A 119,482-nucleotide genomic window follows, 5' to 3' on the forward strand; every position below is an offset into this window, starting at 1 on the left:
TATGACAGATGTAAGTTGTTGGAGCTGTAGAAAAATTCAAAACTATGAGAAAATTCAGAGATAATCATAAATAGCAAAAGGTTAATGGTTAGCGTAGGGGTCCCAACAACCCGGGTTGGAATCCGGGTAACGAGTTTGTAAGTCCTGCCTGTGTTTGTGTGGGCTTCTTCCGTGTGCTCTGGTTTCCACCCACTGTTCAAAATATACAGGGGTTGTAGGTTAATTACTTGGGGTGGCACAAGCACATGTGGCAGAAAGGCCTGATACTGTGCTGTATGTTTAAATTAAAAATTAAAAATATTTCCATTTCTCTCTCTGAAGGCACTGTCTAGCTTGTTCTTTCCAGCATTTAATTATATTATTTCAGATTTCCAACATATGGAGTTTCTCGTTTTGAAATTTGGGGATTGATTTTAAAGGTAAGTGGGCAGGAGATAGTCACTCAACCCATTTATTTTAGGTTTAAAACCTGTTGCATGACATTGAATATGGAAAAGTATATAACAAATGTTATATACTGAGGAAACCTGGGTCTATTTTATGTTAGAGCATGAACACTAATGCTTTAAGAGCCACATCATTCCTATTCATTTCCTGATTCTTCACCGTGTGTTTGGAATAACTATCGGCAAGTAATTCTTGCACTGTGCTGTTGAGCATGCGTAGTGAGAGACAGTGTATCAATACGTGACCCAGTAGCCTGATGTGATTAAAGAAATGTGCTGTAAACTTACAAACCTTTCTTATGTTTATTAAGACTTTAGATGATACAACCCAGATACAACATGGTGGCAGTGGTGGGATAGATTGAAACCCGCACCATATAGAAAAAAAATTAGGAATAAACATGGAGAGAAGGAAACAAAGAAAAAGCACCATTATCTGATTACCATTGTTGGAGAAGAAAATGGCCACAGCAAGAGCAACAGCAGGAGCACTGCATCCAGTACCAGATGGGGAAGCCGACGATGTCATAGAGGCTTTCCAAAGGTTCAAGTATATGGTGGTACACCACTGACCTACTGCAGGGGTCAACCTCTGTACCTGCAGAAGAGCATGGGGACAAGATAACACCTGGCCGGCTGTCAATCAGCTGACTTGAATGGGTCAAGCCTGACCCGGTTAGGTATCAATCACCCTCCGGGATATAAGCCTGAGCCGGCCCTTCGAAGTCACTCTCAGAGCTCACAGCAGCACAATCTCACAGCTGGCTCTGTGGAGTTTTACGTCGAATAAAGCCTGTTGTACAGTCTTTTGGTTTTGTATGTTTGCTTCTGACTGACAGCGCACCACAAAGCAAAAATGCAACCCGGCATTCAAAAGTTTCCTCAAGGGAGCGACATCCTTTTTTTGGATGGGAGAGCGAGGACTAGGCCTGTTTACTAGCTGGAAACTGGCTGAAGAGGAAGAAAATAACCCAGAAAGGATATTTGAAATATTTTCCTCTCATCCGGATTCACGATCCAACCATAGAATAAAGCGATACGAGTTCCAGGGATAAAAACAAGAGCCTGATGAGTCAGTAGATAATTTCCTTACAAGGCTAAAGAATATTGCTGTGAAATCCAAGTACAAAGAAACAGAGGAGAGAATAGTCGACCAACTAATCTGGGGAAGCACTCATTTCGAAGTGAGAAAGCTTTCATAGGAAAAGACTGTTTGAAACTAGCAAATGCCATAGACGCAGCTAGGGCCTTTGAGGCCACTAGGAGGAAAATGCATTCCCTCTCTGTGTAGGCCAATAAATAGCACAATGATAGAAGGGTTGATGCTTGTATGGACCACAAGGGCTTTGAACAGGCTGAACTAAGAACTCACAACCTGTCTTCCAAATGGGGTTTATCCACAAGTTTGCCAGCTTGTCCTGTTCCAGTCCCAGCTGCTGCTGCTGAAATGTGGAACTAAATTCTCTCTCTCTCATACACACACACACACACAAACACACACACACACACACACAAACACACACACACACACACACAAACACACACACAAACACACACACACACACAAACACACACACACACAAACACACACACACACACACACACAAACACACACACACACACACACAAACACACACACAAACACACACACAAACACACACACACACACAAACACACACACACACAAACACACACACACACACACACACAAACACACACACACACACACAAACACACACACACACACACAAACACACACACACACACAAACACACACACAAACACACACACACACACACAAACACACACACACACACAAACACACACACACACACACACAAACACACACACACAAACACACACACAAACACACACACACACACACACAAACACACACACACACACACACACAAACACACACACAAACACACACACACACACACACAAACACACACACACACACACACACACACACAGAGAAAACCACATGACCCTCTTAGACAGCATACTGCACTCAGACTGCGGCACTGGACCCAATGTTCTGATTTCATTCATCTGTTGCTTTCCGAAACAATAATCCATTACTCCACAGCATGTCCAATTAACACCTACTTGTGAAGTCCTTATAGGCATTCTTCAAAGCTTTTGCAAAGACACTCGGAGCCTGGACTGTCTGGCTTGAGCAGAGCTCCAGCATTTTAAATGAGATCTGTTTTGAAGTGTTTTTATCTGTGTGTGACACAATCCCACAATTTATCTTCCAAAACCATATCTATGTACAATATAAAATATAACATAAACTGTCACGACCCGATATGCCGATATTGAAAGGGAGCTGTTGGCAGTCGTATATGTATGTGAAAAATTCCACAAATTCCTCTATGGGAGATAGTTTGTGGTAAAGAGTGATCATCGGCCACTGGAACACATCTAGAAAAAGAACCATAGCAAGGCACCAGCCAGATTACAGAGGCTACTCCTCCAGCTCCAATGTTATGACTTCACTTTGAAATACAGGCCAGGGAAGGAAATAGTGCTTACCAATGCCTTGTCATATATTTCCCCAAACCAAAAATATGATAGAATTGACATGGAGATCAAGGTACCTCACTTCGTCAATGTGACCAGTAACAAACTAAAACTGATTAAAGAAGAAACTGTAAAGGATGAAATGCTGCAGTTGCTCTCCCAACAGGTGATACGGGGATGGCCAGAAAGGATAAAACAGGTACAGCCTACAATACGCCAGTATTGGTCCATCAGGGATGACATATCCCTGGAGAAGGGTGTACTGCTGGCAGGGTCTCAGATGATAATACCAGAGACAATGCAAAATAAATTCTCCAGAAAATACACCAAGGCCACATGGGAATGGAGAAATGCAAACTCAGAGCAAAATCAGCAGTTTACTTGACAGGCATGTATAAGGACATAGAAAAAAATGGGCGCTACATGACCAGCATGCTAGAAATACAGAAATACACAACAAAAAGAAGAGATGATTCCCATTGAAAAACCCGCCAGGCCATGGCACACAGTGGGCGCAGACCTGTTCATAGAAAACAGAGTGGTATCTCATTGTATCCTGCTACTACTCCAAATTCCCCTTCATCAGGAAACTGAAGGACCTGAAAGCATCAACCATCACTGCTGCAGTATGAGCACTCTTCACGGAATGGGATACCTGAACAAGTGATATGTGACAATGGGTCCCAATTCACATCACGTGAATTCAGAGAAATAGCTGCAGAATACCCCAAGGGCCATAGATTCATGGAGAGGAATGTACAGACAATTAAATGCATTCTCACTAAGTGTCAAGAGACAAAGGAAGACCCTTACCTTGCTCTCCAATCACTGTGAGCAACACCCTTGAAGGCTGACATGAAATCCCCGGCAGAGCTTCTGAATGGCAGAAAGTACAAGACAACCCTGCAAAGCAAAATCCATCCACCAGACGACCAAGAGGAAATTAGAAGAAAGTTGAATAACATTCAAGAGGGAAGTCATCAATATTATAATAAACATGCACAAACACAATTAGATCTCTTAATAAGATGTGCATGTTAATCTGCATGTTCAAGAGCCAGTGATAAAAACATGGATCCAGCAAAGATTGTTAGAAAAGGTCATACATCATTGAACCAGAATCCGGCAGGCAACTGAGACAAAACAGGATCCATATTCGCCCAACACCAGATCTGACATAGAAAGCACCAGAAGCATCGGCAGCTTCAGTAACTCCAACAACCTGTGAGGGAACGCGAGGCGAAACCCCGACCAACAACACCGCAATGACTGCACAGCGAGCAGCAGGAGAACCACAGAACCAAACTGTTGCTACTGGAGGAGCAACATCCTACCACCAGTGTGATTCCGCTGAAAAGAATATAGAACTGAAAATGTGTAAATAGAATAGTTAATTCTTAATTGTATTTGCAGAGAAAGAAGCAGTCATGATTTATTTTTAAGAAACTTTAAGTTGTAATACAATATTATTCTTTTTTCTTATATACTGAGAAAACCTGGGACTGTTTTATACTAGAGTTTGAACACTAACTCTGTAAGAGCCACATCACACTTGAGAGTGGCGGAAGCGCGGTGAGAGACATTATAGCAATATGTGCCCCAGTAGCCTGATGTGAGTAAAGAAATGTGCTGTAAACTTACAAGCCTTTCTAATGTACATTAAGACTTCGGATGGTGCAACCCGGACACAACAAATGCTGAGGGAAATTCATTTTCTCTATGCTTCAAAGACAAAATGGAAATAATCCTGAGTTCAGCTACTTATCAAGTTGTCAGGTTAATAAAGAGAACATGGTTATGGAATCCAACTGAGATGATCTGATAATCTAAAGCATGAGGTTTTCTGTAAATTTATATTCATAAAAGTCATAAAAGCTTTTTATAATTTTTTACATTATAGCAGATACAGAACATGGACCATTATAACATTATCCAACAACTAATATAGTATAATCTGAGTACTGTCAGCCTTTCTTGCTCCTAATTCCATTCAATATCATGCGAGATCCTATCACTATAACTATTGAACAATTCTTAATGTCTTATTATTCAGCCTTGTATAGGATAAGGAAATTAAAGCTCAGTAATATGCAATCAGGATAGGGAATTAAATATGGAACAGTTTGCTTTGATAGGCTGAAGCAGCATGACAGAAGGACAAAGCTTCACCACTTTTAGACAGTGGTTTTGTGACAGATGGTAGAAAGTGTTTCTTTAAACAGGGAGCGATCAACAGATAAAAGGTGGGGTGAGACCAGGAAGAGAGCTTAAGGAACAGCAGAGGGGATTGTAGTGACTACCATTCATAAAAAGCAGCTCGGAGGCTAAGTAGGCTCTTTACTGTGATACGATAGAACAAATTCATATCGAAGTCCAGATGTGTTTTAAAGCTTTTATTAGTGAATCCAAAAGGACTCGTAACATGGTAATGATAAATTTCTTTGATAACGATAATGTGTAACATTCATGAAACTTGCTAACCATCCATGTAATGGTTAATCTCCATGATAATGCTGGGCTAACGGTAATGGTTAATAGAAAATATCGGGGCCCTATTCACCCATCGTCTATCCTGCCATACCAGTCAACGCAGGCTAATGGCTGCTTGAACTGTGTGCAACCCCTGCGCATACACCAACAACCCAAGTCGATAGCCAATGAACACTGGAAGATACAGAACATGGACCACCTCCGACTCTGGGATGCCGCTGACACCCGCAGCCAAACTGAAAAATGTTAAACAATGAGCCTTTGGTTCTTACAAGGATAATGGAACGATAAAAGGAGTTAACATTTTGTAAAATGAAGATCAAATGATTGAAATGAATTCATCATACAAACCAATCTTATAATCTTCTGAAACATTTCCAACTAAACTTAATGGATGTGACAGAAATCTTTTTGCAAGAAACTTCAATATATAAAGGTTTACAGTTGTTCCCATTGTATGGGCATTCATGTGGAACAAAATATCTCCAATTCTAAACTAATTATTTTTAAATTTACCACATAATGGCTGGTCACGTTGTCAGGGTATTATTTTTACAAGATTTCAACTTCTTTTTTGTTTTGCTTCATTATTGTGGTGGCATGGTTAATATTAGTGGTCAGTACAATGCTATTACAGTGCCACTGACCCAGGTTTCAATCTGGAGTAGTTGGTAATGAGTTTGTAGGTTCTCCCCATATCTGTGTGCATTTCCTTTGGATGCTCTGATTTCCTCCCACATTCCAAAGATGTACAGGGTTGGTAAGTTTATTGGCCACATGGGTGTATTTGGCGTGCAGTCTCATGGGCCTGTAACCGTGCTGTATTGCTAAATTAAAATTTAATTCAATTTTTAAAAAAATTATCACTTTACTCAAAGAATAAAGTTCATCAATTTTTGGGTGTGAAAAGATTCTCGTTCAAATTAAACTCAATAAGTTCAACAAATATTGTCACTCGTTTCTCCCTGTGGTGTGCTGTCAGTCAGAAGCAAACACACAAAACCAAAAGGCTGTACAACAGGCTTTATTCGACGTAAAACTCCACAGAGCCAGCTGTGAGATTGTGCTGCTGTGAGCTCTGAGAGTGACTTCGAAGGGCAGGCTCACCTACATGTGTCTACGCAGGACCACCGGTCCCGGGGAAGCAGGCCATGCAGGGAGGAACATTCCCGTGGCCGATCTCCTGGGGAACGAAAACAGGCGTTCGTGAGGGGTAACATTGGTAGCCATGCACAGAAGTGACCGAATGGCATGGAGCACCACAGAAAGAGTGTCCTGCCTCTATTCTATGGACCACCCTTTTGACTTAAGACCCAAAAGAACTGCCTTCCAGATCACCCTGTTTTCGCATTCCACTTGCCCATTACCTCTTGGGTTGTAACTAGTCATGCAACTAGTCGTGATGCCCCTTGATGTCAGGTACTGGCGCAGTTCCTCACTCATGAAGCTAGACTCCCGGTCGCTGTGGATAAATGCGGGGCAGCCATACATGGTGAAGATCTGTCTCAGTGGCCTTATGATGGTGGCCGTGGAGATATCTGAGCAAGGGATGGCAAAGGGGAAGTGGGAGTACTCGTCTATGACTGTGAGCAAATAGACATTGCGATTCGTGGAAGGCAAGGGCCCCTTGAAATCCATGCCGAGGTACTCCAAGGCCGAATGGCCTTCATGACATGAGCCTGGGGTGGGCAGAAAAAGCGAGGTTTGCATTCCGCGCAGACCTGGCATGCCTTGGTCATGGTCCTGACATCCCTGACGGTGTACGGAAGGTTCCGGGACTTGATAAAATGGTATAAATGGGTGATGCTCGGGTGGAAGAGGGATTCGTGCAGTGCCTGCAGCTGGTCATTATGGAGCGATGTACAGGTCCGGGATAGGGCGTTGGGGGATTTGTTAAACTTCCCGGGACGATACTGGATGTCGTAGCTGTATGTTGCCAGCTCGACTCTCCAGCGCAAGATCTTGTCATTCTTAATCTTGCCCGTGTGTGGTGTTGAACATGAATGCCACTGCCCGCTGGTCAATGAGGAGGGTGAACCTCCTGCTGGCCAGGTTGTGGCGCCAGTGACGGACCACTTCCGCGATCAGCTTGGCCTCCTTTTCAATGGTGGATTGTCCTAGCTTGGAGTCGTGGAGGGTTCTGGAGAAGAAGGCAACCTGGCCCCCCTCCCCCCCTTGGTTAAGAGTAGCGGCGAGGGCCACATCAGAGTCATCGCTCTCCACCTCGAAGGGGGTGTCCTCATCCACGGCATGCATCATGGTGTCTGCGATGTCCTGCTTGATGCACACGAATGCCGCCTGCGCCTCAGGTAGGAGCGGGAATGTTGTGGCCTGGGCCAGTGGGCGGACCTTTTCTGAGAAGCGGGGAACCCTCTGGGAGTAATAAGAGAATAAGCCAAGGCACCTGCGGAAGGTTTTGAGCGTGGGGGGTGGGGCAACTCCATTAATGGGCAGAACTGGTTCAGGCACCCGTCCGCCTTGAAGGCGGTTATAGGGCTTGTCTCGCGGGTGGTTGGGGAGTTGGTGATAGACCGACTTCAGGTTAATTGTGGAGAAGACGCAGTTACGGGCTATCTCGTTGATCATGTCAGCTATCCGTGGTAGGGGGGAGGTGTACCGGTTGATGGTCTGTCTGTAGTCCATGACCATCCTTGGCTTGCTTCTCCCTTTGACCATTAGGACTTGGGCTCTCCAAGGCCTGTTGCTGGGCTCTATGAGACCTTCCACCAGAAGCCGCCACACCTCCGCTCTGATGAAGTCTCTGTCTGTGGTTCAATAGCACCTACTTCTGGCAGATATTGGCTTGCAGTCTGGTGTAAGGTGTGAGAAGAGGGTGGGAGGGGTGATGCGCAGCGAGGAGAGGCCGCAGGTTGGCTGGGGCTGGTTGGACAATGCGCTGTGGAGTGTGAGTGGAGATAGGTGAGGGTGACGCTCTGCAGGTGGCATTGGAAATCTAAGCCTAGGAGGACTGGGGCACAGAGTTTGGGCATGACCAGGAACCTGAACCTGGTGTATGTCTCCTCTTCCCACAGTCAGATCGGCCGAGCAGCGCCCGAGGGTATTGATAGTCCAGTCCTTGGTGGCGAAGGCGATAAAGAAGGTGGTGGGGTGGATTTTTAGCCTTACGGAGTGGGCCACGCTTGGGTGAATGAAACTCTTGGTGTTGCCACTATCGATTAGGCACTTTGTTACCTATCCAGTGATTTTAATGTCAATTATGGAGCGCCCGAGGTCATGGGGAATGTCCCTGGTCAGTGTGGTGGCCGCTAGGACCATCTCGGGGTCCATGTCATCATTTCCCAACAGTGGAGGTGAGATGTGGCCATCGGAGTCTACTGCAGACATTGTGAGAGGTGAATGACGACTGGTGGTGTTCTCTGTAGTCGTGGAATGCAATGTGCAGCGGTTAGCATCATCCAGAGCCATGGGATTCATCGGTAGGGCGGCATGGTCAGTGCCCATGTTGACCATGCCGTCGTTGCTGGAGGTCCCTAGCTGCGCTTGGTGCATTGGGGTAATGACGTCATGCTGCTGGCTGTTGGGGAGGGTGATGTCATCACAGCCAAAGGAAGTGATGTCATTCCGTAGACTGGAAGTGACATCGTTGTATTCTTCGGTGGGCGGTGCTGGCGAGAGCGAGGGCTGGGCTGGGTTCATTGTGTTCATGCTGCGATCATTGCTGGAGATGCCGGAAGTTGGGTGCCCGGGTCTGGGGAGGCCAGAGTAGCTGCGGGGGAAATGGCGCTGTCTGACAATCGCAAGTGGTGGGAGCATTGAGGGAGTGGGGGGGGGGAGATCGTTGAGGGCCGCTGAGCTGCCGACTAGCTTTGAGAGGCATACCTTCATGAAGTTGCCTTTCTTGCTGCATCTCGAGCAATACTAGGTTTTGGCCGGGCAGTTTTGGCACAATTGACGATCACATCCACACTGGGACCCACAGTATTTACAGGAGTGCTGGACACCTGCAGCAGCAAAGTTTTCTTCCCCAGCTTGATCCAGGACCACAGCAGGTGAATGTGCTGGCCATGCGGAGGCCTGAGGGAGTGGGGCTTTGGTGTGCAGGGCTGCTGCCTCCAGGGTTTGGACTACCTCCACTATTTTGGCCAATGAGTAGATATTTTCTTCCAGCAACTTCTGCCTGGTGGCCCTCGCACATAGTCCTCGAACGTAGGCAGCCCTGATCAGCCTCTCAACCTCCATTTTGCTTACCCTGGGTTCAGCCAGACAAGGTCAGGCCAATTCACGCACGGCTCCCATGTAAGACCCGGCTGCCTCCCCGGGTTGTTGGGCTTGGATATTCAGGAGGTACCTTGCAAAGATCACATTCATGGGAGGTTTATACATTGTTATGAGGGTGTTCATCGCTTCCGAGTACCCGGTGTAGTCTTTGAGAGCCTGGAAGGCTCGGGGACCCAGCTTTGATTGGAGTAAGATGAGTCTCTTTCGATCAGAGTCCAGGATGTCATCGCGTGAGCCTCGATGATCGTTTAACTCTGTGCTTCCAGATCTTAAAGTGTGTTTGTGCTTCCAGGTGGTGTGGGTCAATTTAGAGGCTCTTGGCACTCAGGAGCTTTTCCATAGCAGCTTGTAAAATTTACGTCAAATAAATTGTGGTGGGCTATTGATCAGAAGCAAACACACAAAGGCAAAAGACTGCAACAGGCTTTATTTGACGTAAAACTCCACAGAAAACCAAACGACTGTACAACAGGCTTTATTTGACGTAAAACTCCACACAAAACCAAAAGACTGTACAACAGGCTTTATTCGACGTAAAACTCCACAGAGCCAGCTGTGAGATTGTGCTGCTGTGAGCTCTGAGAGTGACTTCGAAGGGCCGGTTCAGGCTTATATCCCCGAGGATGATTGACACCGGGTGGGGCTTGGGGCTTGGTCCATTCAGGTTAACTAATTGACAGCCGGCCAGGTGTTGTCTTGTCCCCATGCTTTTCTTCAGGTACAGAGGTTGCCCCCTGCAGTAGGCCAGTGGTGTACCACCACACTCCCAATCTGCTTTCCCCATTACAAGCTCCATCTGTCTACTTTACCAGGACAGAAATCTAGAATCCAATCATAACCAAAAATGCAGAATTAATATTTATGCTGCATTCTATCAATTTAATTGTCCTTTGAAATATATGGCATAAAATTATTTTGGACACCATCTGAATATGCAGAGAATTAAAAAATTATAACTTTGATCATTAGTTATAATTTCAATTTTTAACAATTTTATAATTTAGAGACGTGGCACTGTAACCGGAGCTTCTGACTCATGAGCCAAGGCCACCCAAATATACGAATGAAACTACAAACCCCATACATTTTTGGAGGGTGGGAGGAAACCAGAGCACCCGGAGACATGGCGAGAAAGCACAAACTCATTACAGACAGTGCCAGATTCGAACCTTTGGTTGCAGGAATTGCAATTGCTTTGCGCTAACTGCTGCAATAACCACCCTTATATTATACTTGGGAACAGGGAATATGAAAACAAGAAAAAAGTTCATCCTGCTGTTAGCAGAATCTTTTAAGTGGGCAGAAGACCACAAGGCCAAGAAGAAAATAAAGGTATTCCCTAATTGAAAACCATGGATGAACTGAGAAATCGACTTGCTGCTAAAGGCAAAGTTAGAGCCATTCATGTCAGGAGACTCAGCCTGCTGCAAGAAATATCTGTTGGATTGCTAGCATAGCTGGGCGGCATGGTTAGTTTAGTGGTTACTCAATGTTATTACAGCACTAGGAACCTGGGTTCGAGTACGGTGTTATCTGTAGAGTCTACACATTCTTACTGTGTCTGTGGATTTTCTCGGGTGTTCCAGTTTCCTCCCATCTTCCAAAACGTTTGGGATTGCAGGTTAATTTGGGTGTAATTGGCTGCCACATGTTTAAATGGCCAGAATCACTTTCTGCCATGCTGTAAATAAAAATAAAATAAGATTATAAAATTGTAACATTTTACCCCACCAAGCTCAAGACCCAAAAGAACATCATAAACACATGGCATGTGTGCTATCATGGACAGCGCAACACTCCCCAATGAGCTAAACATGTTCCACATTTTCTTCAAACTAGCCAACAGGGAGGTGACATCCACATCATTTACTACAAGTGATGTCATATTCATGGTCACTGCTGCTGAAGTCAGGGCTGGTTTCAGGCAGGTGAACCCACAGAAAGTAACTGGACCGGATGGAGTCCCAGGACATTCTAAAAGGCTGCACAGATCAAATGGCAAACCTTTTCACAAGCATCTTTAAACTCCCTACAACAGTACTGAATAAAAAGCATAATGATAGACCAAAATGACTACCTATCAGTGACTTTGACATCCTCATCATGAATTGCTTTGAGAGACTGCTCATGGATCATATCAGTTCTAACCTACCAGTCAGCCTTGGCCTACCAGTGAAACAGATGCACGGCAGACACCATCTTCCTGGATCTCCACTTGACCCTGGAATATTGAGAACCAAATACACATGTCAGACGATTGTTCATAGACTGCAGCTCTGCCTTCGGCACTTTTGACCACAGCAAGCATTGGGACCTAGGATTCAGTGCTCCCCTCTGCAATTGGATCCTTGACTCACTGTCTAATAGATGACAATCAGTGAAGACGGAAAACAACACCTCCCCAACAATCTCATTGAACATCACTGCTCCTCAAGGATGTGCCCTCAGTCCCCTACTATGCTCCCTCTGCACTCACTATTGTACAGCTAAATATTATCCCTACTCCATCCTTAAATTTACCAGCAACACAACAGTACTGGGCTGGGTATCAAATAATGATGAAATGAAATACAGGAATGAGATTGAGAGTCTAGTGGCACAATGCCAAGATAACTTTGATTAAGGAGACATTGACTTGAGGAAAGGAAGCAGGGTCCAGTCCGGTATGCATCTTAATGAAGTTGAGAAGAATAGATAGTTTCAAGTTCTTAGGAATAAATATCTCCAATGATCTGACCTGGGACAAACACATTATTACTATGGTCAAGAAAGCACACCAATGTTTCTAGTTTTATATGTCCCACTTGTTCTTATCTTCCATAAATGCACTGTCAAAAACATACTCACTGGATACATCACAGCTTAGCATAAGAGCTGTTCTGCTTAAAATTGGAAGCCACAGATGGTAGTGAATGCAGCTTAGAACATAATGTAAATTTCCCTCCCATCTCTGTACTCCAACATTTCCAACTTCATAAGAAAGATGGGCAATGTACTGAAGGACTGATCACTCCCTGGACACACTTCCTTCTCTCCCTTTCCACTGGGGAGAAAGCTTAAGAGTTTTAAAGAATGCAACAACAGGTTTAAAGACAGTATTTCCCCTGCAGCCGTCAAGCTTTTGAATGAACCCTATAGCAGTACTATTATGCTGTCCTTGCTTTTTTAAAAAAATTTTTATTTTTCACACCATAAATCACATTAGCCATGATATACACTATTTCTTTTTCACACATATACAGTGACTTTTTCTCCCCCCCCTCCCTCCTCCCAAGCCACCCCCCCACCCCCCCTCTCATCCATTTTAGGTATACAATCTAGGTTGCATTAAGCCAGTCAGACAATGTTGTCATTCAACAAAAATACACCAGAAATTCTACTGAGTCCATTCTTTTCTTTCCTTCTCCTTCCATCAACTTAGGTAATGTTTGTCCCCGGTAGGTTTTCGCTATTGTATTTAATGTAAGGCTCCCATACTTGTTCGAATATTTCAATATTATTTCTTAACCTATATGTTATTTTTTCTAATGGAATACATTTATTCATTTAAATTTAGTAGTTTCTTCCTTTTAATTTGGTTATGTATTCCATTAATATTTAAAGTCATATAGTTCAGCGTAGCCATTTTATATTTTGTTTATCTTCTCTTTCCGTTTTTCCATCATTACCTTACCTCCTTTTCCATTTCTGTTTTCTTATTTTCAACTCTTTATAAGACAACATTCCTACAACATCCAACATTTTCCTTATTCTCCTATTTCTATCTTCTTTATCCCCAATCTCCCCTTCCCCTCCTGAGTTGTCCTTTATCCCTTGTCGGACAACCACATCTCCCCTCTCCATTTGGATTTGCGAATCCACTCGCAAGCGTCAACTGATTTTGCAGTGACCGCTATTTCCCCCCACCCAGCCCCCCCTCCTTGCTTGATGGTTAATATTTATTTTCATTGCAATCTGATACCCTAATAGTGTTCTTTGCATGGTTGAATGAATGTTGGAGACAATCTTTTGGTCTGTTCATAAAGGAACCCTTCTCACCATACTAGATATTTGAGACAATTAATTTAAAGCTTAAACATAAAACTACCGGGTGGAGAAACAATAATAATTCAATACAAATCAGAAGCAGTGTTATTAAACTCAAGTATTTTATGGATGGATAATGATACATTTCAAAGTTTATCCGCCAAACTAAAACGATACAGATTCAAAAATGTTTACATTTAATTTATTGTCATTGTTAAAATTCAAGGTGATTGCCACAGTGGCTTAATTTTATGTCTGCTTCTATATTCTAATACTTATTAATGAAAGTTACACTCTATGTTGCTTGCAGTAAGAGTCCAGAAAAGGAGAATTGGCCAGTTTCTATTCATTGCATAATTTATATTAAGTTCTGTCAATGTAATTGCATTAATTCTGGAATTGTAAATCGTGCAAGATTTCTGCAAGTGAAAGGGATCCAAATTTGGGGCTCAATGTATTATCTTTATGGGTGTAATTCCTGTACCTGAGTCTAAGTTGCAAAATGTAGTTTGTCATATGCCTGGAAATTTGAGGAGGACCCATTTGATCACATGGCATTCAGTCATACGAATGTATCATATGATGACAGGTCATAATATTGATGACTTATGTTAAATAATTACAACAGTTTATTCAAATTTAGTTGATGTTGCAATTTCACCAAGTTAAATAAAACATTTTTGAGGTACTGTTTTATGTGAATTGACAAATCAAAGATAGCAAGTAGTAATAAATGTCAAAGTATTTAAATTTTTTTGAAGTATTAGCAGTGTTAACAAAAGCACAGATTCAACAAAATAACATTACATGTCGTGTCCAACTTAGCTTTTGTGCAATTTTAAGAAATGGAACACACAGCAAGTTTTATAAAAAAACCAAATCTGATTCAATTCACCTCCATTTCCATACCCAAACATTAGAACCCAGGTTTAGGGATCAGAAGATAAATAGTCCGACAGAAGCATTAGAGATGAATAGAGCAATAAAATATATGATACATTACACATCACAGGCCCACAAGAAATTACCCACTTAACCATTATTCACTTTCACTCTCATTCCCACTCACTCACTTGCTCACACACATATACATTTTCATTGTCTCTCCTTGTTTCTCTCTCTCTCTTGTACTCTCAGTACTCAGTTTTCAGACAATTTTCATTGGCCCTAATACCATCAAAACTGATAAAGTTGTGTGCACTGAATATTGTGGCTTTAAGCACTGTAGCATATTTGTGAATCTCCATGCCAGAGCAGTTCCGCTTGAGTTACAAACTGCATCACTCTAGGATATCAATCACCCATGCCAGTAGACTCCCACCCAAGTTGGGAGATTTGGGAGCCATGGTAGAAATACAATCCTTGTAGTGGAGTTAGTTGGTGGGCCTCATCTTTGCATGATATCTGGGGCACAATGAATGATGACATATGGCTCAAAACACCTATTTCCACTTCTACAGCCATAAATTGAAGCTCAAAGTTCCCTCGTCAACTTTTATGGAACCTGTTGCACTAGTTTCATTACCATCTTATTCTCTTAAGAGGGATTTTGTTGCCAGCATCAGAATACATTGCATGTTGCTTAAACTCCTTCCAAAGTTCATATGTTTAAATGAATTCAGAGTGTGTGTGTGTGTGTGTGTGTGTGTGTGCATGTGTGTGTGCGCGTGTGCGTGCATGTGTGTGTGTGTGTGCGCGTGTGTGTGTGTGTGCATGTGTGCATGTGTGTGTGCGTGTGCGTGCATGCGTGCGTGCGTGTGGGTGCATGCGTGTGTGTGTGTGTGTGTATGTGTGTGTGTGTGTGTGTGTGTGTGTGTGTGTGCGTGTGTGTGTTTTCTGCAATTCACCTCTGAGATCCTCATTACATGGGTTCTTCAGTGATAACATCACCTCTCCACCAGCAGGAGGTATTGGAAGGGCAGAAGCTGATCATTCAGGGTAGACAATGGACTTTAGGGAAGGGAAAAGGACATGCCTACCAGTAAAGTCTTCTCACTGACAATTTTTAGAGACATCAAATCTTCCCTGGAGCCTTCTGATGAGCAATCTGTTCACAGGTTCAGGATGTTCAAGGCTGTCATGGCTGAGATATGAAATTTTCAGTGGGAAGATCAGCTGTGCTCTTATTCTTGGAATTGCTTTCCCTATGATACTCAAGATCACTTTGACATTCAGCTTCCTCACCACTGGATCCTTCCAGGAGGCCACAGCTGGATCCCTTTGGTGTTTTCCAATTTTGTGGTCATCGCAGAATCAGAATAGTCACCCAGGTTTATGTTGGGGTGAAAAAATTATCTTTTTAATTCCAGGGAGTGGCACTCGGAGTTCCAACACTGTTGGCTTTACACATGTGCATTGCCATCGATTGGACAGACCTACCAACAATGACCCTGAACACCCTGAACCTCAGCGTCAACAGGTGTCCATGCAGTGTGCAGCTCAATATGAATCACAAGAATTTATTCATTGAGAATACCAGGTTTCCAGAAAAGGAAATGAAATAAATAATTATTTCATTCTGATGGAATACACACCACAGGAGATTTTCAGTAAAAGGTCATCTACTACTTCCTTGGTTCCTGGGAGTGCAGAGGAAATAAAATTGGATTAATATAGGGTTGGTGTAAATTGGTGTGTGACAGACAGCATGATTTTGGTGGGCTGATGTGTATATCTCCATGTGTATGACTCCCCAGAACACAGGAAGAACAAATATTTAGCCATTTGTGACTGCTCTGCCAGATATGATCATAATGAGTCTTTAAGGCTCAGGATTATTTTGCTCACCTTATATTCTTAAATTAGTTTCCTTTAATATCTAAAAATCTATTGATCTCTATCTTTAATATTGAATAGAGAATTACACAGATTCACCAGGTTCTGCGTGAGGAAATTTCTTTTCCTCTTAGACCAGAATATATAAACACAATGTAATAGGAGCATGTTCCCATGTTCTATGCTCCAGCAGGGATCCAACACCAGGCTCCTTAGGACTGTCAGACCATCCAATATGATTAAGATACCTCAACCTCTCCTCTGTACCAATTATCTATGCCCCTTAATTTCTCAATTATTCAAAAAATTAATATTTCTTCTTCAAATTCAAACACACAAAGATAAAGACTGTACCACAGGCTTTAATCCACAAGGACTTCCACAGAGCCAGGCTGGCTGTGGCTGCAGCAACTCTGAGTGAGGCCTCGGGAGGCCGGCGCTGGCTTATATCCCGGAGGGTGATTGACACCTGACCGGGTGAGGCTTGATCCATTCAGGCCGACTGATTCACAGCCGGCCAGGTGTTGTCCTGTCCCCTTACACTCCTGCAAGTACAGAGATTGCCCCCTGCAGTAGGCTGGTGGTGTACCACTACATGTATCTTTAGCTTTTTTTTGGGGGGGGGGTGTTTGTTTAATCTTTTCTTTCTTTTTTTTAGAACATTTTTTTATAATGTGTTTATTTTGAGTAATTTTGATGTTTTTGGATTGCTGACATTCAGGATCAAATAAACTTGTGGGAATTCTTCCTGGATATGAGTGATCAGCAGGAATTTAAAAAAAAATGTATAGATAATGAAATTGTATAAAGCAGTTAAAATTTTGTTTTAATATTAATTGGATTAACAGGTCCCTAAAAAGAAAGAACATTTTATCCTACATTAAAAAATTGGGAGTAGATATTGTTTTTTTACAAGAGACTCATTTAACCAAAAAAGAACACTTGAAATTAAAAATTGATTGGGAAGGCCAGGTAGTTTTTTCTACATTTAATTCTAAATCTAGAGGAATAGCAAGTTTATTTAAGAAAAATTTATCAGTTGAAATTCAAAATGTAATTAGAGATCTGGCAGGTAGATATATAATGGTAAATTGTCAGATATTTTCTGAGGAGTGGACTTTGTTAAATATATACACTCCAAATGTAGATGATCTGAAATTTATACAAGATACTTTTTGAATTTAGTCGATGTCCATGAAAATGTTTTAGTACGTGGGGATATTAATTTCTGTTTGGAACCTTTGTTTGATAAATCATCGAGAACTATAGTTAAATGAATAGCTTCTAAAATATTGTTATCTTTAATGAAAATTTGAATTTAATTGATATATGGAAAAGGATACATCCTAAAGATAGGGATTATTCCTTTTATTCTAGTAGATTTGATACATATTCTAGAATCAATTTTTTTTAAACTTTCGGTTCAAAATAAATCAAGAGTTTTAAATGTTGATTATAAAACACAAATATTATCTGATCATTCTCCACTGTTGATTGAATTAGAATTTGCTGAAAAACAACACTCAGTATATAGTTGAAGATTAAATTCTATATTATTGAAAAGGGAAGATTTTTGTCTTTTTATAAGACATAAAGAATTGTTTTGCGATACACATTTACATTCAACAAGAGATATGTTTATTATTTGGGATGCATCAAAAGCTTATTTGAGAGGGCAAATTATAAGTTATACTTCAAAACAAAAAGGAATATATGAAAGATACAGATAAATTAGATAAGGAAATAACAATAATGGGAAAAAAGGAATTCAAAATCTTCGGACAATAAATATAGTAGTTTAATTAATACAGAATTACAATATAATTTAATGTTAACCTATAGAACAGAGAAAATGATATTACAGTCTACATAGAAATACTATGAATGAGGGGAATAATCTCAAAGTTTTAGCTTGTAATTAAAAGTGGAACAATCCTCTAGAACAATTAATGTATACAAGAGAATAATAATGAAGTGACATTTAATCCGATGAAGGGTCTTGACCTGAAACATTTATTGTCCATTCCCCTCCACTGATGCAGCCTGATCCATTGAGTTCCTTTATCAGCTGGCTCTTTGCTCCATATTTTGGCCCCTGAAATCTCTTGTGTCTCCATATTAACTTTGAGTTATTTGTATACAAGGGAACCTCCATCCTTCAGTCACCTGAATGCTCTCCAATTATAACAGCTGAGCACAAGTACAGAGTGTGCAGAGGGCCTCTTTTCTATGCTGTACAACTCTATGTTTGTAGTGGGAAAAAAATGTCAGCTCTCCTCAAGATGAGAATTAGCCACCTCTATCAATTAATTCCTCAGCCTTGCTTTCTCATCAGAAAATGAAAATAAACCTGGCCTATACAAATAAACCTAGCCTATCGAAACTCTTCCTGTGACTGATAGGGGCAGCGCGGTTGGCATAACGGATGGCACAATGCCTTTACAGAGCCAGCGATCGGGACTGGGGCTTGAATCCCATGCTGTCTGTAAGGAGTTTGTATGTGTCTCCCAGTGCCTGCATGGGTTTTCTCTGGGGTCTCCAGTTTCCTCCCACCTTTCGAAACATACCGGAGGTGTAGGTTAATAGGGTATAATTGGGCGGCATGGGCTTGTGGGCCGAAATGGCCTGTAATGGTGCTGTATGTCTAAATTTAATTTAAATTTAATCCAGACAACATTCTTCTGGTGAATCCCCTCTGCACTCTCACCAATGCAACCACATTATTCCAATAATTTGTGAAGTTGTAATCCAATATTCCAATTCTTATATTCCATGCCCCATCCAATGAACACAATGTTATGGCTTGATTCCTGCAGAGTATTGCAAGATCTACCAAAATAGTGAACAAAAAATTAGTTGAGTCCATGCCAAGAATAGTGATTGTTTCTGGATGTAAACAATGCTAATAATTCTTCAAACATCTTTTTGGCCAAATTTGTGATTTTTCAGGACATCTGATTGGGGTTTAGTGCTAAATGCAGTTTGTATAAGCCTGTCCATCTAATCTTCTGCAATCATTTTTCAAGATTCCTTTATTATCATGTAAAATTTGTCAACTTTTACTTAGCATAAAGGCACATAGAAAAGTGCTGTTGGCATACCCTGACACCCCAAATAATTAGAGAGAGAGAAGCAAAAGAGAGTCCCTTCAGAGATGCTGAATATCTGTAGATGTGCCTCTTGCATTCCCGCAGCAACACAGCCTCCTGTCTGATCTATTAACAAACCAGTATTCCCAGATCAGTACCTCCAATATGATCAGGAAGTTGTCAGCACTCAAAGCTCTTTGGGAATCCTTGTTGATCCTGGTGTGAGTGCTGCTGTGTGAATAATTTTGACACAAAGTACACAGAGTGTACTTTAATTAGCTTAAATGTACACACCAGTATCTTGCTGGCTCCACATTTCTGACTGTCCCAGAAGGGTCCAGCTTGAGTCTTTATACAGGCCAGTGATTGACAGTGGGCATGTGGCGCCAGTATAGTGGTTGCTTCACCACATCTGGAAGCCTCACAAATCTCTGTACCAATATTTGGTTCTCGCAAGTCTGTCTCCAGTAACCCGCTGCCTGGTGTGGATCCTACAGACATCAGTTTCTGGCTGCCCATAGTCTGTGTGGGTCTTTCAGCCATTGAGCCCATTGTTGGTCTGCTGTCTTGGTCATGTATCTCTTGATGCTCATGTTTTTATTTGTTTCTTGGCTTGGCAAACACAGTATATAAGATTCTCATTCACATGATCAACTAAAAATTACTTTTCATGAAGCCATCTGGACTTGATCAATATCTGAAGTTTTGTTGCTGTTCTTTCTTCTTGGTTTGAAAGGTTAATATCTTCTCCTTTCAACTCCTTATTGCAGACAAGATTTAAGTTATTCCTTTTTATTTTGTTAAATAAAAATTGTAAATATAATGTTGACAATTTATTCAATACAGCAGAATGCTGAAACTACTTGTTAAATATTGTAGAACAAAAAGATTGACTGTAATATTTAAAATATTCAAATACACATAGATGTAGTATACACTGATCAAGCCGTAAAATGTTTAGATATCAAAGATTGTCAGATAAATCACTGAGAGAGACATCTTTTCTCAAGAGCTTGCAATGTTTGAAATTTATGTTTTTCCTTTTATGCAACCTTCTAGTTCTGCATGAATTGTTCAACAAGACTGTGCATAAATCAACCTATCTACTTGTATAAGTCTACAGCTGTGGTGTTCAACCTTTTTTTCCCATTTTGTTATAAGCCCAGAGGACCCCAAAACCCAGCAGCAATAGATATTCACTAAGACAAATGGTTACTTAAACAAAAATTGCTTTTAATGATCTTTAAACATGAAAGTAGAATCAAACTTTAACTTATCACTATTGACTTACTTAACCCCCTAATTCTAAGCTCACGTATATGTAATGTGTGTGTAAGTTCAGAAAAATTCTTTGGTTCACAGTCCCATTTCACTTCTCATTCTTCCAAGTTCACTGGTTGCAGGCAATTTTTATACTGTGCACAGAACTTAACATTTATGAAGTTCACCAGGCTTTGGTGCTTGAAAAGTAAATGGTTACCACTCAGGAAGGTCCTTGTTGGTTTTCAGAGAGATATTTGTTGTTCCAGGACATCCACAACTGATTTACTTTCATCAGCCATTTTAGTGTCTTGTTCACGAAACTTGCCCCTTCAGGGTTCTCCAGATGATGACCTCTTTCTTTCAGGTCACCACAGAGTTCCTTTTTGTTTCCCTTATTCCAAGTGAAACAATAAACAGCCAGTCCTCTCCTATTGCATGAACAACAAGGGCTTTGACCACACTGAAATAAGAACCTATCTTCCAAATGGGGTCTTCCACCAGCTTGCCAGCTTATCCTATTCTAGTCCAAGCTGCTGTTGCTGGCTGTAACACAGTATAAGTGATCCCTCTTGTGTGTGTGTCTCTCTCTCCCTCTGAGAGAAAGCCTGTTTGACTCTCTCTGCTTGCAAAACCACATGACCCCCTTAGAACAGCAAGCTCTCTTTCAGACAGAAGGTGGCTCCGAGAAGCTCTTTCATCTGTTACCTTTTTGTAAACAACAATCCATTAGTGATGTCTCTTGGGAACTCACTAATGCCTTTTGCAAAGGCTGTTGGCCCTGACATGTCTAGCATGGGGCAGGGCTCCAGTATTTTAAACAAGATCTGTTTTAAAGTGTTTGCATGTGACCTACTCTAACAAACTGTTCCCAATTTATCTCCAAAAAACGTATCTATATACTCATTCACAACTTACATATCACCTTAAGTAATCTCTTTCTAACCATAGAACACCTATAGCACCCTGGGCTCTAAAATGTCTTTTTTTGTAATATCAAAAGCTGCAGTCATGTACATCTGCAATGACCTGCATATTTCATTCAAGGGGATAACAGCAATATGGTGTACCTCCAATTCCAGTGTAGATGAACTTTCCATAAGATATTGCATTGTGTCAGACCAAATTCTAGAATGTTTCTGATTCTTTCTTCCACTTTGCATCTGTAAATTGTAGCATGGAAGTCAGAAAGATGCTGAGTTCCAGCAGTGGAGTGAAAATCAGATACACTGGCATTTGATCTCCAGAATATTTTTGTAATTTTACAGTGAACCATAAAGTGACGCGAAACGAAGAAAATCTAAGTTTACAATAGTCAGGAAGGTAGGCTGTGAAGTAGCAAATGAAACAGGTGTATGGTGCTGCATTCAGGTAAGTCCAATTAGGGTAGGATTTACACAGTAAATGATAGAGGCCTGGACAGTGTTGTAGAACAAGAGGCCCCAGAAGGACAAGTGGATAGTTCTCTAAGTGTGGAAACTTAGGTTGCCTTCATTGGGCAGAGTGTTGAATACAAAAGATGGGACTTCCTGATACAGCTGTACGAGATGCTGTTGAGACCATACTTGGGAACGCTGTCTGGAGTTTAAATATTATTTACAATGCAGTGGAGGCAATTCTGTTCATTTAAACCCAATTACAATCAAATTAACATAAAACCCTGTACGTTTTGGAAGGCAAGAGGAAACCAGAGCAAATGGGGAACCCCATGAAGACATGGGGAGAATGCACAAATTCCTTCTACTGAGTGCTAGACTCAAACCTGGGTCATTGGCACTGTAATGGCATTGTGCTAATTAGAATGTCAATCATGCCATCCCAGATCATCCATCCAGAAGAAATACATCATTAAGCTGGAAAGGGTGCAGAAAGTATTCACCGGGAAATTTCCTGGATGTGCTTGATAGGGAGAGACTGGATAAGCTTGGTGTTTATTCAGTGGATCATTGGAAGACAAAGTGGGTTATTCATAGACTGATATAAAATAATATGAAACATGGATAAAGTGAATGTTCACAGTCTACTTTTACAGATTAATCCAGAACTAGAGGGGAGAGATTTAAGAGGGACTTGAGGGCAGATTTTTCACTCAAAAGGTAGTCTGTACCTGAAAAAATCTACCAGAGGGAACTTTAAAATTGGGTATAATTGCCATGTTCAAGGGACATTTGGACCAGTATATGGATTGGGAGGGTGTAGAAGGACATGGAGCAAATAGAGTCAAATATTCTAGCCCACAATGTCAACATGGACATGTTGGACAGAAGGTTCTGTTATGTGCTATTCAGCTCTGTGACTCTCTGACTTCTTATTTGACTCTGAGGAACATCATATGTATCGTGGGCTTTGTACAAGCAGCAGTTCCATTCACTTGAACAGTAATCAATTTTCAACTAAAATAGGGTTCAGGATAAATGTTTCTGTTCACTTTTTATTTCATTTAATAATAATTTGAAAAAGGTGTATTGTAGCTTTAAAAAAATGAAAGGGGCCACAAGATCAACAAGGATGGTCTGTGGGTCAAATCAAGTTCTCTTTTTTTTGCAACAAGAATAAAAATCTTCAATTTTTATTTGTAGCGAACATTTCCCTGCATGTTTAGTCAAAGAGACCAAAGCCCATGTCATCATCAGACTCTTCAGATTCTTCCTGTTTTTTCTCCTCCTTTTTCTCTTCCACAGCAGCAGGAGAAGCAGAGGTCACTGCAGCAGCGGCAGAAGCCGGAGAGCACCACCACCAATGCCAACATTGCAGATCAGACTGTTGATGCCAATGTTTGCCAAAGCCTTGGCAAAAAGATTGGGTCAGAAAGGCTCAATAATAACCCCAGCTGTCCTGATGAGGGCATTCAGTTTGTCTTCGGTCACGGTGACCTCATCATCGTGCAGGATCAGGGCGCTGTAGATGCAGGTGAGCTCAGATGCGGATGCCGTGGCGCTGGATCTCTGTGGGTTCGATGATGCTAGTCACCGGGTGGGATTCGGCCTTAGCTTCGATCAGAAGGACAGAGCACTTCTGAACCGGACAGAGAAGAGCAGTCAAATCAAGTTCAATGCAAGTCATCCCTCCCATTTCTTTCCACAGTTATGTCTCTCTTCCAAGTCAGGGCACAGTGAGTTGAAATTCCCCTTTGGTGTACAGCACTGGCTTTCAAACTTCCCCCCTAAACTCACATTTCACTTTAAGCAATCCTTATGCTATTGGTGCTCTGTGATTAGTAAGGGATTACTTAAGGTGGTATGTGAGTGGAAAGGCAAGGTTGAGAATGACTGCTCTAGATCCAAATATCACTGAAATATTTTGCTTGAGAAAAATTGTCATTGGCCCATTTCCTTTGGAGTTATGAAACCATGTACATAATGAGTCAATTAGGTATGATTAAAACAGTGTTTTTCAAACTTTTTCTTTCTACTCACATACCACCTTAAGCAATCCCTTACTAATCATAGAACAGTTATAGCATAGAGATTGCTTAAGGTGAATTGTGAGTTTAGGGGGCATTTTGAAAACCACAGGTGTACAGGATCAAGATTGAAACTTCATTGCAATACGATGGGAGTGTTGGATAGCAAAAAAATTGGTGTCCCTTTAAATTCAACTCCTTTTAGATCCTTGAATGAACATGAAAAGTTCAGTTGCATTAATCTTGTAGAGCAGAGAATTCTCATGGTGTCATGCCCAAATCTATTTGTTCAACCAAACAAATTATTTAGTCGTTCATCCATTTTCCATTTGGTGGGGCTGTGTAGAAATTGATTGGTGTATTTGCCTTCCAAACTACATTTCAAAAATAATATACTAATCGCTGAATGCTTTCCACAGGCAGCTTGTCATCATGAATGCAAGCACCAAAAATACATGCTCTTCCTTTCTCAGGATTTATGCTCTACAAGAACATGCTTAAAGCACACCTCAGGGCATAAAAAACATTTAAGAGCAACTTTAATCAGTGCCGTGTGTTTTGGGTTTACATTAATGTGTTTGAACATCTATAATGTACTGCGTTAGTCGGATTAGGGTAGCAGCCTGGTGGTGTGGATCCACAGTGTGCTACTATAAAACTGCCTTTCTTTATCACTGCTCCATTGGACTTTCTTTGTCCTGAAATTCCAATCTAATATAGGCACTCTGCAAATTATACAGCCATTAAAGTCACCATGGTATCGTTGATTACTGACGACATCATATCACCTTCTGTGAAAGCACATTAGTGCAGATATAATTTGGTTGTTTTCATTACTGGAAATGATTTAGGTCATTCTGATTCAAGAAATTATGCAATCAGCCAAAATGGCTTGTAGAATGTCTCACTATTCATAGAGTTACATAGAAATTACATGAGAGAAGGCTGTTGTTAATCCATGCCGATGTTGATTCTCTTCAATTGCAGGTAGACAGGTACTCCATTCTTGTCTTCACATACCTTATCGGCCATTATTTTAATAGCTCACCTAAAACCTATTTGAGGATGTTATTGTTTTTGCTTCAGTCACTAACTTCAGCGATTTATCCCAGAATCTGACAATCATCTGGTAAGAAAATAATTCTCTGTTGTCGCAGCAGTGATGTGCATGTTATATGCATAGTCAGGAACGGATTTTGTAGAAAAACAGTGGCAGTTTCATGTGTAGTCTCTGGCATTTCCTCACTTGAGAGCAAAGTGTTTTGGGGATTTTTGTGCACACTTGTGTGAACAGGCAGGTCTCTGACTTCTTGACGGATGTGAGCTGATGTTTTCTGACAACACTCATCAGAAGAGGCAATAATATGGTCATGTCCTCTGCTCGGGTCGGGAAAAAATGCTTGAGAAACTGATGTCAAGTTGAATTTTCTGCAAGGAGAATTTTGACAGATTAACATGTCAGCATTTGCAGAATTCATAAAATTGTTTGACTCAAACATTTTTTTAAAAATCCCAGTAAATGTTTAATTTTTTTGAATAATTTGATTAATGTTTAAGGATGCTAGAATTATTTTGAATGTTATAGGAATCCCAATTACAGTTGTGGGATAAAATCTAATTCTATAGGCAGTACCAATGGTGATTGTTTCCTGGAAACCTGGTCTAATTTCTCTTGTAATATTCCATAATTCCAAATATGGAACAGGGAAATCCATCAACCTACGCATAACTGATATAAAAACCACATCAGGACCACAAGGGTAATGGTCAATCAAATAAATTGATTGATATGTAAACACCTGGAAATAGTTATTATCACATTTCACTTTGAATAAAATGATTGTTCAAAGGTCAACGATGAAAAATAGAGCACTGTGTGATTGAATTTAAAGGCCATAATTCTGGTTGATTAAGGCAGAAATCAAATTGTGTCGGGTAAAGAATGCAGTAATGTCAGTATACCCAGAAATATCTGCACAACAGCAAAAAAAAACACTCCAAAATTAAGTAATCTCTGTTTAATATCACCACAGAATAAAAAAATTGAATCCAATGTGATAGAGTAACTTGTAGGAAGAGATTTGGTGATAGAAATAGCAAAATTTAATTTATCAGCAAAGGGACGAGGAAGTATTTGATCCAACAGGACATCTGAGAAAATGTACATCCAGGCGTGGAAGAGCAGTGGGTCAGATATCGATGTTGTGCAGTGAACATTAATGTTTAAGTTAAAATAACATTAAAGTTATCAATTCATTTCTCACAATGTTGAGGGACCATCAATGAATCAAATGCTCGGTCTGTGAAAATTGTTCACAATAATTTATTTTCTGGATGTACATTCATTGCAGCTATCAAGTAATTGTTGGCATCACTCAGTGTACCATGTCCACATATATTTGGCAGGGACTGAAGCCCTGTTCTGGAAATTTGCAGCCTTATCTAGTTTGCAAGTACATTTTCTGACCAGGAATAAATTATGTCCCTGTTGTTCAGTGGATGCAACTGTGGCAGGCAGTATATATATAGAGATGAAGGCATTCAATTCAACTGGTGCATTACACCTGTCTTCAAGAAGTTCCAAAGCACTTCATTTGATGAATCTCTATTTGACAACAAAGAGATTACATTGTTATAATTGGTTGAAAAGATCAAAAGAGAACATTGTCAGCATCTTGTTTTTAATTTGGAAGACGTTGGTTTTACTAGTGAATCAGTGTTCATCTCCTTTCTCCATCAACTTTGTGAAGATATCCATGAGCTTTTGCCTTGATTTGGTGCAATCTTAATGGCAAATGTTCTTTAGTTATAAAGTTCAGACATAAGGTTTCTGAGTCAGGAAGATGCCTGGACTGGAGAAGAACTTGCAGTTGGTGGTTTCTCTCTCGGCAGGGTTATTCTGTCCAGGTGTTAGAGGTCATTGTTTTGACAGGTGTTATCCAAGATGCCTCAAAAGGTTGCTGCAGTGAACACCAAAAATAAATTGCTGGAATTGCTGGAAATACTTTCCAGATCAGGCCACATCTGTGGGAAAAGAAACAGAGCTAGCATTTCAGGATGAAGATTCTTTGTCATTTTTATTACTGCTGCAGTGTTCCTTGCTCTGAGGAAGCACTGCAGCCATATAGTGCCCAGGCTGTCAATCAAATAGCCTGCATTGGATGCAATCCAATTCTTTGACTACTTTTGTAGTTACCTCGATCCAGCATATGGAGATTAGTTCATCACATTTTTGACTGGTGCCTTGCAAATATGTAAAGGTTTGAGTGAACCATTGCCCCTATATTTATTATTTTAGCCATGCTGTTTTTGTGGCTGACCCAGTGAAGTTTAATGATGATGTCATTGTTAGTGCAGCATCAGATGAGACCAATGTGTTAAGCATTAATGAGATTTGGTAAAGCAGTCTCTTGTTGGAAATAGTAATTTATTGGAAACTGTCTAGAGTAGATATCGCACACCAATAAAGAGGACCTGTCTGAATTTCATTGTGTTTTCACTTGCAGTAAGATTGTAGGAATGTCTTTAGAACTATGAAATCTACCCACAACTTCTCCATAAAGCTATATATCAGTAAATGGCCAAAGCTGGAGAGTTACATGAGAAGTACAGTGGCTGCAATGTCTTCAGAATGCATTGAAACATAAATAATATATGGAGTTTATGTGTAAGACAGAGCTAAAACTATTTACATATTGAGAATTTAGGACTTGCTGTGATTGAATGTTCCAGATGTTCCAGTTTGTGAATTCATCAGGTCAGTATTCAAGGCCTGAGCAGAGGAAATTATTATTTTTTTAAATTTAAGCGAACCAAAATCATTCTAGTTTTTGGTTTGGACCTGCTCCAATACATCTCCTTTCAAGAAGTGTGTTACAGATGCACAATAATTAGTTCTCAAATGATCAAATACCTCACTTGGAGTATTGTGGACAGTTTTGGGCTTCTCATTTAAGAAAGGATGTCCTGACATTGGAGAGGATTCAGAGGAGGTTCACAAGGATGATTCTGGGAATGAAAGGGTTATCATATGGGGAGCGTTTGACAACTCTTGGCCTGTACTTGTTGGAATTGAGAAGAATGATGGGGGAATCTCTGAAACAGTTTGAATCTTGAAAGACATGGAAAGAGTAGATGTAGAAAGGTTATTTCCCATGCTGGGTGAGCCACGGTCAAGAGGGCATAATTTCAGGATTGAAGGGTGTCTGCTTTTAACAGAGATATGTAGGAATTTTTTCAGCCAGAGGGTGGTAAATTTGTGGAATTTTGTTGCCGCAGGCCATTATGGAATTCAAGTCATTGTGTGTATTTAAGGCAGAGATTGATAGGTTCTTGATTAGCCTGGGCATCAAAGGATATGGGGAGAAGGCTGGGCAGAGAGGGTGAGAGCGAAAATGAATCAGCTTAAAATAAAATAGTGAGGGCGGCAGATTGGCTGGGCTGAATAGTCTATTTCTGCTTCTATGTCCTGTGGTCTTGGGGATAAGTGCCTCACAGAACAATCTTAACTTGTTTTCAGGCAACAGACTATGTACAAGGAATAACCCCACTTTACATATGACTAACATGGACATTACATATTTATACAGTCAACATTTCACAGATGCATGCCTCGATCCAGCAAGTGAACTGAAACATAATTTACCCCGCAAGTAGCTGATTTGTATATGTGTAAAGTTCTGGAAAATAAAAGGCGATATGACTGAATTTTGTTGTCAATTTCCTCTGGGTGACCTAGTTCCCTCTTACATCCCAAAGATTAGTGGTCTAGTAATTTTACTGGCCAGTGTATATTGCTCCTGATGTGTATGCAAGTCATGAAGTTGATGAGAGATGTTTGTCATTTACACAAGTACATGATGCAGGTGCATCAGAAGTCTTATTTTCTTCTGTCACACAGATACATAAGAAACGCTAACTACAATGGTACAATTTAAATTACCACAATATGCCAAGTCAGAAAAAGAGATAATAAAGAGAATGATAGATAAATAAATATTCATTGTTACAGATAGTGCAAGAGCCTCAAAGACAGATCTTTTGGTGGCTGTCATCATAGTTCACAGTTGGGGTGGTACAGGAGCTTCAAAAGCCTCACACCTGTTGGAATAAAATATGTTCTTGAATGTAGAGGTGCTGGAGTTTAGGCTTCTGTACCTTTTAGCTGAAGGTAGCAGCGAGAGGAGATTGTGACCAGGTCCTTTATGATGTTGAGTGCATGTTGTGTGTGGAGGAAATGCGGCCTCCCTGCCTGTCTGGAATGTGTATATCACAGATGGTCATGTGTTCTCCCCATCTGCAGCTTATTCAGAAGTCACATCATCTGTCAATCAAGGTTGGACTCCGGCCACCCATTAGTGCACACCTTGCCATTGGCTAATTTAAATCACCTTGGGTCATTATTGGTTGGAAGCACAGATTATAACTGTATACAACACCAATGCACAGCATATTCTTTCTCCCTGTCTCATGGTCCAAGCCCTGGACATCACTCCATTCCAGGTCACTACCATGGATATCACTGGAAGTGTCATAGGTAAGGTGTGCACTACACTAAAGCTGAGCCATGAGTACTGCGATAGATCAATACTTGCAGAGATCCGCACCCCCTATTGGAACAGGGAACCGGGTGTGTGTAAGAATCCCTGTTTGTAGTGTGTGTACTCAAGTGTGTGAGTGTGTTGAGATAGGTTCACTATTGTTGGTCCAAACTATGTCCAAGGAGAATGTCTATATTGTTGCTTAAGTGAAATAGTAATCGAGTACAGTTTAAAGTTCTCCCCTGTTTGTCTCCTGTGTGTTAATTACAGTTATCTGTGATTGCAGCACTTGTGTCCAGACTCATCTCTCTGTGAACCCACCAAACCTGTTACTCTTCCCAACATGACAATTGGGGCTGGAAGTAAGGTTCAAATATTTTCCACTGGACACACATGGAGTTTTAACCATGTTGGAGTGGAAGGTTGTACTATCAAATGTCAGATATCATATTAACAAGTGTGTGCGTGGGTATTCTCTCGGGTGCTTGTGTGATTGTGTACCTCTTCACCAATGGGGGCAACAGGAGGTGACTCACAGATACGGAAGGGACCTTGGGGTTGAGTTATAAAATCCCAAGGTGCACCAATGACTGTTAAGGGTTCAGTCTTTTGCAGCATGGCTAGCAAGCCACACCAAGCCAGCTGATTGGGTCACAGGTTGGACCCCCATGGAGAGAAGATAGGGTACCACATGGTCTCCCACCTAGAGTTACTGGGATTTGCCAAGGCCTAAGGTCCAAGGCCTGGGGAAGTTATGGGGGAGCCCTACTGATATCCCTACTTAGGCAACAGTGGGGTATCACGTCCGAGTTAAGTAATCAGGGCACCCAAAAAGGTAGGGAGATAGAACCACTGCAACAATACTGTTGGGAATGGCAAGAGGCAGTGCAGATTGCAAGTGACCAATTAAAAAATTTAAATCATGGAGGCAGCTTCCAAGTTGATTGAAGCACAGCAGCTGCAAGCAGCTTGCTGGTCTGACTCACAGCTTGACTCAGGAAAATTCCTAGGCATTATCCAACAGGGGGAGGGGATCAATATGTGTTTAGGGGATGGTATGTGCGGATGGATGTTAATAACCATGAAGAAATTGAGTCCCACATCACATTTCCTCCTCCATTTACAAGCCTGACCCGTGATCACGCAGTCCCAGGTCTCCCACGAGAGCAGGTATTTTTCAAAGAATCATTGTGCTAGATTTACACAAGATTTCAATCTAGCTCTGTTTGATAAACACCCACAACTAAAGGAAAAATTGTGTTGCAGACCCTAAGGAAAACTATGTTCATTTATTGTAAATAAAATAGCTGGTGTGCTGTACTATCGTGGAAGTTTAACCAGACACATTGATAACGCCAACTTCAGCCACTGGCAAGTCCATCCTCAGGACCCATTGAAGAAAAAGCACAGAACTAACAACAAATCTTTGACAAATGAAATCAAAGTAATATTGTGTCCTTTTCTTGTGTATGTAGAGTTAGCACAGGAAGGTGGCTATAAATTAAGGGATCGGTCATAACCTTAGTGAATGGCTAAGCAGATACAAGGGGAAAAATCACTCAATTTCTTACACTTGTATCTCTTATCTTCAGACCATAATGCCATTCTAATCCCCGAGATTAAAGTGCATACCATTATTAATATTCAGTACCAATTCCAGCCCGACATCTTATTGAAGTGCAAAGTCAACCATAATTCAGCCGTTTGGCGAAGGACCCCAGCAGAACTTTTGAAAACGTTTTGAAGAGTAGCCGCATGGTGAGCCATGTGACGGGCACCAGCGTTCATTCGTAGGACGACTTGTGTTCCGTTGGAATGGTGGGGAAAGGTCTGTGGGATCCAATTGGGAGATGGAGGTTCCCAGCATCAATGACACAAGTCCTGCCGTCCTGTATAGGAATGCGAAGGCAATCAAGGAGCCAGCAGTTCCCAGCATCGAGGACTTTGTTATTATCAAAACCAAAAGCTAAGGAGTGTTTGAAAAAGTGTACCTTGTTTGGAAAAAAAACACCCTGAGAATAACGTGTATGCAGTCAAGGCAAGTACTGGATTTGGTGTGGTCAGCTGAAATATGATAGCTGAAGATTTATTGCAATCAAGGCTAAACATTATGTCTTTTGGTGTTCCAATGTAGAGAGAAAGATTGTAATTTTCTCAATATTTTTAGGCATGTGCAGGCATTCACATAGTGGGAGAGAAGGAAGAAGTGGAGGAGGGGGTAAACATAGAAACATAGAAGATAGGAGCAAGAGTAGGTCATTCGGCCCTTTGAACCTGCTCCGCCATTCAATGAGATCATGGCTGATCTTAAAGTTCAGTACCCCGTCCCCACTTTCTCTCCATAACCCCTAATTCCCTTATACTGAAGAAATATATCTAATTCCCTCTTAAATATATACAATGAACCTGCCTCTACTGCTCTCTGTGGCAATGAATTCCACAGATTCACCACCCTCTGGATAAAGAAATTCCTCCTCATCTCGGTCCTAAATGGTATGCATATTATCCTTGAACCATGGCCCCGGGTTCTGGACTCCCCCACCATTGGAAACATCCCTTCCGCATCCACTCTGTCCAGTCCTGCCAGAATTTTATATTTATCTATGAGATCCCCTCTCAATCTTCTAAACTCCAGCGAGTACAATCCCAATTTGCCCAATCTTTCCTCATAAGTCATTCCTGCCATTCCAGGTATCAGCCTGGTGAATCGCCTCTGCACTCCCTCCATTGCAAGAACATCCTTCCTCAGATAAGGCAACCAAAACTGCACACAATACTCCAGGTGGGGTCTCACCAAGGCTCTGTACAGCTGCAGGAAGGTATCCTTATTCCTATACTCAAACCATCTTGATATGAAGGCCAACATACCATTTGCCTTTTTAACTGCCTGCTGTACCTGCATGCTCGCCTTCAGTGACTGGTGCACAAGAACCCCTAGGTCTCTCTGCACTTCCCCATCTCCCAATCTATTGCCATTCAAATAGTAATCTGCCCTCCAGTTTGTATTACCAAAATGGATAACCTCACATTTATCCACATTGTAGTGCATTTGCCATGTATCTGCCCACTCTCCCAATTTATCCAAATCACACTGGAGCTTCAGTGCACACAATCCCTCCTAGCTTAGTGTCGTCTGCAAATTTGGAGATATTACATCCAACCCCCTCATCTAGATCATTAATGTAAATTGTGAACAGCTGGGGTCCCAGTACAGATCCCTGTGGCACTCCACTGGTCACCGCCTGCCACTCAGAAAATGAGCCGTTTATCCCAACTCTCTGTTTTCTATCTGCCAGGCAGTTCTCAATCCACATCAATACCTTGCCCCCAATCCCATGAGCCTTGATTTTGGAAGCCAGTCGTTTATGTGGGACCTTATCGAAGGCCTTTTGGAAATCCAGGTACACCACATCCACTGGCTCTCCCCCATCTATTTTACCTGTCACCATCTCAAAGAATTCATGAATTAATTGTGAGGGTTAGGAAGGGAGGAGAGGCAGGTGAGGTGTCAGCAAAGAGTGGAGAGGAGGGCGGATATGAAAAGAAGGGAAGGGAAGAGAGAGCGAAGGGACTGGAGGGAGAGAATGAAGGGATGGAGGAGGGGTGGGTGGGTTGGGGAATGAGGAGAGTGGGAACTTATGTGGGAGAAAGTGGGGAGAGGGGTGGGCTTAGAGTGGAGGGAGAAAGATTCCTGAAGGCACCCTGAGCTTTGCTAGAATGAAGCCTAGATAAAAGAGGCTGCTTTGTTAAATATAAAATAAAAATGTATAATGAATTTATAATTGTATGCATTGTAGATGTGCGCATATTAATTTGTTTTATGCGCTGGTTGCAAAATGGGTGTACGCACATATGCACACAGCTGTGGTCGAGGTGCCTTTTTTATGTGCTCTCGCTCCCCCTAGCATCAAAACCTGTCTATGCCACTTGGAAAGACCATCCTCCACTACATATCAAAACTCTGTCATAGAGAGAGTGGAGAGCACTAAGTTAGTTGCAGTTCACTTAACTAGTGATCTATCATGGACACACAGCATCTCCTCACTTATCAAGAAGGCACAACTGTGACTGCTTTTCCTGAGAAGACTACAGCAGGCAAGGCTACCAGCCACCATTATGTTAGCTTTCTATAGAAGCTCTATCAAGAGCATTCTGGCAGACTAAATCACAGTGTGGTAGGGTTGCTGCAGAGAAATGGATTGGCGGTCAATCCACAGGACCATGAGCAGTAGAGAGGATCACTGGAAATTCCCTCCCCCCAACGATGTGATCTACTGGGATCTTTGTCTGAAGAGGGCATGTAAAATCATTGATGACCCCATTCATCTTGCACACACCAGCTTTCAGCTGTTTCCATCAGGGAAGAGATACAGGAGTATTAGAGCCAGTACGACCAGGCTGAGGAACAGTTTCATCCCACAGGCATTGAAAGTGGAACAACAAAAGGAACTGCTCACACTAACCATCTAACCATCTGAGATTGTTCTATGTACAAAACAATAGTTATTTATTTATTTGTATAAATTAAATACTTGCCCTGCATATGTATTGTTTGTCAATGTGTGTATTATATCTGGTTGTGTGTCTGCACGATTTGCACTGTGAAGATGAGAACACTGTTTTGTCAGGCTGTACTTATACAATCAGTTGACAATAAACTTGATTTGAGGGCACACACAGGAAGTGAGCTGTTGGTGGCTTGCTGGCGAGGATCCCACACAGGTAGCGAGCAGCTGGAAACTTGCGGTCAAAGAACTCACACCAGGCTGCAGGCTGCTGGAGACTGGCTCATGAGAACCAAGGATTTAAACTGGTATTCAAGGGTGCTGAGGGCCAAAAGGGCTCTTGAAGGGCACTGGATGCTAAAGGTTTCCTTATCGTGTCATAGGTTTGGATCTGGGCTTGGGTTGCCAATGGCTTGAATTGAACTGGAGTCTTGTGTGGCTGCAGAGGCTGTGGGAGCACTGGAGGAAAATCCACGAACACTCGGTGACTCTGGGGAAATGTCTTCTCTTTCTCTCTTTCTTTGATTGTAAGGGGCACCAGACAATGCTCATGACAAATCTTTGTCTGCCTTATAGCATACTAAATGGAATTTTGTGTAATTTTACATTTCTGTTTTATTGCATAACAATAAATAGTATCTGACAGGCTACATACAGAGTTGGTGCTGGAGCCAGGGGTTACGTTTGCCATTCTGGATTGAGTCAAGCAGAAATTTCTTCACTCAGAGAACAGAGATTCCTTGAAATTCTTTGTACAAGAGATCTGTGGAAGCACTGCTGTTGAATGTATTCAAGACAGATTTTGATACGTTTCATATACAGTATTAAGATATTAGCAATCTAGAATCTAGATGTTATGGAAGCTAGATCATGGAGATTAAAGAGGAGGTAGGTGCAATTTTTGAAGCTCAATAAATTGAGGGCTATGCAGAAATGACAGAGAAGGAATGTTGAGGCAGGCTTCCAGTCAAGTCACCTTTATTTACCATTGCACGGTAAAGATGAGATAGAGTTTCTCCAGGACCATGGAGCATATTTACATAAATATAAATTAGAATAGAAGTTAAACACATCAAAGTATTAAGGTATTAAGACATATACAGTAAATGTCCATGGTACTCTCTGCACATATATTCTGGGAATTCAGAAGCCTGATGGCTTGGGAAAAAAAAACTGATGTCCAATCTGGATGTAGGGACCCAAGTGCTATAGTCTGCCTGCTTTTTGCTCATACCTTGACAAATAGCTCAAGGGCTCTATTGGTTATATGTCTTGCCTCCTTTCGAAATGGTGGGACTTGTTCAGTTTCTGTATTACCCACACTCTTGTGTGCTTTTCTTGTGTACATGGAATTAGCACAGGAAGGTGGCTATAAATTAAGGGATCGGTCATAACCTTAGTGAATGGCCAAGCAGATACAAGGGGCCAAATTACTCTATTTCTTACACTTGTATCTCATCCTCAGACCATAATACTTTTCTGATCCCCAAGGTTAAAATGGTATACCAAATCTGTATAAGCATAAATAAATACATTAATTTTAGTTGTACATTTTGTCTTACAATAACACCTTTCTTACTCAAAATAACTTTCAGTTTCACCTGTTTTTCCATTTAAGTTCACCGTTTTTTTTCTCTCTGTTTGTCTTCCTATTTAGTTTTCATACCATCCAATGTGAATCACAATGGTTCTTTCTATATCGGTGTCCTGAATTATTAAATTCCTTTGTTCACTTGTAAATGTGGTCCATATCCTCCATAAATGAAATATATAAAAGAACTGCTGAGCATGGAAATCAGGAAAAATTCTCTTTGCCAGTTAAAAAAAAATATTTAATTTTTCAAATTACACACAAAAAGAAACATAAAATTACTATAACCCCTTCCCCTCCCCCTCCCTCCTAATACACAAAAAAAACCACTAAAAATCCTAAGAAAAGCTTCCCTCAATCCCCCCTCCCCAAAAAATAACAGCAAAAACCAATATTCCCTGATTGGTGTGCCAAACTTATTACAGTTAATTAACTTCTATAGCCATACATTTCAAATATAATCCCCACATATCAATAAAAAAGAATAATTATTTTTCACATTAAATGTTAATTTTCTAAATACAAACAAGATACTCATTATGACATCTTCGCAAATTTAGTTGTACGTCATTCTTCCATGTAACAGCTATGTATTTTCTTGCTACTGCAAAAGCTAACTTTAAGAAAGCTAAATATGGTTTAGGGATTCTTAAATTGACAAGTGGAGCCTTATCATAACCCAATAAAATATTTAATTTTCTTACATGACCAAACTGAATGTAAAAAAGTACCTTTCTGTTCTCTACAGCTAAAACATAAATCTGTTATACTAAATTTTCAATTTCTCAGGAGTTATATATAATTGGTGCAAAAAATTATAATGAACCATATTATATTTCACATTAATTAATTTTGTAACACTATCAACACACATTTGTGACCATTCTTCCTCTACCAATACAATATTTAAATCTGTTTCCCATTTCTTTTTAATTTTATACTTATTTACTTTTTCAATTTTTTTCCTGCAACAATCTATACATATCAGAAATAAAACTTTTTTCACTTTTATCTTCAATCAGTAATTTTGTTTGACTTGGAAAATTTATTTCCTTACCATAACTCTTCTTTAAAAAATTGCAAAATTGATAATAAGCAAACAAAGAATTTGATGCAATACCATATTTCTCCTGTAATCTATTAAATGAACAAAACTTCCCTGCTTCAAAACAATCTATAACATTAACTATTTTTTTATTTTTCCAATCCTTTAAATAAGGACTTGAATTGAATTATTCTGATATATTGGTGATTTTATTCAAATTAAAAGAATTTGAAATCTGACCATTTGTTAACACCCTTGCTGTAGGTCCCGCATATATAGCCTTAACCCAGCCTCTAAATAATGGGCCAAAATTAAATTTTTCCAATAATTTAAACAAAAATTTCCATTCAACATGATCAAACACCTTCTCAGCATCTAAAAATACAACCATTTGTTGATTATTTTGTTGTTTTGCCACATTAATAATGAAATCAACTTAACTATACTGTCTGCTGAATACCTACCTTTAACAAAACCTACCTGATCAATATGAACCAGTTTCTTTGACAGTTTTCATGAAGGGTCTCAAACTTGAACTTTGTTTCTGATGCAAATACTGCCTGATCTATTGAGTGCTTCCACCTTTTCCTGTTTCACATTCAAATTTCCAGGACCTCCAGCATTTTTCCCTTATGTTTCAGTTGGATGATGTGAATGACAGATCAATATCCTGACTTTGATAAAAAATTAATTAAATACTGGTGACATATTTTCATTTATTGAAAACTCACTATTCTGCAATAACTTTCCTCTTAAAAAAGTTTTATCTTTGAGAATCAATGCTGAAGAAAGCTTGAAATCAGAGAGCAAAAGAATTATTGATGTTTTGGGTTGGAACACTTCGCGAAGAATTCAAAAGTCAATGAAGGGTTCAACCTCTTTTTCTCCTACAAATGTTGAGTTACACCTGCTGAGTTGCTCCAGTCAATTGATTTTTGCTGCAGATTCCTACATTTTCAGTCTCTTGTGTCTCCAGTAAATCTTGAAATCTTATTATCTTACAACTATAGAACACTACAGCACACAAAACAAGCCATTTGGCCTTTTTTAGTCTGTGCCGAAATACATTCTGTTTGTCCCATTGACCTCCAAATCTCTCGCATCCATGTACTTATCCAATTTACCTATCCTCTCATATGTATTTATTCAATTTATTCCGAAAACTGAAGAGTGATCCCACATTTACCATGTCAAATGGCAGCTCGTTCCATACTCCCACAACTCTCTGAGTGAAGAAGCTCCCCCCTAATGTTCTCCATAAACCTTTCCCCTTTCACCCTAAAGCCATGTCCTCTGGTATTTATCTATCCTAATCTAAGTGGAAAGAACTTACTCGCATTTACTCTGTTTATATCCCTAAAAATTTTGTAAACCTCCATCAAATCACCCCTCATTCTTCGACACTCCAAGGAATAATGTCCTAACCTGTTTAATCTTTCCCTATAACTCAACTCCAGATGTACTTGTGATAGGTGCTATATAAATCTTAGTTTCCTAGTATGTCTGATGGAAGGGCTCAGTCTCTGAAGGTGACTGTTCCTAGTCTGGGCTGGTTGACTGAATGGACCTCATGGTTAAATGGTGTCTGTTCATGGCTGCGACGATTGCCACGATGCAAAATATGTGAGAAAGATGTAAAGTCTAGGCATGATTCCTGTTAATGCAGATTGATGGTAGGTGATCAATGGGAGTGTGGTGTTTTTGAATATGAAGTTTATGACAGAATCCAATTGTGTGAGGTCACTGAACTTTCAGCACTGCTTCCTGAGATGGAAGGCAAAACATGACATTGAACTCCTTTTATGTGTTCCTTTGAAGGCTCTCCTTGAAGAAGCAGGACATTTCTCTTGCTAACAAAGCTCTCATGCAGAATCCAAAGACCTTGGAACTCAAACTGCCATATTGTGTCTTTCTTCTGTTTCCTGAGCCAGATTCGCCTCCTGCACAATTACACCTGCCCCCATAAACATACAGCTCTCGTTTAAGAGATGTATCATCACAGATTAACTAACTCACATGAGTATTTTATGATTTCAGGTCAACAGCTGGAGCATGAAAACATCCAACACATAATGAGAAATGGGTGCATACAGAAATCATTTGAAGGAGATACAGAATGAAGTTGGCATGTTAGTGGCATTATAATCAGAGAACAAGGCAGACCAATTAAATTCTTACTTTAGTTCCATTTTTACAAGAGAGGATACAAATAACCTCCCAAGGATGTTGGGAAACATAGAGACTAATGCAAGGGAGGAACTGAAAGAAATCAGTATCTCTAAGGACATGGTCTTGGGGAAATTGATGGGATTGAAGGCAGAAAAATCCCAAGGGCCTGATAATCTACATCCTAGGGTACTCAAGGAAGTGGCCATTCAGATAGCAGATGCTTTAAGAATTATTTTCCAGAACTCGATAGACTCAGGATCAGTACCCATGGATTGGAGGGTAGCTAATGTTACCCCACTATTTAAAAAGGCGGGTAGAGAAAAAGCGGGGAATTATAGGCCGGTGAGCCTTACATCAGTAGTGGGCAAAATGATGGAATCCATTATTAAGGATGTAATAGCGGAGCATATGACTAGCAGAGAAGGGATCGGACGGAGTCAACATGGATTTACAAAATGTAAATCGTGCTTGACAAATCTATTGGAATTCTTTGAGATGGTGACAGGTAAAATAGATGGGGGAGAGTCAGTGGATGTGGTGTACCTGGACTTCCAAAAGGCCTTCGATAAGGTCCCGCATAAACGACTGGCTTCCAAAATCAAGGCTCATGGGATTGGGGGCAAAGTATTGATGTGGATTGAGAACAGGCTGGCAGGTAGAAGACAGAGAGTTGGGATAAATGGCTCATTTTCTGAGTGGCAGGCGGTGACCAGTTGGGTGCCACAGGGATCTGTACTGGGATCCCAGCTGTTCACAATTTACATTAATGATCTGGATGAGGGGATTGGATGCAATATCTCCAAATTTGCAGATGACACTAAGCTAGGAGGGGTTTTGTGCACGGAAGAGGGGGTCAGGAAGCTCCAGTGTGATTTGAATAAATTGAGGGACTGGGCAGATACATGGCAAATGCACTACAATGTGGATAAATGTGAGGTTATCCACTTTGGTAATACAAACCGGAGGGCAGATTACTATTTGAATGGCAATAGATTAAGAGATGGGGAAGTGCAGAGAGACCTAGGGGTACTTGTACACCAGTCTCTGAAGGCGAGCATGCAGGTACAGCAGGCGGTTAAAAAGGCAAATGGTATATTGGCCTTCATATCAAGAGGGTTTGAGTATAGGAACAAGGATACCTTCCTGCAGCTGTACAGGGCCTTGGTGAGACCACACCTGGAGTATTGTGTGGAGTTTTGGTCACCTTATCTAAGGAAGGATGTTTTTGCAATGGAGGGAGTGCAGAGGCGATTCACCAGGCTGATACCTGGAATGGCAGGAATGACTATGAGGAAAGATTGCGCAATTTGGGATTGTACTCCCTGGAGTTTAGAAGATTGAGAGGGGATCTCATAGAGACATATAAAATTCTGGCAGGACTAGGCAGAATGGATGCAGATGGGATGTTTCCAATGATGGGAAAATCCAGAACCCGGGGCCATGGTTTGAGGATAATGGGCAAATCATTTAGGACCGAGATGAGGAGGAATTTCTTTACCCAGAGGGTGGTGAATCTGTGGAATTCATTGCCACAGAGGGCAGTAGAGGCAGGTTCATTAAATATATTTAAGAGGGAATTAGATCTATTTCTTCAGTATAAGGGTATTAAAGGTTACGGAGAGAAGGTGGGGACAGGGTACTGAAATTTAAGATCAGCCATGATCTCGTTGAATGGCGGAGCAGGCTCAAAGGGTCGAATGACCTACTCCTGCTCCTATCTTCTATGTTTCTATGTTCAAACATGATTCCATTGCAATTTTTAAGGGAATTTAATCTTATTCCTCTTTGTCATGTTCTGAATAAGTTATGCTGCAATATGCTGGCTGGAAACAAAAGCTCAGAAATATATTCTCAGAATGGAATTAAATGAAACCTCCAATGCAGTGGTTCTCAACTTTTTTCTTTCCACTCACATACCACTTTAAGTAATCCCTATGCCATCCGTACTCTGTGATGAGTAAGGGATTGCTTAAGGTGGTATGTGGATGGGAAGGGAAAGTTAAGAATGCTCTAGATCCATTTGTTTCTGACAAAAAATTGTCATTGGCCCATTTCCTTTGGTTATGAAACCATGCACATAACGAGTCAATTAGGTACAATTAAAACAGTGGTTCTCAACCTTTTTCTTTTCACCCACATACCACCTTAAGCAATCCCTTACTCATCACAGAGCACCTATGGCATAGGGAATACTTAAAGTGGTATGTGAGTGGAAAGATAAAGGTTGAGAATCACTGCTCCTGTCTCAGTTTCTTAGCTTGACACTGAGCCATCAAAATGGAGCTAGACTCACGAAAGTTCCTGTTTTTTTTTCACTTTTCTTATAAATGAGATGTATTAACACTCTGCATTTTCATGACAGATGAATTTCCATTTGTTCCACTTGATCATCTCTGCCTAACTCTGACAAATTTTAAAGTGCCGTACCTAACAGAAATGCCAATTCCCAGTAAATAGTGTATTTTTTGGTCATGGATCCTTTGTCCCATCTCTCATCAGATCAGTCATATGGTGGCACGTTGGATAAGGGTCCGAACTCTCCAGCCTCGGTGCCTTGTAAGGAACTAATGCATCTTCATCAAGTTTTTCAAAACCACATGATCCTGGTAGGCGCTGAGCGGTGTTGGGGTCTTCCTGACTGCCCAAGCTGAGACCATGCCCTAGATCAATGGTTTTCAAACTGCTTCCCTTAAACTTACATTCCACCTTAAGCAATCCTTATGCCAAAAGTGCTCTGTGATGAGTAAGGGATTGCTTAAGGTGGTATGTGAGTGGGAAGGGAAGGTTGAGGATCACTGCTCTAGACCCAATTGTGACTGAAATATTTTGCTTGAGAAAAATTGTCATTGGCCCATTTCTTTTGAAACCATTCACATAATGAGTCAACAAGGTACGATTAAAACAGTGGTTTTCAAACTTTTTCTTTCCACTCACATACCACCTTAAGCAATCCCTTACTAATCACAGAGCACTTATGGCATAGGGAATACTTAAAGTGGAACATGAGTTTTGGGGGGGTAGTTTGAAAACCACTGGCCTAGATTATTGAAGAAAACCAGCACATAGTTGACAAATGAGGTATTGAGAATCATTGGTAGAAAATGCACAGATGTTTAGGATTGGTGTTCCAAAGAATAATGCAGAATACTGATTTGATTTTCAGGCCTCCGATTATACTCTAAAATTATTTTCATTAAGAATGGTCTTTACATGGGAAAAAAAAGTTACTTGAATTACGAGAACATAAAAGGTTATCATCACCAGTTCTAATGCAATTGTAAATAACTCTGTTATCTATCCATCTTTCCAACTTCGTGATAAGCTTTTAAATCTTCAAAAGCCGGGCATTTGTAATTTTCCCTTCCTGCTCTTTTGAGTTTGTGTTTGATCTTCTGCAGCATTTGAACTCATAATGATAGTTTCCACATCATCAAATTTCAAGTGGAACTTACAAATACCATTCACTCTACCGCACATTACTCTTGAATCAAAATCATTTATTTATCTTGAGGTTGATTTTATGCTTTAATACATTGTCGACCCACACATTTTACAAATTAAATGTTGAAGAGCATAAATGCTGCTTGTGGATTGCATCAGTTGAACACATTGCTGCAGATTGCCAAAATACCCATATACTGTCCGGAAGCCCCCAATCATTAAAGTTTTATGAAAATAACAAGGACTTAATACTTTACTATGACCAAGTCCCGTGGGCTAATTCTGAGACTATTTAAAATTAAGTTATCAAGTTAATAGCTAATAATTATCCGTTTGCACATTTGGTTAAGAAACATCCTCAATTACAACCGATATTTTTCTCTGCGGAATGTTAAACGCCTATCTCCTCAGCAGAGTGATATGGATCCTTAGGGACAATTGTTATCAGCTCAGATTGAAAATGGTGCAATAAGAACTCTTAAGCTGCTCGTTGCATTAAAATAAAACATCTTCATGAATTGGCTAATACTTTTCTCAACTGCTTAAACCAGCATCAGGAGTTAAAGAAGGCAGAAGCTATTAAAGGTAATTTGAAACAGTTGGAAAGAAGAAGAATGTCCTTTCTCTCTTTGAAACAATTTCATTAAACTCAATGAGGTAAATAGTGCTCAGTTTATACTTAATTCCAGCGACCCGAAATTCACTTATTGAGATCATATAACTCTCACTTCAAAAATATTAAAACTGAAAGTTTCAAATTGATACTCACCCACTTCATATTGTTGGAAAATAGTGTTGACCATCTGCTCGCACAAGGCAAATCAGTCAGAGAGCATGTTCAAGGAGACTGCTTGTCTTCCATTCATATTTCCCTTGTGCTGACTGGGATTCCAGGCCCGATTAAGTGAGAAGAGGGATGAAAGAATTAATGCATCAATTAAGGGCTATCATAGCAACGTTTGTGGGCCTGAATGAACTGTAATGTTACCCAATCTCTTGCCCATTATCTCAGAAATGCCCATGTCCCCAAGCTACAATGACGATCTCAGTTGTTATCATGCTCAGAAATGGCCAAATTCTATGGCTGTAGCTCCTCTGTTGTGAAATCTTCAGCTTTGTACATATTATGGAGATGACATCTGAAAATCTTTTGGAAGTAGATTATGCAAACTGTTTTTTTTTTGAGTGTTCACCTCATAACAACTTATATTCAAGTCTTTATTGTGGCTAAGGGCCTTTCTCATAGACATTTTGGAACCAAGTGGGGTGTCATTATCATTAATGCCAATGCCAATTTAAATAATGTGAATGAATAAATAAATTTGGGTGAAGGCCATCACTTCCTCTATGACTAAAATCTCCAGCCACAATTGATTATGAACCAAGTGCATATATGACTTTATTTTTTAAGTAATTCAGAATTAAACATGAGTTTGTTCTTGACAAGGAACCATGACTGGAGCCTCTCTAAAGCATGTTTTTGGGATAGTTGGTGTCACTTCTTAGTTATTACTGTTCTCACATGATGACCTGAGGAGAGAGGTCAAGGTCTTGAGCTGTGAAATAATGGCTTCATATGGGCTTACACTTGTCATCAACATTGGATCTAACAACTGGACTCAGATTTTGTAATATTTGAGAGAAAGCAATGTCTCAATGCCCAGAGTCTGAAAATGAGTAATGAGGAAGCAGCCTAATCCTTCTCGTTCCTGCCACAAGACCGATAGGCACTCATGTATATTGGAGATTGAATCATTGGTTGCCCCTGGGCCATTTCGAAGATTGGGAGCTGGCTTAGTTTCCAATAAAGATCATACCCATTCCAGTTTGCATGCATGCTTGCTATGAATCAAATTTACCTGGTGTTCCTACACAACAAAAGCTTGGCTTCTATTGTCACATCTCACTGTTAGCGTTATGAATTACATAGCTCCACATAAACCACATAATTTCTCTTCTTGCTGTAACCTGAGATGGCCTATGTGAGGAAGAAATGGTACAGATGGTGATTCTGAGAGTGTTAAAAGTGAGGTATATAAGGCATCATCTTGCCCGGACACTCAGTGTCCTCACTGCTTCTTTCCTCTGTGCTGTACAATAGTGAGTTATCCATCAGCTGAGAAGATGAGGACAAGGCTGCTTTATCAGAAGCAGGTGAGACAAATCTCAGTGGTTTGCTTCTCCTAGGCCTGGCTAGCAAAGAGCACAGACAGGTTCACCATTCATAGACTGGATCGGAACTCAGATTCTGACAAAGAGAGAAGGGGGGAGTGTGCATCTTGTCATTAATACTGGGTGGTGCATGAACATTGGGGTTATGTTAACCTCCTGCTCTACTGCCTTAGAACAAATCTTGATTAAATGCAGACCCTTCTATCTATCCAAGAGTTCTCATAAGTGATTTTCACTGGAGTTTACATCCCTCACGATATTAATTACAGGCAATTGGGGATCTGCATGATGTGTGTTCAGTAAACAAGAGACGGACCAGCCCGCTGCATTACAAATCTTATTTGGAGACTTTAACCAGGCCTCTGTCAAGAAAACATTGCTCAATTACCACCAGCATGTAACCTGCTGTACTAGAGGTACCAGCACACTTGTTCACTGCTACACCAAGATAAGGAAGGCTTATTATTCTTTCCTGAGACCATATTTTGGCAAGTTGGATCACTTGGCTGTGTTGCTTTTGTATTCATACAGAGAGAGCCTAAAAAGAGAGGCTCCGAAGATCAGGACAGCTAGAAGGTGGTCACAAGAGGCTGAAGAATGGTTACAGGACTTTCTTGAGTCAATGTATTGGGTGGTGTTCAAAGACTGAGCTGAGGATCTGAATAATTACACCAGGGCTGTCACAGACTTTATCAAAATAGCAGCAGGTGAGTGTGTCCCCACCAAATCTTCAGGGTGTTCCCCAACCAGAAGCCCTGGATGAGCAAACTGGAACCTGCTGAGAGCCAAATCACAGGCATTTACGTCCAGAGTTACAGATCAATACAGAATAGAGAATACAGATCAATACAGAAGAAGCCGGCATGACCTACAAAAGGCAATCAACAGGGCAAAATGGAGATTCCAGATGAAAACGATAAAATAAAGGACACCTGATAGCTTTGGCAAGCCTAAATGAGAGTGAATCTGAGGAAAGCATCTGGTCACGATGGAGTATCCAGCCGAGTATTAAAAATCTGTGCTGACTAACTTACCAATGTATTAATAGATATTGCAAACATCTCACTCCCACATGGCATGGTACCCACCTGTTTCAAACAGGTGTGAATCAGATTGTTGACTAAGAAGAGCATAGTAACCCGCCTTAATCAACCAGTAGCAGTTACATTAACAGTGATGAGGAGCTTTGAAAAGTTGGTGTTGAAGCATATCAATTCCTGTCTGAGCGGCCACATGGATCCATTCCAATTCGTTTATCGTAGCAACAGGTCTACAGTGGATGCCATCTTATTGGCTCCACACAAAGCCCTGGAAAACCTGGACAGCAAAGACGCATTCATCAGAATACTTGCTCCTGGTGGCACAACAGATTACAAGGGGAGGCTGTGACAAGTGAGTGGGACCATCAGTTGGGGTAGCAGCAGTGCGGCAGGGGCTCAGGTTCTGAAGAACAGATAGTGAGTAAATATCTTAAAGGAGAACTATCTGATGCAGATTTACATTGCAAGACTGAGACCTGAGTGAGGATATTTCCCTTTATGTCAAGGTGCTACAAAATAGGGGCAACATGTTTGGCCTTTACAGTGGTAGCAATTGGGACTTGGGTTCGAATCCCACTTTGTCTGTAAGGAGTTTGTACGTTCTCCCCATATCTGTGTACATTTTCCCTGGGGTTTCCAGTTTCCTCCCACCATTTGAAACCTTCTAGCAGTGTAGGTTAATTGGGTGCAAATTGGGTGGAACGGGCTCGTAAGCCGAAATGGTCTAAAACATTTAAAAATATGTTCTGCAGATGACACAGACCACACCAACTGAAAAGAAAATCCGGGCATAATGCCTAGGTATTTATTGCCCATTATTCTACATCACTGTATATGTCCATGATTTTCTGTTAATGCTATGAATGATGAGTTTACTTTCATATATATTTTGCAATGTATATGTGCACTGAACTTCTTACATATTGCAGCTGAACATATACTTTGCCAAAAGATATCTGCAAAATAACTACAATAGTAAATTGAATAAAAGAGATAATAAATTCAAAAATAGGAGATGGATATTAAATGTTCAAACTAGTTGGCAGGGGGATGGGAACCAGAATGGGAAAAGATTCACAAGTAAATGTACTGTGAAGTGAGATTATGAGGAAGAACACACCGTCAATTGGGCAAAATTGCAAGTGTAAGATTAAGGATTTAATGAGGTAGTTTGGAAACAAAATTGAAAAGGGTAATGAATACAGTACAGAAGGTCGTGTATTTAAATGCTCGCAATATAAGATGGATGATCTTGTAACCCAGCTATATGCTAGCAGGTATGATACTGTGGCCATCATTGAGTTGAGGGTGAAAGAAGATCACAGCTGGTAACAAAATAATCACAAGATCACAAGATATAGGAGCAGAGTAGGTCCACTTGTCCATTCGAGTTTGATCCATCATTCTAATCATGAGCTGATTTATCCTTCCACTCAGCCCCACTCCCCAGCTTTCTCCCCATAACCTTTGATGCTCCGACTAATCAAATACCTGTCAATCTCTGCCTTAAATACAACCAATTACTTCACTTCCACAGACTAATGATCCTCTGACAAAATAAATTTTTCCAGATCTCTGTTTTAAATTAAGGCCCTTTTATCCAAAAATGATACCCTCTTGCCTAGAATCACCTTCCATGAGAAACATCCTTTCCACATCTATTTTGACCAGACCTTTTAGCATTTGAAATGTCTCTATGAGGTTCCCCTTCATCCTTCTGTACTCCAACATATACTGTCCAAGTGCCAGCAATCGTTCTAACCCATTCAGTCGTGGCATCATTCTCGTAAATCTTCTCTGTTCCCTTTCCAATGCTGCCATGTCTTTTCTTAAATGAGGCACCCAAAACTTCTATGTGAGGTCTCGCCAGTGCTTTATAGAGTCTCAACATGACATTCCTGCTCTTATATGCTATTCCTCAAGAAATGAATGCCAACATTGAATTTGCCATCTTCACCACCACCTCTGCACAAGAATCCCAAATCACCTTGTACCTCTGAATTTTGAGTTTTGTCCCCATCTAAATAATATTTCTTGTACCAAGGTGTCTGACCATACACTTTCCAACATTGCATTTCATCAGTCACCTCTTTGCTTTTCTCCTAATCTATCCATATCTCTCGGCAGTCTTCTGAATCCTCAGCCCTACTCACCCATCCTAACACCTATATCATCTGCAAGTTTATACACAAACCCATCTATTCCATCATCCAGGTCATTTTTATGCATTGTAAAAAGAACCAGCCCCAACACCGACCCCTGTGGAACACCACTGGAAATTGGTAGCCAACCAGAATAGGATCCCTTAATTCCCGCTCTCTGTTTCCTGCCACTCAGCCAATGCTCTACCCAAGCTGGGATACTTCCTGTAATTCCATGGGCTCTCATCTTGTTTAGCAGTGTGTGGTACCTTGTGCAAGGTCTTTTGAAAGTCCAAATACACAACATCCACTGCTTCTGCCCTGTCTATCTTACTTGGGATCTCTTCAAAAATTGCATTAGATTTGTCAGGCATGATTTTCCTTTTAGGAAGCCATACTGACTTGGGTCTATCTTTTCATGCACTTCCAGGTATTCTGTAACTTTATCCTTGACAATCAACTCCAACAATTTCCCAATCACCAACATCAGGCTAATAGGTCTATAATTTTCTTTCTGCTGCTTTGCCCTCTTCTTAAACACGGTGTGACATTCCCGATCCTCCAGTCCACTGGAACCATGCCAGAATCCATTGATTCCTGGAAGATCATTACCAATGCCTCCACAATCTCTAGAGCTACCCTCTTCAGAGCCCGTAGATAATCAATGATTATAAATAATCATGGATACACAATGTATTGGGAGGACAGAAGAGTAGGCAGAGGAACTGAACAAGTATTTTGCAATCATCTTCATGGCAGAAGTCATTAACAGTGTACAGAGCTTTCAAGGTATCAGGAAAGAGAAGTGAGTGCAGTCATGATCACCAGATCAGTGCTTGGGAACCTGAATGGTTGAAGGGTAGATGAGTCTGCCAGACCAGATGGAATGCATCTTCAGGCTCCGAAATAAGTAGTTATAGTCATTGTGGAAGCATTGATATTTATCTTTCAAGAATCAATAGATTCTGGCATTGTTCTGGAGGACTAGAAAATTGCATAGATTCCATTATTTAAAAAAGAATGGAAGGAATTCATAGACCTGCAAACCTCACATTGGAGGCTGGCAAGTTGTTGGATTTGATGATCAAGGCTGAGATTACACAGTATCTGGAGGTGCATGATGAGATAGACCAAAGTGCCAAAGTCAGCATGGTTTTCTTATGGAAAATCTTGACTGACAAACCAACTGCAATTTTTTTGAGAAAACTGCAAGCAGGGTAGACAAGGAAGAGGCAGTAGATGTTGTATATTTAGATTTTCAAATCCTTTTGACAAGGTGCCGATCATGAGGCTGCTGAACAAGATGAGGGACCATGGAATTATAGGGAAGATACTAGCATGTGTGGAGCATTGGCTGATTGGCAGGAAACAGAGAGTGGAAAAATGATCCTATTCTGGTTGGCTATTCATTACCAGTGTTGTTCAGCAGGGGTCAGTGTTGGGACCATTTCTCTTTACGTTGTATTAACATTCAATGATTTTGATTGTGGAATAAATGACTTTGTGGCTAAGTTTGCAGATGATACAAAGATAGGAGGAGCGGAAGATAATCAGGAGGAAATGGAGAGGCTGAGAGAGGCTTAAATGGATTGGGAAAATGGGAAAAGAAGTGGTAAATGAAATGTAATGTTGGAAAGTGTATGGTCATACAGTTTGGTAGGAATAAATGGATAAAGGGACTGAAGTCCTTGTGAAGGTTAACTTTCAGATTGAGTCAGTGGTGGGGGGGGGCATGGCAAGATGGCGTAAGGAACAGACGTGCCTTCCAGTCCTCTCCTGACTCTAAATTATTGTTTTGTCTTTAAGTGCCCATTAAAACTTTTAAAAAAAAGTTTATAAATAGTATGAGGTGTTGAATTAATACCTAATGGTACATTTGTTAAAAAAAAGTAAAAGGAAAAAAATTATATTTTCCGAAATTATCTGAGCCTGCTTGTTTACAAAAAGCCACGACTCAGCGTGAAATGGATCCAGGAAAACAAGCGAAGAATTCGGCCTTGGAGCTCCGTTCTGATTCCGTAAGTCTTTCTGAAGGTCGTTTTCAGCTGCCTTTAGAACAAAGGGCTGACCGGATGCCAGTATTTAAAACAACGTCTACTGAGACTTTGAATGCTGAATTAGCTGGGGCACCACCAGTTGGAGAGTTAAAGAGTTGTTATTTGACTGCTATACCATCAGTTATAACAGCTCTTTCAGATACTGACGTAACGAAGCTTTTAAAGGAGGTTTGGATCAAAGATAACCCTGATCATCAGCCTCCTGATACTTCTGGGGGGTCTGTGGCAGGGGCTCTTAAACGGAGTCAAACTACAAGAAAAGCTATTAAATTAAAAGAAAGGATAGAAGGTCCTCTGATTCCACAAGAACAGCAGGATCCCACTATGTCTGGATCTACTGATGTTGATATACTTTTTCAAGAGTCTTGAACATAAGATATTTTCTTCAATGATGCATTTAGGTGATTCTATGAATAATCTTACTTCTAAGATTAATGCATTGGTGGATGTCAATACTCAACAGATGGCTGATTATGGAGCTTTTAAAGTCGAAACTATTGAAAGACTTGAGATGTGTGATCAAGGATTATCTGATGTACAAGATCAATTGCAAGATGTGAATAAAACAATTGAAACGTTACAGATTCAGAATAAAAATTTAGCAAAAAAGGTTAATTATTTGGAGAACCAATTCAGACGGAATAATGTGAAAATTGTCGGCTTGCCAGAAGGCATAGAAGGGCCAGATCCAAGAAAATTTTTCACTGAATGGATTCCACAAGTGTTGGGACAAGATAAGTTTTCTGAAGGTTTAATATTGGAACGGGCTCATAGAGCTTTGAGAAGGAGACCTTTTTCAGGACAGAATCCAAGACCTGTTCTGGTTCGCTGTTTAAATTACTGTGATAGAGAGACTATTTTACGTATGGCTATTAGAAATGCACAGAAAAACAAATCTCCTTTGATGGTTCAGAGTAATTGTGTTTTCTTCTATCCGGATTTGAGTCAGGAAATTATGTTTCAACGACGTGAATTTAATTCTGTGAAATAATTATTGTGGAAAAAAGGATATAAGGCAACATTTAGATACCCTGCGGTACTGAAGATTTTTCAGGATGGATATCAACCAAAGTTCTTTGATAATCCTAAAGAAGCTATGGATTTTGCTCAGTCTTTACCAATTACGCAATTCCAGGAACGACGTAGTCCTCCACGGTCTCCAAAGAGGGAAGAGCTGCAAGAAGGGAATTTGATTTCTGGAAGAAATGGAAGAAACGGTGGTCGCAATGGCAAAGGAAACTCATTTAATAGATAAGGAACATTTGAAACTCAAACATGAATGGGTTGGGCACGTTTTTTATTCTTCGTTTAATTCTAAGGCAAAAGGTGTGGCAATTTTGGTACATAAGAATCTACCATTTTAGTTACAGAGTGAAGAGAAAAATGATGGAAGATTATTAAAATTAAATTGTACAATCTTTAATAAGGCATGGACTTTGCTTGATGTTTATGCTCCTAATGTTGAGGATACAGCTTTTGTTGTGGATATGTCTTTATTACTTGGACAATCGAACTCTAATGTGATGTTGGGGGAAATTTGAATGTGGTGTTGGAGCCTTTATTGGATAAGTACTCAAGAGTAATTAAGAAGTCTATGATGGTAATCCAAGTGATTAATATGATGGCAGATTTGAATTTAATTGATATTTGGCGAAGAGTTAATCCTACAGAGAAAGATTTTTCTTTTTATTCCTCGTGACATCATTATTTTTCTAGAATTGATTATTTTTTAATATCAGCACATTTGCAGGATAGGGTTACATCTGTGGAGTATAAGGCTAGATTGGTTTGGGATCATTCATTATTATTATTAGAATATTTGAGTTCACAAGATGTTCAGAAAGCTTCAAGATGGAGATTTAATACTATGCTATTATGACGCGAATTTAATCCTGTGAAAGAACGGTTGTGGAAAAAAAAGACATAGGGCAACATTCAGGTATTCTGCGGTACTGAAGATTTTTTAGGATGGAAATTAGCCAAAATTCTTTGACAATCCTAAAGAGGTTATGGGCTTTGCTCAGTCTCTACCAATCATGCAGTTTCAGGAATGATGTAGTCCTTCAAGGTCTCCAAACAGAGTAGAGATGTAAAGTGGGATCCAGATTTTTTAAAAGAAATGGAAGCAATGGTGATCGAAGTGGTAACGTTGATTTGAAAAAAAAAATCTTTTATCTTTTTTTTGAAAAGAGTTTAAATAGTTTAAATAATGATGATAGTTTAATGAAATGGGAGTTGGGAGAGGGAATTGGGTGGGCACTAGTTTCCAGAAGTCATCAGCTACCTGTGAGTTATCTCACACCCAATATTTTGGGGGAGTTACTGCTTTGGGCGGTTTAAACAGGAGGAGGTAGTTGTGACCTCCGACCTGTTTTTTTATTTCTTTTTAATTTTTGGGTTAAGAAATGAAGGTTTTTTTTAATTATTTTGAAAAAATAAATATTTTTAACTCTTTTTGTTTTCTGATTGTAATTGAGAGGGAATTAGGAGGTTTTTTTTCTCTCCTTTTTATTTCTCTTTTTTTGGGGGGGTGATTTTTTCTCTTTTTTCTTTCTTTTTTAAGAGGATGATGTCACAGAAGATAATAAGTCAAAAATTGAGGATGTTGAATTAGATGAAGAGGAAGATGAGGGGAAAGGTGATAAGAAGAGAAAGAAGAAAATTAAGTACAAATACATTGAGGGAGAAGAGTTTAATAAAATTAAGTTAATTTCGATAGAGAATTTTGAAGATGTTATAAATGAAGAATATGGAGAATTTTATAAGAGTTTGAACTTTTTTTTCTTTTTTTATATAAGGGGAGGGGAAGGGAATAAAAAGTTTATCTGATTGTTTTTCTAAGGGATGTTTTTGTTCTCTCGATGAATTATAAAGGAAACTTGGTATTAATGGAAATTCTGTATTTATGTATTATTAATTATGATTTTTTGTATAACAGATATGTGGTTGATACATGATTTTAATATTTGAACTTAGTTTTAAAGTGGATTTCATTTGTTAAATACATGTATTATGTTTGATTTAAATATATGTTTAAGGGTATTATTTTAGTATTGATACTTTTTTTGTTGTTAGTAATTTTTTGTTGTTGTTAAGTTTTATCTTTTTTTTAAGTGGGTTTTTTTATTTTATTTACAACATTGTTAATTAATTCTTCACTCATTATTTTGGGGGGAGGGTTGGACTAATTTTAAATTAGATGATTAATGTTGTGTTATAATTATTGGGGAGGGGTTAATTTGTGTAGTTTAATGATGTAGTATTCTAATTTTTATTATCTTATTTTTTATTATTTCTTTAAATGTAATTTTTATTTTATTCATGTCATAAAATTTTAAATAAAGTTTAAAAAAAAGATTGAGTCAGTGGTGAGGAAGACAAATGCAAAGTTGCCATTAATAGGAATAGGATATAAGAACGGGGATGCCATGTTGATGCTTTATAAGCTACCATTGAGGCCTCTCGGAGTTCAGGGTACAGTTTTGGGCTCCTTATTTAAGAAAGGATGTGCTGGCATTGGAGTGAGTTCAGTGAATAGTCACAAGAATGACTTCTGGAATGAAGGGATTAGCACATGGATCCTGGAGTTCAGAAATATGAGGGGGAACTCAGAGAAGCTTTTATAAGCTCTGGACAGTGTAGATATGGCAAAGTTTTTAATTTAAATTTTAGACATACAACATTTTAACAGGCCAATTCAGCCCGAAGAGGACATGCCACACAATTTACACCCCATTAACCTACACCCCAGGATGTGTTTGAAGGGTGGGAGGAAACCAGAGCCCCAGAGAAAACCCATGGAGACACAGGGAGAACGTATAAACTCCTTACAGACAGGGTCGGATTTAAACCCTGGTCCAGTCCCAATTTCTGGCACTGTAAATGCGTTGCACTAACCACTACACCAACTGTGCCACCCATGTATCCATGGTCGAGGAATCTAGGACAATAGGTCACAACTTCAGGATTGAATGGCGCCCATTTAAAATAGAAATGCAGAGGAATTTCTTTTGCCAGAGTGGGCTGAGCTTCTGTAATTTGCTACCTTGGGAACCTGTGGAGGCTGTTATTGTATGTATTTATGGCAAAGATTAATAGGTATCTGAATAGCCAAGGCATCAAGGATTATGGGTAGAAGGCAGGAGAGTGAGTCTGAATGAGAGAATGGATCAGCTCCTGATGGAATAGCGGAGGGGATTCAATTGGGCAAATGGCCTTCTATCCTCCTATAACTTGTGGTCTTATCTAGTGCAAAAGTAGTGACTTTGCAATTGTGCAGCCTGTCCTTTAGTGGTGCCAGAGAAATTCCTGATTAGTGTAACATGGGGGGATTCGAGATTTGCACTTGTTTGGGAAAAAAATGCTCTTGAACCAAGAGGTGCTGGTCTTCAAGCTTCTGAAGGTAACCATGAGAAAAGATTGTGACCAGGGTGTTAAGGGTTCTTTATGATATTTGATGCCATTAACTGCTTACTCCAATTGCACAGGCACCAGAATGAAAAAGCAGACTTCATGATCTGAAATATAAATCTCTGATTTTAATTCTTGTTTTTATTTTATATGGAAATTGGAATGCACAATGCAGAAAAAGTTGCATTAAGCAATCAAATTTCTGGGCACATGTTTTATCTAATGGTTTGATAAAACATTTATGCATCAGCCACATATCAGTCCCAGACAGTTTTCCTTCTCTGAAGTAGGAGTGAGCTGAAGGAGTGTCTCCATTGTGCTCTCCCTTACAGACATTAGTTACTTTTCTTCTGACGTTGAATTATCTGAATTTGAATCTAATTAGGACATATAAAAGGGTTAATGCAGGTTTTTTTAGAACTGGAGTTGGATACAGATTTGATTTGCAGGTCATTGACGAGTATTATGCCAAGTGTCTGCATTGCACTGCAGATAATATATGGTGAATTTTGGATATTTTCTGACATTAAGGGAGTCATGGAATGTAGGGTTGGTGTAAAAGTCAAAACAAGGGATCAGTCATGATCTTGTTGAATAGTGAGCAGGGGTGAGGGGCTAAATAGACTACTTCTCTTTCTGTTTGTCTTGTTCTTGTGTTTGTTCATCACCTCTCAAGTCGAGTTATGTGAATTAGACTGGAATGTCAAACAGAGGTTGTGGGGATGATAGGATGATAGTACTGCCAGTAACCACAGAGACTAGGCTTTAATATACAGAAGATCCTTGCTGACCCGGATCCAGGTAGAGGAATGGAAGGGAAGAGAGGTGGCTCGACCTTTATGGCCCAAGACCACAGGGGAGGAGTCAGAGGGTATGAGTCATCAATGGGTGGGCCAGCTCCATATATACAGTAGACAGCAATAACTATATACAATGGAGGAAACATATCACCACATGGAATAGATGTAAAACTGGCATATAAAACTGCAGTAGTGGAGTATTATTTGGGAAACAATATTTTCTGGAAGATCACAACCTAAAAAGATTTTTTAAGAGATGAACGATTGTGACGAAGGACTGATGACCACTTTTTGTCTGCCTGTGTTAGAATACGTATTGCTGTGCCACACAAACTATTTGATTTGGTGAATATTGTATTTCTTAAAGGAAAAACAGAATGAGACATTCCTGTGCTGAAAACAACATGACATTTTGGATTGTTGTATTAAAGAGCAACCATAGACTAACTTGTTAGCAGCTGGTGCCTCAACTACCCACTGGATAAATTCACAAAGTTATCAGTGGAGACCTTTTTGTATCTTTCAAATGGATGGTTTCTTGGAGGGGAGACCATCTAGGAACATCAGGTACTGTAGGTTTCTGTGAGAGGTGCTGGACAATCTGACCACTCTGCCTGCCTTACGGTAATAAAAAGTTAAGGAATTTCATGTATATTACATTCTAAATGTAGTATTACATGACAATAATGGAACCTTTACGTTTTCCTAAAACATTTATATGTGCATGAACAACTTACTCCAAAATGCTAGGAGCATCCATGAAGTGAAATGCCTAATGGAGCATGGGCTCCAGAAAATACTGCATGATGTGTGCCATCCCCACTGGAACAGTGGTACCCATTGGCTCTGCAGAGCATACATTTTGGAGCAGTATTCAAAGCTGCAAGGGAAATGCTGGAATTTTGCACATGGATGACTATTAGAACACAGCATGAGTCTTGGCAAGGAGCTGCTGAAACAATGCCAGTCATGTCATTTTATAAGGAATTTAGGTAAATGTGATCCAGAAAAATATTAAAGAGATGTTTGAGATTAAATCTGACAACAACAAGGTGGACCTGATTGCTTCCATGAAATTCTGTTTGTCCATCCTGAATTGGACAGAGCAAGAAAGACAAAGAGGTAGACTGAATCCTGAATTATATTCCCTATTTAAAATTTCCAACACAGGTAGTTTTCTGATTTAAACAAGTATATGGAACTCAAGGAAAATATGTTTCATTAAAATACTATCTTAAATTGAGTAAGTCTGAATAAATGCAACATGGCATTCTACTTTATTCATGGCATAAATTCAATTAGCAAATCAGGCTTCTGATTTAAACATATCTTGACAGGTTTTTTTTAATCCTGATTCAGTTCTACTTAAATAGAATTGATGTGACTGATAAAGCATGTGAAGTAAATGGTTGTGTCAACTGATGCAAAATCAATTGTCAAATTTAGTAATTTCATAAATCCATACTGTCTATATGCAGAATTAACACATTTTTAAATGGTTAAATTCATTTTAGATTAAATTAGTCGACATTGACTTGGTCTAATCTAAAATGGTTTAATATACTGTGCCTTTTTTAACTATCTATTTCAATGTCCACTTTGTGCACCTCTTAATTTTACTTGGACAATTCTTGTGATCTAGTTGTTGAAGGAGAATGAGGATGTCACAAGAATCTACCATTTGCTTCATTGTTAAATCAACAATCATTCTCCTTTTCCCTTGTTCCATCATCCTTTGTCTGTCTTTCCTTCACCTTATTGCAGACCTTCCTTATTCATCTTCCTACCATTTCCCCATTCCCCCCATCTGAAAAACAGTTCTATCTTTCTTCTTTTTATTGATATGTAAATATGATTTTTAATACCTCCCCACAAACTGTACCTGCTCTAGTCTGGAAGTTTTTACATCAGATTCCCTGCACCTATGTTTTATAATTATTTAAAAATGATCCTTTGCGTACATCATGCTTCTGTTACTCTTAGCAATTAATTTGTCTCATTTTTACTTATGGTGATATTTATTTGCCTTTTAACTAGTCAGAACAATGCCTAAATCTCTCTAATGCCTTCATCTATAATGTTGCATTTTTAATCTCTTCACTTATCGGGCCTGATCTCAGGGATTTCCTAAAGGTCTGGCCTGTATTTCACAGCCATGAAATACAGTTCATATTTGAACATGTTCTTTTGACCTCATTAACACTTATGAACCAGATGGTTTGATCAACACCATATTCCCATCATAACCTTGATGTTCACTTTCTCTTATCCATCCATCAACACCCTTTCTGCAATTTAAATGAATATGTTTTCTCACTTTTCATACATTTTATGAAGATTAGTTCTGCTTGTTGATAGACACATGAACAGCTGAGAGAAATAAGATATGGTTAGTTCAAATGGAGTTATAAACCGATATTTTTTTGGATGGATTACTGCATATCTTTTGTGAATGACTGAAAAAATTATATTTATTGAGGTGTTCTTGAATAAGTTTGAGAGCAATTATTAATGTAAAATAGCCTTCTGACTGCTCTGCAAAACTGTTTTATTGTTTTTTTTTTACATTTGCATTTTGCCATGCAACATATGTACAAATATTGTGAAATCTTTACCTTCCTTGAAAAATTGCACTGATGACATTCAAAACTTCCACTCTCATTCAATCTACATATTTTTGAATATTTCAAAGTGACTGTTTCATATCTGTGTCCTTTGGTTCCTTTCTGATGTCTTTCATTGTCTGATCTGGATCATTTCACATTTCTATTCTCTCAATAAATGTTAAAAATAGAATATCAAGATTTTTATGAAGCAACCTCCACTTAAGGATACAAGCTTTCCCTAATTGAACCTTGCTTTATGTGACCTACATTCTGACATTGAAAGAGTTCAGACTTTCCTTTACTAATGCTCAATTAAAGATATGTAGGGTGTGGTTTATTTTGAGCAGATTGTCCAGGTCATCTGACAGAATACTTCATTGGGAGAGCTCACGAATAAGCACCTCGACTTGACCTGGCTGGCGGTGAAAGGAGTCCTCCCAGTCAGATATTTACTGTTTGCCCAGAAAATCACCAAGTAGACGACTGTGATAGGTTGGAGGCAGTTGCTCATTTCAGTTTACAGGCTATTCCTGGAGCTGTACACAGAGGTAGACCATAGAATCATAGAACACTACAGCACAGAAATAGGCCCCTTTGACCCTTCTAATTTGTGCTGAATCATTTTAGTTTTGCCTAGTCCCACTGACCCACACCTAGTCCATAGCCCTCCATACATTTCTCATCCATGTACCTGTCCAAATTCTTCTTAAATGTTAAAACTGATCCCGCATTCACCAACTCAGCTGGCAGCTAATTCCCACTCCCACCACTCTGTGTGAAGAAGTTCCCCCTCATGTTTCCACTAAACTTTCCCTTTCCACTTTTATCACGTGTCCCTTTGAATGTATCTCACCTACCCTCAGTGAAAAATACCCATCTACATTATTCTGTCAATCCCCCTCATAATTTTAAATACCTCTATCAAATCTCCCCACATTCTTCTACCCTCCATGGAATAAAGTCCTAACCTGTTTAACCTTTCCCTGTAATTCACTTCCTGAAGTTCAGGCAACATTTTAGTAAAGCTTCTCTCCACCCTTTCTATCTTATTGATATATTTCTTGTAGTTAGGTGACAAAACCTGCACACAATACTTTAAATTTGGCCTCACCAATGTCCCATACAACTTTACCATAACATCCCAACTTCTATACTCAATACTTTGATTTATGAAGGCTTATATGCCAAAAGCTCTCTTTACAACCCTATCCACTGTGATGCCACTTTCAGGGAAATATGTAGTATCTTTATTGCCAGGTCCCTCTGTTCTACCACACTCCTCAGTTCATTACCATTCATCGTGTACATCCTTTCTTGGTTTGTCCTTACAGAATGCAGCACCTCACTCTTGCCTGCACTAAATTCCATCTACCATTTTTCAGCTGCTCCAGATCCCTCTGCAACCTTTGAAAATCTTCTTCACTGTCCACAACACCTCCAATCTTAGTGTCATCTGCAAATCTGCTGATCCAATTTACCACAATATCATCCAGGTATAGAAGACAAGCAACAATGGTCCCAGCACCGAACCTGAGGCACACCACTAGTCACAGGCTTCCAGACTGAGAAGCAATCAACCACCACTACTCTCATCCAGTCATTGCCAATACATTTCACTATTTCACAATGAATACCTAGTGTCTGAACCTTCTTGAATAATCTCCCATATGGGACCTTGTCAAAGGACTTACTAAAGTCCATGGAGACAACATCCACAGCCTTTCCTTTGTTAATCTTCCTTATAACCTCCTCAAAAGCTCTATAAGATTGGTTAAATATGACCTACCACTAACAAAGACTATCTCTAATCATTTTCTCAATATCAAAATAATTGTACCTGTATATCCAATCTCATAAAACACCTTTGAATAATTTACCCTACTACTGACATCAAGCTCACCAGCCTATAATTTCCAGGGTTATGTTGTGAGCCTTTTTTAAACAATGGAATAACACGAGCAACCATTTAATCCTCCTGCACCTCACCCGTGGCAAAGAACATTTTAAATAATTCTGTCAGAGCCCCTGCAATTTCTACACTAGCTCCCTCAAGGTCTGAGGGAATATCTTGTCAAGCCTTGGAAATTTATCCACCCTTTTTTGCTAGCACTTCTTCCTCTTTCATCTGTGTAAGTTCCATGACCTCACTGCTTGTTTCCCTTACTTCCCATGACCCTGTGCCCTTTTCCTGAATGAATACTGATGAAAAAGAAACATTTAAGATCTATCCTATCTCTTCTGGCTCCATATAAAGCCGACCATTTTGATCTTCAAGGGGACAAATTTTGTCCCTTTCTATTCCTTTTACTCTTAATACACCTGTAGAAACCCTCAGGATTTTTGTCAGCCAAAGCAACCTCATGTCTTTTCTTTTAGCCTTCCTGATTCCTTTCTTGAGATTTTTCTTGCATTTTTTAATACTCCTAAAGTACCCCATTTGTTCCATGTTGCCTATACCTGCTATACACCTCTCTTCTTCAAAAACAGATCCCCAATATCCATTAAAAAACAAGGTTCCCTATGCCTGTTAATCTTGACTTTAATTCTGACAAGAACATAGAACTCTGTATTCTAAAAAATTCACCTTTGAAAGTCCTCCACTTACCTCACTCATCCTTGCCTGAAAACAACTTATTCCAATCCATGCATTCTAGACCCTTTCTCATTTCCTCAAAATTAAGCTTTCTCCAATTTAGAATCTCAGCCTAAGGCCCAGTCTTATCCTTCTCCATAATTAACTTGAAACTGATGGCATTATGATCACTGGATCCAAAATATTCCCCTACACATACTTCTGTCACCTGTCCTGTCTCATTCCCTAAAAAGAGATCCAGTAATGCATTTGCTCTAGTTGGTATCTCAATATATTGATTTAGAAAACTTTCCTGAACACATTTGACAAACCAGCCCTTTTACAGTATGGGAGTCTCAGTCAATTTGTGGAAAATTAAAATCCTCTACTATTGCAACCTTATGTTTCCTGCAACTTTCTGCTATATCTCTACAGTTTAGGTTTTCCATTCTTGTTGACTCTTGGATGATCTATAATACAATCTTTAACAAGTGTGGTCATACCTTTCTCATTCCTCAGCTCCACCTATATAGCCTCAGTAGACAAACCATCTGGTATGTACTGCCTGATCACAGCTGTGATATTTTCCTTGATGAGCAATGCCACTCCTTCCCCTTACATCCCCTCTGTTCTATTACAGCACTGGAAGCCAGGAACACTGAGCTGCCAGTCCTGCCCCTCCTGCAACCAAGTTTTACTGATGGCCACAATGTCATAATTCCACGTGTCAATCTGTGTTTCCTATAATACTGCTTGCATTGAAATAGATGCACTTTATAAGATTTCCACCACGTACAAGCTGTTGACTTCTAACTGTGCATGTAATTTTCACATCATCTTTTTCCTCCTCTACTCCTCTATCTGCTCTAGCACTCTGGTTCCTATTCCCCTGCAAATCTAGTTTAAACCCACCGAAAAAGCACTACCAAACTTTCCACAAAGATATTAGTTTGCCTCCAGTTCAGATGCAAACTGTCCAATTGGAACAGGTCCCACCTTCCATGGAAGAGGACCCAATGATCCAGAACTCTGAAGCCCTTCCTCCTGCACCATGTCTTTAGCCACGTGATAAGATGCATCATCCTCATATTCCTAACCTCACTAGCAGATGGCACAGGTAGCAATCCTGAAATCACAACCCTGGAGATCCTGTCCTTCAACTCCCTGAACTCTCCTTGCAGAACCTCCCTCCTCACTTTTCCTATCCACATCATTGGTCCCAATATGGACCACCACATTTGGCTGCTCACCCTGAGAATGCCATGAATTTGATCTGAGATATCTTGAACCCTGGCACCAAGGAGGAGGCAACACACCAATCAGGATACTTGATCTCTTCCACAGAACCTCTTATCTGTTCCTCTAACTATGGAATCCTCTATCACTACAGCTCACCTCTTCTTCTCCCTTCCCTTCTTAGCCACAGGACAAGACCCTGTGCCAGTGACTTGATTGCTGTGGCTTATCCCTGGTAGGTAATTTCTCCCTCCCCAAGTGAATGCAAAATGGTATACTTGTTATTGAGGAGAACAGCCACAGGGATGCCCTGCACTGCCTGCCTTTTCCCTTTCCCTCTCCTGATTGTCACCCATCTACCCTCCTCCAGCCTCCTAGGTGTGATAACGCCCCTGTAACTCCTGTCTATCACCCCCTCTGCCTTGTTCATCCAAATCAGCTCCAATTCCTTAACTTGGCTTCTGCAGTTGGATGCACTTTTCACAGATGAAGTCATCAGGAATACTACTGGCTTCCCTGATGACCCACATTCTGCAAGAGGAGCATACCCCTGTTTTGCTTACATTCCCACTGTTTTTGACTAGAGGAACAAAATATATGTCTAATCATTTGCTCTTACCTGTGTTTACCTGCTGAATCCTTTTTGTTTCTTGAATAGGATGGCCCTTTCTTATTTCAACTCCTACCATCCCTTGCCAAAGCCTGTTCTCACCAAAGCCTGTTGAGCCAAAGACTTACCACTCTGACTCAGTCCACTCTGATGATGACCAGTTCCTCAATGACTGCTCCATGATACAGCCCTTCACTTTTATAGTGATATTTAGCTTTCTCAAATCACCCAGTGCTACTGGTCCAAGTGTCTGACCTTGTGGCTAAGAAAGGGAGGGTGGAGAAGAGGCAAGCTGTAATGATAGGGGATTCATTTGTGAGCGGAATAGATGAGAGGTTCTGAGGAAGAGATCGAGAATACTAGATGGTATGTTGCCTCCCAGGTGCCAGAGACTGGGGTATTTCAGATCAAGTTCATAGTATTGAAGAGGGAGGGTGAGAGGCCAGAAGATGGGGTCCATGTCAGGATCAATAATCTGAGTAGGAAGAGAGATTAAATCCTGCAAAGAGTGTTGAGGGAGGTTGGTGTGATGTTAAAGGTCAGGACTTCCAGAATTGTGATCTCAGGATTGCTATGCATGGCACCTGTGGGTGAGATTAGAAAATGGAGGATATTGCAGCTTAACACGTGGCTAAAGAGATAGTGAAGAGGGAAGGTTTCAGATTTCTGGATCACTGGGCTCTCTTCCAGAGAAGGTAGGACCTATTTTGAGGGAACAGTTAGCTGTTCAGGGGTGTTTAAAATAGATTTACTGGGGGATGGGAACCAGAGTGCCAGAACAGATAGTTCAGTGGAGGAGGAAAAAGATAATGTTAAGACTGCATTTTAATTCAATAAGGATTGTGCATGGTAGAAATAATGTTCCATCTATTTCAATGCAAGGTCTATTGTAACAAAAAGCAGACAAACTTAGAGTGAGGATTGGCACATGGAATTATGATGACATCAGTAAAAGATTGAAGGAGGGGCAGGACTGGCAGCTCAATGTTTTGGGATTCCATTGTTTCAGATGTAATAGAGTGGGAAGGATAAAAGAGGAAGGAGTGGCATTGTTGCTTCTCTGGGAAATATCACATTTGTGCTCAGACAGGACAGACTAGATGGTTAATCTCATGAGGCTATATGGATGGAGTTGAGAAATGGTAAAGTATGATCACCTTTATAGTGTTGTATTATAGACCACTCAATAGTTTTTGAGAACTAGAGGAGCAAATCTGCAGAGAGATGGCAGACAACTGCAGAAAACTTGTGATAGTAGGTGATTTTAACTTTTCATATATTGACTGGGACTCCCATACTGTAAAAGAGCTGGATGTCTTGTAGTTTGTCAAATGTGTTCAGGAAAGTTTTGTAAATCAATATATTGAGGTATCAGTGAGAGAGAGTATAATGTTGGATTTCCTATTAAGGAATGAGACAGAATTATGTGTTGGGGAACACTTCAGGTGCAGTGATCATAATGCCATTAGTTTCCTAATTATGGATAGGATAGATCTGGTCCTCGGGATGAAATACTAATTTGGAGGAAGGCCAATTTTGAGGAAATTGGAAATAATCTAGAATATATAGATTGGGCTAGGTTGTTTCTGGCAAGGAGGCCTTCAAAGCTGAATTTTTGAGAGGACATTTTATGTTCCTGTAAGGATTAAAGACAAAGTTAACAGACAAAGGGGACCTTTGTTTTTGAAGGATATTAGAGATCTGCTTAAGAAGGAGAGAGACAAGCATATTAGGTATAGGTGACATGGAGCAAATAACATACTTGTGGAGTATAAAAAATGCAGGAAAAAAAACTTAAGAGGGAAATCAGTAGTGCTAACAGAAGATATGAGTCTGCTTTGGCATTTATGGTGAAGGAAAACCCTAAGGGCTTCTGCAGGTAAATTGAGAGCAAAAGGATAGAAAGGGATACATTTTGTCCTCTTAAAGATCAGGGTGGTCAGCTATCTATAAAGCCAGTGAGATGGGGGAGATCTTAAATTGGATTTTGCATCAGAATTTACTCAAGAAATTGGCTCAGAGTCAAGGGGAGTTAGGAAAAAAAAGCAGTGAGAGCATGGAATCAATAAAGATTAAAGAGGAGGAGTTGCTTGTTGTCTTAATGCAAATAAGGGTGGATAAATCCCCTGGCCTGACAAGATATTCCCTCAGACTTTGGGGGAGGCTAGTATAGAAATTTCATGGGCTCTGGCAGAAATAATTACAACATCCATAGCCATGGCTGTGATGCCGGAGGTTTGAACAGTAGCTCACATTGTTTTATTGTTTAAAAAAGACTCCAAAAATAATCCAATGAGTCTAACATCAGTAGTTGTTGAAGAGATTGGATATACAAGCATTTGGTTAGTCAGGGACTGATCATTAAAGATAGTCAACATGGCTTTGAGTGATTTTTTCCATGAGGTTTTTTGAGGAAGTTTTCAGAAAAGTTGATGAAGGAAAGCTGTGGGAATTGCCTACACGGACTTTAATAAAGGCTTTCAAAAGGTTCCACATGGGAGGTCAGTCAGGAAGGTTCAGACACTTGGGTTTCATGGTGAGGTAGTAAACTGAATTCAATATTGATTTTATGGGAGAAGCCAAAAAGTGATAGTGGAGGCTTGTGACTACGTGTGTACCTCAAAGATTGGTTTTTAGTCATCTATATTAATGATCTGGATGAGAATGTGGTAAATTGGATCAGCAAGTTTTAAGATGACACAATGATTGGAGGCATAGTGGACAATAAAGAAGGCTGTCAAAGCATGCAAAAGGATCTGGACAAGCTAAAAAAATGGGCTGCAAAATTGCAGATGGAATTTAATGCAGACAAGTATGAGGTCTTGCATTTTGGAAGGATCAACTAAGGTATAACAGTAAACAGTAGGACACTGAGGAGCGTAATAGAACAAAGAGATCTGGGAATATAGACACACAAGTCCCTGAAAGTGATACCGCAGGCAGATAGGATCATAAGGAGAGCTTTTGGTACATTTGACTTTATCAATCAAAGTACTGAGTGTAGAAGTTGGGATGTAATGGTAAAGTTACATAAGATATTGGTGAGGCCAAATTTGGAGTATTGTGTGCAGTTTTGGTCCCATGACGACAGGAGAGATATAAATAAAATTGAAGAAGAGCAGAGAAGATTTACTATGATGTTGATGGGACTTGAAGAACTGAGTAACAGGGTAATGTTAAACAGGTTAGGTCTTTATTCCCTGGTGTGTAGATGAATGAGTGAAGATTTGATAGAGGTATGCATGATTATGGTGGAGTAAATGCAAGTAGACTTTTCCCACTGAGATTATATGAGATAAAAACAAGAGGACATGGGTTCAGGGTGAAAGGCAAGAAGTTTAGCAGGAACATTAGGGGAAATTTCTTCACATAGAGAGTGGTAGAAGTATGCAGTGAGCTGCTAGCTGAAGTGGTGAACGTGGGCTCAATTTTATCATTGAAGAAATATTTGGGCAGTTACATGGATTGGCTGGGTATAGAGGAATATAGTATGGGTGCAGGTCAGTGGGACGAGGCAGAATAATAGTTTGGCACAAACTAGAAGAGCTGAAGGGCCTGTTTTCTCTACTGTAATGTTCAATGATTCTATGCTTCTATGGAAGGACATCAACATTGAGAAAGATGATCTTCGTCTGCTCTGAACTTTTATTTTGGAAATAAATGCTCAATTGAGAATGAAGTAAGAAATAATTGAAATGACGGATTTTGTTTAATTAATAGGAAGTCAATGTAGGTTTTTTTACCTCTTCCAAATTTACAAGTGAAGCATTTCAGGCAGCGATCATCAACAATGGATAATGCCTCCACAACCTAGGTTTCTGGTTATTTTCTTTACATGAATGTGTGGCTTGTGCATAATCCTGTCTCTTCTAAGATTCCATGGTACATTATTTTTATGTTTATAATATTGTGACTGTGTTAAGCAATGAAGGCCTCAAGCCCGAAACATCAGTTATCTATTTTTACCTCTGCTATATAAAGGACACTCTTTGACCTGCTGAGTTTCCCCAGCATTGTGTGTTTTTATAACATGTTAATTTTTTTCTAGGCATGTTCTCAAAATATTATTGTAAGATTATATTATTCATCCTTCACTGTGCTCTGTTCCAAATGTTTTGAAATTCTATAACTAATTTCCAAAGTCTTTGTGGATTTTATGTTTTTTTTTCCATATTTTTAAAATAAACTTAACTTTCTGTAGTAACAAACCTACCTACCTACCACGTTGGAGATGTGAGAGGGAATGGTGCTATTCAAGTAGAGTGTAACACAATACAGCTGCTTTACTGTAGGTATTTGGGACAGAACCAAACCTAAGTTCATACAGGTTTTAAATCATCATAGCTTTTTAAGAAATAACAAATCTAATATCATTATTGAAAGGTTAGCTTTAGACAGAATGTATTCTGCAATGCTGATATAGCTACAAAGATTAAATAATTTTTTCCATGAGGTACACTGAATTTCGTAACATCAAATTCATATGCTTAGTTTTACTGTGAATAATCATCTTTGAAAAATATGGAGGTATTTAATGAATATGAAATATAATTTATATTTATTCATATTATTGTGTTAATTAATACAAGGGAAGATCACATGTGTCATACAGTTCAATTTTTTTCAGAAATTGAGCACATCAAAATTGAAATTAATATGTTACCTTTAATAGTCAAAAGAATCATGAGGGGTGATAAACAAAAACAATAAAGAAATATGTTCTTTATTGCTGGGGAAATTCAGCAGGTCAAAGAGTGTCCTTTATATAGCAGAGCTAAAAATAGATAACTGATGTTTCGGGCTTGAGGCCTTCATTGCTTAACACAGTTACAATATTATAAACATATAAACAATATACCATGGAATCTTAGAAGAGACAGGATTATGCACAAGCCACACATTCATGTAAAGAAAATAACCAGAAACTTAGGTTGTGGAGGCATTATCCATTGTTGATGATCGCTGCCTGAAATGCTTCACTTGTAAATTTGAAAGAGTCAAAATAAAACCTACATTGACTTCCTATTAATTAAACAAAATCCGTCATTTCAATATGTAACCCACTAATCTTGCAGGAAGAGTTTCAAGTCTAAATATTCTCGCACTGCAAAATGATATTCATCTTTTTTCACTCTCAAGGCATTGATTAAAGTTCTTTAATAGCAAAAATGCAGAGAAATTTCCACTAAATATTACTTTCATTAAACACTGTGTGTCCTTTCAAAATGCAAAAGCAGTGAAAAATTGAGAAGTTTGAAATACATAAACTTTCAGTATCTTTATTTAACAGAGTCATGATCCCGGTTAGACTGAAGGATTTCATGAGAAATCAGCATGATTTCAACAATTTCAAATTGTTTCAACAATTTAGCAGATATAACTCTCACAGTAAACTGGCAATTTGTGGGTATCTGAACAGTTGGGTTAAGATAATCCAAATAAGTTATCAAACTTGAATAAAAGATCCAGTGAATAGCAATTTACTAGCCTATGTTAGAAGATGTACTTCTTAAGGTTCCCCAGGATATGCACAAAATATCGTCAGGAGAGATCTCATAATTTTAATTAATTTCAACAGTCAATAGATTGTTAAGTAGTAGTTCTTGCCTGCACATTTCATTGGTGAAGTCCCATCTCTTATGAAATTTCTTCAAATACCCTGTTTACTTATTATCAGGTTATAGCCTTACTGTTGGATAATTTTGGGTATACGTTACGGCTGCCAAGGCAGTCTAAATTTGAACGTTTACTAACTGAAGGGGGTAAGAAAGGATTGATATCTGATATGTATGCCTCATTACAGCATAAAATGCTTAAGCTGGATATTTATTAATATAAGTTAAAATGGGAAAGAAGATTTGTCTGTATCTATTTCTCAGGATGATTGGATGACTATTCTGAGGATTGAAATGAATGATAAATATTGGGAGGATTTTGGGAAGATTAGTGGGTTACATATATACATACATTTTAAAACAGATCTTATTTGAAAGACTGAAGAATTCATATTCAATAACATTGCAGGATCTCTGGAGAATTGATGCACATTTCACAAGTAGGTGCTAATTGAACTGATGTCATAAAATGAAAGACCATTGTTTTGGAGGAGACAAACTGGCTCCAAGTATTTTTCTCCGAAGTGCTCACAGAAAGGTCACTCCTAGGTTTTGTTTACCTAAGACAACATCTGGACCAAGAATAACTCCTGTTGTTTGCTGAAGAAGGTGGGTTTTTTTTTTTGCAAATGAGAGAGTTACATGGGCTTTCTGGGAGTCTCAGTTGGAGAGAGAGAGAGAGAGAGAGAGAGAGAGAGAGAGAGAGAGAGAGAGAGAGAGACAAGTTAACAAGCTCTCCCAGCTAGTGTGTGTGATTCTGAAAAGAGACTGGAAGAGCTGATTGGAATCAGAAAAAGTTCCAGAGCAGTGGATGGCTGGAAGTGCTATCTGTCTGATGTTTCTCTTGGAATAAGTGGAACAGAAGGGAACTCTGTGGTGGCCTGAAAAAAAGAGGTTACCATCTGGAAAACCCTGATGGGGAAAGTTTCATCAGCGAGACATTGAGGTGACTAATGGTGGTACCTCAGTTGTGGAAATTCTGAAACAACAAATCTCTCTCTGCAAACCCTACAAGAACCTTCCTGAGCGGTAAACATTTACCTTTCGAACACCAAAGCCAGGTGAACTTTATACATGTTAAATTCTGTGCACAGTATAAGAATTGCTTGCATCCAGAGAACTTGGAAGAAGGAGAAGTGAGATTGAACTGTGAACCAAAGAACTTTTCTTAAATTTAGACACACATCATACACGTGCGCTAAGAATTAGATGGGGTTTAATTTGGATTAGTTAAGTAGAAAGTTTGATTCTGTTTTCATGTTTAAAATTGATTAAAAATAACTTTTGTTTTAAAAACCACTTGTCTTGTTGAATGTCTATTGCTGCTGGGTTTTGGGGTCGTATGACTAAAATAGTAAATGTAAGATATAGATTGGTTCATTATAATTTTATACATCAGTTATATTTAACTCCTGAGAAGTTAAGGAAATATAAGTTTATTTCTTCTGATTTATGTTTTAGGTGTCATAAGCAAATTGGCTCATTTTTGCATTCTACTTGGTTGGACCTTTTTGGAATAGAATTAAGGAACTTTTAGAAGTTTTATTTAAATTTAAAATTTCCCTTGATCCTATGGTATTTTTATTAGAATATATTAAGAAATTGAGTTTGGAATTAAAACTAGATAAGTCTCAATTTGCTTTTTTATAGTTTGGCATTACCTGTGGCAAGAAAATGTTTGGCAATTACTTGGAAAAATGAGACTGACTTAAGTGGCATTTGGAAATAAGGTCTTGTATTCCATTGGAAAAGATAATGTATAATTTATGTAATAATTATCCATTCTTTGTTAAAGTTTGGAGCCCATATACGAGATATATGGGTTTGAATTTGAACTGATTTTTCTTCCCACGGGCATTGGGTTTGCACCAAACCATAGGAATAGTTGATAATTGTTATGTAGGTTGGGGTAGATTAGAAGGGGGTTGGGAGGTGTGGGGGATTATAGGGGATAAATATTATGTATCTATGTGTATTTTGATTTTGATTGTATGACTTATTTTGATTAATAAATAAAAAAATTTAAAAGTCCCATCTCATAACTTGAAGAATTATCCTTATCATAGTTTTGCCTTTAACCAAAGGAAAGAAAACAAGACTGACCATTGTTTCAGTATGTGGAACCCTGTGGAGCACCAGCTGGCTGTCACATTTGTCTAGCAATAGGATATTTCAGACTAATTAGTGAAGCACCATAAGAAGTCCTGAAGATCTGTTGAAGAGTGTGGTATAATTATTAACCTTTTCTTCCTATTTTCTTTTCATCTTTTTATTCTATGGCCAAACATTTGGTCCTTTTGTAGTGCAATTCTCTCCTTGATTAGAACATCTAAGTCACATAGTTTTAATCTTTACCCAGTTTGGAGAAGAGCTGTCATTTTACATTAAGAAATGAAAATTTAAATTATTTTGACAGCTCAAATGAGCTGAAATGTTGCAAGGTGTTAACTCAGTTGCCCTGAGAGTTGATTGAATAGAATTATTTCCAAAAGGTGACACTCACCAATTGCAAACCTAAAATTTGAAGCAGAGGAGGGTTTCATACATATTCAATTTTACAAGACGAATTTGAACTTACTTTCTATTACAGATATATTTAAAGTAAATTTATGCCAAATTAGTTGCTAATTGTCTGCAGGATGTTAATAGAAATTCAATTTAAGAGAGGACATTGATATGGAGTACAGATAAAATTATAACAAATTGATGCAATCATATGAAGAAAGCAGATGGAAAATCATTCCTCAAATTATTAGCCTATATTTTTATTAATTCCAAAATTTAGACATGTAAAACTGGAAAGTCTAGGGTAAAGAGCGGAAGGTTTAGAGGAGGAACATTTTCACCCAGAAGGTGGTTGCAACCCAGAATGTACTAACCCATGGAGGCTAGTATTCTCACATCGGCTACGAAGTACCTAGAGAAACACTGAACCTGCAATGCAGTGGAGGTTAACTGGAATGAGTGTAATTAACTGTTATGGTTTGGCGGGCCAAAGGGCCAATTTTTGTGCTGCATAATGCCAAGATTCCTTACATTGGTCCATCTTTTGGCTTTTAATTCCATTGAAGAGTTGTTTTTTTTTTAAAAAAATTACCTATACCAAGTTAGAAATTTGATTTGTACTTTCCACACAATTGCGTGCATTGCCTGTATTTGACTTTGTTTTTAAAGTATTTATATTTCTGATGGTGTTTATTTATTTTCTTCCTCATTTTTATTTAGCTATTTTCCCCTTCACCTGATGCCTTATTGAAGCTATATTTTTTTCCCATTCATTAATTATTTTGTCTTTCTTCCAATTTGGAGAGATTTGGTATTGTCACCAAAGACTTGCAAATTTCTACAGGTGTACTGTGGAGAGCATTCTGACTGGTTGCATCATGGTGTAGTATGAAGGTCCCAATACACAGAACGGGGACAGGCTACAGAGAGTTGTGAGCTTAGCCAACGCCATCATGGAAGTCAATCTTCCCTCCATTAATGACATCTTTAAGAGATGGTGCCTCAAGAAAGCAGCTTCTATCATCAAGGCCCCCCCCCCGCTCCACCACTAGGTCATGTCTATTTCTCATTGCTACCATCAAGAAGGAGGTACAGGAGCCTGAAGACACACACTCAACATTACAACAATAACTTCTTCCCCTTTATCATTAAATTTCTGAATGGATAATGAAACAATGGACACTATCTCACTTTTTTTCACTCATTTTTTTTTACATCATGTATTTACAAAATTATAATTGTTGCACCCCGTGCACAATACAGTTGCCACAAAACAAAACAAAAAATCACGATACATGTTCATGATAATAAACCTGATTCTGATTCAGCTTCTTTTCTCTAACGTTAATTTTCTCCCTTCCTAAGTACTTCTGTCACAATGATGAGGTCTATCTCAATAATCTGATCTTGCCCCTTCTCTGGGTATACACAGAAGGTCTGTATTGAATGGAGCAAACTACCTCACAAACTACTTAGTCACCCTGCCTGGTAACTCCTGCTTCTTTTGTGCCCCTTGCTCAGAAAACCAAGTTGTCTCTTAAATTCCTCTACTTACATTGCTCTGACTCACGGTTTTTTGAAGTTCTCTCTTATCATGACCTACATGGACTCATATTGTCTATGAGATCCACTTCCTGCAGCCCTGATTCTATCCCCACAAAATTATTTACATTCAGATCTTCTTACATTTTTGATGAGGTGAAAATGATACCTTTTCTCTTTCAGGTTTGTAATAAATCTGCTCTAAAAAATCAATTTGTTATTGCAGGTTACATCTCCATTTACCTCCTCCTTTTCTTCACCAAAACCTTTCAGCTGCCAGCTCCAGGAATGAATGCTTTCCATTACTGCATTCCTAATCTGGAGTCACAGCAAACTTGAACTTTGCATTGATCTGTGAGGTCCAGGTTGAGATCAGAAACTCATTGGTGGTCTAGGAAGTCATATCTTCCATTGAAACAACTGCTTCAGTGCCCATATTAGTGAATCACAGAATGATTACAGCACAAAAAAGGAAAAAAAAAACAAAGCCACTCAGCCCATGAAATTGGCCCTGGCTTCAGGTTGAAGTCTACCATCTTGTTCTGGTAACCCAACAAATGCATTCCTTTCAGATATCAATGCAGCTCTACTGTGAATGCTACAATTGAATCTGCCTCTTGGCAGTTCACTCATTGTGTAAAAGTATTTTGACCCTATTTCAAATAACTATTTCAGAGTGGCATGGTTAGTGTAGCGGTTAGCACAATGCTGTTACAGTGCAGCAACTGGGGTTCAAATCCCGCACTGTCTATAAGGAGTTTGTATTCTCCTCTTGTCTGTATGGATTCCTCAGGATGCTTTGGTTTCCTCCCACCCTGGGGGTGAAGGTCATTTGGATGTAATTGGATGACATGAGCATGTGGACCCTAAATGCCTGTTACTGTGCTGTATGTCTAAATTTAAATTAAAACTAAATCACTTTTGGTTCTTTTGCCAATCAAATTCATTCTACGTTCCCTGGTTCTGTAAATGAGCCCAGTTTCCCTCTATTTAATTTGTTTAAATCTTATGGGATTTTAAATAAATCTGTTGGATCCCTTCATAACCTCCTTGTAACAGAAGGAGTCAATGAGGCAGAGATGTTTGAGGTTGCATATATGAATCTCTGTCATACACACAATAAAATGACACACAATAAGCTTGTCATGAAGATCAAAGCCAATCGGAATAAAAAAGGTTGCAGGCACATGAATGGAAAATTGACTAAGATTGAAGATTCTTTCATTGTTGTGTAGTAAAACAAAAAATGTAATATTACACAAAAATTTCTTTAGTCTACCATAAAGCAGACTAAGGTTCATTATTAGCAGAAATTGCCTGGTGTTGAGAGCCCCCCAGAGTTATTGAGTGTCCATGGACTCGCCTCAAGTGATCCTACCGCCTCTCTGAAGCTACACAGCCTTCAGTCCAACCCATTGGCAACCTGACTTCCAGATGAAAACCTCTGACACAATCAGAAAGCCCTCAGTACCCTTGGCATCTTCTTGCATCCCGATTCTGATACTTGGTACCCCTTCATCCAGTCTCCAGCAGCCCGCAGCCTGTTGTGAGTTCCTTGACTGCAGTCACCAACAGCCTGATGGGTTCCTCATCTTGAGTCACCAACAGGCTGCCTCCTGTGTGCTCTTCAGCTTCAGAACCTCTCGCTAGTCCACCACCATGGTCACTGACCCATGGGCCATCTCCTCTGCTTCTCCTTCTTAAATGCAGGGTTGTCTCCCCATTTTCAGGTGCCTTGCGCCTGTCCTCTGCTTCCTTGTAACCCCTTCTCTGGGTATACACAGAAGGTCTGTATTGAATGGAGCAAACTACCTCACAAACTACTTAGTCACCCTGCCTGGTAACTCCTGCTTCTTTTGTGGCAGAGCTATTACTACACTGGCCACCTCGATGCCCATCAAAGCACAGTGGAAGGTTATCATTCTCAATCTTGAGAGACTGCCTAAGAAGGAAAAGGAAAGAATGTAATAGTATTAATGTTCAAATTGGAAAGTAAAGAATAAATATCCTGTTAATTGTTTTACCAGCTCAAGATACTGAATGATGTGAGCTGCTCTGTGCATATTTTCTGAAAGAAGGGATCTTGCACTTAGTCTCTCCTAGGTTTCAAGGCTGATCATTTATACATTACATGAGGATCCCTAAGTATTGCTGTACTATAGTTGTCTGTATTCTGTTACTTAGACAATATGTACCTTTTTATTCTCCCAACTGAAGTCGATGCCCTCGTGTCTTCCCGAATTATATTCTTGTCTACCAAATTTTTGATTATTTAGTTTACCTATCCATATCTTTGTGGAAACCCTCTGTTTCCTCATAACTTACTTTTATCCTTTTCCCGTGTTATATTCTTCCTGCAGTTACACAAATTAGAACACTTTTAAACTAAAAATGCTCATCTATTTATCCTTTTCTCCCTCTTTTAACTTCCTATTGTTAGTTGATTTTTTGCATTGATTTCACTCATTCAAATACATCTTCTCAGCCCTTTCTTGGTTTAATTCCCAATTTTCTAGTTTCCTTTGTTAAGGAGGTGGACCATTTGGCCCATCAACCTCCAAGATTCCAGAGGTTCCCTCATCCTTGTTGTTTTGTAATAAGCTAAAAATTTGATTATTTTGATATGCAAATTCAAGCCACTCTAAAGGAACAAATGATAATTTTGTCTGCATTGTTCTGCTTGCTTATGAAGGAACTCAAAACGTTACATGATGCTTACAGATTATAATGGCTTGACCTGTCTTAATTCATCAATCCAACCATACTTTACTTCTGCTGAATTAGGAAGTGAGTAGTAATTCTGTAATAGGAAATGAAGTCCCTATGATGTTGGATTGTTATGGGCAGATGCTAGTTCTTTGCTCGTTTTCTGTTCTTGTAACTTAAATCATTCTGAGTTTTTTTTTGAAGTTGGATAAACTTGTCATGAGAACAACTTATGATTAATTATCAATGTTATTCTATATATCTGTGGATTTTGGTTCGCAACTCAGAAAAGAAAAGAACTACTTCAACCAAAATCACAAGAAAACCATTGTGTTCTTCATCAGGTCACTTGTGATTTGCTTTTATAACAATTCTTGAAAGAATTACCTCATACATCAACGTGTATTTGGACTACATGTCATAATTTTTGGCAAACATTTTAAATTATAGTTAGACTGTTATAAATTATAAATTTAAATTATTTTTTATAAAATGCAAATTTACACCTTCATCACTGTAACAGGCACTTTTAGTCTATGAGCCCCATGTTGCCCAAATACACACAACAACTCCCCCTGGTAGGTTTTGAATGGTGGGAGGAAATCAGAGCCCCCAGTGGAAACCCAAGCAGACACAGGGAGAACATACAAACTCCTTAAAGAGAATGCAGAACTCGAACACCGAACCCTGTTACAGTGCACTGCTAACTGCAATACTAACCATGCTGCCCGTTATACTCGTGGGATATAAACACCATTTAAGGTGACTATCAGGAGTGACAAATCAAATTAACTTGTCACACTGAATTTTCACCAGTTGTTTAGCATACATAGCTTCAAAATAACAATTTTCCTCAGCTCTCATATAATAATGCTGGCAAAGTGTATCTGTTCACGATAGCTTAGTGGTTAGATCACTGGTCTTGTAAACCAGGGGTCACGAGTTTGTTCCTCACTGAAGCCTCATTTCTGTGAGGGGTGCTAGACAAAATGGTGACTCTCCGCCTTCCTTACAGTAGACAAAAATGTGTTTCATGTATGTTACATTTAGAAAGGAGAACCTTCTCCTTTATATTGCCAGAGGGATCATGGAAGCTCAGCTGAACATCTCTGCGTGCTTTCTGTGCGAGTGTTAATTTTGAAAGTAATTATTAATTTAATCATTGAGAGTTCATTCACTTTTATGTTTCAGTAAAATAATATTTTCGGCTAAAAGTAAGCTGGTGGTAGAATTCAGCAGGTGGAGCAGCATCTGTGGAGGCAAAGTGGTGGTTAATGTTTTGAGTCGAGGCTTGGCATCAGGATCCTCCTCTTTGGAAATCTATTACAAATGTGGTTGTGGTAGTACACCGCCAGCCTACTGCAGGGGGCAACCTCTGTACCTGCAGGAGTGTACCGCCGGCCTACTGCAGGGGGCAACCTCTGTACCTGCAGGAGAGTACCGCCGGCCTACTGCAGGGGGCAACCTCTGTACCTGCAGGAGTGTACCGCCGGCCTACTGCAGGGGGCAACCTCTGTACCTGCAGGAGAGTACCGCCGGCCTACTGCAGGGGGAAACCTCTGTACCTGCAGGAGAGTACCGCCGGCCTACTGCAGGGGGCAACCTCTGTACCTGCAGGAGTGTAAGGTGGACGGGACTACACCTGGTTGGCAGTCAATCAGTCGACCTGAATGGATCAAGCCCCACCTGGTCGGGTGTCAATCACCCTCCGAGATATAAGCCTGCGCTGGCCCCTGAAGTCTCTCTCAGAGTTACTGCAGCTACAGCCAGCCTGGCTCTGTGGAAGTCTTTGTGGATGAAAACCTGTTGTACAGTTTTTACCTTGTGTGTGTCTGATTCTGTCTAACAGTGCACCACAGTGGTTTGCTTCTGAATGATTCACCCCTTCCATAACTAATGCTCTGTTCCTGATTTACCTGTTCCAAGGCTACATTTCTTTAAAATGTTGCTGATGGTTGTAATGGCCAGAATAACAGTCTTGTCTAAATTACTGCTCTGACCTTCAAGTCTGGGAATTTCATGCATATTTTTCACAGCATTTATTTGCAGTTAACATTAAATTTTATTTAATTGAACTCATCATTATGTTTTACTATTAAACTTTACACCGTTTCAACACAAACATGGACCTTCTGTTTGCTTTAACTATCTTTAGAGAACTATTCCATCAGAATATTAATATTAAAATACTGAGATACATCAGAGACACTTGAAAATAAACATTTAAAACATTTTACTATTTGTTTAAACAATATCTTATACTTGAATATCATTCAGAATCCTTTTGGTTGGATAAACCAAATATGTCATCATATCACAGGTCTTCTGAAAATCCAAATGTGACAATGATAATCCACCTTATCTATTGTATTTGTTACTGTAGGGCACTACCAGTAACCTCAGAGGCAAGCTGAGGAAAAGATAGGCTTTAATACACAGAAGAACCTTGCTGGCCCAGATTCCAGGATAGGAATTGTGGCAAGGGAAAGGTGGCTCGACCCTTATGGCCCAGAAACATAGGGGAGTAGTCATAGGGTATGAGTCATCCGTGGGTGGGTCAGCTCCATATAAACAACAGGCAATGGTAACTATATACAATGGAGAAAACATATCACCCCAGTTAAAAACTTTAAAAAAATACATTTGTTCACATTAACAGACAGTCTTGTTCTTTTTTTTTGGAGACCTCCCAACATTTCCTCAATAATAGCCTCAACCAATTTCCCTGCCTTGGTTGTCAGCAATGGTCCATAGTGTGTTTTTTTTTCTCCCTCTTTTCTTAAATAGTGAGGATACATTTATTTCCTTTCCATCTCTGCCAGTGGTTCTAGAGCCTCTGGATGTTTGGAAAATATCAACCAGTCTATCCACTTCATCTATGAATATATCTTGCTAATCTTCGGATTACAGCTCTCAGATTCTAGGGATTTATCGACTTACAGCCCCATTTATTTTATTTGTTTTACAAATGCTAATTTCTTTCATACTTTTTTTTATTTTGCTGATTTCCTTTCTCCTATTTCCCTCTCCTAAATCTATCATCTTCTAGGATTGCAAAGATTCTATATACGATCCCACTATTTAAGAAAGGCAGGAGAGAGAAAACAAGGGACCTCTGATGTGCAAGATCTATTAGTGATCAAGGAAATGCTTGGATCTCTAATAGTAATAGCCGTGTTTACTGAAGAAGGAAAATGTATAAGATGTCTTGGAATGGAAGGCCTCATCCTGGGAGCAGTTACAGCAGAAATGAAGGAATTGGGCGAGAAGAGTGTCGTCAAGGTAACTGTATGAAGCAGTGGATTTATAAGATATCGTATATCTTTGCATAGTTCATCTCCCACAATGGACACCAAGTGATTGAAAAAGGAGAAAGAGTTACAGAGGTGGACCAAATGAATTTGAAGTCAGGGTGCAAGTTAACTGCCAAATTGATAAAGTAGTCAAGCACAATACAGAAGGCAGCACCAATGTAACAGAGAAAGAGTTGAGGAGCCTTGCTTGTGTAGGTTTCTATCATGGATTTCTCCTCAAATCTAATGAAGATATGGGCAAAGCTGGGACCCATAAAGTCCCGGTAGCTACACCTTTGATTTAGAGAAAGTTGAATGTGCAGAAGCAGAAGTTATGAAGGATGAGTAACAGTTCTGCCAGATGGAGGGAGGTTGTGGTGGCAGTGACTGGTTGGGCCTGAACAGGAATTATTGATGTTTTTGTTTGAAACCCTTATTGAAGACTGATTGTGAAGAGATAGCCAGTATAAGGGGTAAAAGTTGAGGAAGGAGCCAGTAAAGAATTAGTGAACCAGGGAAGGGTGAAAATTGACTGATAGGGGAGAATAAGAAGTGGATTTGGGAGATGAGGCTGAGGCTGATGATTGACAGGCAACAGCGATGGGTGATTTATTCCATCTTATCCATTTATCATTCATCTCTCCCCTGATGGTTTCTATTACTAACATTACATTAGACTCTTGCACTTCTAGCCTTTATTCTCACTTATCACCCTTCATTAGCTGCCTTTCATATTCTCTCCTGGATTATCTTGTCCATCTCACCCCTTTTCTCACTCTCTCTCTCTCTCTCACTCTCTCTATATCAGTCTCTCTCTATCTCCCAGCCCCACCACCACTCACCCTTCCCATTTGTCTTGTCCTTCACACCCCCCCCTCCATGTTTCACCAGCCTCACACATCTAACCTCCAATACAACTGTGGTTTTTGAAGTTTGTTTGTTAATTTGTTCTGTTTGTTTCAGAAGTATTTAATTATGGTTCATTCCAGGATGATTGGAGGATTGTATGGAGAACAACATCATTCAATTCATGATTGACATGTAAATTATGTGAAATCATGCGAGTGATTATAGCTGGAAAACCTGGCCACACTTTTCTGAATAGTGCGATTCTTCCCAAAAATAATCTCAATTATTTTCCACTTTGCAAAACAAAATCAGCTTTTAAATGTGTTGAAAGCATGGAACAAGGAGAGAAAATGACTTAACCTATATTTTTGAAGAAATTTGAAAAAATAGCTTGATCCTCAAGCCTCCAGAAATGTTCAAATGCAATATGAAACAAAAATAAACCCACAAGAGAATATTAATTAGGGAATAAAATGTTCACACCGGTGGTGATGAAATCAATGTTCTGCAGTTAAATTCATTCACTGCCTGGATTCAATATATTGCTGAATGTTTTTGAATTTCTGCATTCCATTTTACATCACATTTCTGTTTCAAGGTGGTCAATTATATAATTAATGTAAAGTCAGTCAGCTTGTTAAAATCTCTGTGAATACAGTTCAAAATTCACCCTGCTTTGCCAAATCAGAGAACCCAACTATCTGTTAATAATTTTATCAGTTGTGTTTTTGTGTTTTTCTAACCAGGCAAGAAGAAATATGACAGAGGGAATGCTCACAGGGAAAAAAAATACACAGTTTATATATCATGACATAAAAGGCATTCAATGGTATCAAATGATGTAAAAAACCATTCCCTTATTCACATCTGTGTGCAGGAAAACAGAATGCATAACACTGTGATAGGCAAAGCAACCTGCTCTTGAGATTTATTAGCTGAGATCTCATGGAGAAGTGTTCCGCTGCACAGTCAGAAGTTCCCAGCCATCCAAAAAATTTGACCTCCCCATTTCCCTGCAGGCTTCTTCGTGAAAATTTATGCAATATGTAATGTCAGAAATGAAATTGATTCTTTCTGCACTAATGCAAATGAAATGTGTACACTGGTACTTCCACGAATCCCACCTTTGCCCCTGTGTTCTGTCAGCTTTTATTGAACTGAGCTGAAGAATATTATGGTCACTTTACGTCAGCCAATTGCTTTCAAATGCATGGAAGCTCAAGAGCTTTAACCTTGAGAGCACATTGCAAGAATGTTATTCATTAATTTTAATAATATTCTCATTCAAAAATACATTTTCATAACTGCTGACCGTAGGCTTATTAGATTAAACAATCCATCCACAAATTGTGACATTTAAACATCTACCATTTTGCATTGTTTATTGAAGCATGATCTCTTAAAGTCATTAATATTGTGATTCCACATCAAAATCATTAATATTCTAATTTAAGAAGCATATGCATAAGAATATTAATTTCTTAAAGGGAGAATACTTCAGCGACCTGACTCTTGATGATGCCTGCTTGCTTTCAACCAATTGTGGTTTCAAGCTCATCTCAGAATTGTTTATAGAAGCAGAATTGGTCAATATTAATGTCAGGCGATTGACTATAAATCACATGCCGTCTACAGTTCCAGCAGGTATTTTTATTCTCTCCCTAACTTGTCTCAATGATTCATTAAGTAAATGGCTCCATATGTAGTTGATCACCTGGACAACCTGGTCTCCACACAACTACAGACATTTCCTTTGTTCTTTCCACTCCTCTCTCTCTATGTTACTTAAAACACATTTGTTTTCTCTCTATTCTGGTTCCAATAGATGGTCATTAATCAGAAACTCAAGCTCGGATTCTCTCTGCACATAATGGTGCCTGGTCTATTGAGTGTCTTCAGCACTTTTTATTTGTATTTTAGATTTTCAACCAGACTGTCGCAAATGATTGTTGTGTATAATTGTCTGGTAAGGCACACCTATTGGCTGGTTGTACCTATGGGCCCTCCTCACAGGCTCCTGCTTAAAGGTGACTGTTCCACAGTCCCCTGCAACTCAGTGCAGGACAACCTAGCATTATGGATGTACTTGTATTCATGTGAATAAAAGCCTATTGGTTTCTCTACAGTAGTCTTTCAAGTAATTGATGGTGCATCAATTTTATTCACAAAGTTTTTCTACAATGGAGCAGATCCTGAAGCCAGAAAAGCTGGAGATCGACCCTCAATCACCTGAGGCATCCACCAACTTTGACCTCTGGCTGCACTGTTTTGAAGCATTCCTGCAGGCCTGCTCTACCATTGTGCGATCGGAGACTGATAAACTGCAAGTGCTGCACTCCTGGGTCAGCACCCTGGTGTACTCCATTATAAGGGATACTACAATGTGCCTGGAAGCCATGGACATACTCAAAAGATAATACCTGTGTAAAATCAATGTCCGAGTGACTTGAAACTAATGATGCGGTGAATTCAACACCAAATATCTTTGGGCCCTATGAGCACTCAGCAGGGCCTGTAAATGCTAGTCTATGTTCACCGCGGAGTACACAGAGGACCTGATCTGGGACACTTACGTCAGGGGGATCAGGTCGAACTATGTCCGACAGAGACTCTTGGAGCAAGGGAAGCTCAGTCTGCGGAGAACAGTTGAACTGACAGGTACACTCGAGGTCGGTCTCCAGAACATCGAGGCCTATGTGACTGACAACATGGCTGCCTTGTGGTTACCCAGTGAGCTGCCATCTTGTGATATGCTGCCACCCACTCACTCCTCTAATGACCTGACCATAGCAGCAGAGTTCTGCGACCACCTTCCGCTGCATTTGTCCAGTTCCAGTGGTGACCCAACCACAGCTGCGGTGCTAAGCGGGCACCCAAAATGCTTCTTCTGTGGCCTGGGAAAGGATCAGAAGAAATGCTGCCCAAAGAAGGACTCAACTTGCTCCAGCCGTGGAAAGATGGGCCACTACCAATGTGTAAATTCAAACCCCTTCCTAACAGTGCCATGTGAGAATCATGTGTGATGCTGTCCCAAACACTATCATCTCCCACCATCTTGGGGACCCAGCAGCATCGCATGCGGGCTCTGGGGGCTGCCATTTTGGATGCCACCGCCACCCACAACACAATGTGCAGCGACCAAACTCTGGCCTCCATCATACTTGACCAGGACAACCCACATCAACTCGCCAGGTCAGTGATGAATATTCAGGTAAACGGCCATGTGACGAGCTGCTTATTCGATAGTGGAAGTATGGAGAGTTTCATCCACTTGGATATAGTGCAGCATTTTTCTCTACAGTACTGTTGGTCAACCAAAAGGTCTCCTTAGCATCCAGGTCACACACAGCAAATGTCCGGAGCTTCTGCGTAGTGACTCTAATGGTGCAGGATACTGAATATAAAGAGTTTAGAATGATGGTAATGTTGCAGCTATGTGCTGCTGTACTGTTGGGACTGGATATTCAGTGTCACATTAAAAGTGTGACGATGGAGTTCGATGGCCCTCATCCACCCCTCACTGTATGTAATCAACAGTTTTTGAACCAACAACCCCACCACTCATCACACATGACCTGTGGGCTCTCCAAACTCAGAATTGCCTCCCTGTTGCTATTCTCCATTCTCACTCCTGACTGTAAACCCATAACCACCAAAAGTAGCCAGTATAGCACCAGGGGTAGGGCTTTCATCTGGGAAGAGGTACAGTGCTTACTCAAGGAGGGGGTCATTGAAGCCAGCACCAGCCCCTGGAGAGTACAAGTAGTTGTGGTGCCGAACAGGGAAAATAATAGGATGGTCATCAACTATAGTCAGACCATCAACAGATACATGTGATTGGATGCTTACCCCCCCCCCCCCCCCCCACTCTTTCCATGCATCACTGACAGTGTCAACCAAATTGCCCAGAATCAGGTCTTTTCAATCAGTGATCCGAAATAAGCATATCATCCATCCCCTATCCGCCCAGAGAACCACCAGTATACGGCGTTTGAGGCAGATGGCCACCTCTTCCACTTACTGCGGGTCCCCTTTGGTGTCACGAACAGGGTATTTGTCTTCTAGTTGGAGATGGACCAGATGGTGGATCAGTACAAGTTTCAGACTACCTTCTTGTACCTCGATAATGTCACCATCTGTGGCTACAACCTGTAGGATCATGACACCAATCTCCAGAAATTTCTCGGAACAGCCAAGCTCTCATATATAACAAGGCCAAGAATGTCTTTCACACAACATGTCTGGCCATCCTCTGTTGTTTCATGGAGAATGGAGTCATCGGCCTGGACCCTGACCACAGGCAGCTGCTTCTGGACCTTCCCATCTCACACAGTCTCAAGTCCCTGAAGAGATGCTTTGGGTTCTTTTCTTACTGCTCAGTGGGTCTCCAGTTATCGGGACAAGGCCCGTCCCCGCATTAAATCCACACCCTTCCCCATGGCAACGGAGTCTTCAATCACATTAAGGCGGATATTGCTAAGGCCACAATGCACCCCATTTCAGGTGGAAAGCGATGCATCAGACTTCGCCTAGCAGCAACCCTTAACCAGGCAAGCAGGCCAGTAGCCTTCTTTTCACATACCCTACAGGGCCCCGAGATTCAGCACTCCTCTGTCGAGAGAGAGGCCAGGCAATTGTTGAGGCACTGTGGAACTGATGCCATTACCTGGCCAGTAAGAGATTCACCCTGCTGGCTGATCAGCATGCAGCTGTATTAATGTTTAAACAATCAGCAGCAGGGTAAAATCAAAAATGATTAAATACTGAGGTGGAGGGTTGAATTGTCCACCTACAATTACTCTATTCTCTAACAGCCGGGGAAACATAATGAGCGGCCAGTTGCCCTGTCCAGTGGGACCTGTACCAGCACACAAACTGACCAACTCCAAAACCTCCACAATGATCTCTGTCACCCCAGAGTTACCAGGTTTTTTTCACTTTCCCAATGCACGCAACCTGCTCCATTGACAAGATCAAATCCATTGACAAAGAACTATCAGGTCTACATTGAGTGCAAGCTACACTTCTACTGGCCAGACAGGGCACAATTAATTAAGGCCACCTGCCCCTTTGAGTGATTCAGTATCAATTTTAAAGGACCCCTCCTCTCCACTGACCGTAATGTGTATTTTCTGAACATCTTCGATGAATACTCCTGTCTTCCATTTGCCATCCCCTGCTTGGACATGACCACTGCCACAATCATCAAGGCCCTGTGTAGCCTCTTCACTCTGTTTGCCCTCCCCAGTTATATCCACAGTGATTGGGGACCATCTTTTATGAGTGATGAGCTGTGCCAGTACCTGTTGGCCAGTGGCATGGCCATGAGCAAGACCACGAGTTACAATCTCCAAGCTAACGGAAAAGTAGAGAAGGAGAATGCAACAGTTTGGAAGGCAGTCCTTCCAGCATTGCAGTCTAAGGGCCTCTCAGTCTCCTGCTGGCAAGAGGTCCTCCTGGAGCCAGGTCCCTGCTATAAATGCCACACGTATGTTTTCCTTTCCCAGGAAATCTGCGACTGGGATCACTCTACTGACATGGTTGTCATCCCCAGGGCCCATCCTACTCCAGATGTATGAAAGGAGCCTTGTTTGACCCCCTGGTTGAAAGGGTCCACCTACTCCAGGCCAATTGCCAATATGCCTACATGGCATATCCAGATGGACATGAAGACACTGTCTCTGTCTAGGACTTGGCTCCCTCAGGGGCACTGGATGCCAAGGCTGTTCCCCCCACACCCCCTTACCATGGAACACACATGATGCACCTGACACCTGGAACCTTGCCCCTGTCCTGAGGAAGGTTACACCGGACTCATTGATACCTACCCACCAGCAGAACATTGATGAGTACATCCAGGTGCCAGAGACCATCCAGGATCCCGCTATGGCACTGCAGCCACAACGACGGTCCCAGAGAACGACCAGAACACCTGAAAGTCTGACTTTGTGACTTTGATTTTGTAACTTTGTAAGATCCACTTCACCCCACTGGACTCTTTAAAAACGAGGGTTGAATGTGGTAAAGCATTGTTATGTATAATTGGTCAGGCACATCTATTGGCTGGTTGCATCCACAAACTTCTGTATAAAGGTAAATGTTCCACAGCCTCCTGCAACTCAGTGCAGGACTACTGAAGAGTATGGATGTGATTGTGTTCTTAAGTGAGTAAAAGCCTATTGGTTTCTCTACAATATTCTTTTGAGTAATTGCTGGTACATCACAGTCTGTTGATTTTCAAGAGATATTGAAGCTAGGTGCGACATTCTTTCAGCAGGTAATGAGACTGAAGTATCAAGACTGGAATTAATTGCCGTAGATCATAAAGATGTTGGTCACACTGTTACTCAGGAGTAGTGCAAATAGGATTGATAGAGATATCTCATGACACAAGCCTAGAAGCAATCAAAAGTGAACATGCACCTACAACTGCAGATGTGCAGAGACCTGCCACAGTTCAAAGTTGAAGACACAATGTGGTTGAGTGCACAGGAGACTGATACCCGAAGTGGTAAAAATCAACAAAGACGACACCCCAGAGCATCCCAAATTATAGTGACAGAGTGTCAAACAGCCTCTTCAGTCAACCCTGCACTTGTTGGCTCTGTGATAACTACAGGTACTATATGAGTCCCCTTTACCAGCACTCTGCCATAGCTTACTATGCCATAGAGTTCCAAGTGCTCACCAAAATTCTTCTTTTATGTCTTCTACACTTATCCTTTCCCCTAACCTAGGCTTCTAGTTTTAGATGACTTTCTATTGGGAAAAAAAATTCCTACTCTCTTCCCTATCTAAAGTCCCTCATAATTGTATCCAACTTTCTCAGGCCAACTCTCAGATTCCCTGGCCCTCAGCTTGCAGCTGATTTGCCATTTGATTTTTCTTCTCTCCTGGTATAATTGTGTTTATTAATCTATTGATGTATTTTGAGTTTCTGAAGTCCATAGGGAATGCTGTAACATGGACAAAATTACTTTTTTTTTCCTAACTTGCAGCTTCTTCACATCTTAGTTGCTCCTGTACAGAAATATTTCTGGAAGCAAAATGTTCAGCATGTTGAATGGGGATTTGGAGGGCTGGGAGGGATCAAGTTGCTGAGGAGAGGAAAAAGATCATTGTATTCACTCAAACTAAACCTGGCCAATGTTACATGGAAGTGGATAGAAATTGTGATGGTCACCTCTACTATTTGGAATGTTTTATGTATTCTTACCTAATTGTTTGTTTTAATGATAATTGAAATTTAATTTGCATATTTTATTTTTTTTTAAACTATGTCAAAAATCAATTATAAATCATATAGATGAAGTTATTGGATTGCAGGTTTTGTGTCTGTATTGTGAAATGAGAGCTTATCAGAAACATAAATGTCTTGACCAAATCAGTCTTTATAAGGCTCCTGTTCAATAAACTAAAATGTCAATTGGAGATTTATCAGAAGTGAGGGAGATGAGCATTTGAGCTGTGTTGCAGACATGGGCTGGTTGGCCTTTATAGGATATGAACAGGCCCAATGCAATTCCCCATTTAGTTGAGATCGGGGATTCACAGAAACTGCTACAATCCAAGAAACACAAGTATGACAGGGATACAGAGGTCAGAGAAGTGAACACTTAGTTGAAGTAATGGGATGAGAAAGAATAGAAAATGCTGCGCCTTTTGGATGGGCTTCATCTGAACTGTTTAGCATGAAAATTGCACCAGAAAAAAAAAATTGTTGGGCAAGTGGTATAAATATTTGAGTTGTATTCCATTCAGAGTGCCATGTTTTAGTCCCTACATTTAAAGAAGAATGAACTTGGAAACATTATAGGGAAGATTCGCTGTTGATTCCATGGATGAAGGAATGAAGTAGAAAGAATGCTTGAACAGTTTGGACTTGCACTCGTTGGCCTTCAGAAGAGTAAGAAATTATCATTGAAAGAGTTGAGATTCTGAAGGCAATTGATGGGGTAGATACTGGGGGGTGGGGGGTGTGGTTGTTTTCCATGGTGATGTTATATGGAACTAGGGATCACAGCTTCAGAATAAAGGGGTCACATATTTATAATGAAGTTGAGGAAAAAAAAAATCTTCTTTCAAACAGTCATGACTCTGTGAGATTCTCGATTCCAGAGAGTTCTGAAGACAGCCCTTGAATATATTCAAGGTGGACTGACAGATATTTAAACTTCAATGAACGCAATTTTTTAATGGAGGAAGAGCAGGTGCTGAGGTCACAGTTGAATGATAGAATAAGTTTTAGGGGCCAATTGACCCAATTCTCTTCCTGTTGCTTATGTTCTTAGGGTGAAATATTTGTTAGTAGAAGTATGGAATTCTGACAGGGTTAGAATATAATCATCCACACAGTCTTTTATTTTAGTTCTCAGTTCTATTATACATGGCTGGTAGGTAAGTGATGGAGTTGCAGCAATGTCTGTGCATCTTAATACAGTTGGTGGGATATGGCATTGCAAATGTATTCCTTGATCTTGCCTACTTGAGATCATTGTCCTTTTAAGGCTATCCATGGCACTTGAACTTCTCACATTGCAGGAAAGAAATCCATTGGCTCTGTTGGAAAGTTGATCTAAGGTCTATGTCTTTCCGCCTCCTCCTACCAAGGAAAATCCTAAGCTATTTAAGAAATGTTAATATAATCTGCAAAATTTTGCTGAAAAATTATAAATGGGATCCTATGCCTCTCCAGCCCACAGATTTCTGGTTTAGTTTAATTTACTCATTTCTCAGTCCTGCTTGAAAATTTACCACAGGCAGATCTTGAGTGTTTAAAGGGCAAGTAATACAACTCCCTTTCCTTTGTGTAACTTGACAACTTCTAACTGGCAATACGAACTAACCAGGGAGTGGTGAAAAAAAACACCACTGTAATTGAATGTATGAAAGAAAGATCTATTATTTGCAACTCTTTTCAATGATCTGCTGAAATAAGAATAATCAATAATACATTACTCTGGAATGCTGGGTACAATTGTAATGGCCTGAAGCTATCATCTTCATTAGTATCAGCTCACTTCACTTGGACTTAATTTGTCTGTGGCACCTGTAAACTAGCTTAAAGACCACTTCCATTATGATAACCTTTTACTTTAAATTCCATCAAATAAATTTATTTATTTTACTTTTTAAACTTACATAGAATTTACCATTCATTTAATACAAATGTGATATTGATGCTTGGCTAATTGTTTTCTAGCAAAGAGAATTGTAACTGATTTTTGATTCCATTCAATTAATTGCTCGAAGTTTAATTCTGGTAGGACCAATGGAAAAGTGACAGGGGCCTAAGGTCCACTGATATGGAGTGGGATGTTTGGGTGCAAGTTCACACCTCATTAAAAGTAGTGATGCAGATGGACAAAGTAGTGCAGAATGTATTTGGTATGCTTCCCTTTATAGGGTGAGGCACTGAATATAATAGTTGGAAGGTACAATCGTACAAAGCATTGATCACATCACACCTGTGTACAGTTCGAGTTGGCACATTAGTAAAGGACGTGGCAAATGTAGAATGACTACAGACGTTTCTTAGAATTGAAGGCAGTAGTTATAAGGAGAGATTGGATTGTTTGGGCTTATTTGTCCTGGAATGAGTATTCTTATAGTGGTTTACAAAACTATGACAGATAAAGATAAGACAGACTGTTTATTTTCCAGGGCAAGAGAATCTTGGACTGGAGGGTACAGGTTTCAGATGAAGAGAAGTTATTAAAGAGAAATCTGATTGATACGTTTTACAACAGAGAGCACTGTATAAGTACTATATCTGAAATAAACTGACAGAAAAGGTGTTAGGAGCAGATACAATTGCAATGTTTAAAAGACATGTGGTCAGATACATAAATAGGGAAAGCATTGAGGAATATGGGTTAGTGTGGTCTAATGAGATTAGCATAGATAAGAATCACAGTCTGCACAATTCTTTTACAGCCACCCAGGTATGTTTCTGAAACATATTTATCCTGATTTTGGAGAAGAAGAGAGTAACTTAAATTTCTTACAAGTGTGGACTTATTGCTAACATAATTGATATATCTCCTTGTTATGGTAAAAGTATGGAGCATACTGTCATGCAAAGAAACTTGGGATTGCTTGTGTATGAATCGCTGAAGGTTGCTTTGCAGGTGCAATGTTATCAGGAGACAAATGAATTTTTGGCCTTTATTGCAAGAAGGATTGAATTTAAGAGCATGGATGCTCTACTGCAACTCTACATGTACTGGTGAGGCTGTACCTGGAGTAGTGTGTTCAGCTCTTGTCTCCTCACCTGAAAAAAAAATTGCTCTAGATGTGATGCAGTTTCACCAAGTTGATTCCTGAAATGCGGAAGTTAGCTGTAGAGGAGAAATTGAGTTGTTTGGGACTATACTTTCTGGAATTCAGAAGAATGAGAGGGGATCTGATAGAAATATATAACTTTATTAAAGGAATAGATAAGATAGAGGCAGGAACATTGTTTCCACTGGGAAGTGTGACTCGAACTAGGGGACATAGCCTCAAGATTCAGGGGAATGAGTTTAAGACAGAGAGGAGGAGGAACTGTTTTTCCCAGGAAGTTGTGAATCCATGGAATTCTCTTCTCAAAAAACCAGTGGAGGTAACCTCAACCAATATATTTAAAACACAGATAGATTTTTATGAAGTAGGAGAATTAAAGGATATAAGGAAAAGTTAGATGGATGTAACTGAGTCCAGGGCCTGATCAGCCTTGATCTCATTAAATGGGCTCATTGGGTAAGATGGCCTACTCTGTCTCCAATATTGTACTGATTGCTTCAGCTACTTGATTACCACCGTACCCTGTTGGTCTGCACTGACTTGCCTTTGCTTCTGGCCTGAACGGAGTTGAGCAGTAAAACTGTTCCCTATTCCATTTCCTCCTAACCTCTCCACAGTCACCTGCTAACATTAAAGGATGAAGTACTCTATTTCTCTTTCCACATATGATCCCAAACCTGCTGAGTGTTTCCAGCAACTTCTGTTATTTTCTTTAGAATTAGAGCATCTATATTTAGTTTATCTTTGTTTGTAAGTGATGATGTATCTGGGCAGAGAAGGTATTTTTCAGGAAGATACATCTTCTAACTCTGCTCAGTCTTATCCTCGTCCATACATAACTGATTCATCATAGCTCAATGGTGCGAAGTAAAATTTCATATGAAAGATTTGAACAGAAATGAATTTGGGACAATCCCAAATTACGTCATCGCATTCCAACCTTCATCCTCCAGCGGCATCCTCCAATACTATTGCCTGAGTGTATTAAGCAGAGACCATCCTCCCACAGAAATTAAGAAGGAAGTAAATGAGCTCATTTTGTATCTAACAGCTGGGGTGGAATCTGCTCCCTGCCTATCAGACCTTTGAGACAACTGGGGAAAGAAATATGAGGGAAGTAATTACCTTAAAATATGACTGCTTAAATGAATGTAATAAAGGGTAATGTAATGAGACTCCTTTCTCTGGGGACTTTTGCTCTGTTTCACTTCAGTGCCTTGTTGGACTCTAAATCCAGATTTAGACTTTCTGAATTACTAGTGTGAACCAAAACATCTTGCCCTGTCATTACAGATAGATTATTTACACACCCTATGAATAAGATTTGGATTCAATAATTTTTTAAAAATTCTTTTGTAATAACTTTAAGTTGCATTGTAAATGTTTCCACATAATTGAACTTAATCACTGCAGAATTAGAACAACAAGAGCCACATTTGTCTCATAAAATATGAGAAGAGTTCACATCTGGATCAGTATTTTTTTTGAAAACTGCATAACCTTACACCTTTCAATGATGTCCTCCAGAGAGAATTGGACATTTATCTGCTGTCTACTTTATCCTTCAGATTCTGGAAAACTTTCATGTTGAAAGAAGCTTTTAGTACATCTGAATCAGAACTACATACTAAATGTAGGCAGCCACTGCCATCGCATTGCAGCCACTGTACTCGCAAAAGCGCACTGCACATTTGCGAGCTCCAGGAGGGCGCGTTAGTTGAATTGACTACTAGCAGGGAGCCGACGCCATGCTGTGGGCTCTCTCTCCCTCTCTCTTTGATTGTGTACAGTAAAGTTGTTAGGTTCACCTCATCTGCTGACTCGTCTAATTATTTAGCACACAATAACAAACATGGTGTCAGAAGCAGAATCGAGAGCATCCCAAGCGAGGTCATACCTGGTGCCATCAGAAGGGAGATGGCACATCCTCCTGGTAAGGGAGCCAACCCCATCTCAAACCAACACAGATGAGACTGTGTTCCTGGACTTGGATCGTGAGCCTGAGATCGGCGGGTGTCCCCCAGCAACCACTAATAAGACAATGGACAGTATCCCTGAGACAATGAGCAAAACATACCCTCAGGATGAGGCACCCTAAGCCTCCACATCCACAGAGAGCTGTTACAGAACATGTGCTGGGCGCATCTGTAAAACCAACCCGAAAAACCAAGACTGAATGTAGTTGGATGTATGATATTTGAATGTTACCCATGCAATGTTTAAAATGTTAAAATTGGCTCATACTAAGGTATGTGTGGGGTTGCTTAAGAAAGGGGATGTAGAAAGCTGCTGGCATCAGTAGGTCTGCACCCGCTGCAATTGCATTGCAGCCACCGTACTCGCAAAAGTGCACCACACATATATGAGCTCAGTGAAGTCACGTTAGTTGAAATGAGTACTAGCAGGGAGCCGATGCCATGCTGTGGGCTCTCTCTCCCTCTCACTTTGATTGTGTACAGTAAAGTTGTTTGGTTCACCTCATCTGCTGACTCGTCTAATTATTTAGCACACAATAACAAACATTAAAAATAGCAATAAATGTTGTATATCTTTGTGTCCTGTCTTTGAAGTTTGTGAATGAATTGCAATTAAAAGTCATTCTTGTTTGTCTAAAACCAAGTGCAATTTGGAGAAAAGATACCCTCATTATGTATTACAATAACAAAAATTTCCACCTATACTGTTTGACCTGCTAAGTATTTCCAGCAGTAGTTTCTATGTTTTTATTTTAGATTTCCAGTACCAATAGCTATTTTGCTTTTTAAAATAAATCCATCTGTACTGGATGTAACCCAATCATTTCTTCAATTTATAGAAATGATACATTCACCACGTCTACTTTAAAATGACATCTGACTTCAATGCATGAAGGTCCCCGATAATTATTGCTACGTGCAACATTTTGAAGCCATGATTATTGCAGCACATGTCTCCTTTATTCCCTGCAGGGCAAAATAGCAGAAACATGAACTGACAGCAACTGCACGAACCTTGAACTACTGTTGACAGATGTTGAAACAGCATCTGCTACTGTATTGGTTTAATTTCCTCAGTGTACTATTTTTAGTATGTCGATTAACCAGTTTCTTCTAAATATCAAAAAGACACAGAAATGCTGGAGAAACTCATAGTCTTGCAACGACCATAGGAGGTAAAGATATAATGACACCTTCCTGTTCTTTGCTTATATTTTGTAGAAGAGCTCAGGCCCGAAAAGTCGGTAACATATCTTTACCTCTTATGGATGCTGCAAGACCGGCTGAGTTCCTCCAGCATTTCTCTGTGTTTTTACTACAATCACAGCATCTGCAGACTTTGATATTTCACTCATTTTAAGTATCTGTCTGTATATTTGGACACTGTTTTTAAGCCATGATGGTTTCTGGCATTCTCCGTCTTTGCACCAATTGAGAATTCTGATTTCCCCCTTTGAAAAATGAAATTGCCATGGAATAGACATAAAATATGTTTTTCATCACTATTTATTAGGATTTCTATGGTTACAACTCTATGAAATAGATTACTTTTGTTGATTCAGAACTCATTTAGAAATTTTGTCCAACAATTGAATCCTCTTCACAATATATGAATTAAAATGAGGAAAAATATATGAAGAAATCAGAGTAATTCCATTCGTAAGATCTTTTCAAAATAAAGGGTTATAAAGTATGCCATTGTTTCGCTGGTGACATCTTTTTGCCCAAAGAAAGGTTGTTGGTAATTGTGATGTATTTAAAATAGCAGTGAGGAATTAAGAGAAATAATTAATTGTTTTTTGTGTATAATGACTAGTTTTTGATTATTCTACTTACAACAAACAATCCATCAGACATAGTCCTATAGTAGTGGATTGATTTACAGTGAATATTTCTACAACGCTATTGCTACACAGGACTTGTACTCAGTATGGTAAAAATAAATGTTTCCTTATCAATAACTGTCAGTTCTAACTGTTAGCAATATCCATATCATAAACAAACAATCGTGTAAATCCTATTTGCAATAATATGTTTCAGCTTGTGAAGTTATAGGTATAATGGCGAAGAAATAGTTTTGTTGTTGAATAACAGTTAAAGCCAATCATGGGATTCAGATTCAAGTTGTGTAAATTTTATCCACCGAGTCTCTGCATAAACAATGTGAAACATCTTGCATCTTTAGGTAGTGACAATGAGAACCACAATGAATATAATGTAATTGGTAAGGTAAATTCTTTATCTCTTTTGAACAGTAAAACTTGAAATTGTTTTGCAGTGCCCAGGAGTGAAAGGGGTAGATCTGGCAATACCCTTACCAGCAAGCTGATTCAGCCTTTGGCTGACCCATATTTATCATTGAAAATGCAAAGATAAATTTCAGTGGTTGTCAAAAACATATAACATTAATTTACTTTTTTCCTACTTTCCTTAAGCAATCATAAGATTGCTTGGCCTAGGCTTGATTATTTAACTAAAGCAATTCACTTTTCTGCATTATTGTTATGACCGACTTGATAAAAATAACCTCATTGGAATCATGAGAAAAGTCTCCCTTAAAACAAGCAAAATGTGTTGCTGTTGACAAATTAATAAAATAGATTAAGCCTTACAAACGATAACTTGCCTAGATAGCACATTACAAAGTTAAATCAAAACTAAGTGATTCAGATCACTTTTAAAAATTGCTAGATCTTTTCCCATTATTTATTCCACCATATGAACCACATCTTAATGCTGAAAATAGATCATTATTTTCTATATCATCCATATTCACCTCTGTATGCATGTGTTAACATGTGTTAATATGTCATAATTATTCTCAAGAACGGGTAATTTAAAGCAGAGAAAAATTGTGCTCTTTAATGAATATCATTTAATAGAATTGAAATTTCTATCTGAATTCTATATTTTGTATTAAGTAATGTTGGCTACAGGATGTATTTAGTGGTGCAATCTAATGTTAAATTTCAGTTCGCTGCAATCTTTTCAGAGTCTTCTCTTGAATTATATTTATCGTGCTTTTTAATTTATTACTACCATTAACACGTTAATCTACAGCATTTAACATTATTGCATTATCAATATCTTTCATTTAATTGCAATGGAATTTTTGTAACATCAATTAATTCCACAGTAATAATTCTGTAGACAATAAAGTCACAATCAAACCAAACTTCCACCAATAGAAATCAAAACAATGCATACTGAGCCAAATCTTGCTGGAGCTAGAACTTTTGATTTTACCATAAGTTTGAATTAAAATATGTATCAAAAAAAACTGCAGAAGGTGTAAATCTGAAATAAAGCCAGAAAATGCAGGTAAAGCCCATCTGGGCAGTCAGCATCTGTAGAAAGAGAAACACTGAATCCTTCAGGTCTGAGGACCCTCCATTAAAACAGGGAAAGAGAGAAAACGAAGTTGTCTATTTATAGAGAATGTGTGGAGGAGTGGAAGGAGGAAAGAAGTGGCTACGTTATTTGATCCTATCAGATGCTTTGTTCCTTTTCCACTTCACCCAGCCCACTGCTTCAAACATGTGGTGCACACCAGAATTCCTAAATACAGCCAGACCTGGCATAGAATGAATTGCTTTGTTAACTTTCCTCTCCCCTGAGTGTAATTCAGAGTTATGAATAACAGACCCTCTCTCTGAGGATGAATATCAGGAGACCAAATCTGTGAAATAACATTAGGCCAAGATGGGTAGATGATTTTAGGAAAACAACCCATGTACAACTCAAATTAAACATTTTACTCAAATACACAGAAACTACAATAATGTTTAATTGAATATTAATAGTACTAAGGAGAATTTGTATCGAGGTAACTCAGTATTGGTTGGAAGAAAAACAAATCAGGAAAATGAAGGGATAGAATTAAGGAATTGTTGTGGAATAGAAGCTTTGTTCATTGTCGAACTGCTTTGTCAGAATCATTCATCACTCTGTTCCCATGCTTATCAAATTATACATAAATTCGGCTAAGATATATTTAAGATATATATAACATGCAGCTAACTTGTTTCTTGTTGTGGTGCACTGAGGTAGCAGCAAGCAAGCACAAATTCAGAAAAGACTGTAGAGCAGGCTTTATTCCAGTAAAAGTCTGAACACCAGTTCATACATTGGTGGTCGCCATGTGACTGGCTCAGGAGGGGCCGGCTCAGGTTTATATTCAGGTTGGCTGATTGATAGCTGGCCAGGTGGAGTCAGCCCCATAGATTGTCTACCTGCAGGTACAGAGATCACCCCCTTCAGTAGACTGGTGGTCATATTACCACACTTGTGATAATTTGTGTCTTTCTCTGAACATCTGATATTCTTTCCTATTATTTATTTTGAATGTTTCTTCTCTGTGGATTGTCACCTTGTCGTGATGGAGAAGCTTGTGTGGTCCTGTGATCCCGAGAGTGATGCCATCTGGAGCTATGCTCCTGGTATGGCCACCCATGGTGGTAAGGTCGATGTGGAGGTCTCTGACAAAGAAAAATCCAAGCAAGTCCTCAACGGTGGAACAGGCAGATGAAGTTACTTCAAACTCAATGGCTATGAAGGCAGACGAAGGCTGCAACAAATCCATCACCTCCAATCGTCGTGGTTTCCATGCCATTGGAACTAGCTGGTTGATTTGTGAAGTATCATGTGCTTCTTGGAGTGCAACATCAAGTACATGTTATAATGGATAAATATTTGGGAGAATTTGGTAAGATTAGTGGGTTACATACATACACACATTTTAAAGCAGATCTTATTTGAAAGACTGAAGAATTCATATTCAATAATATTGCAGGATCTCTGAAGAATGTGATGCACATTTCACAAGTAGATGCTAAATGAAATGACATCATGAAATGAAAAAAAAAACATTGTTTGGGAGGAGACAAACTGGCTACAAGTACCTTTCTGCAAAATGCTCACAGAAAGGTCACTCCTGGGTTTTGTTTATCTAACACAACATCTTGACCAAGGAGATGAACTCCTGTTGTTTGCTGAAGAAGGTGGGGTTTTGCAAGTGAGAGAGTCACATGGGCTTCCTGGCCATTGAAGTTGGAGAGAGAGAGAGAGAGAGAGAAGTTAACAAGCTCTCCCAGCTATTGTGTGTGACATTGAAAAGCAGCTGAACAGTGCAATTCAGAAAACTGGTTGAAACTGATGAAAAGCTCCAGAGCAGTGGATGGCTGGAAGTGCTATCTGTCTGATGTTTCTCTTGGAATAAGAAGAACAAAAGGTACTCTGTGATAGCCTGAAAGAAAGAGGTTACCATCTGGAAAACCCTGATAGTGCAAGTTTCATCAGTGAGACATTGAGGTGCCTCCATTAATCCTGGAACAACAAATCTCACTCTGCAAACCCTACAAGAACCTTCCTGAATGGTAAACATTTACCTTTCGAGCACCAAAACCTGGTGAACTTTCTACATGTTAAATTCTATGCACTGTATAAGAAATGCCTTCATCCAGAGAACTTGGAAGAAGGAGAAGTGAGATTGAACTGTGAACCAAAGAACTTTTCTTAAATTTACACACACATTAGAATTAGGAGGGGCTTAAATTGGGTTAGTTAAGTATAGAGATAACTTAAAGTTTGATTCTGTTTTCATGTTTAAAGATAATTAAAAATAACTTTTGTTTAATTAACTACTTGTCTTGGTGAATGTCTATTGCTGTTGGGTTTTGGAGTCTTTTGGGCTCATAACAATGTTAAACAAATATAGGCACAGTCATCTTCACTCTGTGGATCAATGGAATGAAGGCCATCATCCTTAACTACCAAGGATAGCCACAATTTTAAATGTTTGGTAACAGGGTTTAGTAGTTCATCTTTATTGACATACATGAGAGTTTATTGACATATACATAAATACAATGTACTGATGCACTGAACTTGCTGCAGCCCCACAGGTGCACAAAATATACTGAAAACAATTATATAATTACAATATGCTACATAACAGAAAAAATAAAGAATAAATATAAAAGAATAAACATGAAATGAACTTGAGTAATGAAATGTTTTTCTCAACCATATTTTAAAAATTTATAGTAATATAAGTAAAGTAAATAATGAATATTGGCAAAAAAAGTAGAAACCTATGTGATTGACCTTTGGAGAAAGAATACACATGATCTAGTAACATTTTCATTTTTTTGGATGCGTCTTGTTAAAACTTATATATGTGAAATAGTGATTAATAGTTATAGAAACTGCTTCATATCTTTTTAATTTTATTAATTTAATGCATCACATTATATAACCAATCTCTAACAACTTTATACATATATATCACCCCATATACATAGTGACTTTCTCCATTTATTCTCCTATCCCCCTCCCTATGACCCCCCTCTCCCCAATAACTACAGAGAGAAGAGAAAATAGCGTTGAAAGAAAAGAGAAAATTTAAAAAAAACAAGAAGAGGGAGTGTGTCATTTATATATTGTGTGATTCATTTTTTTAAACATATTTTTTTTGTTAAGAGTAAAGAGCTGGAGGCCCAAGGATGTGGTTATCAATAAATTTTATGTGTGGGTCCCAAATTTGTTTATATTGAGCATAATTTTCTCTTAAATTATAAGTAATTTTCTCTAATGGAATACATTTGTTCATTTCTGTGAGCCACCGCTTTATTTTCAGGGGTGTTTCCCAAATATCATTATGCATTTTTTAGCTGCTACTAGTGCAATCTTGATAAATCATTTTTGGAATCTGTTTAAATTTAATTTTAATTCTTTGACTTTTCTATTGCTTAAGAGAAAAAAATTTGGGGTCTTTTGGTATTTTTTTTTATGTAATTTGATCCAGTATTTAATTTAAATCCTCCCAAAAGATTTCCTCTTTTGCACATGTCCAAATTGAATGTCTTATTGTAGCAATTTCTTGTTTACAGTGAAAGCATTTATCAGATAATGTTGGGTTCCATTTTTTTAATTTTTGAGGTGTAACATCTAGTCTGTGAAGCCAATTATATTGTATCATTTGATATCAAGCATTTATTGTATTTGTCATGGTGCCTGCACATAATTCCTTCCAAGTTTCATTATTTATTTGTATGTTTAAGTCATTTTCCCAATGGCATTTAGGTCCATTTATTGCCTCACCTTTTCCTTTGTCTTGTAATTTAATATACATTTTTGTAATAAACTTTTTAATTATCATAGTGTTTGTGATTATACAGGTACACAATCCGGAATCCTTGGGGGACAGTGTGTTCCGAATTTCAGATTTTTCCAGATTTCAAAACAAAGCCAGCTGGCCCAGATTTAAGTCCACATGAATTGTGCTGCCATATCCACCACCTTCCAGTTGCACTGGCATCTCTCTACCCCCCGCCCAATGAAGTCACTCTGCCGTCTCTCTTCCCCCGCCCACCCGAGTCGTGCTGCCATCTCTTGCTTCTCCCCCCACCCACCTGAGTCAGGCTGCCTTGCCTTCTCTCTCTCTCCACACCCCGCCCACCTGAGTCATGCTGCCGTCTCTCTTTCCTCCCCCCGCCCACCTGAGTCACGCTGTCATCTCTCTCTTTCCTCTCCCTGCCCACCTGAGTCATGTTGCCGTCTCTCTCTCTCTCCTCCCTCCCCACCCGATTCACGCTGCTGTCTCTCTTCCCCCTCACACACCCGAGTCGCGCTGCCATCTCTCTTCCCCCCCACCCACCCAAGTCGTGCTGCCGTCTCTCCCTCCTACCCAACCTAATTGGACTGCTGTCTCTCCCTCCTCCCCACCAAACCTAGTCACGCTGCTGTCTCACTCTCTCCCTCTGCTGTACCAGCACCAGGAAAAAAATGCTGGTTTTGGAACTTTCCAGATTTTAGATGTCTGGATAAAGGATTGTGTACCTGTATATTCAAAGCTACTATCTTCAGGTAGTCTTAAATTATTTCCCAGCTTTTAAAAAAATATATGTTTTCAATTGATAGTATGAAAATGTTGAGACATGCACTATTCCATATTTATCTTTTAGCTGTTCAAATGTCAGTAGGTTATTTCCCATAAAACAGTTTTTTATTCTTGAAATTCCTTTTTTTGACCATTCCTTAAAATATATATTATTAATTGTGAAAGGTATTAATTGGTTTTGTTTTAGCAACATATTTGGTATTTGATACTTCATTAACTTTCTCTCTAAATGTATTCTATTCCACATTTTTAATATATGGTGTTCTCTTGTTAAATTATTATGTTGCACTAATTTCTCATTCCACTTATAGAGTATATGTTCTGGAATATTTTCCCCTAGTTTATATAGTTCCATCTGAAGCCAAGCTGGTTTTTCTCCTACTTTATAAAAATCCAACAAGGATTTTAATTGGGTAGCCCTATAATAGTTTTTTTTTTAAATTTGGCAATTGCAATCCCCCTTGTTTATATCTCCCTATCAGCTTTTCCAAGGCTATTCTTGGTTTTTACCTTTCCATAAAAATTCTCTTATCAATTTATTCAATTTTTGAAAAAAAAATCCCTTTTTATGGGAATAGGTAGCGTTTGAAATAAATATTGTAACCATGGAAATATATTCATTTTGATACAGTTTACCGTTTCATATCCGAGGCTGCTTTGGTGTTTTGTGAGCATTGAGTATGCCTGAAGGCTGTTGTGTTCTGATATACCTTAAGTTCTTCAGCAGTTACTCTGTTTTACATGGATTACACATGAAGAGGCTTGTCCGGATTTCAATCTGACCTTCATGTAAAACTAAAGAAAATCAGGTCTTAATTCCTGATGTGAATAATTTCATTAACAAATACTGAGAAAAAAATGGATTGAGACCACGTAAATTAATGTTTAACTGATTGAAGGTTTTCTGTTTAATTTTAAAATGATAAAATAAGAATTCCCCTATCTCATAAATTTCTGTAAAAGAGAGTATACAAGTGTTAAATGTTAGCAAAATGCCATTTGGAACTAATGCCAGAGTTACTGAAAAGTGATGTTTTTATCGAAGTTAACACATTATCAATATGCTGCTGAGGACTTGAATAGTCCTTTGAAGATCTATTTTATGTTTAGTGTCATGGGGAAAAAGAAAATATATTGATTAAAGTGTAGATAAGTGTAAAGAGTTAGTGCATAAACTTCCAATTATATTGCTGAAATTCCTGAGCAGGGTATTATGCTCAATTAGGGTAAGGCCTTGATCTGGAACCACTTCTTTCTAGCTATTTATTCTATTAAATAAACCAGTTCTAATAAGAACTGAAAAAAAAAACAAGAAATCTGAATAGAGACATTAATAATTATCAAGAATAATTTCAATTGTCTTATTTTACTTATTTTCTATCTAGATTTATTAAAGTGAGAAATTTTAATAATATGGGATTAAATAGCTTTCCAAAACCAGGGCCTAGCGATAGGACGGTGGACTCTCAGACCATACATGACATAATCAAATGTAAAAATCCCTTGATGTATCATGATTCACAATAGCCACAATTAAGATTTCTATATCTGGTCATTTTATTTCTCAGATTCAAAGTTCCATAGTTCTGGTTTATTGGCCCATACCTCATGAGTTGAGGCATATTAAATTCAATCCGCATCGAAACACAGGGGTTTATCATGAGAAGCCTTTCATTTCAATGGGCTCTATCCAGAAGTAACAACAAATTCCTTGTCTGATTTACTGTATGATAAAGTAGTTGTAATAACGCTGATTAGTAGATGAACTTATACACTCTCTTCCACTTTAAAATCTTCTATACTTACTGTAATGTAAGTTCAGAAATTCAATGCTACTCAGTATCCTTGTTATTTTTTGTTCCAAATTGTTAAGAGTTTTATTGCACCTTCTGAACAAATGGGTTTAGAAATAGTAATAGAAAATGCTATTTTGTAGCAGAATAGCAATGTGACAAATTGCTGCCATCAACTCAAGACTACACAAGCTTTTAATGTGATGAGAGGTACTCTATCTTCACTTCTATAGAATATCATTGAAGCAAAAATTACTGCCAAGGGGGCAACGACATTAAATTATGGCAACCTGAATCAATATTGACTTCAAATATCAAGACAAGGCAATTTTTGGCAAAACCTGTATCTTTTAAGGAATTGTGTCATCCAAAGTGGAGAATAATAATGCTGCAAATATGGACAAAGAAAGAGAGGACAAAATCTCCCACTGGATATTTTGTTTGAATAAGTTACTGAAGTAGTTGCTTCTCATAGTTTGGGTGGCATGGTTGGCGAAGCAGTTAGCACAGGACCGTTACAGCGCCAGTGATCGGGACTGAAGTTCAAATACCACACTGTCAGTAAGGAGTTTGTATGTTCTCTCAGTGTCTGCATGGGTTTTCCCCGAGGGCTCCAGTTTCTTACCAGCGTTCAAAATGTACCAGAGGTGTAGGTTAATTGGGTGTAATTGGGCAGGAAGGGCTCATGGGCCGAAATGGCCTGTTACTGTGCTGCATGTCTAAATTTTAAAAAAAATCATCTCTGTATTTCAAACAATCCACTCCTCAGTCTAGATTTTTTTTAAAAGGGTCAGAACATCAGGACAAAATAAAATGAAGGCTTTCCTTTTGTCCATTCTTCTATTCTGGCTGTCTGTGCCCTATTTTTTTTCCAGCAAGTGTGTACTGAAAGGAAAATCCTATCCACATCATCATACCCCTTGCTTCTATTTGAGCATAATCAGCAGATCTATTTGAATTATGAAGCACTCTCAAGATTTCAACATCCAGCTCCTCTGGGAGATAAGAAGTGCTTCCAACTTTCAATAAAGTCTGGAGGACTGAGTTATGTTTTGACATATCTCGAGTACTATAAATAATTCTACAGTTAATATTAAAATGAATAGTACCCTACTGCTAAATATACTATAACATCTGGTGATTGTACAGAGCACCTAGTGTACAGCTTCCATCTCCTTTGAATTTGCTTTTTGTATGCCTTTCAAAGAAATGGTTATTATGGAGATTCAATTTCAATTTAATGTATATGCCACAACCTCCTGAAATATTTCCTTGAACTAACATATTGCATTTCATTGACAAGACAATACAAAGTAGTTGGAACTCTAGGGAAAAAATGTATACTGGATGGAAAGTAAAAGTTGATGATCTTCAGACCATCTCATCACAGATGGAGAGGAACAATAAGAAAGAGTCATTGGTGAAGGATTTATTGCTTATCATGCACATGTAAGCAAAGAAAGAGAAACAGAAATAAATAAAGCATAGAAAAGGAAGTAATGCACAATATAAAACAACATTTTAATCAGAAGGAGAAAAATTAAAGCATTACAAAGAATAAAAGAACAGAAAAGTAGGGTGGAGTAGGCCATTTAGACATTCAAGCCTGCCCTGTCATTCATTATGATCATGGCTGATCCATGTTGGTTTCAACTCCTGTTCCTGTTCCATGGAAGCCTCACTTCCTCAAACTTCCAAATATTTATCTGTTGCCACCTTAAATAGCTAATGGTCTGGCCCCCACTCCCCTCAGGAACAGAGAATTCCAAAGATTTGCTCCCCTTTATGAGAAGGAGTTCCTGCCATCATCGGTTTATAATTAGGTCCTCTTATTCATGAGTCTCCCATGAATGGAAACATTTCAACTTCTACCCTGTCAAATCTGCATAAGGTATTATAAGTTTGACGAAGGTCACCTCTCATTCTTCTAAACTCCAACAAATACATATCTAAATTGTCTTCACTTGATAGGCCACCATTTCATCCAAGGAATTAGCCTGGTGAATTTCCTTGGAACAACTTCTAAAGTGAAATGATCCTTTTTTAGATTAGGAGATTTACCACCCCACCAGCCTTCTCATCCAACATATCATCCTCCGCCATTCTGTCACCTACTCTGTGATCCCACCACTAGACATATCTTCCCCTTTCATCCCCTCACCACGTACCACAAGAATCATTTCCTCCATGACTCCCTCATGCACTCCTCCCTTCCCACCAATTGTCCCCTTGGCATCTACCACTATGACCACAGGAAGTGCTCCACCTAAGCCTACATCTCCAACCTCATGACCATTTGGTGCCCCAAACAGTCCTTCCAAATAAAGCAACAATTCATTTGTGAATCTGCAGTTATCATCTATGGCATCTGATGCTTCTGTTGTGGCCTCCTCTACATTGGAGAAACTGATCACATTGAGCACCTTTGCTCTGACCGCTTTAAAAGTGGGAATCTCCCAATGGCAAACCCACATGCTGACATGTCTGCCCATGTCTGCCCATGATTTCATGTACTGTTAGTTGGAAACCACCCACAAATTAATGGAACAACAACTATTGGTCTGTCACCTTGAGAAACTGTGACTTGGTTGAAGCTGGCAGATTTTAACATCTAAATCCTACTGATGCTGGTAAACCAGCCCTAAGATAGCTGTGGTTGGACTTTTTGTAACATCCAAACAGAATTGCCACCGGGCTTATTGTGTTCACTGCTTGTTCTTTGAAGTCGGTATTTGTAGCACGGTTGTTCATTTGAAGTTGGAAAGTTGTTCATTGCTGGGATTGGGAGGAATGGGTTATGGTTTAAATAATTAATGTTCTAAGTGGGATAGACTATATAAAAATATGGTTGTGCTGGTGTATTTTGGCAACCTGTCATCATTTAGATAGTAACCAATTTATTCCTAATTATATGTTCAGCACTTTGGATCAACATGCATTGTGTTAATAATGCAAATAAATAAACTACTACCTCTCATATTTTGCCTGGCACTCTTCAGCCGGATGGCAATAACATTGACTTCTCCGATTTCAATTGCAAAATGTTACTCCATTTACCCTAATGTGGTAACACAAACACTACACTGGCTGCACTCCTACCAGCCTACTGCAGGGGGCAATCAACGTACCTGCAGGTAGACAACCAAGGAGCCTGGCCCAACCTGCTCGCTGTCAATCACTGGCCCATATAAAGACTCATGCTAGCCCCTTTGGTAGTCAGTCGAGCACATGGAGCATGAAAGTACAGAGACCTTGTGTGTATAAGTAGATTAATGCCTGTTTATACAGTCTATTTACTTTGTTTCTGAATTATTTGCACAGCAGTGCTCACACCTATCCATATTTATCCCTTCCTCTAGCTTTCTCTTGCTTTCTCTTCCCCTTCCCCTCTGTCTCCTTTCCTCCAGTTCTGCATTCACAGACTCACCCACTCCCCTGATCAGTTCTCAACTTTTCCCTCCTGTCCTCCCATCTATGTCTAACGATCACCTTTTGTCTTTTGGCCTTTACTCCTCCCCCTGCTGTTTCTTCTCTTCTCTCCAGCTCCTTTATTCAGGTGCCTGTCTACATCTTGCTCATATCTTGAAGAAAGGCATAAGCTCAAAACATTGGTTACCTCCTATGGATGCTGAGTTCTCTATATTTTTTTGTGTTTTTAATATAATCACAGTAGACTTTGTGTTTCACTCCAAAACCCCAATGACATTTTTACATACATATGAATTAATCAAACCTATTTTATTTGGCGGAATGAAGTCAACAAGAGCACTGTCCACCCTATTCGGACTATCATCATTCACTCTTTGAATGTTGCCTGATGTGTTGATTGTTGCTTCCATTTTCTGTTTTTGTTTAACGTATCGATACATTCAGTGATCCTATGCACTAGTGGATCGGTTAAATAACCAGCACCGAAAGAGTACCGAGCTGAGGATTTTCTATGACTCTAATGAGTGCTCCACTGTTATTAATGAGCTGAAGTGTTTTCATCCACTTTATGTCCTTGATTAAGATACTGATAATGGATATAAATGTCCAGCTTAATTTATTTGTGCTGGTGTTAGGTTTAAATATTTCCCTTCTTTACATCTGTCTGAAAGTGGAGTATAAGAAACTCCACGGATGATGGAAATCAAGGCCCTTTATATTTTGTCTTTGTGATAAAGTGTGAAGCTTCAATATAGTTCTTTGTAACCTTGCTGTTAAATGATGTGCTTGCATTTATATAATAGTTTTTATGATTTTAACACATGCTGAAACACTTCATAGCCAAAAGAAATCTACTTGTTATATTATTGCAAAATGCCACAACTAATTTTTGTGCACTGCAGAACTCCATAAACAGCATTCAGATAAATAGTAAGGCAATTTGATTTATAATTAAATTGATGAATTAATATCACTTAAGAAACCAGGTAAGCTCTGCATGCACAGTCCGTCAGGTGATGGGTTCAAATTGCTGGAGTGGAACTGAAATCCACATCCATTTGAAGGAAGATACTTGCTTATGTTTATTTGTTTCTGGAAAAAGTGGGCAACGTTTGCTTTTAGCCCTTTGTGCAAATTTGTTTTTCAAGAGTCTTGAATTCATTATTGAATTTACGCTTTACATGAGAAATCTTTCTTCTTTCAGAATTGTCAAACGCCATGAAAAATGAGCCTGAATTCCCTGAGGGCCAAACAGTGTCTAATATTTAAACAAGCGTAGCAATTCAAAATGATTGAATAGTGAACACGTGATGGAATGCTACGGATCCACCCATGGTTGGTCTTGGAAAAAACAGAAAGCATTCTTTATCAGAGAGGGTTCGACAATTCAACAAATAATTGAGTGGTATTAAATCCGAACAATGGATTTGCAGCAATTGCGCTCATTATTGCAGTATCAAAAACACAAAGGAGTTTTTTTTAAATTCTGAAATAATCCTCAATGTAAATTTGACCCATGAAACATATTGCATTGTGCTGCATGTGATGGATCACTGCTGTAGAATCTTTGGCTTCCCTATTGCTGCACACTTCAGAATGATTATTGATGGTGCTATGCAGCTCAAGGTCCTCTCCAATTCATTTGAAGATATCTCTGAACACAAATAATCAAAACATTTTTAAACATATAAATCTTAAAATAATGATAGCATGCAAAATACAAAATCTCTGTTCTGTTTTCTCTCGCATCATGTTAAAGTTAAATGCTGTCATTTAATTCCTCATGCTGCATGCTCGATTTTTGTCTATTCTATGGGAATGACCTACAACCATTAATTAGAAAACTGCCTCGAGATGATAGTCAATAAAAGCAAGTAAATCTATCTGATTATGGTTCATGATTCACTGTGTATTCTTTGAATCTTGGAGCAATTGTTTGCAATGAATTTTACACTGATTGAAAGATGGCTGACCCTGGGGCCATGGAGCAAGCTGCCTGTCTCAGGGCTGTTGGCAATGACCTCTAAGGCTATGTTGTTGTGGGTGTCCTCCAACAGCTGCAGTGCTCAGAGAGTTGACTGCTCACCAGAGCATCCACAAGGCCTAAACCACGCATAAAGATTACTCCTGTCTTGGAGCAATCTTATGTTCCCTGACATGGCTGATAATCCAATGGCTGGGAGAATAGTGTGCCTTGCCAAAAGTTTATCATATGTGATTGGTTCTCCATTTCTTCATCTCTGCCCTTTGCAGCACAGACTGAATAAATGCTTCATCTAAGATTTTCAATGTAAATAAGGAAACTATGAAGGTATGAGGAAATAAAACATGACAATCTGTAGACACCGTAGATTTAAAAAAAAATTAATTGTTTGCATTATTACACGAAAAAGTGAATAATACATTAATCAAGTATCATAGCCAAATGATGCAAAAAAAGTGCTTTAAAATATTTTTCTCCAACCTCCCACCTAAAAGGAAAGAAAAGAAAGAAACATCTACTGTTTAATATACAATAATATTAGCATAGACAATCATTAATTGTTATTAAAAATTTCTGATTAAGAGGAGTGGATAAAGTAGAAGAGGTGGATGGAAAATTATTCATAGAATCCATATATGGTTTCCAAATAATATAAAAATTTTCAACTCTATTCCATAAACTATATGTAATTTTTTCCAAAGGTAGACAATTTTGCATCTCATTATACCATCTACTTAATAACTCTTCTCTGTCATCTTTCCATGATATCACTCTACATTCCTTTGCAGTTGCTATTGCAATACATAAAAATGTTTCTTGATATTTATCCAATTTCAATTTTATATCATTTTCATAAATTTCTCCAAGTAAAAATATTCTTGGATCCTTTTGTATCCTTATCTTCAGAATTTGCCCTAATAATAAACTCAGTTCATTCCAAAACCTTTCCATTTTTTTCACAAGACCACACTGAATGCAAAAAAGTCCCTATTTCTTTCGCACATCAAAAATACTTATTTGAATAATTAGGATTAAGTCCATTTAACTTATGTGGAGTATCATACAATTGATGAAGAAAATCAAAAGATCAATTCAATTTTTGCATATTATCAATTAAGAATATTTTTGAAAAAGAGACTGGAAGCAGATTTGAAACTCCCTAAATAAAGTCAGTTTGAAGATATAATAACAGATACATGTGTTGTTAAGAAATTTATTACTAATTTGAATATAAAATTACAAGAGACTGTAAAGAAAAAAAAGATTTATATAAATCAAATATCTGATGGGAGTAAGATTTAAATATTCAAATTCAGGAGGAGATTTGGTCAAAATTATGTTATGAAAGTGTTACAAATACAGTAAATGTTAAATATCAAATGGTTCAATATAATATTTTTCATCAGTTTAAAAAAAATTGTATTTATTAATCATGGTAAATCATACAATAAAAAATACAACTGAAGAAAAAACAAAATACATGATAATTTTGTAAATAATACCCCCTACAACCCCCCCCCACTCCTACCCTAACCCACCCACCCCTCACCATCCCCCTCTAAACTACTCCCAAAAGAAGAAAGAGAAGAAAGAAGAGGAGATCACATGACATAAAACTCTCAATCAATTATTTGTCTTGGTTCGGAGCAACATCATCAATGCGTAGAAAGAAAATTAATAATTCATCCCCTTATATTTCAAATATGGGCTCCAAGTTTTAACAAAAATGGAATAATAATTACATAAATGTCATCTTTTCCAATGGAATACAAGATCTAATTTCCAAATGCCATCGCTGAATACTCAGATTAGTTTCGTTTTTCCAGGTAATTGCCAAACATTGTCGAGGCACAGCTAAAGCCATCTTTAAAAAGCAATTTGAAATTTATTTAGTTTAAATTCTAGACTCAATTTCTTAATATAACCCAACAAAAATACTAAAGGATCAAGTGGAATTTTCAATTTAAAATCAGCTTTAAAAGTTCCTTAAATGTATTCCAAAAAGGTTTCACCGTCTCACATAGCCAAGTAGAATTTAAAAAGGAATCAACTTCCTTATGACATCTAAAACATAAATCCGAAGAAATAAACTTATATTTCCTTAATTTTTCTGGGGTTAAATAAAATTGATGAAGAAAATTATAATGAACCAATCTGTACCTTACATTTATAATTTTAGTCATACTGTCCTCACATAAGGTCATCCAATCATCCTGACAAATAGATATAGACAAATCTTTTTCCCAATTTAATCTAGATTTATAAACATCTGGCTTAAGCATTTTATTCTGTAATAAAGAATACATCTTGCCACCATCAGTAAGTAAAATACCAAATTTTATACTGTCTAGGTAACCATAACGTATGCCCAAAATTATCCAACAATAAGGCTTTAATTTGATAATTAAAAAAAGAGCATTTGAAGATATGTCACATTTCTCTTTCATTCTTTGAAATGAAGTAAAATATCCTTCTTCATAACAATCTTCTACCAATTTGATACCTTTCTGATCCCACAACTTCAAAAGTTGATTTTAAAGTGTAAAAGGAAAAAGCTTATTTTGAAACAAAGGGATTTTACCCAAAATTTTACCTTGAGTATCTATAATTTCAATTTTTTTTACTCCATAAATCCATTAAATGTTTCAACACAGGTAAATTATAATTACTTAATAATTTAGAGTTCCATCTAAATATAAACAGATCTATCTTCTTCTCACCAATCTGAGTAGACACCATCGTTGAAGTAAAAAACACAAAATTCTGGAGAAACTTTATCGAGGTAAGGAAAAATGTCAGCAGACGTCCGAGCAAAGGTGCAAGGCGGGGGGGGGGGGGGGGAGGTGTGATTGCAAAGGTGAAGAAGGGAGGGAGGGGACAGCAGCAATCAAGGGGAGGAAGATAGCTGGGTGAAAGGTTGGGGGGGGGGTGGAGTGGAAGGAAGGGAAGAGAACCAGAAAGGAGAAGGGAAGGAGGGAGGGGAAAGCAGAGAGCAGGTTAACAGAAACCAGAAAAGTTGCCATCTGGCTGGAGAGTGCCCAAACAGAAAATCAGGTGTTCCTCCTCCAATAGTCTTAGTGGGATAGAACATAAGGCCATGGTCCTCCCAATCTCCTTACTCTTTTGCTTGAATGCCTGTCGACATTTTTCCATAACTTGATGAAGGGCTCAAGCCCAAAACGTCAGTTATGTATTTTTTACTTTGCTATATAAACCACTTTGACCTGCTGAATTTCTCCAGCATTGTGTGCTTTTACTAAGAAGGTATGAGGGGCTGGCTGGCTGTGGTATATTGGGAAAATAAATTGAAGGAAATGACGGTGGACTCATGTACCTGTTACTTCCTGCACTGTTACAGTGAGCAACATTCTTGAGGCTATCCAGACTCAATACTGAATTAGGACACAGTGCAGGATCTTCAGCCCACAATGTTGTGCCAACCAAAGGAAGCTATTCAACAAACTAATCCTTCCGTACTTTACACCAAAAACTCTCTATTTCACAAAACAAATCAATTGTTTTCTCTGTTTGTAACAGAATTGGATGTGTCTGCTGTTGGTTATTTGTGTGTAAAATTGGCTTGCTTTTTTTTTCTCATTTTTCATTAATGCAGATGGACCTCCTGGGCATGTCTGCAGTCTTGCATTTCAGATTCTTTCCATTCTTTTGTTTCTGCTCTTTCTCTCTAATTTTCTTCTTTAATTGGCTTTTATTCTCTTTTGTTCATGTTTTCTCTTTCTAGCCTCCTCATTAATCCATTAACTGGATGAATTTGTCGACAGCTTGCACCATGATGGTCCACATCTCATCTGATCAGACTTTTGTCCCCTTTATCACCAACACCCCCCCCCCTTCTATTTCCCACCTCTTCTCCTACATGCTCACTGCAAATTTATCCACAACATTTAAACTTATTTCTCTTTTTACTAATGCTGCCTGGACTTCAACTCTTTACCAGCATTTTCAACTTTAAGTCACATACCAGAGGACATGCATTTAAGATGAGGGACTGAGAGTTTAAAGCAGATGTTTGGGACAAGTATTTTACTCAGAATGTAGTAGATGCCTGGAATAGGCTGCCAGGAGTAGTAGATGAAGCAGATGTGATAGAGGGGTTTAAGAGGATTCTTTTCTTTTACCTCAGTTGACAAAAAAAACATGGTGCTCCCACAGCTGTTTAATGGCAGAACTGCCACTGGTGTGGACCCAGGGAGAACAGGGAGCAGAGACATAGGACTGCTCCACAGGGTCCAAATGGCCAGTGGTTATGCTGATGGCTCCATTCAGGCTTTAACTGTCATGTTAAAGGAGAGGACAGTGTTTTTATTTAATGTGTGGGGTCTGTTCCCAAGATGGCTGTGCCTGTGCTAGCAGTGACTTTGAGGGGTTGCAGACCCCGAGGGAGCAGAAGAAACAACCCCATATAGAAGGAGAAGCATTGGAGACAACCCTACAGGGCAGTGACCACAGGAGCAGACTAGTGAGGGGCTCAGCTGCTGAAGGACCCATGTAGGCTGTGAGTTGATGGCAGCTTGCGCTTCATGGACCCACACAGGCTGCGGGCTGCTGGAGACCACATGAGCAAAATTGTCATGGATTTATGAAAGGGAAATTAAGTTGAACAATTCTATCAGAGACCTTTGAAGCTGTATTATTAGAGCAATTGAGCAGAAACAAGTGGATGTAGTGTATTAGAAATTTTGGAAAAAAATTAATGTGATCTCCCAGAGCAAATTAGAGCACATCAAATTGTGGAAAATAGTAGTGTCGACAAGAACACAATTGAATAAAAGAGAGTCAGTGTAAATGGGTCCTTCCTAGTTGATAGAATATGACTAGTAGTGTTCAGTGGAGATTGATCTTATGCCCTAGCACTCCACAATATACATCAATGGTTTGTTTGAGGAAACCCAATGGAATATTTCTGTTTCTTTTAAAATGTCATGGTTTATTTTTAAATCCTGTGACGGCAGAGTCTGGGCCCAAGATGGTGACCACTATACTCAGCATCGGCAACAAGGGGTTGCAGACATTGGGGGAGCAGAGGACTGGCTCAGGGCACTTGAAAATGAGGATAGCACCCCCACCCCCATTTGCGAAGGAGAAGCAGAGGAGACAACCTGTGGTTAAAGGTCTCTGATCTGACACTTTGTTTCTCCTTCCCTAGTGTTGAATGATTTTGGTCATTCTCCAATTCCTTTCATGATATCCTATAAAAGTTTGCCATGAAGAAAGAGGAAAATGCAATCTTATTACAATTAGAGAAGGGGCGGCAGGTAAGGATGTTTTCTTTGAAATGACACAGCTGAACTCCATGACATTATTGGGCTTCTAGTTCCCTGAGCACAGAAGTCAAGGACAAGCAAACATAGGTTTAAAAAATAAACTGGTGGAATTATTAAAATGGATGTTTAAGATTTTTGTTAAGAGTTCTGAATCTCACAACCTGAAAACCCTTATTATATTTCAACAGTACTTGGATGTAGGCTTTAAGAACAGTGAGCTGCAGTGCCAATGGCCTAATGTTGCAAGATAGATTGGGTTAGGTAGCTCTTTTTGACTGGTGTGGGCAGAATGGCCTCCATAATTTTCATGAGGGAACTGGTGTAATGTGTTCCTCAGCGACTGGAGAAAGTAAAGGAACTTTGCTGAATGGGTTTGCTGCTATTTCTCATGTAGACCCAACAGAGAGTAATAGGATATAGGTGGTTTAGCAAGACAAACTATATAAGGATTTTTCATGACGTTATTACCAAAGTCCTGGGCAAAGATATTGGGGAAGGGGTGATGCTTCTGGTGTGACACCACTACACCATATTTTGCCTGCTCATGATAGGCAGACTGGTGTACTAGATCTCTACCGCCTTGTGGATCAAGTTTGTCCATCATCTGCCAACCTCCTCTGCCAAACTTCCACCAGAATTATAAAATCTTTTTGGCATTTTTAGCAAGACATGTTCAATAAACTTTAAGTCTTCAAACAAAGACTACATTCCATTATGAAACACTGTAGCTTTAAGATATAAACATAGCCTTTAAATGGAATAATTTCACCTTTGTGTGATATTAATACCCCACTGAGCAAGCTGTCAGCAAGCAGACACATCACACTGGCAGCTTATCAGCTCCACTTTAATTGGCCAGGTTTTGAGATCTAAATTGCATGGTTATTAAACAAGTACACTGGACATGGCATTTAATCTCTGCATGAAAACCTGCTTAAATTGCAATAAGAACAGGTAGAAACAATAGGAGTTGTTTTTATCAACATTTATACCTGTAACATCAAACATTTGGATAAATTTACTTTCCAATAAGTACCTTACGAATTCAAACACAAATCTTCACATCAAGAATCAGAAAGATGATATCATAAAGGATCTTTGAGATTCCAAATAACCTTTGGGAAGATTAGACAAATTGTAAGTTTATTTATTGTGGTCTTGCTAATTTGGCCTCCCACACTGGGAGAGTTGCCTACATGCTGCCATGCTAATATTTAGCTACATTACCAGCCCAAAGCATCCCAGGTACTGGTGAAGCAAAACACAACCAGATGGAGGAACTCAGCAGCTCAAATAGCATCAGTTGGATGATAAGAAATGCTGACGTCTCAGTTGAGACCCTGCATCATTTGAGACCCTGCCTTTCATCTGAGACTTATGCAGGATCTCCATCCAAAATGGCGACAATTCTTTTCCTCCTACTGAGGCTGTTCAACCCGCTGAAATCCACCAGCAGATTGTTTTTTTTTTGTTGCTTCAAATACCAGTGGCATGGTTTTTGAATCAGCCATGCTCAACCTCTTTTTGACTATGGCCTTCTTAGGACTCTGCTCATTTCATGAGGCCCTTTCTATGTGAAGCAGTTGTTTTGGCTTCTTTCAGACTTCTCTCTACCCACTGCATAAAAAAAAAATAAAAATATTTATGTTACATGATGAAAAAAGAAAACAAGGCTTTTACATAAATGTGCTGTGGCTCCCTTTGAGAATGGCTGGTTTGAATGATGGTGGGTGCAATATGAAAGCCCTATCCCCAATAGTGCCTTGTAAAGATTTGCACCTCTCGAAGGTCCACCTCTACATCTGGCTGGTTGTAAAAGCTGTAAGCATCATTTGACAGTGTTAACTCTTTGTAATATTCAAGGAAAACTAAAAATGATCAAGCTACAACCAAACAACGATGGATGACATGATTAGCAGGGGTCAGGACGGTTGGTGCAGCAGTTAGCTATGTGCATAAGGAATTTGTACATTCTCCCCATTACTTCTTGGGTTTCCTCTGGGTGTCCCATTTTCCTTCCACATTCCAAAGACATATAGGGTGAGTAGATTAATGGGTCATGTTGGTATCATTGGGTAGTGTGAGCCAGATGGGCTTGTTATCATGTTGTATCTCTAAATTTAAAAAAAACTCCTATAAAACATGAATAATTAAAAGAACATTAAATCAGTCTAAAACAATTTTTTATTTAGGAACTTCCCTCTCTGGTTGCCTCTTAATCTGTAGCCTTATCACCTCATTAGTACTTAGGGAGTTTTGGGTCCTTCACTGGATCTAAAATGGCACTGATCTCCTTCTGTCAAAACTGCAGGACTCCCCAAGACTAAGCATAGCTGGGACAATCTGACATTTGAAAATTCAAAATGTTTTTGTAAGTCCAAGAACTCTGTTTTTAACCACACATGTTTGATAGTTCCAGATGTGTTTCAGTTTAAATGTGGGTTATTGCACTTTGGCAAATCATTTTTGTTGAATGAATTCTCAACATGAACTTTTCTTCCTGTCTAATAGATTGATCAAGCTAGATACTGGTTTGAAACTATCTGAGAGGATTCTAAGAGGCCGTGGGTGACCTGGGGACAGACTGGAAGTACTGACCCCTTGTAATTTGCCAGAAGATGACATTATAATAATCTGCTGGGGGAGGCCCATTCACTTCATGCAATGGCTGCAAAATGGTGTGTCTGTGGAATTCAACCTAAAGTTTAAAAACAGTGGCATTGGGAGTCAACGTGAATTATAGCAAAGTATGATGACTAGGAAAATTAAGATTACAAGAAAGACCTAAGGGGGGCTATGGGAGAGTTTTTCCTTTTGATGTTTAAGTACACTTTTGAAGATTGTATTCCCATTAGATAGAATGCATTCGGCTGAAAAACAAAATGGCTTGTAACCTACTGATTGTGATCTAAATGAAAACTATTTACATTAAATCTCAGTTTACTATGAGAACTGCAATGTAATCAGAAATTAATTCCATGATGCTGGAAGATATAATTAATGTTAATGTATAGAGGCACAAAGAGCAATTTTCTATTCTGAGGACAATGACAGAATTGTTACTTAAGCCATCATTCAAAATATCTCATAATTAGTCCTTCAAAGACTGTCATTTGTTTGATTAATCTCAGATGAAAGTTTACTGAGATGTTGACATAGACAAATCAGTTGTAAAATTGAATTACAGATTTTTTGTTAAAGCATACACACACACACACACACACACACACACACACACACACACACACACACACACACACACACACACACACACACACACACACACACACACACACACACACACACACACACACACACACACACATTTTTTTTTCTCAATCTTGATAAATTAGGAAGATTTTTCTATTTTACCAGAATGTGAACATAATTTTCCAGCTACAAAAAGCATGGATTGAGCATTTCACATAGAGTATTCTTTTCACAGGTCACAATCAAATGAAATATTTGTCAATGCAAGCAAGACTTCAGATGCTGTAATCTGGAGCAAAAACAAACTGCTGGAGGAATTCAGCAGGTCAAGCAACATCTGTGGAGGAAGAGGTGCAGTCAATGTTTCACATCGAGATCCTGCATCTCAACTGAGTGTTGAGGGAAGATAGCTGTCAAAGAGTGAGTGGCTTATGGTCCACCAAAGCAGAGAAATGGCAGCCCTCCAAAATATATAGGAAGTGTCATGTGGCCAGGTACAACACAAACAGCTCTCGATCAAATGTGCTGTACTTCATTTCAGATGTCTGTAGGTGGTGGAAAGCCAGGAATAAGCTGGGGGCTAGCAGTGATAGATGGAACTCGTGAAGGAGGGAGACAATGGGCATATGGGAAAATAGGAGAGGAGGAATTTGGAGACAATTATGTTTTTTTACACAGCCGCTGCATTCCAGAAAATTATTCCCATTTTTCCAGAATGCATGCTGTGTAAAAATCTTGGAATGGCAACGAGGGTGCCATTCCCATTCCGACATTTTACTTCCTAGACCCCTAGTCATTTTCCTGGAATGCCTACAATCTAAACTGAACTGCAGACCAAAGGGTTCATGAACGTGACGTAGTGATGATTCGCTGCCGATATGCTATCTAAACTCGAGGACAGAAATGGAGATTTGCAATTTTGGTCATTCCTGTGTGATTGACCACTGCCGGGATGTTGGAAGACTCTTCCTAGTGGTAAAATCCCATGAAGTCTATGTAAAAGACATAAATGGCTCAGGGATAACAGGGTAAGAGAGATAAGGAGATAGAAAAGAAGGGATGGGGAGGCTGGAGGCAGTTAGAGTCTGGAAGATAATCACTGGAAGCACAAGATGCTGCAGATGCTGGGATCTGATAAGCAAAGAAGGAAATAAATGGAGCCATATCAGGGACGGATGATGGACAGATGGTGAAGAATAGAATCAGGAGGTGAAGTACGTGGTAGCAGGCAGATGGAATCAGGTGGAGAAGGGGAATGAAACTGGGTGCTGGGGATAGGGATCAGAATGGAGAGAAAGGAAAACTGGGAGTGTGGGTTGCCAGAAATTAGAATATCCATTGATTCTATCATTGGGTTACAGATTTTCCAGGTGGAACATAAGGTGTTTGTTTTACTGAGAAAAGCTACCTGTCTTGATATTTGTGCCTGATAACCATCTACTTCAAAATACAGTAGTTCTTTCTTTATATTATACACTAACTGGACAAATCCATCTTCTGTTCAAAGGGACCTCTAATCCCACAAATACACACAATTTCTCAGTTCTACGATATACAGCACCACTTCTCTCTCTCTTTGACCAGGTTTTATTTTCCAATTAACAAGTGGCTTATGAATTTAGTCTCATCAGAGATTTGCCTATTCTTGTAGGTCACCTCAGGGGTCTACGGTAATTAGTCTCTTTCTCTACCTTCAGTAGAAACAATCTTACTTCTGAGCATGTTTGAGTATCAAAGACAGGGCATTCAGACTGAATCTTTTTTTCCCCAGGATGAACACGTCACATACTGGAGGAAATGCCTTTAAAATAAGGGAAGTTTAAAGGATATGTGTGGGTCGAGTTTATTAGATAGAGTGTGGTTGGTGATTAGGATACTGAGCCAGGGATAATAGTGGAAGCAGATATAACTGTAGCATTTAAAACATTACGAGATGATACATGAATATGCAGGGAATGTAGAGATATATGTCATGTGCAGGCGGCAACACAACTTGGACATCAAGATCGGCATATACACGTGGGCTGAGGGGACTGTTCCTGTTCTATGTTCAACGCCTAAGCTATTGCGATCAGCAGAACTCGTCTTCCCGAGAGACACCAGTTATAATTATCGCAGTTTGAAGAGATATTGCTGCAGGTGTTGGCCTCACTGCTGTCGTCATCACAACTGATAGTAAATATTTTAATAATTGTGGTGTGCCAAGAATCTTATGGCAGGAAGTAGAATATAATCTAACTAACAATCTAGAAGTGACTGTACTTTGAAGTTGATTGGGCACATATCCCTGATTTAGAATTGTGTTGTTGTTAATTGTGCTTATGTTTCACCACAACAAAAAAGTCTAGGACAAAAAAAAGTTTTGTCCTGTGGTGATATGGCTGTGTGTACTGGCTGGCCCATCCTCATGGTGATATCCTGTCTTTGACTCCTCCCAGGTCTCCCCCATGTGACCCAGGCCATAAAGGTCGAGTTCCCTCTCCCTCTCCTCATTTTCCCTAGCCTGGACCCAGGGCAGCAGTCTCTTGTATATTAAAGCCTATTGTTCCCCTCAGTCTTTGTCTCCATAATTATTGGGGCAACTGGTAGCGCCCAACAGTTCCATTGAAATTAATGTTGTTTTTCACATCCTCATTTTATGAAAGCATCTTTAAAAGAGTTCTTCTCTCAAGCAAGGTTTTATCTCAGTTTGTAGCACTTTTTTTTGTGGTGATAAAGACACAGTATAAGTTGATTTAATGAAACAAAACTTCATTTACAAGGATGAACTGATAGTTTATGTATATGCACATTCTCAAAGCTCTCAGTATACTCTGTTCACATTCAGTGTCATTTTTTAGTAATCTGAAAACAGACACATTGCATGAATCCTCTTGTCCAACATGATCACATCGCACCTTTCATGCATTTGATGATTTATATCTGTATCCATTGATCATGAAATTTGAGTCAATTTTTACCATGGCAGCTGAAAGGGCCATTGTATGGTCATTGCAATGGTGTTCCTGGGCCCTGTCTATGCACAAACACAAAGTCAGTGTCGGTCGAAGAGGTTCTGGAGGCACATGCTGTTTGGAGGTTCCATGCCAGTTGGCTGGAATCAGTTTTCTTAATGCGACATGGCTTCGAAAATGATGAAGCACATCCAGATCAGAAGGGCAGGATCAGAGAAGAAGTGAACGTCACCTGGAACCAAGAGAACTGAACCTTAAACCATTTCTGCAGTTGATACTGGCATGTCTTCCCTCGGAGTGTTGCGCACTCCCAACAGAACTCACAGGAACTGATCTACCCAGTTGGGCTCGGTGAGTCAGGCTTTGAGTGCGGTCTTGAGTTGCTGGTGGAAATGTTCCACAAGACCATTGGACTGCAGGTGGTGTGCTGTGGTGTGATACAGTTGTGTGCCACTAAAGCATGCAAAGGCAATCCATAATGCAGAGATGAATTGCACTCCACGGTCTGAGGTGACCTGTGTGGGAACTCCAAATCTTGAGATCCACTTGGAAATGAATGCTCTGGCGCATGTCTCAGCATCGTTGGATGTCAATGGGATGGCCTCTGGCCATTGCATGAATTGGTTTATGACTGTGAGGATACATCTCATGTTCTGAGACACTGGCAGTGGGTCTGACTAGGTCTATATGCACATGCTCAAAACGCTGGTGCAATGTTGGGTGGGAAAGACTGGAGAGGCATCTTGGTGTGCTGCAGAATTTTGGAAGTTTGGCAGTGGGTATACCCGAGCCCACTGCGCAATGTTTTCCTTAAGTCCCTGCCATACATATTTTGTTGCTTTGAGCTTGACTGTTCTGATGGAAGGATAGGACAAGTTTTGAACTTCATCAAAAAGGTGCTCCCTCCAAGACGTGGGGACTACTGGCCTGGAGTAGCCCATAGACATGTCACAAAGCAGACTTGGCCTGCCCAGTTGTGGTGCCATATGTTGTATGTTTAGGTTTGTGATGGCAGTTCTGTATGCCTGAATATCCAGGTCCATGACCTGCACACTCGCCAAGTCAGAGTTATCGACACCACCCTGGATATGATGCACAGACAGTCTGGGCAGTGCATCAGCAACCAGATGGCTTTTTTCCTGAAACATGACGCACATCTGTAGTGAACTCGGAAATGCATGACAAATGCCATTACTGCCTAACTGACCATGGGTCTAATATCTTGTTAAAGACAAAAGTGAGTGGCTTATGGTCCATAAAAGCGGAGAAATGGCGGCCCTCCAAAACATATGGGAAGTGTCGTGAGGCCAGTTACAACGCCAACAGCTCTTGATTAAATGCGCTCTACTTCATTTCTGATGGCCGTAGGTGGCAGATAAAGAAAGCCAGGGGTTGCTAATGGCCATTGACGGACTGTTCGAGAACTGCCCACCGCTGTATCCAAGGCATCTAGGGTGAGCACCAGGATGGCGGCGGGATTAGGAAGCGCGAGTGTTGCTGCATTGGCCAGAGCATCTTTGGCGGCTGCAAATGCAAACTCTGTCTCTGTGGTCCAAGTGAATTCCTAGCGCTTTGTGGTGAGGAGTTGAAATAGTGGGCCAAGCATGTCGGTGGTTGCCGAAATGAAACTGTGACAGAAATTCACCATGCCCAAAAATTTCTGCACTCCTTTAACTGTGATAGCTTTCAGAAAAAACGGTGTCCACTTTGGTGGATAAGGGAAACACACCTTCTGCTGTGATCATGTGCCCTAGGAAATTGATGGTCGTTCTGCCAAATTGACATTTGCTAGGGTTGACGGTAAGTCCAAATTCATCTAGCCATTGGAAAAGGCGGCGTAAGTGCATTTAGTGATCTTGCTCATTTTGACTGGTGATGAGATGTCGTCTAAGTATATGTATGCAAATTTTAAATCCCTGCCCAAAGCATCCATAAGCCGCTGGAACATTTGAGTGGTATTCTTCA

General features: G+C 39.4%; 1 pseudogene; it reads right to left on the reverse strand.

The window, feature by feature from the left end:
* Window positions 1-23,407: 23,407 nt before the first annotated feature.
* On the reverse strand, window positions 23,408-76,585 carry LOC138737365 (large ribosomal subunit protein P1 pseudogene; annotated as a pseudogene).
* Between the last annotated feature and the right edge of the window lie 42,897 nt (window positions 76,586-119,482).

This window comes from Narcine bancroftii, chromosome 6 (assembly GCF_036971445.1).
Source record: "Narcine bancroftii isolate sNarBan1 chromosome 6, sNarBan1.hap1, whole genome shotgun sequence".
In the NCBI taxonomy this organism is placed as follows: domain Eukaryota; kingdom Metazoa; phylum Chordata; class Chondrichthyes; order Torpediniformes; family Narcinidae; genus Narcine; species Narcine bancroftii.